General features: G+C 42.7%; 6 protein-coding genes across 8 annotated transcripts; 1 reads left to right on the plus strand and 5 right to left on the minus strand.

Annotated features, from left to right (window-relative positions):
- Window positions 1–4458: 4458 nt before the first annotated feature.
- Window positions 4459–22010, minus strand: acox1 (acyl-CoA oxidase 1, palmitoyl). Of its 2 annotated transcripts, none has more exons than XM_034083607.1 (14): window positions 21797–22010; window positions 19272–19431; window positions 14586–14746; window positions 13348–13455; window positions 13006–13125; window positions 12794–12909; window positions 11888–12057; window positions 11419–11581; window positions 10487–10677; window positions 9312–9491; window positions 8420–8525; window positions 8056–8199; window positions 7178–7384; window positions 4459–6884 (listed from the first exon to the last, which is right to left on the minus strand). In XM_034083607.1, exons 1-14 carry the CDS (start codon window positions 21903–21905, stop codon window positions 6834–6836), a joined length of 1986 nt encoding a protein of 661 aa, XP_033939498.1. In that variant the 5' UTR covers window positions 21906–22010; the 3' UTR covers window positions 4459–6833. The 2 variants fall into 2 exon arrangements, with proteins under 2 accessions (XP_033939498.1, XP_033939507.1); XM_034083616.1 differs by lacking the exon at window positions 14586–14746 and adding an exon at window positions 17428–17588.
- Window positions 22011–22068: 58 nt separating this feature from the next.
- Window positions 22069–24630, plus strand: ten1 (TEN1 subunit of CST complex). The gene is made up of 3 exons (XM_034083628.2): window positions 22069–22258; window positions 22967–23124; window positions 23545–24630. Exons 1-3 carry the CDS (start codon window positions 22170–22172, stop codon window positions 23694–23696), a joined length of 399 nt encoding a protein of 132 aa, XP_033939519.1. The 5' UTR covers window positions 22069–22169; the 3' UTR covers window positions 23697–24630.
- Window positions 24631–24727: 97 nt separating this feature from the next.
- evpla (envoplakin a) lies at window positions 24728–40030 on the minus strand. Its single transcript, XM_034083639.2, has 22 exons — window positions 39863–40030; window positions 35466–35565; window positions 35212–35366; window positions 34483–34606; window positions 34117–34248; window positions 33954–33995; window positions 33466–33627; window positions 33257–33364; window positions 32789–32884; window positions 32558–32668; window positions 32043–32189; window positions 31644–31795; window positions 31447–31544; window positions 31082–31254; window positions 30638–30807; window positions 30242–30380; window positions 29944–30137; window positions 29190–29340; window positions 28994–29077; window positions 28797–28904; window positions 28612–28704; window positions 24728–28491 (listed from the first exon to the last, which is right to left on the minus strand). The coding sequence occupies exons 1-22, from the start codon at window positions 39907–39909 to the stop codon at window positions 25105–25107; spliced, it is 5973 nt and encodes a 1990-aa protein (XP_033939530.1). The 5' UTR covers window positions 39910–40030; the 3' UTR covers window positions 24728–25104.
- Window positions 40031–43247: 3217 nt separating this feature from the next.
- Window positions 43248–62427, minus strand: srp68 (signal recognition particle 68). Its single transcript, XM_034083651.1, has 16 exons — window positions 62274–62427; window positions 61713–61779; window positions 61164–61277; window positions 60638–60833; window positions 60046–60128; window positions 59487–59596; window positions 59233–59312; window positions 58862–59002; window positions 48643–48741; window positions 48404–48468; window positions 47973–48126; window positions 47341–47435; window positions 45798–45927; window positions 45489–45564; window positions 45333–45385; window positions 43248–45003 (listed from the first exon to the last, which is right to left on the minus strand). The coding sequence occupies exons 1-16, from the start codon at window positions 62359–62361 to the stop codon at window positions 44776–44778; spliced, it is 1779 nt and encodes a 592-aa protein (XP_033939542.1). The 5' UTR covers window positions 62362–62427; the 3' UTR covers window positions 43248–44775.
- Window positions 62428–63050: 623 nt separating this feature from the next.
- Window positions 63051–67155, minus strand: polg2 (polymerase (DNA directed), gamma 2, accessory subunit). Of its 2 annotated transcripts, XM_034092536.2 has the most exons (10): window positions 67083–67155; window positions 66278–66821; window positions 66125–66160; window positions 65620–65725; window positions 65182–65287; window positions 64588–64773; window positions 64013–64150; window positions 63813–63893; window positions 63507–63607; window positions 63051–63415 (listed from the first exon to the last, which is right to left on the minus strand). In XM_034092536.2, the coding sequence occupies exons 1-10, from the start codon at window positions 67134–67136 to the stop codon at window positions 63250–63252; spliced, it is 1518 nt and encodes a 505-aa protein (XP_033948427.1). In that variant the 5' UTR covers window positions 67137–67155; the 3' UTR covers window positions 63051–63249. The 2 variants fall into 2 exon arrangements, with proteins under 2 accessions (XP_033948427.1, XP_033948444.1); XM_034092553.2 differs by lacking the exon at window positions 66125–66160.
- An 866-nt stretch (window positions 67156–68021) lies between these two features.
- On the minus strand, window positions 68022–80311 carry LOC117447067 (probable ATP-dependent RNA helicase DDX5). The gene is made up of 13 exons (XM_034083661.1): window positions 80125–80311; window positions 78556–78739; window positions 78356–78452; window positions 78124–78257; window positions 77686–77751; window positions 72168–72309; window positions 71869–72029; window positions 71417–71589; window positions 71085–71195; window positions 70875–70936; window positions 70704–70763; window positions 69043–69264; window positions 68022–68820 (listed from the first exon to the last, which is right to left on the minus strand). Exons 1-13 carry the CDS (start codon window positions 80163–80165, stop codon window positions 68384–68386), a joined length of 1890 nt encoding a protein of 629 aa, XP_033939552.1. The 5' UTR covers window positions 80166–80311; the 3' UTR covers window positions 68022–68383.
- Between the last annotated feature and the right edge of the window lie 63868 nt (window positions 80312–144179).

The following is a 144179-nucleotide window of genomic DNA, read 5'->3' on the forward strand; positions in this document are numbered from 1 at the left end:
GATGCCAATATTTCTACTTGAAAAACGTATTTGAATGCAGGACCAACCCTCCAGCAGTTGGCAGTGTGGAAACTACAGGAGTCTGCTAACGGTAGTCATAGTTAGTGATTAACTCTTGCAAAGAGTTTTTTTTACGAGTGTATCTGTAATGCATGTGGCTGGCTTCGAAGGACAGCAGGGTTACTCACTTTGCACTTGCCTCCTATGTCATAGACCCAGGGCCGGACTGGGACAATAAGTCAGGCCGGGAGTTATACACCCAGCCAGGCCACTACCAGTTTTTTTTGTGCCATTTTGCTGGATTTATTTGTCAATATTTACAGCGTTGCTGCCCATAGTGATAGCCCTATAGTTTAAATCTACTACCCAAAAATAAACATATGGACATGGGTCACTATTTAAAAAAAAATTGAAAATCTATTTAGGAACCTATCCATGTGCACATATTTTAAGTGGGGGTGGACCTCAAATCCTCTAGGGGGGTCCGGGGGCATGCTCCCCCGGTAAGATTTGTGTTAAATGTTGGAGTTAAATGGATCAATCTGCAGGGTTGCCAACTTTGGGTACCTGGCTGGAGTGAGATTTTGATATCATGGGTTTAATTACACATATGCGCACTAAATGACTGCTATCGTGTCAGTAGCAGGACATAGGATATATATACAATATATGCAAATACACAATATTGGACAGACTTTAAAGGGCACAAAGTTTCATTCACTAATGAAAGTCAAACACATGTTTCCACTGTTTTATTGTGTGCATAGGCCTGTTAAATTAAATGAGTTATCGTACGATAAATAAAAATGAACTCGATAAATTCCCATTTACATGAGGATGTGACTAGCAGTTTGAAAGGATGTACTTGAATTATTATTATATATTATCATTATGTCAGTGGTCTAAAATGGTCATACAACGGTGCCGACAATATTATCGTTTATCGCAATAATTTCTGGGAAAATGTATCCAACAAAATTAATTATCGTGAGAGGCCTATACATGAAACACACAGACACAAACAAATCTACAGACGTACTCCAAACTGCCAAATATATGAATTAACACACTCTCACTCTCATATACTCTTTGACTCTATTTTGGCCAAGTAGAACAATAAACAGCAGACTTTTACTTTTTATCATTTCTACTGGATCTTAGATCTGAGCATGCGCAATACGGGTCGGGGATTGACCAACCGGCTCCCACTGCTCTGCTGTCTGTTAACGTTGTTAAGAGTGGTGGGTGCGGGGAGGGAGCGGATCGACAGCTTCAGCAGCTGTCAACTCAACATTGTAAATAACCAACCAAAAACTATCGCCGGTTCATCTTGTTTTTGGCGTGAGAATAGTTTGGGCAGCGTGAGAGCGTGAGATTGAGAGTGAAAGCGTGTGTCACACGCCAGATGCGTGAGAGTTGGCAACCCTGTCAATCTGGTGCACTTTGAGGGGGAAATAAAGAGACGAGATCTATGGAAACACCCATATGAAACAGAACTGTATACATTTCAATAATCATAAAATCATAAGAATATGGCCATAACCAATAACAGACCATATCCAATATTTAAAAACATTTGAACTTGTTTATTTATTTGTTTTTGGTTCATTTATAGTTTAAACAGTGTGCGAAAAAGTACACGTCCCACCGTCCGGGACGTGTTATTTACAATATCGGACAAGTAGATCTTTCAATTGACTTGTCCGGCGGACAAGTGACGTTTTTCGCCCCGATGTATTGACAAATTATTGATACATTCAGTTTACAAAAGGCAGAACTCATTCGCAAATTGTCCGTGTCCGCCATTGTTCGTTTAGAAATGTTAGTTTCGGTTCTGCATGTCGATTCCTAAGGAAATGCATCTCGCCGCTTTCTGTACAGTTAGACGGGGGCTGGGCGGGGCGGGGCGGGGCGGAGCGGGAAGTGTAGCACAGTGGCCGGGTTGGGAAGCAACACTCGGTTCCGAGTAGGAACAAATAACAATTGTCCGGTCCCGGGATTAATAAGAGTTGTGAGGAGGGGAGGCGAGGCCGAGCCCCGCGGACCGCAGCTCTCTCTATGCTCCGTATCAGCTGATCGCTGCACGGTGCAGCTCAGCGCCTCTCTCTCTTTCTACACACAGCGGATCCGCTGCCTGTTTAACAGCCTCAACTTTGTCAAACTTTCTATGTTCTTTCTCTAACACGTAATGAAGGTTATTAAGCGTTTTAGCTCCTATGCTGTTAATATTGACCGCCATTTCCTTTATGAAGTGAAGCAGCCTCCCTGTCTGTCCTCGCGCTGTCCTCACATCCCCGGACCCCCAGACTCGGAGGAGCAGGATGTCAGTATTGTTTATGAAGCAGGGTATAGAAAGTACATTATTGAAATGCTATTTATACTATTTATTAACTTTTACAAACAGTGAGGGACTGGGCAGCTGCAGCAGGTGTATTGCAGGACATGTGTAAGCGTGCAAGCGTCTTTGAGTTGTAGAAAAGCGCTAGGCCTATAGGCTATAAATATAATAATAATAATAATAATAACTTTATTTGTATAGCACCTTTCATACAGGGGATTGCAGTTCAAAGTGCTTTACATCAGTACAAAATAAGACATAACATCAGTGTAAAACAAGCAGCAAGAGCATAAAGTGGGATAAAATAATTAAAAATAAAAACATGGGGAATAAAACATAGAGAAATAGTGCAATGTCAATCACAGAGAATAGTGCAGTATAATAGTGTAAGATCAGTAAAATGCTTTGGTAAAGAGATTAAGCCTTCCCTAATATTGTTGGGTAACGTGTTCCACAGTTTGGGGCGTAGTTTACAAAGGCTGCATCACCGATCTTCTTAGGACTCTTTCTGGTGACCTCTAGTAGACCTGCAGCTGATGATCGCAGAGTTCTGGCGGGTGTGTAGTTCATTAGAGAGTCAGCCATGTAGCTGGGTCCTTGTCCATTCAGAGCTTTGTATGTGAGGAGAAGCACCTTCAAATCAATTCTGAAGGTTACAGGAAGCCAGTGGAGAGTAGCCCTCCTTCCTTTTGGTATTCGTTAGTAGTCTAGCTGCAGAGTTTTGAATGAGCTGGAGTCTTTGTACATTCTCAAACTGCACCACTTAGAACTAACTAAACAATGCAGAGATTATTTTTATATAATTGTATTCAATAACCGTAAGAAATTAAACAGTATGAAGTGATTTGTAAATAGGAATACAGATTTGACTTAATGTTTTCAGAAATATATTTTTCTCCCAGTTTGTCATGGGACTTATTTTCACCCTCTCAAAGAACCGGAACCGAAAATAACCGGAATCGAAAAGCAGAACCGGAATCGTTAAAATACAAACGATACCCATCCCTTTGTGTGATGCAGTAAAATGTTACCGCTCACTTACGTTAGCGGTGTCGTAAAAACCGTGGGAAAATGTAAAAAAATACGATGACGAAGAAGAAGATTCCAGTGGCCCCAATTTTTGTCAATTCTGGACAAGTGAAAAATGTATTCGGACAAGTACATTGCCAAACTCACTTGTCCATGGACAAGTACTCTCTAAAAACTTTTTCTCACACTGTGTGAGTGTGTCTGTACTCTGGAATCAGCCTCTCCTGTCTCCCTCATCTCTCCCTGCTCCTCTTTGAGGCAGAAGCAAAGACTAGTTTTAGCTCTCAACAAGTTTTAAAAGTTTATCTTGCCTTTTTTCACCTAGTTAACGTTTTATTTTTTATTATTCATGCATATTTAGCTAATCTCACTCCCCCCTCAAATGGAAATATGTGTTTACATAAATGGAGACCAAACCGTTTGAGACCCACAGAGATAACTTAGAGTTAGACAAAGTTAACTATCTAAACACTCAAGAGAGTCCTTTACCTCACCAGCACCTGAGCTGTAGTTATCAGTCTCTCAGACTGACTGGAGAGGACTCTCCTCCACCTTGTTGTTGAAACAGCTCCTTATATCGGTTAGCGCAGCTAGCTAGCACCAGATGCTAACAGCAACAATACAGTAACGGGTGCGCGCGCTCTCTCTCTCGCGCCACACATACACACACCCTCCCGAGCTTGAATGAGACACAGAGACCAATCGAGGGCGTTTAGTGTATGATCTGTATGAAAGTGGCCATGTCGGCGGGCCACATCATGTAGACAGCCAGTCACCCTCTGTGAGACAGACCCACATTTGCGCAGCGTTGCGTTCACTATACATACATAAAAAAAGGCCACTTAACAGGCCAGGCCATCGGGAAACCTCCCGGTCCTCCCGATGGCTAGTCCGGGCCTGCATAGACCTTAGTACGGAAACAAACAATGACGATAAATGATTAAAGCTACAGAATAAAACCATGTTAAGAAATGGTTATTTTGAAATGTGGTGTCTCAATTTCAGCAACTGATTTTGTTGACTAGATTTGAATTAAATACAGTTCAAGCTGGTTAAACACAGGATAAAGACAAATAAACACAAAACACATCGATTATTTAGTGTTTTATTAATATAACTTACAAGTAAAATGATGTAGCCTACCAACCATTAAAATCATATTGTTTAAAATCATTATTATGCAATAAAACATCACAAAAATATGCTTAAGAGCTAAGTCATTATAAATTGATAGTCTTTTCCTGAAAGCAGTAGTTAACGGATTAAAAGTCAAATAAATACAGATTGGAAATACTATGACTCTTGCGAGAACACGATACATGTATTACATTAGGAAAATATAACTTCCTCAGGCACATAATTAACTCACAAATCATCTTTACAGTAAATCAGGCTTTTGATTAAAACGATCCTTTTCATCATCGCCTCAATACAGTCACTACAAATTCTTCCACAGCCTCAGTATCCACTATTTATACTGTTGTATTTTATTCATCCCTGAAAATAATCTACTGCAGGTTGAAATAAATTCCCCAATTCTAAGAAATATTAAACATTTCTTCTGGTCAAGTCAGTTAATCAAAGTTTTTACTAAAACTGTTTTTGTGTCAGAAACCATAATGACAGATAGGAAAGCATTTTTCTAAATAAGTTTTAAAAATATCCAGTTATCAAATATTTCATCATACATCAACCAGAAAAATGGAGTCAGCAGAAGTTGAACATTGGAACATAAACAATAGATTTATTTAAACATGCTTGATTAAAAACTATAAAAATAGGCAATGTAGATGTTGGCTGGGGCTTTTCGCCTTCTTATTATGATCAACCCCACACAGCGGGGAGGGACACTTTTAATTCACGTATAGAGTGCATATGTTGCTTCTTCAGACATTCAATACAATTAAAGTACCTGCCCCAACAGGTGCTTTGACACCTCACATTAGCTGCTTTCTGTCCCACAAAGAAATCCAAAGCATGTAGATTCATTCATTCTAATGATCAAACACACAGCTCAACAGAGAGCATTTCAAAAGATCAGAAATGGAGGAAATTAGAACAAATCCCCCCCTTAGTGGTTCATTTCCAGAAAGTCTTCGTAAATCTCTCCGCTGTCTTCGCTCTATAAAGTGCAGCAGGGATGATATATGTTTGTAGTCCAACCACGGAAGTTAGTATCGCCTTGGTTTCCCGGACACTGATGTATTTTTATGTCGTAAGGCAAGCTGTTAAAAACTCTTAAGCTTGTGTTAACCACAGAGTTTTTCTTTCAGACATTCAAAACCCACTGAATTCCACAAAAAAGGGAACCAGAAGTTGAACAATGCTAACTAATTTACAGGTTTTATAACTCATTCCTGCAGCACTCTATTGAGCTCAGCTTCTATTCACAGAGTAAAGGTAATTAGCAGCAGCAAGAGATGTGACCAGTGTTGGGGTAAAGGCAATGAAGACAATTGTGACAGACATGAAATCTGATCGCCGTCAATTATCTCTACAAAAGGAACTACAGGCTAATTGATGTGTAAAGCATACAGATTGGGTAAGCTATCTAATTAATGCTCAGAGGATCTGTTTAATAGCGTAAAACAGTGACTGTTAACGAAAAGTAATTCAAATTCTTGCTCCTTTAAAAGCACAGTTGAACTTGATGTAAATGCAGCAGTTTGATTGAAATGGTTTCGTTACAGTATTTTATCGGGGACTATTTGTATATCTTCACTAGATGTTACTGTTGCACCTCTGCTGCAATTTCTGAGGTTTTTATACAGAGAAAACTCAATTATGACTGTCGTTGAGGTCAGTCACATTACGTTTTGTCGCCACAGATTTGTGAAGAAGAAAATATTACAGCAAAGGATACATTTGATGGATAAATGAATGTGTCATAACAATGAAAGAATGAATTGCATGTCATTTCAAATATCGTCCTTGTTGTCAGGGGAAACAACTAAAACTGATTTTGCAGTTGGTCTGTTTCCATCCTAAAACGCTCTAACATTACGTAACATTCTGAGAGCGATGGTCTTTCCATCTTGGCAGGCTATCATAGAGAAGCCATCAGGCACACGGCAGAAAGCGAAGAAAGATGAGGCAAAATGAATTAATAAGAAAGAAACTTCATAGTGGAATGTCTCTGCAGAAAACATCAACAAATACTTGATTGTTTCAGTATTATTAAAGCTATTGTTTTGGATCTTGAGTACATTTTTTAGATAGACATTTCCGGTTTTCCTACCATTCTCTACTGTAACTATAAAACAACCCCCTGTAATTTCCCCCATTAATAAAGAGACCAATGTAGACCGCTCCAAACCCGACCACATATAGACAGATTGGAGAAGGGAATGCTACATTCCTTCAGATTGGTACATTTGATATGATGGGGATTTTGTGGTTCAGGATGGGCCTCTATCCGTAGAGTTGACAGGTCGCAGCCAAGAATCACAGTGCAAGGGGGGTCAGCTCACAGTTGGGACCGCAGGGGCTTCAGGTATTTGTGGAATGATTCATGCACCTGGGAAAGGAAGAAGGAATGAAGCATTTGTTAAGTCCTGCACAAAGGAAGCCGTTATAGATGAATGGAAAGAGCAACATTTAATTTAGAATGATTACAAAAAATTGATAACCCTCATCCCTGAAGTACATTGGTTCCCTTTCTGTCTGTGTCAATCTGCTAACCAAAATGAACTGAAACCAACAGTTCTGCTAGGTAGCGGTAATTCAATCCATTAGATCGAACAAACAATGTTATGAGTATCACCTGTGCCGTGACATTACTCTCATTCCACCCCTGTGACCCTGACTGACCTCTGTGGCGTTTAGTGGTGAGCGACGAGCCCACTCGAACAAGTGCTCATAGACGTTCCCATCATATCTTCCCAGGATTGAATTCAGCCTCTTGTCGTTGATGTCAAAGGAGTCCACCAGTGCCACAGCGTTGGGCCTCAGCTGAGACAGCAGCTCCTTGACACGAACAGAAACCTGCAGCACCTGGGGAACACTCAGCAGACCAGCCTGGAACAAAACAGATGGAGATGAGGATGAAAACGCTTTGCAGGATGTCTTTCTTCTACCCTAACTGAGAGGGAACAGACAGGAGAGACAGCGAGGCGTGACATTTTATACTTTACTAAACATATGAAGCTAAACTAATAAAACAAGCTCAATTGTCCTTTCTTAATCCGCAACAAGGCCACCAGCCATGCAGGAATACAAATCCCACAAACAAAGAACCCATTTTCTTTGCTCAGAGACAAAGAGGGAACTGAGGTCGGGAACTAATGAATGACAGCTGTAGGGCAGCCGATTTCTTTAAATATGTATTGGTTACGTTTCCAAAACAATGAGCCACTCTTAACATCCGCATTAATTAGATCCGTCACACTTATTTATTCAAAAACTGTTGTTTTTTAAAGTGTTGCCTTTGCTCGTTCCAAAACAGTGGTGAACATCAGGAGACTTCTTTATAACCAAATGTTGCTCCACATAAAACCTGGGCAACAATTGCTTGTTATTTTCACTTCAGCAGTCTCTTTTCTGTGTGTGTCTTTTGTGTGTGAGCCCTGCAATCTGTGTAAGACTGGAACAGAGGATACTAAAGATCAGGTTACATTTTAACAACAGTAAATAATCCATATCACCACTGATCGGGACCATATTGTTTCTCCACGTGATGATTTTCTGACCTGTAGGAAGTCTCCAGAGTTGTTTTTGATGCCATGCAGGGCGTAGAGCAGAGCCAGGGTGGACAGCACTGAGTGTATCGCTGTGTCACCGATCTCCCCCAGCTTGTCAGTAAAGAGCTTCACTACGACATAGTGACAGTGGGCCTGGAGAAGGAAAAAAATAAACTGATGGATGAGAAAAAAGATACTCATTGCAACAAATAAGAAATAATTGTAGAAATAATATGAACATGGGGAGGATTTGAGTTTGCTTTAAGCTGAATCAAAACAACATTTTTGATTTGGGAGCTCTGCGACAATCTTGAGCACATATGTGCTGAAGTTCAGGCCATATCTTAAGTGAACAGTGTATAAATGAACTTACATCTGAGGCTCTGACCAGGTCAATGGAACTGTTGTTCCAGGCGTCCTCCTGGCACTTCCTGCGCTGCAACTCCTGCTGGATGCTCTTAGCTGCCAGCTCAACTAGACTACAAACACAAACATAATCTGAATTTGTTGTGACTGCTCTTATTGAGTAAGATTTAAAACTTGACTATCATAAATCAAATCTCATGACAAACATAGTAGAAACTCTTCCTAACACGCAAACGTCCGACCTCTGTCCTGCTAACTTGTGAACAGGCAGACCACATGTTGTCGCCCTCCACCAGTCAGGCTTAGCCGCTGTTTGTCCTCACCGCACAGCTCACACTGACTGCCAAATGGATTTAGTTGTGACTAAGGCTGACAGTATGCAGGGATGTGACTAAGGCTGACAGTATGCAGGGATGTGATCAGGACAGCGTATTATGTCCGTGACGTAAAAAAAAAGGATAAAGACAGAAATATGGTTGACAGCTGAGAGCAGCAGATTTGGGCAGATAACAGGTGAATAACATAACTGAAGCTTTGGTCAAAACCAACACCTCAGATACAAATGTAAATATAACAGCAGTCTTTAATTCAACATTTATCCCTACAGTACTTGTGTACATCATTTACATTTAGCTCATGCAATATTTAAACACTGAAAGGCACATTTTATGATCTTTACTTCATACATATTACATGCAACCATGAGCCAGGGTGGAGGGGTCAAAGCAGGTTAAAGATAACTACTTGAAAATAAATAAAGCTTGAGGAAGTTTTCCCACAATAATGTGTCTAATGAATAGGAGAGAAATAATGTGAAATGGTAAAAGGCATTAAAAAACAAAAAATACAGCCCAAAGCTTGAGAAACTAGATCATATTCCAGCTGTTGCTGTGTCTTACATGGAAGCTCTCTGTTTGTAGACCTCCACCAGGCTGGCCAGGTCGTTCACGTCCACCACGGTTGGCCTGGCAGCGACGGTCTGAGGCTGGACCCTCTGAAGGTTTGCGTCATTCAGATATGACACGGTGCCGCTCAGCTGCTGTCCTTCCTTAGCCTGCCGGTAGCTCTTCACCAGGTGTCTGTTGAGCAGACACAGGTGACGGTGAAACAGCTAACACAGTTGTCTAGGCATTCTGCACATGGGGCTACTGTAAATTACGTGCCCTAAGATTACATTTCATATGAAAATGGTATCGAGTAGTTGGTCTTATAACAAGTTGAATATCAAAGATAGGGTTACACTTTTTTTTTTTTTTTTTTTTTTTTAAATCATATGCAAGCCATTTAATAAACACAAAACCAGATTGCAAGGCTTTAGACCACCCAACAACACATGTGGCATTTTTCCTCATCATACTAAATATATTCTTAGGGCATCAATGGGACATGGTGCCGAGCTAGCTTCTGACCCATTTATTTTTAAAGTCCAGGAAATTAGCTGTACCCAAATGCTTTAGTTCTTAAGGTACTCTTTTTTCCAATTAACTTCTCTCTGTATTATTATGTATTCAACCCAAATCCAAATCTGGTTTTCTTATATCAACCTGTGGCTTGTTTCCATTCACAACACTATTTTTTGTAACTTTGTGTTTAATAATGAGCTTATTGTGTAAAGAATATTTCTGTTCACATATCCTTGCCAGGGAAACAATATCACATTGCAGCTTTTTGAAACTGCCTTTATAGTGCTGGTGATAAAGAAAAACATAACAGTTAACATTTAGAAATATAAAATGTCGCCCGTGTTTGTTTTGCAGTGTGGGTGTGTTGGCGTTTATTTATATCTAGTTGTGTCCGTCTCGGTCTCGCTGCCATTCCTTTAAAGTGAGTAACAAAATAATGTTTAAAAAAAGCTTAATGTGTTTGCGACCTTCAGTGTGAGTACCTGTACTGAAAACTTTGCGATTTATTAAGTTATCAGCTGTTACTATAAGTTACAAGTCGAAACATAAAAATAAAGTCATAACATCCCTCCTGCTGTGTCCCAAAACATAGTAAGACTCTACAAAGGTATTTGGTTGGCAGTATTTTAACTCGATCCTTGTGAGACGTCATATTTGTATTTCTGAGTTACCTTGCGGTCTGCAGCATCATGACTGTGTTCTCTCCCTCGTAGGTGCATGCAGGGGTGAACTCGACGTAAATGTCCGGCAAGGCGCTGCTGCGGGAGTAGCCGTGGCCGCCACATGACATGCGGCAAACCTCGATGCCAGCGTTGGCGGTCCACGTGGTGAAGGCCTTCAGGCCAGCAGACAGGGCATGGAGCTGTAGATATGAGAGCAAAGAGGATGAGAAGAGCACCATTCAAACTTTGGTGCCGTGTAAACAACATCAGTTTACAGAATGTTAATGTATGAATGTATGATAAGCTATGAATGGCCCTGGCTAGAATACTAGAAATATTCAGTGATGGCTATGGGGTAAACATTCATATGCCTATATATATATATATATATAAATAAATAAATAATAGTAGTTATTACTGCACAATTAAATTAACAATAAGAAGTTGTAGTTCTTATTTACCACAATTAAATAGAGCCAGCTTTTAAAAGCATTACTTTTGGAAATGTTTTTATTTGTATATTCTTTTCATATTTATTTGATCAAATTAATGTTACTTATTCTTTGCTCTATTCTTTTGGTAATTTGATGTGCCCATTTCCGTTTGACGTTTTTTTAACATTGTGAAGATATGCGCTACTTAATATGCTTAAATTAATAAAATGTAAACAAACAAACTTGTCAACCACACAGACAGGGCGATTGAAGCCTGTGTAATCAGAAGAATAACTTTAGTATTTTATTTGAGGAACATGCTGCGTCTGCTTTTACGCTAAATTACCAAGCTTGCATTGATGTCAGTAAACAAATCTGAAACTGTTCTTGGCTTGCACCATAGACACACTATACATGCATCTGGAAGCACTGACACCGACTCAGTCAATATGCATCCTCCACAGTAAAACCTAGTTTACACCTTACATGTTCACATTTAGTCAGTACCTCAGGCAGTTGACTGAAGTCCCCATCGCTGATGTCTCCACTGATGCGTTGATAGGTCTCTCTCATGTACTGTCCGACAAAAGTGAAGGCATAGGCCGTGGCCAGCAGAGGAAACAGCTTGTACTGCTGCGTCTGGTAATCCAGGATCTGAGGCTCTGGCTCTCTGTGGGACACAAAACACCAGTTTGACCTCTCAGTATCTCAAATAAAGGTTTTACTTCCCTTTTATACAGGAGGATGTGGTTAAAATCCTGATAAATGACATGTGCTATTTCCATTTCCTGTTGAAAAAACTTCGCCAATGTGAACCTCTGACACAAACCAGCATGACTAATGTGAATTTCTAGTGCCTTTAAAGGAAATCTAATGTTGACCTTGCGCATGAGTTGGTTTGTTCTTGCTGTTTCTATGAGTGATGCAATGTGTGTGCAGCTGAAGTGCCTTCATGCATTCATTTGTGTTGACTGACCCGGCCCGGATCTCAGACTGGTGTCGCACGGAGCTGTAGCGGATGGCGATGATGGAGGCTTTGGAGAGAGCCCGAGCGGACTCGCCTACGATTAAGGAGCGGATGAACACCATGGTGCCGTAGGTCAGCTTGGCACTCGGGGGCTTCAAATAGGTCCCATCTGGCTCCACCTAGTGGTGAGACAGAGTCACTCTTAAACTTTAAATGCAGTATACAGTATTTACACACGTTTATTTTTACACTCTTGGATAAAAGAAATGCAGTCTAATACACCAGTTCAGGATGAATGTACTGATTGGCGTTTCTATTCGAAACAGGTTCTCCAATTATCTTCCAGCTGTATAAAGCTGAATCAGGTGCTCCTCAGTGAGAGGACAGAAAACGTAAAAGGGGAAAGAAGACGCTGGAGCACACTTAATGATATGCAGCCTTTAACTATGCAACCAGTGTAAATGTAAAACTACTGTGTCTTCATCAGAGGCAAGGTGTATGGTTTTGGCCACTCTATTCACATCAATTAGTTAAGCTGAATCTTCAACTAAACAACTCAACCAAAAATCAGCTCAAAGGACATCCTCTAAAATGACCAAAGTTAAATAAACACCTCTTAAAGCTTAAACAACTGGGGTCAACCTTCGTTAAGGTCGGATTTAAAGCACGGCTGCATTATTTTTAGCTAGGTGTACTTCATTATTTTGCAACTGTGTGTATATATACCATTACTAGACTAAATATACAGTATTACTCTATACTGTCACAATGCAATGATGACATTTAAGGACAGATGGTTTTGTTAAGCAAAGGGAAAGTGCAATACACTAGTGTTTCTGTAATTGTATACAGCATGAACAATGGTAGAGTATGTCCCTTATTCCTTCATTCATTCAAAAAAACGTGTCTAATCACCTTGGCATATTTCATAAGCATGTTGTCTCGCGGGAGTCGCACGTTCTCTAGTTTTAGAAATCCGTTGTCAACTTCACTGAAGCCAAACTTGGGACCGATATCTCCGACCACAATACCTAAAAGAGAACAAGAGCAAAACAAAGTAAGTCAGAGACAGAGGTGAATGAGGACTGACTTCACCACAACACCAGATCCAGAGAGACGGTGGTTACCTGGCAGCGGTATGTGTGTGCTCATGTCGCGGATGGGTACGATGAAAGCATGAATACCGTGGCAGTTTCCCAGGGTATGAAGCTGGGCTAGAACTATAGCATGGTTTGAAGTCTTACCAACTGGAAAGAGACAGAGAGTTAGAGGGTTAAAACCAGTTTGTTCTGAATGTCACAAGGTTTTCTTATCCTGGAAGAAAACAATAATAAATCAATATGAAACCTTGAGGGAAAGGGAAATAAATATTCCTTATGCTGTCAGGAATTCTGATAATATGCCATTCAAGGCTGGGAAATGACTGTTGGTTGAATCCTGCAGAGACATGCATGTGTCCAAGTACTTACGTCCTCCTGGCCACCATTTGATGGAGCTGATTGTGGGACTGTTCAACACAAACTCCTGCGTGGCTGGGTCGTACGTGGCTGTGGTCTCCAGCCCGCGGAGGTGTGTGCCTAGAGAGACAAAACATCAAACCCCACCAAGCACACACATACAGAGTGCACAGTTGAAGAGCAACAATTAATTTACAACAGAATAAACATTAAATATAAGGACAGAAAACATGTTAAATATTAAAAATGCATAATAGAAACTTTCCATGAAAAATCAAGTGGATGAAAACAACATAAAAAGGAGCATAGCAGTGCACTTTGTAGGTGTTTGACAGATCTAAATGTGTATATTATATAAATATACTAACACATATCTCATGCAGTTTGTTTGATTACCTTAGAATTTTCTAACACAAAGAAAGTAGATCTGGATGAGCTACACTGGAAAATGTGTTGCTATACCAATGTTAAAAACAAACAACGATCTAAGAGAATTAGTTAAGGACAGTTCTGTCTAATACACGGGGGAAGGGTTAGGGTTTAAGAGCAACAGGTGGCCTGTCTAAAAGGGAAGGGACTATTACAGACTATCGCAGAGGTTTGGATATGCAGAAGAAACTTTTGATAACTTGTGGGAAGCCAGGGCTTTACTAAAAGTCATTTATTTGACATACAAAACGTTAATTACGTTTCTTCCAACTTCCCGTCTCGACCACATTTTATTGTATCTTACAGAGATGAAGGGAAAATATGACGAAAAATATGTGAAAAACAAGTCAGAAATAAACCTTCTCAGACATTTTAGTATGTTTTGTACTAATATTGGTGCCAATTAGGTAAAAATGTTATAATGAAATATGAGGAGAATCACAGTCTTCGAAATAAAGTACAAGTCTGTTTTGTATTAAAGGGGAAATGTGTAAGAAATGGCCAGGCTAATTGTTTAAAAACTTTAAATAGCGATCCAACATCATGAATAGAATTTAAAGATGTTACAGTGTTGACTCTCCGACCGGAAGCAGTCGCACTTTATTCCAGAGCTTAAGATACAAATGTGTCGTATTCTTGCCATGCTGTTAATAAGATTGTTAAATTAAAGTAGTTTTAAAAGTTGATGCCGGTAATTTTAGAAAGTCTGGACCCAAAAGTAAAGTATACACCTATTGGTGTTTCCAGGATCAGAGCACATTGCCCCTCTAAAGAACGGGACTAAACGGATCCGATATTTTGGACTGCTCTGGTCATTTTACCGTGGCCCATCTCTGTCTGTGCGTAGGTGCCGATGATCTCTAGGTTCCAGGCAGGCATGAAGAAACGGTCCATTTGCTCTGGGGTGGCCTGGTTGAGCAGTGTGGGCAGGAACATCCCCAGGTGGAGATCCAAGGGCTCGGCCCTGTCTGGGTGAACACATCTAGGCCACGCAGCAGAGGGGCAAACGGAAGAGAAAAGCAGGTGGTGAAAGGTGGTGAAAGGGGCAAAGAGGGAGGTGCATAGGGAACGTTGAGCAATGTCAACGTTTTGAACCATGCAAAGAGTATATGAATGAGGAGAGAATATTGGAGCAAGTATTTTCAAGAACCCACAAAACAGATTTTTTGATAAGAATTGATATGGTCAAAATGAAGAAGCAGCGATGGAAGATATAGACAGAAGACAGAGTTTGTGATAGCAAGCAGCGAAAAGGCAGATTTGAAAAATTAAAAACAGCTTGATTTTAAATGCCATTTTCTTAATGTCTTTCATTTTTTGTAAAGCACTTTGTGCTTATACTTGTTGAAAAGTGCTATATAAATAAACTTGCCTTGCGATAATATCATGCACATTGATTTGATCATTATGTTCATTCTTTGGCTCAACACTCGACATTTGTCTTCAGTAGCTGCATCAATAAAGTTCCCCTGTCACATTAGAGCTTAAATACCTCTGCTATGCAAGCCACTGTCTCAGCCAGTTAGAAGCACGCAGTCTGACCATTAGCTGCTCAAATCAAAGCACCATTGAAAAGAGGTTTACTGAAATTACTTTATGGGACATTTACTGACGCGGATGTCATCATCAAGGATGTCGAAATGGGCATGGTTCACTCTTGTTTTTTTTATAGACCAAACTATTAACAAAGAAATGAGCAGATTCCTTGATAAGGAAATCAGTCTTAAGTTGTGGCCTTACAAACATTGCAGAGGGAACATAGGTTCACAACATGAATGATACTCAAATGATACTATAAGGACTTGGCCCAAACACTTGACAGCCGTTATAAACTTTCAGTGTAGGTTTGCATGGATGAAATACTAATTCACTAGACAACAGCTTGACTTCAGCAAGGCAACAAACAATAGCTGTGGTGGCCTAGATTCTCTCAGATTACAAAGACACATTCATCCCGAACTCGGTCTCATTAAAGGATCCACCACCACATGTTGTGCAGCACGTGACGTAGCTTCTCCTACTTCTGATGTGAGATACATGAAAAGCAGAACAAAATGACCAGTTTCCAGTCTGCACTAGCTACGGTCAAACAGAACCAGCTTTTTTGGCCACTCAAGATATAGCCAAAATATAAACAGAATTTCATTGGAAACTCATTTCACTTGCCAAGTGACTGAAAGTAATTAAGACACAGCAATCAAATTCACACAAGATTGACCATTAGAGCATTATCATAAAGATGGAATAAAGGAGGTGTGGGTAGGAAATCAGTGGCACTAGCTAATGTAGATGGGAATGTGTGTTGGAAAAGACCGGACAAAGCTACGTTATTTTGTTTTTAAGACAATTAAGGTGTAAGGGACAGACACTTAGAGTGATATTAGTAAAACAGCTATATATATATATATATACACAAAACCTGCCACACATAATCTGTTGTTAGAACAAAATGAAGTATACAAACACAGCTGTCAGTACAAGCATGCGGCTACTTTGGAATTTCCTACATGATTTGGACATGTCAAACACATACAAGAAATCACCTTCTCCTGGTACTTATCCAAACCTGCTGTAATGGGCCTGTTTTCCCAGCCCCAATATAATTCCCTAACATTCCAAAAAGTGCTATGTTATAACAGCACAACAAATAGCTGCCCACTGCTCCTAGTACCAGACTCCTGGTACTCGGATGGGTTCAATGCAGAGAACAAATGTCACTGTGTGTGCTCTGCATCCCTCCGATTCTATCTATCTATGAGGGACTTAAACTACATAAAGTCGATAAATTAAAAGCTAATTCTGACCGTGACCCATCTCAGTTTGGGCATATGTGCCCAGGGCCTGGAAGGACTCTGCCAGAGGTAACCACTTCCTGGCCTGCTCAGCGTCACATTGGCTGTACAGGGTGGGTAGGAACATTACATAGTGGAGCCCAAAGGCCCATTGTTGGTGTCCTTGAACCATACTGGGTGAAGGGGAGGTATAAAATCACACAAATTAGGCTCAGACTGGCTGTCACTCAAACGTTGTGTAACTGATGGATCTGCTGACTCATCATGTTGTGGAAGCGCTGGCGGACATTGAATTTTAGGTTTAAGTTTAACTCACCTACGCAATTCTGGTACTTGCAGAAACAATGAACTATCTAAAGCGTCACGTTGTTTAGTTGCTATAGTTGCTATAGTTTGTTTCACATCACTCTTAAATTTGATTCTGTAAATGACTTACAGTACACATTTATTATTTCTGACTCTGCAATATTACACTACTTGTGTGCCTAAGTGGCTTCACCACTGTTACCGCATGATTATAAGGAAAAGTAAACAAGTAACAAAGAAATGAAAAGGCTCAGATTGAGATACTTCATCATTAATTCTGGATAAAGTCGGCCCATTATTTACATTGCCTTTAAAGAGGTTCTTTCTGGAAAATAATCCCATTTTACTGGGACTAACATGGGACAATGGATCATTTTAAAACACCCACAGCATAAAATGAAAGAGGCCGACAGGAAGCTTTGGAGTTTAGGAGCACAGGACAATGTTGTCAGAATGCGCATGCGACTACTTTTGAACTGTTGATATCATTTCGATCTGTCAAACACATACAAAGATCACCTTAAATGCTCCTGGTACTAAGTTAAAGGCTAATTCCAGGACTGACCATGACCCATCTCAGTTTGGGCATATGTGCCGATGGCCTGGAAGGACTCTGCCAGAGGTAACCACTTCCTGGCCTGCTCAGCGTCACACTGGCTGTACAGGGTGGGTAGGAACATGACAAAGTGGAGCCCCAAGGCCTCATGGAAATTGCCTTGAACCATTCTGGGTGAAGGGAAGGTACAGGAAACAACTTGCGTTCAGACTGGATGTCCCTCAAACGTTGTATAACTAATAGATCTGCCGACTCACTTTGTTTGAATTCTATGTCTAAGTTTATCTCACTCATGCTACTATAAAATGTAATTCAGTGTTTGAACTGGAGGAATTGTTCGTCCTGTTTCTGTTGTTTAATTACTAAGTCCAGTTTTAAAAATGATTTACTCCTCAAGAGGGCAAGCAAATTGCAAGAGGTGCTTTTGTAATTCAAATCTATCCTTTTTACAAGACACAGCATAAACATACAATATGTTGACAGAAAGCTTGGTAGTTTAGGAACAAAGCACAATGAACATTTAACCAAATCTCTAAAATAGCAATATAACAAGTGATAATCTTTGACATTGCGTTATGCTGTAGACAGTTGAACCTTGACACAGTTTTAATCTTACATTGAACTTTGATCAGCCTACATGTATTTCCCTCTATGCCACACACACTGATATTTAAATAACCTTACAACTTTTCCCCAAAATGATACAAAATACAAAGCCTTCACAAAATGATTGTTCAGTTTTCTAATGTGCACACCGATGTTCTCTAAAAGTCTCATATACAGGCTGATGCCACGATATATCATGTTCAGTGACTTCAAAAATCCGCCTGTAGTATAAGGCTACGTCTCTGCATTACGATCGTTGTAGCTCACAGAAACATCACTTATTAAATCCACAACTTCTTTCTGTGGTAACTAGGATTTAGATGTTGTTTTTTGTTTGCGCTTTGTGACAAACAAGAAACTCAACAATCAGTTACCTGTATTTTAAATGTGAAATGGTAGTATATAAGCCAGGCATTGTTGAATCGCATATTTTTCTAGCCTAGTTAGCTATTATATATTATTATTGTTGGGGTTTTTCATTTTAAAATGCATTAGAACCTGCTATAAACATACAGTCCCCTGTAGGTCCTGTGCTGTGCGTTATTGTGGGTCAGTAGCTGCATATAATTGCTGTTATAAACATAATAACGTCTTGTGTGGTCTTTAAAACAAGTATGATAGTTGTCAAATATTAGCCTTCCCTAACCTGAGCCTCCCCCGCTGCCTATGATTGTATAGCATGTAATATGTCAGCCACTGACAAATTGCAAACTATTGATACTGACAGTATCCAAATAAGGTCATTGAAGTTTGCTTGAGTATAAAAGTATATTCAAATAGTACATATTGTAAAATATAGCGTGTGGAAAACAGGATTTCATTGTTCATCACTTCCTTCTATTACATTTGGATTGTAAATGACTAACAATATGCATTTCTTATTTTTGACACTGCCATGTGATAAATTAATATCATTTTATTATATTCTTTATTTATGTTTCTTGATTATTCTAAAATACATGAATACAGATTCTGGTTAAATGCCTGCTGACATTGCTTGCTAGACATGATTTTAGTGATAAAAGGGCACATTAGTAAATGTCCTCCAGCTAACAATGTTCATTTGAGGTATTCTGAAACACAGTTGTTTTCATTTAAGTCATAGCCCTTCATTTGTAATACTTAAGATCTTTTTTTTTCTTCCACTTAACACTTTTCCCATAGGCTTTTTGTGTCCGACTACCCTTGACTGTGTTGATCTACAGTATGTAAGCCAGACCTCACATGGACTCATCTTTACCACATACTTTTTGTAGCAGTAGATCTCCTCTGGGTCTGCAATGCCATACTCTCTGAGCTTCAGGATCATCTGGGCGCTTTTTCTAACAGCCTGGTCATAGCGGTCACTTCGAGACAGGAAGTTAGGGTCCTCCTCGTTAAAGTCCGGGTCGCTGAAAACCAGTGACTCTACATGGTGGGAATGGAATCAGAAATGTTTATTTAAGTATACACATTCACTGTAGTGTGTAGAATATATGTCACATTTTTAAAAATTGTAGTGGACATTTTTAAAAGTCCATTAGGAATTTGTGAGTGTGTCCCCTTGTGTGACTCTTTGTACGAAGATATGTGAGTGTGTATCAAGATTTGAAATGTGTAATGAGAAAATAAGTATGTAGATTTGTTCAAAAAAATAAACATCAATTTATATTTCTTCTAAGTGCCTTATAGTTCAAGAACCAACATTTCCATGGTGACGATGATCACAGTCTTTCTGCTGTACAAGATTTAAGCATCTCAACTTTGAATAGCAATGAATAAGGACAACTACAAAAATACTTTTTTTCTGAGGTCAAAAGAATTTTGTATAGTTTATTTTTCTAAACTGAAGCGGACTCTCTAGGTCGTCCTCAGACGAGCCCTCCATCGTCGCTTCCAGTCATCCCGGTTCTCCATACATCTGGCCAGTTCATTGGTACTTTGTGCTCCTGCGTCGTTCTTGAGTACGTCCACGTATGTTTGTGCGGGACGTCCTCGTGACCGATGCCCGTGTGTTGGTTCCCACAGCCCCAATTTGCCGGCTGGCAGCTCTTGATGCCTTTGGCAATGTCCTGCTAGTCTCATTCTCCTGGCTGCAATTTTCTCGCTCACCCTTGGTATTCCCTCGTACAGGATGTTGTTGGTTAAATGTACACTCTTGCTGATGTTAAATACTGCTCGCAACATTCTGGTGTAGCATCCGTCTAGAGACTTTTGCAGGGTTGGCTTCAGGGTCCAGCATTCACTGCCATAGAGGAGAACAGACTCTACCGTTGCATAGAAGAAGCTGAGTTTGATTTGACGGGGAGGTTGGAGTTCCTTACACTGGTCATGCTGTTCAGGGCCCTCCATGCAAGTGCCTTCCTCACCTTAAGATCTTGCTCGGTTGAGTTGACCCATGAGCCCAGGTACTTGAAGTCCTTGACTTCTTTAAGCACAGTGCCTTCTGTTGTTGTCAGAGGTGGATGTTCCGGTAAGATGTTATAGGTAATAACCTCAGTTTTCTTGGCGTTTAGCCTCAGGCCAACCTTGGCACACTCTGACTCCACTCTGTTCAGGAGTTCCTGTGCTTGCTCCACGCTGTCGGAGAGCAGGCTGATGTCGTCCGCATAGTCCAGGTCTATCAGGACTACTGGGTCTCCTTTACTATTGAGTTTGGTGCTTAAACCTGTCCAGACTTCTATTGTGAGCTTGATGGAACTTGCGAATATGTACATAATTGTTATAGTATTTTAGTTGTACCTTCTTCATATTCTTATTGTAACTTTTCAATTGTATTCCCTTTTAATATGTTTATTGTAGGTAGCAAAGAACAGGGCAACTTCTTTGAACGTAAAACCCTCCTTGGCAATATATAAATATTCTGATTCTGTATAACTTGGTCTTCTCAATTAAATAGTTTCAACATGAATATATTTGGAGTTTGGACAGTTTTAAGACAAAAATAGACTTTTAAAGAAGTCAATTTGGATTGTGTCTGGATTTTTTCACATGTTTTGTCGACAAGACAATATTCAGATTAATCTATAATGAAAATTATTATTATTTAAGGTCCTAGTAGGTTTCAATACAACTTTCTGCACAACAATACAACTTTCTGCACAACAATACAACTTTCAGCACATTTAGGTCCAACTAAATGTACAAATAAATGTAAAATGTGAAGAATGAAATAGGATTCTTATCTCAAAACTCACCTGTTCAGATTAGCCTACTCACTCTAGCATTAAACATCTGGTTTGCTCATTTAAATACTACCGTCATGTCCTTCCACATCTGTCTGCTTTTAATCTATTGTCTATTTTGTTTTGTCTACCTGTATGCATTTTATGTCTTGCTGTTAAGAGTATTTCTTTTATTAATTGTAAGGCGACCTTGGGTGCCATGAAAGGCGCCTCGAAATCAACAGTATTATTATTATTATTATTATTATTATAAAACATACTATATATTTTTCTTTGCTACAGACACTGCTAGTATGTTTTGCCTGAAAAAAATAAAGTAGCGTAAAGTTCACTTGTTCAAAAATGGGTGAAAATTACATAACTGGACTCTAAACTCATATTTCAGTTTATATAATGAAAAACTTTAGTTCAGTCTGGACAACTACAACGTAGTGGTTGTAGACAGGAAAGCTATTAGTAAACATCCATTGAAATAATTAGCTCCTTGTTCTCCTCAATAAAACTTTCTCAGGAAACATCCTTACCTAATCATCATATAAAGGTGACGGTGTCGAGGTCAATAACACCTGATATTAGGCTATAGGGCAAAGATTACACTTCAAACTCACCAATCTCTCGCCGTCTTTTGGTCTTTTCAGGCCCCCCGTCCAAAATGTACGTCAGTTTCTCGACGTCAAAAGTGGCATTTTTGCGCTCTTTCGTAATATCAGGATTCATGGTTCGGAATGCGAGTAAAGACAATATTTATATTGAAAAACCTGTTATGTTAGCTGTGTTGTAGAGCCTCCTGCAACCTCAACAACCTGAAGGGTCCTCCTCTTCACAAGGCCTCTTATTCCCACAACGCATGCGCAGAGAGGAGCGGGGAGGAGGAGACAAGTCATGTGACATGAACCCGGAAGTAGGGTATCCAAATTTTAACAGGCTTTATTGCCATGCTTTATTGTCATTATTCAACCATTTCTGAGTTTTCTTTCCAGTATGCTTCCCGCAGCTGCAGTTTTTCATTTCCCCTGGGAGATAAACAGTGGAGAAGTACAAGAAGGACTGTCAGTAAGAGTACTTGGCAGGTGGGTTTTGTTTCTGACAGACTCTTATCAGTTGTGAACTTGTGATACTCTGAATGCAAAACAAAATGTGTATTTTGCAACACATTTGTTTGGTACTGTTCACTCTTCTGAATGGGATTAGGAACAGTGGTATTAGTAGCACTGCAGGTTTCAAAAGTGAGATTATATTATTATTTATTTAGATCTGGTGTAAAGTAAACTGAATGGAGAAAAGGTTTTGCAATCTTATTTCTTTCCGTTTTCACAGTAAGAATAAACATTTCAAAAATCTAAAAAGGGGTTTAGTCTGTCTCTAGTGTCTACTGGTCTTTATGGTGGACACTTTGTTCACCTTGTTCACCTTTTTATAAACAGAATAAACCATTTTGAAATGCAAACATGGCCTAAGTCTTCATACTCTATTCAAATCTGAACCCAACATTCAAAAAAGGATTATTGGTGAAAATGCATGCTTAGAATATCTTGTCCTGACCTCAAAGTCTTCCTTATAAAAGAAAGTACACTATGGAAATACAGCAAAAGTGTTGTTTTTGCAGCAGGACGGCCCTGTCAGTATTTGATTATTACTGAAATCGGAATTGTTGAGTATAGTTGTAGCCCGTCAGACTACTTTATGGGGTGCAATCTATAATAATGCATCATAATGTATAAGATGATCCTATTAAATGTAGCCTTCAGATAAAATAATACACCTGTTCAATTTTCCAGACTGGTCTGCTATCAGCCTGAGGAGTCCAGAGCCACGCTGTCGGCTCAGCATGCTTCAAAAGAGCACCAAGTGGTCGTCCACACGTTGTTTGTTGAGCCTTTTAACCCAATAATTGGGGCCCAGTATATTGTTCTGGGTGAGATTGAAAATGCTGAGGGTAAGTAAATCCATCCATATCCATCTCTAATCCATCAAATTATAAATTAGATTTTTATACTAGAGTTTCTGTTTTTCTTGAGTCCATGTATTTTTCAAAAAATAAATTGACTGTCTATCTGGAAGAAGTATAGTGGTAGTATATAGTATATGTAGAAATGTATACAATATATTGTATGAGTATTATAGGATTTATGATATGTTATGGGACACTACATTCACTCTAACAGTGTAGAGATATTTATTATTGTATTATACAGCTATCTTATAGAATTGATGTGTTGAAATAGAGCTAAAATCACAACTCTTTAAATACTTGTGTTTGTTTATCTCTATTTCAATTACACTCTCATTAATTTCATTGTATATTGTCATTCATAACATAAAGGAGTCTTGGTCTCTGCATCTTCTCCTCTTATAGGGGTTGGTGCGATGGTCCGTGCCCGTGTGCTAAACTGCGTTGATGGTGTAAACGTCGCCCTTCTACAGAAAGCCACCAATGAGCAAAGGAGCTTCTTCAGGGAGAGGGAGCACACACCGGGTAATGCTGAACAACCTGCACATGCAACCTGATCAGGGTCTCTTGACTTTCTAAGGATGCTCGTTGAGTATCAGGACTACTACTCTGCCTCTGAAGCTGTTTGCTAAGTAAACTTTTGGTTCACTGTAAAAGACTATCTTTTCTCTCTCTGACCATAACAGGTATTTCATTCTGGGGTTCGCTAATTGATTATTAAGGCCCCAATGAAGGGATTGGCAAGATGAATGAAATGAAGAAATAAAAGCAACTGTTTTAGATCCATTACTTATGACCGGTGCAATAACCTATGTGTTGAGACATCTGATATTATTTTAATGCTACCGTTTTATATGGTGGGACTGAGCACTTTTTTTTTTACATGCTTTGAAAATTGTGTCATGTATTGGTCATGTTAGTTAGATAACATAACTTTGTTCCACTCATTGAAATACAGAGGTGGGAAATAGTGGAGTAGAAATACTCACTGTACTTAAGTACATTTTTCTGGTATCAGTACTTTACCCCACTACTTTTTACTTTTACTTCTTACAATTTTAACACAAATACCTGTACTTTCTACTTATTACATTTTCAAAATAGGCTCGTTACTTTAGTTTTTATCTGCATTTGGTGGTTTGATCATTATTATTAGTATAGTATCCATCATTTCCTGGTTTTCTCTAAAGAAGAGGGACCAATGAGAACTTTGTCATTTTGCCGTTGTTCAGCATCGAAACATTCATTAGCTAACAATGACATTATTGTTCTATTAATATAAAGGGAGGTCAGTTACTTCTATATCTGTACTTCTACTTGAGTAAAAGATGTAATACTTTTGCCATCTCTGTTGAGATATCAGAAGTTTAAAAATGTATACTGAATTATAAATACTAAGCAATCCAATTGAGCACATTGTACTAAGTAAATATATAGGATATCCAAATAGGATGAAGCTGGTATTACAATAAAAGTAAATGATGAATACCCGTTGTACCTGCCTGTGTCTTCTTAAAAAAAATGCAACACAACACTGAAGGTCCATGCTTTTTAACGATTATAATTTAATTTATTGATATTTGTTTCTTCATAAAGTATCAAACAAGATTGAGTTTAAAGTCAACAATGTCAAGGATAACCAATGAGTAATACAGAATCAAATCAATCTTTATAATTAGCATTGCACCATGTCCCATTATCCCTCATAACACAATAATATCAAAGATAAACTGAATTTATATTCTTTGTTTTTAAATACATTTAAAAAAAAACACATCTGCCCACATCAGATATGTTTGGTAAACAAAAGCAAGACAGCAGCAAGCATTTTGGCTGGTGAGAAAGCATTGCATTAAAAGACTTTTCCTGAGTCAAAATGTACATTGTAATTATAATATCTAATAGCAGATTTTTTTATCACATCACTCCACAGATCAGATAACTCCAACTCTGTTGTAAACACATCTAGAATCTTGCATATCTAGTAGAGTTGTCACCAGAATCTTTAGAGGAGGCAGACAGCATTGGTAGGCCTGAGACGGGGTCTTTCTTACAGCTATCCAGAGCTTGTTTGTAGTTGATCTTCTTCTTTGTGATTGGGTCTACAATATCCTTGATGTATGTCGTCTCAGCCTGCAGCTCCCTCATCATTGTGCTGTCGATCATTTTGGACCGAATGGCATCAAAGAGGCTCATTCTGCTGCCGGTAGTGGGATTGACCAGCCCACCCGTCAGGTGCTGTGCCTCCATGTAGCGGATGGCCGTGTCCTTGAGCATCCAGCCTTTCTGTGCAGCTTCTCCCACGGACAAAACCTCTCTGGTCATGGGGTCTTCAACACCAGTGAAGGCCTTTTGTGCATTGAGTAGCCTCTGGACTTGACTGTCCTCAATGAGGCCTCTTGATGTTGCCTTCTGAACTGTGTATCTCTGATTGTTGCTTATGTCGATGATGCCCCCTGTTGATGCCTGTGCCTCCAGAAGTTTGTGGGCGGTTCCGGAGTCGATCAGTTTACGCAAGGTGGCGCTGCGAATTGTAAAGCAGGTGTCAGTGTTTGTGTCTATTATTCCAGCAACTGGGTAGATTTCTTTAGCGGTGGAGAGGTCCCGGGGGGCTGAATTCACTTTTGTGGAGGTTGTGTGGGTGATTGAGTTGAACTGGGGTGGCTTATTGTTATCACCTGCAACCAGCAAGGCAAACTCAGAGATGGGCATCTTGCCTTTTTTATACTGTTGTAGATCATACTCTGTCAGGCGGCCTTCCTTCAGGGCATCTTTGATTGGGTACTGCTTTCCACTTTTGCGATCTTGGAGTACAGATGTCTCCCCATCCGGTCCCAGGGAAGTAACCTCCTCCCAGTCACACTCCAGCTCCTGCAGGTTTATGTACTGTTGACGATCAATCAGGCCCTGCATGTAGGCGTCATAAGGGGACATGTCTTTGCCTGTATCTGGATCCAGAATGGTGATTTTGGTAGACACATTGGTCTCTTTGGTCCTTGTCTCTGCTTGTTCCTCTTTCTGCACGTTCGTCAGGAGCTCCCGCATCATGCTGTCTCGCTGATGGATTCTGTCTTTTTCTTCCAGGATCTCCCTCTCCAGACGTTGAGCATCAGAATCCATCTTAAGGCTCTTCTGCCTTCCCATCTGTGATCTTTCACTAATTCGCCTGCTTTGCTGCTGGAAAGACAAGCTGATGTCATGTTTTGAGGCTTCGAGGGTCCTGAGTTCCCGAGTGAGGTTTTCTTTCTCCCTTTGAAAGACATCTTTGTTCGAAACAAGAGTGGATTCCTCTCTTGAAGAGCTTGATTTTCCGCTCATCAGAAGGTTGATTTTAGCGTTGAGACGTCTGATTTCCTCTTCAAGGTCTTGTCTGGCAAATCTTTGCTGAGACATCTGTTCCCTCAGGTGATCCCTCTCGGATTCAACTGCCTGGTCTTTCTCAACACGGATAATCTCTTTGTACACTGTCTTCTCACCAGACTTTTCCCTCTGCAGGATTTCTAGCTTATGAGTGATGTTACGGACGTCTCTCTGGATGCGCAGAATATCGCTGGTTTGCTTATCCATGTCTGACCGAACACCGTTTGTCACCCTCTCCAGTTTTGGGTCTCTTTCAACCTTCAGTATTTCCTCAACAACAATACATTCCTCAACGGGAGGGGGGGCATTTTCAAGATGTGTGATGCGCAGTCGGATCTCTCTGAGTTCAAACTCAGCTTGAACCCTCTTTTGGTGCTCATCACTCTCTCTGAGGATCCTCTGTAACTCTTCCACCTTGGTCGTCAGCTGCTGCATCTCGAGGTTAACCTGGCGGCGGGTCATTACTTCATCATCCAGGCTCCTGCTGAGCCGATCATGCTCGAGCATCTGCCTTGGGTCCTTCTGTAAACGTACAACCTCATGCATAACTACCTTCTCCTCAGGCTTTTGTCTCTCCAACAGGATGTACTTGTTCTGCAGATCAAACACCATCTCTTCAGTGTTGCGCCGCAGCTGTGCCTCCTCCCGCCCATCTCTTCTTAGCCGGTCAGCTTCTTTCTCCAACAGAGGATCAGGTTCATACTTGATGACTTCTCTGGTGACCACTTTTGTCTCTATCTTGGACTTCTCAGTTTTCCATTCATCCCTTTCCTTCCTGTGGAGTCTCACCTGGTCCTCGAGGGAGTTGTAGGTGTTCTCCAAATAGTTCACCTGATCAGTTAGCCTCTGAATCTGTTTCTCATTTTCAGGACTTCTTTCCTCCCTAACCACCTCTTGAAGGACTTCCTTCATCTCCACCTTGGGCTTCTCAGAGCGAAGGGTGTACACATTAGTCGTGACCATGGTGATTTCTCTTTCCATGTCAGAGCGCTGCTTGGTGGTGTCTTGTATGTCTTTCTTGAGCCGCATTATCTCCACCTCTGTGCTCGGGTCTATACGGTAGATCTCATTGACGATTTCCTTCACCTCGACTTTTGGCCTCCAGCCTTGAACTTCTCGGTGGCGAGTCTGGAGCTCCAAAAGCTCTTTGGACAAAGAATTGTTTTCAATCCTTTCTTCCTCAATGCTTGTTTGAACCCTCTTAGATTCATTGATGAGCTCTGGGTCTTGTTCAATCCTTTTCACTTCCTTGGTGATGATCTTAGGCTGGATGTTAGGAATCAGCCTCTCAAGAGCATTAATCTGGCTCCTTGTCTGGAAGATTTCATCATTGATGCGCTTGGTACTCTTGTCCTCATCAGAAATTTCCGTCTCAAATGTCCGCACTGATCTCAACATCTGTGGGTCCTGTTCCACTTTCACCACTTCCTTCTTAACTATCCTCTCTTTGATGGGTGGTCTCTTCTGCTGGAGAAACGTCACTTCTGTGCTCATCTGAACATGTTCCCCATCTCTTACTCGAATTTCATCTCTCATCCTGACTATCTCATCTCTAGTCTTAGTGGCCTCCACGTCCAGCTGAGGATCTCTCTCAAACTCGGTCACCTCTCTGGTCAACAGTTTTGGTTTAGTACCTTTGAGTGTTTCCTCAAGGATGGTGATTTTCTTGTTTAATATCTCAAGCTCATTGTGGGTGGTGCTACGCCTGAGGGACTCTTCATGCAAGGTTTTCTGCAGATCGACCAAATCACTGTCCAGTTTTGGGTCGCGATAGTACTGCAGTACTTCTTTCTCTTCAAGACGCTGCACTCCTCTGCGACTCTTCAGCGACATCATCCTGTCTTTAAAGGTTCTCAGCTCTGTCTCGGTATGAGTTGTCCTATCTTTCTCTTCGTCCAGGTCCTTCATCAGACTGCTGAGCTCAAAAGAACTCCTTTGCTGGCTTTCAAGCTGCACTTGTTGCTGTGACACCATTTGGACTTTGTCTTCATTCTGAAGCAGAGAAGCAAATTCATTTAATAAGTTAAGTGATTTGTTTTTGTGATAAGCTTTAGGTTGTTTTATGAGAAGCATATTTCATAGCAATGGGTGTTTTATGTCCTGTTTTCTTACTTGTAAAATAAGATTCTTAGTCAAACCCATCTGTTTTTGGCGCTGGGTATTTTCAGCTGTTGCTTCAGCGTAACGGTTGACCAGATCCCTTTCCTGTAATAAACAAGAGTGGCAGCAAATATGTCAGCCACCTTGATATATTAATAATAATAATTTACATTGTGTAAAATAAATCTAAATGTTACCTCTTTCTGAACAGAATCAGCCAGAGTGATTATACGAGGTTTCTTGGCCACAGTGGCGCCAGCATCCTCGAGTGTACTGTTGTATTTGTCAACATTGGTCTCGTATTCCTGCACAGATGTGAAGAAAACATCATTTATTCACTTGTCAAGTATTCTAATATTTAATAACCTTGTATTATAATGGGTTTGACACTTACATTGAGTAGACCCTGCAGGTCTTGAGACAGGTCAGACACTCTGTCAATGTCATCTCCCTTCCTCTTCAAGTCATCCACCACCCTCTGTGTGAAACAATTTTCACATGTTAATCACTGTAATCAGTTAATTATATTATATAATATTTTACAGATTTACATATAACACAGCACATGTTTGCATGAACCACAGCCTCACCTCTTGGGAGCTCTGCTTGACAGCGACCTGCGACAGATCATCATTGAAGTCGACCTTGTTTTGCGGCAGGTTGTCCAGGAAGGACTTCAGGGATTTGGATGTGCTCTGGAACTCCTGGTTCTTGGTTGAAGCTTCTTGTAAGAGGTTTTCTCTGCAATAATGAATCAATATGACAGAAGATTTAAAAATAACTGTGTAAAAGAACTGCATTAATGCACTTAACATTACAAGGTTTTGTTGTCTTCTGTGCCATTTCCTAAAAAGAATCACATCTGAGCTATATTTAACACACACCTTTGCCTGATTATTTAATCTTACACATCAATTCATTTGCATAGGGCTTATTACAGTATATAGCCTACTGCATGTGTGTAGTGTAAAGGTAAGTAACCATTTTATTTTTGCAAATAAATGGCCTGTTTGAGTTATTAACAAAGCAGAAAAAACAACCTTCAAATCAAAGTATAATACTATTTTTTTTTTTTTTATCTGTGCATAGTATACACAATAGCATGGGCAAACCTCTCCAAGTTGTTGTTTCATTGTAGTACTTCTATAGGACTAGAGATGCAAAACTACCAGCATTTTGTAAAGAAATTTCTATTTCAAATGAAGCAAAAATATGTGTATCATAAGTTAGTTTTTTATTATTTTGTGTAATGGATGATGACATTTGATATCCTTTTCATTATCTTTTATCATGCCACTCCTTTGGGCTGATTTGATGTCGTTTTTTTAACCATCTGATTCTCACCTCTCCTTCAGCTGGTTGGCCACATTCCCGTAACGTGTCTGCAGCTGCTTGACCTCTGATCTCTGGCGGCGGATGTCCGGGCAGTACTCCTGGTATCCCTGCTGCAGAGAACTGCACAGCTGCTCTGTGGTGTCCAGATCCTGACTCAGCTTCTTCATGTCGTCCTGAGCCGCTGCCACAGACTTGCGCTGGTACTGAAATACAGCAAAAGAGACATTTCTATCAAATATAAATTGAACCTTTGAGGAAGAGAAGTGTCTTTTATGTGGATGTAACATTTTAATGCAGATTTCCTCACCTGGATGTCATCAGCGCGGGCTTGGATTGCATTCGGCACGTCCGGGATTGGATTATCATTACCCAGATTTTTCTCAAACCCAGAGACGAGGCCGTCCACCTTCTTAATCTGGCCCTCCAGGTTAAGAGACGCATTTGCTCTAAAAAAAAAAATGTATGTCATTATGAGTGCTATTTTAGTTCAGTAGAACAGCTCTGACAAGAGACAGATGTACCCATATACAAATGTGCCATGTGTTAATAATATCAGATTTTCTCTATTTATTCATTGTATATTTGGAAGGTCAGGTTTTAAATTGGAGTTTTAACCGGAATAACAATATATTTTCATTACAGACAAAACCCCTCCACCATGACACTGTGTAAATGTCATTTTCCAAACAAAACATGCACTTACTTCTTGGTGTAGAGGTCAGCAAGTGCTGACATGCTGTCGAACTTGTTGTTTGCACCACTCAGTTTGAGTGGCAGCTGAGAGGAGCTGGGGTCTTTGGAGAGCAGCGGCTGCATGTCCGCCTGAGCTGCCAGCTTCTGCTGCTCCAGAGACTTCAGAGCCCGGGCAGCTTCCTACAAGAGACACAGAAAGATACTTTAGACATTTGTATAATGCAAATATCAAATACAATACATCAAATCCTCTAGGGTTCCTTCTTCAAACAAATGTCTACAGTATAACAATATAATCACCAGGAGTAACCTTAAAAAGGCACACGACTGATGGAATTTGGTAAATAACCTATATATTAGGTATTTCACCTAAATCTAAAGATCCGACAGAGATACAGTAATAAAGGCAGAAACAAGCTAACAGGAACAATGTCTGTGGCTTTATTTCTCTCACCTCCTGTTCCCTCAGCCTCTTGGCCAGATCTCCGGCCGGGTCACTGCGGTTCAGCGGGGTTCGCAGGCGGCTCAGCATGCTCTCCTCAGCGCTCGCCAGGTCACCGTCCAGCTTGTCCAGCTGCTGAGACAGAGCCTTCACTTTGGGATCCAGTGGGGCAGAAGACACTGGGGCTGAAAGAGGAAACAAAGACGTTTATTGCCTGATCTGACTTTGAGACGTATGCTATGATATATATTTGATCGCCTTTGATCAGCTTGGAGGCTTGCAAGAAAAACAAAGTTTTCTTGAAGAATTAAAGCAAAGTAATTGATATACTAAATTAAATTGAGGATGTTTAAGGTTTTACATCTGTCGACAATTACCTGATAGTTGGGACCTTGAGAAATCCGACTTGTGATTCTTCAGCGACGCAGCCAGAGCAGCTCTTCTCTTCTTGATGTCTGCCAGCTCACCACCCAACCTAGAGAATACAAATACAAAGTAAATAGAAATAGTATTACTGAGATATTCTTGCTTTGTTTGTTGTAGATGCACAAAAATAAAACGGTGCTTTACTTACAGGTCCACTTTGTCAATGGCCTCTGGATCAGGTGGGGGGATCTGGAAGCAAACTCCTGGGAAGGTTTTTGTTGCCCCGTCCGTGGAGGTGACGTCCCAGTTGTCGTCTGAGTTGGATCTCAGGGTGAACTTTCCGCCTCTTTCCAGGGAATCCTAGATGGTGATGAAAAAATATTAAATAAAACACATGCCCAAAAAGTGTACACAAGTTGTGTATGAATAACATGTCTGAAATTAAACACTTCAGCTTTGGATATGGCCTTTCTTTGTTCTATATCTTTTTAGGTAACCTCCGTATGTGTACATTTTAGTACTTGTATTCACTTTTCTTTGAAAGATTTCCCTGGTATATTGACTAATCTGCAGCACTATGTGACAATCTGAGGTGAAGAAGCTGCACCTTATCTGTCTCCCAGTCACACAGGGACTCCACTGTGATGGGCCGGGTGGGGGCGTTGCGTCGCAGCTTCAGAGGAGCAATGGTGGTGCTGCTTCTCCTAAGGTCGGCCAGCAGCTGTTCGCTGTTCTGAACAGCATTCTCCTCCGCCTGGTGGGGAACAGACACAGAGGAAAATCTTAATATCTTAAAAATAATCATGAATTGATATATAGTAACAAATCCTCATTTTATTCCATCATCCTAGAAATAAGACTGAATGAGTGTACTTCAGACATGTGAGTGTCAAAAACAATATCAAAATATCCTACATAATGTATATTTCTATGTTTTTAAACTTTGAAAACATTACCAATGACTTTTTGAGCTTGACTTATTAAGAATTAATCTCTTGGGGAGTTGATGAGAGAGAGTAAGTAAAGTGAGTGTGAGTAAGAGTGCTCAGTGAAAAGCAAACCCTCTTTAAAATGAAAATAAAGAAATTTATTTATTTTGTCTGCTCTATATTAAAACTGTACCTCCAGCTGTAGCAGCGTCTCTGAGTTGCTCTTCTTGCTGATGGCCTTGGGGTCCAGGTTCTTGTTGAGTTTGGTCAGCGTCTCCGACAGCTGCTCAGTCTCCATTTGGTACTGGAAAATAAAACAAAAAACATAATTTTACCTGGATGCGTCACACTACATACATACCCTCTCACACGAAAATGAATAATGTGTTATGATGAGTTGTGGTATATGGTGTAATATATGTACCTTTTTGTATTCCTCCAGACTGTCCAGGTGTGTCTCTTGACAAATGCAGAGGTTGAGGAATTTCTGCCACTCGTTTCGAACAGCATCTCTCTGAGCCTGGAAGTGTGACAAAATGATATTGCTATCTTATTTTGAATTAATAATTTTTGTGTGGACATTATGTTCTGATATATTGAGTGACACAAAAGAGACATTTAAACTTTCTGTTTGAGAAATGTATCTGAAATAACACATATTCTCATTTGAACTGTCATTACTTATTTAGTACTTATTTGAACATGTAAGGTCAGTATACCTGTAATGCAAAACAAAATCTCAAAGCTCTTCTGCTCTCATATCTATGATTTAAAAGTTCTTATCCCCTTTAGTGTGTTCCCTTAAAAGTTAACTTGACATTTTTAAAGACTGTGGCCTTTGAATCATTGCCTTTCCATTTGAAAGCAGTGTCTTCTGGGTAAATAGGCGTACCTGGATTGTGTCACTGGCAGGGTGCTTCAATCCAACAAGTCTTTCTCCTTCGTCCTGAAGTTTGTTCACATCGCTCTCGTGGGACAGCAGGCTGTTGTTCTTAAAGTTCTGATTGAGATCAAATAAAAAGGAAGTAATGTTCGTGGTTATCAATAAATAGCTCAGTTTAGATTATTCTGGACTAGCAGCTTCAATCTGTGATTGCTGACCTCATACTGCCTGCGGACGTCAGGCGGGTCGACCATGCGGTCGCTCCAGTCCTGCTTCTTGATCTTATCTTGCTCTTCTTCCAGGAACCCCAGCTCCTTGTTACAGCCGTGCATGTACTCATACAGGCTGTTCAGGTAGTGGCGACGCCACTTGGAGTTGTCCTGGGAGAAATGAAATAAAACTCATTTAAACCTAAAAGATTCTTAAAAAATTGTTTTTTATATCAAATATACAGTGTTTTGATTTCCCCCTCATTTAATTTGATGTTATTCTAGTTGAAATGACAAAATAAAACTAATAATATATCAGTTAGGGTGGCAAATACCTCAACAATTATTTTATAATTTGGATTTTAACAAGGTGCTATTACAAAGAATGCATTTTGATGCATTAACAGAAAAATATACCATATTAAGTTTGTTGTTACATTGAAGAGAAAAGGGTTGTCTTTATGGCCAAAAAATACATATAAAACAACACAACTCACCAGTAGATTGTTGTATTGCCTTTTCAGGACGGTATATTTCTCCTAAAAGACAAGATAACAACATATAAGCCGCTGGAAACAGTTTTCCATCAGGACAAAAGAAGGCAAGCAGGACAGTAAATGTTTGTGAATATCATGTAAATGTATTTCCATGTCTTTTCACCTTGCTGCCTGCAGAGCTGACGCAGAGCTGCGAGCTGTAGGCCTCCACCTCTTTGTGCAGGATGTTGTGAGCAGCGACCTGCTTCTCCAAGTCCGCCATGGTGGGGCCGTACTCCTCCACGTTCACTAGTTTCTGAAAGGACAAGATTAATACAGTTAATGGGATGTAAAGACAAAATAACCACCAAGAATAAGCATTTACAGAGGCTCTGAAGAACAGAGGAATACAATATTTTAAGCTTTGCTCTTTGGTGAGGTTACAATAACAAACAATGTTAAAACTGTTATCCTTTAAGATCAATTGATTACATCAATGCTGGATCTTTAGACACCTTTGAATTTAAATGTTCAGTTTTAATCTACGTACTTGTTTCTGGTTTAAAACAGGCTCCCAGTCGATTCTTGGCATCAGCGACACGTCGTCCACCTGCTCAAAGATCTCACGGTAGAAAGTGCAGTCCTTCAACCAGCGCTCGTGGAGCAATAGGACGCTGACGACGCAAAGAAAAACATGACTCAACATTTTACAAAAGTGCAAAAGTATTAGCATCGAAATATACTTATAGTATCAGAAGTAAAGAGTACTCGGTCAATATGCAGAAATATCTCAGAATAATATATGTTCTTAGATTAATAATTCATGTTATGTTGTTTTGCTGCGATGTTGCAGCTGGTAAAGGTGGAGCTCATTTTAATTAGGTTTTATACCACTGGGTAGCTTTTTTTAATAATAATTAATTAAGTGTTGAATTTATGTTTTTATTCATATTCTGACAAAGTTACTAAAGTTATCAATACATGGAGTGACATAAAAGGCACAACCTTTGCCTCCAATATAAAGTGAAGATGTATTGATTAATAGGCATTACATGGAAATAAACAATAGTACTAGCATAAAGTGAAAATGTAATCACTAAAAAAATCCAAAAATGATCAATAATCTATTTTAATTTAACTTTGTTTAGTGTGTTCATTGTAAAGCATCTTGCATGCTGTCAGTGTCTTTAACCTACACCAAAGGTGTAAGTGCACACATGTCTCCTGTAGGCAGCTACATTGTAATTCCTCAGTGTCATATCTATCTGTCACCACTCACTCGCTCTCTATCTCTCTGGCCTGCGGGTGTTTGGACTTCTTGGCTTTGGCGACGTTGAGGAACAGATCCTGCAGCAGGCCCTCCGCCTCGCCCAGCTTGTCTGAAATCACCGCCTTGTGCTGAAAGGGCTGCTCCTTCCTGTCATTTTCAAAGTCCTGGAGGAAGAAGACAACAGTAGGGTGGTTTATTTTAGAGAAGGCTGCATGTAGAAGTGATATACAGGTTTGTGTTGGTCTGTCAGTGTGTGTCCTCACCACAGCCAGCAGCTCTTCGGCCCGGAGGATGTTTTTCTCCACTGTGTCGGCATTCTTTTGCATCAGAGCGATCAGCAAGGCCAAGTTGCTGGTCTGCATCCTGGCGGAGGGGGGTCACAGATTAAATCACAGAAAACAATAGGAGATATGACATTTTCTCAGTGTTTCCCATCTCATGCTCCACATTCACTCTAACAGTCCCATGCTCTCATTTTCTGAATGTTAAGGATAGACAATTGAAAATAGAAATAGACTTTCAAGACAAACAGCAAAACTAGATGGAGAGTAACTAGACTAGGTATTAAAAATGTTTTGTACAAAGTTTACATTAAAATCTTACATTATGAACTAAAGAGCCAACACGTGTTTAAGACTATAAGGTGAAAACATGTTATTAAAATGTCAGGGCAGAGGCAGCTTTCTTTTGTTCTGTTTTATTCTTTTCTACTGTCTGTCTGATGCCAGTCTTTCACACAGCGTCTCTGTCGTAGAGTCAGTAAGGAGGAAGTGTATTTCCAGGTTCCCTAAATGCTAATCATTCCACAGCAGCATACTATGTTTGTCCCTGTTTGTGACCCTCAGTGTGGATGCCACTGAGAAAAGGTAAAGTGATGCCTCTCACAGATAAAGGGAGGTGGGGATCCTACCGGCTGGCAACGAGAGATGAACTACGCCCATAAAACTAAAAGGAGGTGTGATTTGGAGCAAGCTATATAAATAAGGTTAACACAGGATGATGTTACAATCTGAAAGTTTATCTGAAGCTTTGTGAGCTAAATATCAAAGTCACTGATGGTTAATCAAATCATCTGCAAACGCGGAAGTCTAATGAGTTTAAACAAGGCACTGTAGTGAGCTTTGTGGTCCAATGAAAACCGCTCATTCAATTAGGCTGTTTTCTCTTTTATGTTCTAAAAATATAAAGAACATGTGTGTAACATGGGCCACGAAAGAACCCACACAACTTTTGTACAATTTGTTTTACACTTTCATAAACATTGAGTGATTGCATTCGGCCTTGGCAGAGGTCATCTAATGTGAATCTGATTTTTGGATATGAGTGTAAAAGCATGTTGTGAGAATGTCAAGGACTTTTACTAAAGGATATCAGTTTTTGGAAGGTAATGTAAAGTCACAGCTGCAAAAATAAATAATTCAAAGGACATTTTACATGTTAAACTCCTGCTTTTCTGCTTTTACACTACAGGGCTGATTTTACATCCGGAAAAGACTTCATTCACGCACTTCTGATATAACGCTGATGTGTAACACAGAAACAAAGAATGTTGGCTACGATCCCGCAGGTTATTTTACACACATGCCAAAGCTACCTTGGAGTTCAAAGTTGTTACTCCTAGGAGAGAAAGCAAGCGAGTGTCATACAGAGTAGATTTACAATGGCTTAAATGGCATTTTGCAGAGCTCTTTAACGATGGAGTGACAGGAATGCAGCGTTTCTCCTCCTGCTCCGAGCTGCCAGCTGATCTGGTTCTGCAGCCGCTTTCACAATGGCCGCCTTATTCCTGCTCACTCAGCAGGAGAGACAGGTACGTGCTGTACACACAGTACATGTACACAATAATTATTGCTCAGTTTTTGAGAGTGGACAACTAAGATGACGCATTATTAGAAATATATAATATTTTGTCAAATAAGAAAACTTAAAAAAGGTAAAGAAATGTCAAGAAAACAAATGTTGCTTCATGTATGACAAAACAAAATTCAATACAGTTGGTTTCTTTTGGTTAGGTGTAATAATTTGGTCTTGAGGTTGACTTTTTTCTATCAAACAAACTGGGTGTGAATTGTTGATGACATTAGTGGGATAAGTGAGGGAGGGTTGTCTGTCTCATCCATCTAGGCCTTCATCTTAATGACGGTCAGGAGCTGAAGGATAGTATATGTGTGTGTGTGTGTGTGTGTGTGTGCTTTTTGCTTTGTTACGTGCCGTAGTGTGTGTGTGGTCGTGTGTGTGTGTTTTCCTCTCTCTCCCTCTGATTGTCCCCAGGTGCAGCCTTTCCCCAGGTGATCCTAATTGGCAATCAGGGCTTCCATATAGGACCGGAGGAGGACGGCAGAGAGGGGCCCCCTTTTCTTCTCTCCTTCTCGTCTGGCTGCATGTGTGCAGCATGTCTCTGTGTGAGACCCTGCATAGTTGTGTGCTGTTTATTGTAAGCTTGTTTTGTAATTTGGGTGGTGAGCCTTACTTATTTACTAATTAAAACCTCACTTAAACTCCTTCAGCATTCAGTTTCCTCTCCTTTTTCTCTCGTCCGGCTATCTTGTGTGTCGCTACTTCCCTTGGTACCCCTAGATCTACAAGGGAACGTAACACTTGAACACAGTACAGTCTGTGTTAACCCTTGAAGAGTAACTGCTGTTAGTGTAGGTTTTCTGTGAGCATTTCTGTCAGTAAACACTGAGTTTTTCTGTCTGTTTAATGTGTTTCTTGAGCTAAATGGCAACTTTAAAAGCCAATCAATGCACTAAACTATTAAATAGCAACATACAAAGTTGTGATAATTTACTAGTGAGTATTTGGTTGCATTTATGAATGGCCATCACAGGAAAGCTAGGCAGCTATGACAGAATTGACTTGAGAGTAGGATAACTGGATGACCCGCATAACTTCAAAGGGCTTGCCTGCATTTTTCTGTTAGTTGCAAGATTACAAAACTTGTACTACAAAAACACTCCCTGATTTCTCAAATGTTCTTACAGCTTACAGTTTATATTAGGATGTATAAAAAATTACGCCCACCAATCTCTCCCATTGAGATTGGTGGGGTTTTTCAGCACCTTTCACTTTACAAAATGGAATTTATTTTATTTACATGAACTAATTAGATAACTACACTTAATTAAATCCTCTTTTGACCTTGAGAGCTGACAGATCTCAGCCGTGGGCCATCGCTAGTGTCTTAATTAAATCAGTTTGTCACCAACGGCATGAGCTGGCAGGTAAATGTGTTTGGTGCTTCTGAAACAGATCAGTGCTTTTTGGCATCATGTCATCTGCCATTATGAAGCTACCAGCAAACACAGGCTCAGACACACGCAATGATTTTAACATTTCTGACACTAAAGGTGGATCTTTAAGGTTTGACACTGCTACTGGTGTAAAACATCAAAACCAAGTATTAGTAAAGACAAAGTTCAATATTTGCTAGTTGATCTTAAAACGTTGGGTTATGAGACATGGTTTTCTTAATTTTCTGAAATATTATAAACAAAATATTGATCAATAGTTTGAAAGACTAATCCAAAAATGAATCAATATTGTGACATAAGTTGCAGCCCTTATTTACGGTGCCTCTATTGATTTAATTGGTGATGGCAACCTCCATAATGTCCTGTCACTGTAAAGTACAGTTGGGAACCAACGCCCACATGAGAGAAAGAAACCAGCGGAGCAGCGGCTCGCCCTGTCCTCCTCACACCTCACACAACATATCCCAGGCAGCAGAAGGTGAAACCATCAGGTCACCTCCACCCTGAGAAACCTGTCAGTTCTGTGACATCTGACAGGGACAATATGGGAAACTGTGAATAGTTTCAGCAGATGAATGTGTCTCCAGATGCTCTCTGTTAGCTCGTGTGTTTAAATGAGGATTGAAAGCTGTTATGTCAAATAAATCACATTAAGTCATGTAAAGGTAAGAGTACAAACACAAAATGAACACTCCACATAACTTAAATGAGTACTGGACAGAGTGAAACCAGCTCATTATCCCTTTTTACCTGCAGTGATTTACATAAAGACAATGACGTTTCTAGAGTTTTCTTTGAGTTTCTAGAAAAGCGCTATACAAGTCTCATGTATTATTAATGATCATTTTGCTCTTAACTGTCAATATATTCCTCGTCAAATTAAGCTTTTTAAATACTTTTCTTTGTGTTTTTAAGTTGCAGCCTTCTGCCTCAATCAACCACATTTAGAAACTGTTTCGTAACATGTGGTTTATTAGTGACACATATTTCTACATTTTGAACAGCAGCCTGACAGGGCACAGAACAGCCAGATCAAACACTTCTCAGAGGATAGGTTTTCTCATTGAAACGTGATCACCAACAACAATGTTTTGCAAGCCGTCACAACTCTAAATCTCTTTGACTTTCACCTGCTTCATTCAACACATTTGTATTAGTTTGACTCATGTCTTTAGCACACTTTCCCGCCTCATGTTTACAAAGTAAACCTGACCTCAGGGCTCTGTTAACAGCCGGTAACACCTTGTAAAGCTTTCACCATCAACCACACTGTAACAGGAGGGGAACCACAACACTCGGAGGGAAAGAGGACCAGGAAACATCACACAGTTCTCTGTGTCATGTTCAAGATACACACACACTTACACACTCTTATGTGCATTGCATACATTAAGGGATTTACTTACTTGCTGCTCTTGAGCAAACTGTCCTTAGATTCCTTTTTCTTAAACATCCTGGAGGTAATGGTGGGTCAGGCACAGAAAAAACGTTTTCTCCTTTCTCTCTCTCTCTCTCTCTCTCTCTCTCTCTCTCTCTCGCTCCTTCTTGGTCTGTGTTCCTCACCCTGTGGCTCCCACTCGCTCTCTCCTCTCCCTCTGGTTCCTCTCAAACACACACTCACGTCAGCACATTGTTTGACTCCGGCAGCTCCTCCCACACAGGTTAACTCACAGGTGTGTCACCGCCCATACATCCACCTGCAGAGAGCGGACCGGACGGACCTGTTTCCAGCTCTCTCCCTTCCTCGGCCCTGCCCTTCCTTTTCATCACAATCTCTCCGGGAGCGGGGCTTCAGTCAACAGAGATGCATAATTCAAGTTTGTAATACAGTACATTTTCCTGATTTTCCAATGCAGGATTTTTACATGTAATGGAGTATTATAAATATTTGTACTTAGATAAAGGATCTGAATATTCTTAACCACTGAGCATACCTCTGATTCAACCAATGGTATGAAAAGACATATTCCTCTCGTATTTGGTAATACAGGGTGATACATTTCATTTGTCACGCAAAAAACTGATTCTGGATAAAAATATGATTTAAAAAAAATGGCTTCGTCTTTTCAACTCCATAATAGCAGCACTTTCTCTGATTTGTTCCCAACTTTAATAATTGGTTACATCTATAATTAAATTGTTCAAAAAGAAAGAAAGAGCTGTAGGGTGTGGTGGCGAGAAACACCCCTTGCAACAAATACCATCATATTTATTTTCAAATCACCATACAGATTCCCATCACTCCTTCCATCAAGAGTAAGCTATTTGTTATAATCTTACATAATGTCTTATACAGCAGACAGTAATGTCAGGCGTATTAGTTAGTGTTGTGTTAACCTTCTTATAGCCTATTCTAATTGTTCCCCCTGTGCTTTTATCCATAAAGATGAACCAGTGACTTCATACTCCTGAATGGGCCTTAATAGGCAAATAACTAAATTCAAATTAAATAAACGTATACAATGATGACATGTTTTAATCTATTTTCTAAGAAGAGGAAGAAGAAGAAGAAGAAGAAGAAGAAGGGAAAATGTATTTGTTATTCCATTCAACCTGTTATAATTTGAAGTCAATGAGATGGTTAAGACCCGGACAGATACTCTCTGAGCTCCTAACACAATGTTTACAGTCAACAATGGAAAGGTGTCTGGCAACCTGTGGGCTAGACAGGAAGTTCATTACGTAATACCTCCATATTGAAACACATGTTATAACAATGTTAAAGAGAAAATACGTCTCCATACTTTGCTAAGACCCATGTGTAATATCTATAGACAAGACACACGAGTCATTCAGGATCAGGGCGTCTCTCCAGAGCATATCAACAAAAGAAAATCATGGCGGCGAGGAATGCAGCCGGACAGCTTCCCTCGCAGAGAGAGAAAGAACACATTTCTGATCAGGACAGTCACACTCTGGGTGCGTCCACCTGTCTGTAAAAACAGATACTGTTGCTAAAATATGTGGACCCATTTTTAGCGAATAAATAAAACACAAACGGCTTATTATAATAAATATGTTTTCTTGGGTGACAATACATAATCCTCACAGGGTCCATTTGGTAGCTTTTCTTGAGATTGAAACATATCTTCCTCAGCATTTAGAGATTTCCCAAATATTATTGGATTATAGGTAAATGTTCTGACGCCTTAAAGGACCTCTTGTCCATATACAGGCCAGATACAGTATAATCCTAATTATTTACAAAACAAAAGCTCAATACCAGCTAGTTAATGAGGTGAGAATGTTTTATCAACTGCTGCCAATGTGAAAATAAACTGTAAATGTTAAACCAACTTGGGCAATAAAGGGATAAAAGGACATTAGAAAATCTACAATTACCTGACAACTCCATCTTGTTATATGATCAAAAGCTCAAAAGCAGCAAAGAGATTATTTGTATGGTACCATCGTCGACCTCTGTCTCAAATGAAATGTCGTTGTGAACATTGAAATTGTCTTGTGTATCAGATTGAAGTTTAAATTATTTCCGTTATGTTTGTTAAAATAACCTCTGTGTACCCTCAGGAATGTAACTAGGAACAATAAGAATCACATGGCAACATGAATTTGTAATTGCTCAAATCAGCATGATGGCATGTTCACGATAAAAAATACTAACATGCTGATGGTTAGCAGACTGTTCACCATGGTACTACTATACTTTACAAATACAAATTAAGGTTTGTTAATTGCACTTTAAAAAAATATGCTGGTTTGAATGTTTAAAGATAATTGCGCTCAAGTGGGACTTCTCAGATTTTCCATTATAGGGGTTAAGTGGTTGCAATCTGCACCCTCACGGATTGCCACTAATCATACACCCCTTTACGTTTTTGTAATGTAATTAAAGTATTCGACAAGTTAGTATCTTGACTCGATGCTGCTGCTACATTAGAAATCAGGATAATAAACTTGAGGGCGACATCATTATCGGAGCCAAAAGTTCATTTTGATCGTTAACAAGGCAACATCAAACATGGCAGTGAATTGTGTGCATGACTTCAGTTGAACTGAGAGTAAACAACAAAGGTGAGGGTGTGTCCGCCTCGTATACTTAACTACACACAGCGCACAAACACAGCATGGTTGTTGGGTTTACAGAGTCAATCCAAGAAGCTTTGATGCTTGTACTGTACCTTGGACTCAAATTACATAGTACTGACAATCTACGTGACGGAAATATGTAACAAGTACACCAACATATTTTACTGATGTGTGAAAATATTAGGCTCTGTGTCTTTCATCTAGTCATCTGACAACATTTAATTAAGGTGTCAATAAACTGAAAAACTTGTAAAAGCAGTGCGAAAGAGCTGATTAATTGAAACTTAAAACTGTTAAGAGGTTTCTTCCTGCAGATAAACATTTATCTCCACCTCCTCAAATACCTTCATTCCATCCATGCAGGTTGCATTTCTGCGTGTTTCTGTAGCGACAATGGTATGTGTATGTGTGTGTGTGTGTGTGTGTAGGAAAGTGATGACAGGCGGCTATCAGGCAGAAAAGGCTTGTTTGTGATCAAAAAGTTGAAATACACTTATAACTGATAAGTTAATGTGGGGACACACGGTTATTAGCATGGTTGGTGATTATACTTACAATAATAAACACAAATGCATATACGCAAAATAAATTGGAAAACGTTCACACCCTGCTGAGGCATCCCACGCACTCCTAACACACCCAAAACAAAAAGGTGCAAGGGACTTCAAACAACTATTTTCTCCTCCATCATGGTCATCCAAATGTCACAGAATCTTCTATACAATAAATAAATAAAACAAGAAATCAGCATTAGGCACAAATATATTTTAATAATCAACCTGGAAAAGTAATCAAATCATACATTCTCATCAGTTCATGTCTCTTTCCACTTGTGTTTACAACAAATAACCATCTTGTTTTCTTCCAGGCCGATCGAGGTAAAGTGCTGGAGCTATTCCAGCACGACCGACTCAATTATTTAACATAAAACATTTAAAGAAAAAAAAAATTAAAACCAAAGACATTGATAAAAATGAGTAAGCAAAACAGTATCATTTTTTTGGGTGGGAGAGTGACACTGAAACAATTCTCCAGCTAGTGTTTAACCCGGCAGATCGGTCCCTTAAGGATCAGAAGAAATAATGTGGACATAGTGACTGGCAAACAAGGAGTAACAAAAGTGTTTTATAGTCACAGTTTATCCAAAGACATGGTGGTGTGATGTATGAAAGGCTGCTAAATACTTCCTTCACTCCTTAATGCTGACTGCTGTCCTATTCAATTGATTTAGCTGAAATGCAAATACAAATATTTCATGATAGTGTGAAGAGCCTGGAGACCCTTATGTAGAAAACTTGAGACACTGAGGGGTGTTAAAAAAAATTGCAGCTTGTGCTTCCATCTAGCAGACTGAAGCCATTGGACCCTTCTCCCAGGACAGCAGGTTTAGTGTCCAATGTGACAGGACAACATGTAGCTGACAAATTAAAACACTCAAACATTCAGCATTTAACAAACACATTTCACACCTTGGTTCATGTCTTCATCCTCCTGTTGATGCACTTGAAACTTCCTTGTACTTGACTCACTAAGTCAGCAAATGAGGTGCAGTTTTCAAACACATACAGGTTTCTTGATGCACAAAGCAGGTGAGACCAGGGCGAAGGTGGAGGGAAGAAATGGGAGGCAGCTGAAGTCTATAGTCTGAACTATTGCGAAAAAAGCCTCAGTTTGTCAAACTACATGTCGCAGGATATTAATAGTATTTTAAGCCCCCTACTTTGTGTTTTGAGTCAAAGTAGCTGCCATAACAAAACAGCACATTGTACGTTTTATATTTAAGAAAAGATGCTGAAAACATCTTTCACAAAGAAAAAAAATGTAATTACATGAAGGCGCTTACATAAAGATTAAAAAGAAAAGAATAACTACTAATGATCCCTAAGTGGCTGAGTTTACTCTGACAGGATGGTACATCTTGGCTGTACTGAGAGACCACGGCTCGTAACCTGTAGAACCTGAAGGTGACAGACACCTCCGCGACTCACATTCAGCCTGTTCACTGCAGCCGGATGTTATTACTGAGGGTAGGAGGTGAACTTGGGTCATATTGCTACTTGAAGTTGATTCGATTACCTTTCTTTAAGTAGGTCAAACTCACTCTGCATTCCTCAGAACTGCAAACTCCACCCGTCTTGCACTCAGGCACTCATCATCAGACTTAAAATGAATTTAAATGACTCGAATTAACAACAGACCCAAGTCTGGTTGTTCTGTGGTGAACTCGGGGACCGTGTGGCTCTCCTGTGGAAACCACAGCCGGGCGATACATTTAGCTGCCGAAGCCAAAGATGCCCTTGATGTAGCCGGTGAGGCCGCCCTTTCCCTTCTGCTCTACCTTGTCATCCAGGGGAGGGAAGGCCACATGGTTGAGAGCGAGGTCAAAGAACAGGGGCTTGCAGGGGATTGGCTGGAAGTCGGGAGGGAACTGGACCAAGTTGGGCTGCTTTCCTACGAGGGCAGGGTCCAGGCGGAAGGTTTCCAGGCGGTTGCAGAGGGGCTGCATGACGGAGAAAGGAGTGAAAAAAGTGATGCTTGCATCATAGGATAACTGCATATGTATCAAAACATTTATGAGAGACTATTGATAGGTTTAGTCATGGTCAAATTAAGTCCTCGGAGGGCGGGTCTAACACAATATTAACCAGTTTGAGGGGCCGTAACCAAAAAGGTTATGTTATTTTGCACTATTTTTGGTGCTAGTTACAATGGAAGATGGACATATTTTCCCCCGCGAGCTAAACACTGATTGATCGATCATTTCTCATACGGACACAGGCAGGATTCTATGATGAATTTCCTCCCCGTGTGTTAGTCTTGTTCTCTTACCGTGTTGTCTTTGACCTGCTGCTTGGCGGGAACTTCAGCAGTCTCTTCAGTGTCTGAAACGCAAACATTTCCAAAAGGTTGGCACAAACAACAAAGATTGTGTTCTCAAAAGGCTAAAGTAAATGAGTTCGCTAGACAACAGTTTGTTGCTCTCACCTAAAATAGCAGCAGCTTGAAGGGAGTATTTCTCAGCGTTGACCTCGGCAATGAGCTCCTGAACATCAGGGAGATCCTGCAGAGACACAACAGATGTTTCTGTTAGAGTACAGATGTGGTTAAATGTTCAGAGACTTATTTACCTGCAGGTTTTCGGGTCAGTTTCAAAAGCTGAGAAATACGCTTGGATTTGGACTTTTTATTGTTATATGTGTTAATATCAACACATGTTTAAGGAGGATGTCTACATGATTCGTTGTAGATTAAATGATTTTCGGTATTAAGAGTATTTCTTTTTTTCAGACCAACCTTGAGGCTGTTGTTGAGGCTCTTGGCCTTAGATTGGACCTCCATGGCGTATTTCAGCACCCTCTCATACAGCACCAGGGCCTCGCTCCACTTCTTCACCAGCACATAGGACTGAGCTATGAAGAAGCACCTGTGAGGGGAACAGAGGGAAGGATACAGTGTGAGAAAACGTTTTTAGAGGGTACTTCACCATGGACAAGTGAGTTTGGCTATTTACTTGTCCGAATACATTTTTCACTTGTCCACAGCTATACTTTGTGCATGCTAGGGTTGCCAGAAACGGACCATGATCAAAATCGATTAGTCGGCAGCCCTGGCCTGCATCACACATAGGGATGGGTATAGTTTTAACGGTACTACTACTTTTATCGTTACCGCTTATCGATCCGGTCCTTTAACGGTACTCTTATCGGTTCTTAAAAAAAAAAAAAAGGTAAATTAACTAAACAAAATTGTAAATAATGTGAACTTACAGAACTGTAAAAAACAAATAAAAAAACAAGTATTTACTGCAATAACACAGTGGTACAGAGCAACACAAGTGGGGCATACAGGTATGCTGCAAAAGGCCTAATGGTTCTTCTGGAGGAAGATTGAGGTTGTGGTGGAAGATTACGGGAAATAATGTGTTGTTTCGACAAATTGCTCGTGTTACCACCCTTAAATGCTAAACTCTTATTGCACTTTTGGCAACGAGCATTGTCTACATTGAGACGGGTAAAGTTTAACCACACCTTGGAGCGCTCTCTCTCCGCCATCTCTGCCGTGTGTGTGTGTGTGTGTGTGTGTGTGTGTGTGTGTGTGTGTGTGTGTGTGTGTGTGTGTGTTGCATGCATGTAGCAGCCGTGTGTGTAAACTGCCCCGCACCCTCACACACAGACGGGGAGAGAAATCTCTCGTCTGGATTGGAAAGATCGAAAATACATCATAGACGCATTTTGTAGTCTTTTTGCATATCAGAAACGGAGTTGGCGAAACAAAAACTGCAATATAATGTTTATGTAGCAATAATACATATGACATATTTTTTAAATGTCTCCAGTACCGATAAAAAGACAGATAACGTCGGATCTTAACGGTACCACTGTCTTCAATAATTATGCCCCGGAGCCCGTTTAATACCGGGGCTCGGTACCCATCCCTAATCACACATGACAAAGAAAGAAACGTAAAGCGGTCACAAACGACAATGGCGGACAACGGACAATTTGCAAATGAGTTCTGCCTTTTGTAAGCTGAATTTATCAATAATTTGTCAATAAATATGGGTGAAAAACATCACTTGTCAGTCGGACAGGTCAATGGAAAGATGTACTTGTCCGATATTGTAAATAACACGTCCCGGACGATCGGCTGTGTGCTTTTTCGCACACTGGGATAACATTAACAACACAAGAGTATGTATGTATTTTGGGGAAATTAAAACAGAACACAGTAAACTGTGGGCTATCTCATTGATGTCATAGTAAAATATGGGAGCATTGACCATTAAGCAGTACCGCCTCACTAACACTAAAAGTGGTAAAAGAACGTTTATTCTGACCTGTATGCCTTGTAGACAAGCGTCTTCAGGGACACCTCCTTCTGGAAGGTGTGGTCGTCTTCCAGGCCCTGCAGGGTGGACAGCTCAGCCAGACTCTGGAGAGAAAGACGGACAGAGAAGGTTAGCGAGGGGGGGGGGGGGGGGGGGGGAGAGGCAGAGAGAGGACACGGAGAAAACGGAAGGTGAGATATGCTCTGAGAAGGAAGTTTCTGAGACTGTGGGTTAAGATAAACTACACAGATCATCAACTCCTCACAGTCCCAGCTACTGCCTGGTACCAAGAAACTGGCAACTAAGAACCAATTATACTAACTGTAAAACATGCAGCATTATCTTTATTTCAAATCTCCGAAAACACAATGAGGGATACAGACACAATTCAATAGAAATAATGGCTGCAACAATAAAAAAACTAAACAAAAATGTAAAAGCCAGTTAACAGTCGTCAATGAATTGAGCGATTACACCTTCAAATTGTCTTGTCTTTTTAAAAAAAGTAGTGCCGATCCCCACTTCTTAATGTAAACAAGGCGATGACCTTTCTTCTAAGATAAGCTGTTATTCATTTTATATAATGTATTTATGTTCATTCAATACATAAATGTAAGATACATTTCATGTTGAGACTTTACCTGCAGGATGATGTCGTAGAGGCGGATCAGGTCTTGTGGGCGGGGTCCTCTCTTGTCCTCGTCGGCTTCAGGCTCCTTCAGTTTGGCCTGCAGAGTGTGGGCCATGCTCTCATTCCTCTTCACCAGCGTGCACAGCTTGATGTAGGTCAGGTAACTGGGAGAGGAGACCAACAGCACATTTATTATTCACTTAAATAAGAGATAAATGGAATAGAGAAATATCAGAGGGTGGAAAAAAGTATTTATGCTTAAGCCTGGATATGAGCTTTTTTGTTGTTGTTGCAATATACGGTTTTTGATCATTGACCCAACAGAAAAGTAACATGAACAGGCCATTTACTTTAACTAGTTTTTCACAAGACTTAGAAGTCTGACTGGGCATTTACAAGCCCTAGTTATTGTATGGACTAAAGTTGATGTGTTTCTTTTACCTGTGCAGGAACTGCAGGTTGGACACCTTGCCGCTGTCACCATCTGAGCTCCTCTCTCGTTGCTTCTACAAAGACAAGCAATAAAATGTGAAACACTTTGAAAATGTTTGTTTAAATGGCAGGCTTGTTGGTAAACTGTAATTAGGCAGATGTTTGTGATTTCTAGGCAACAATTAAGGCCAACTCAAATTCCTCACAATTCTTGAAATATTTTAAATGTTTATCCCTTTGTATCTTACCGCCTCACTCTTGAGTTCCTCCCTCACAGCCTGGATGGTGTCTCTGCACTCGGCCAGCAGCGTCTCGTACAGATGCTCCTTTGTCTCCTCGTTAGCCGTCTGCACAACAGAAACAGACATTTAGATTGAAAAGGGAATATTGAGGCTGTGTATCACATATCTCTCTCCTTCACACCTGACGGTCTGACACAATCACGACATTCAAGTCCCATCTCAAAACCCACCTGTTCAGACCAGCCTACTCACTGTAGTGCTCCCCATCATCCGTTTCCCCTGAATAACCTGTCCCTATCATTTGTGTCCACTTTAATGGTCTTCTCCATGATGGTATGTTTGTGTTTTTATCATGTTCTGTTGCTTTTACCTATTAGAATATTTATCAAATTGTACGGTGTCCTTGGGTGTCATGAAAGGCGCCTTAAATAAAAACGTATTATTACATGCATGCAGCTTTGGTGCAATTATGTTACAGTTGTGAAATGACTAAAGGTGTAGAAAGATTTAAGGACGAAATACAAGTGATGAAACTATGTATACAGTTTCACCAGAGAAGAATTTGGGAGGGGGAGAGACTTAAGTTTGAAGTCCTCTTTGTGCGCTTGAGAAGGAAATATGTTTAAAAGTCATATTGGTTTGATACAAAGAGAGTTTTAGCAGAGATGTGACTGTGGCAATCTGGGGGAGAGGCACAGGTATGTGGCCTGACAGCCTGCCGAAACATTCCTGCACACATCAGCACTCGCTCTCTGGAGTTTCAGGGTTCAAATCTTTGTGAATGACAGGATTGTTCTTCACTTCACCTTTCTTTCATTAACAAAGTCATACAATAGGCCTGTGTCACTACACGACTCAGATGTCTACAGGGCATACTATGTTCATATTCAAAGAAAAAGGCCATGTTGTGTTACTGTAAATGTAATCATTAAATAACTGAAGTAATGTTAACACAGTTTAACTTTTGTTTAAATATGTCCTTTACATTTTTTATGGATGACATTATTGTCAAGCTCTCACCCCCTAAGCAGCAAATAAACTCTTAGCTAGCACCACAGACAGGGGAAGAATGTTACGAGAAAATTCCTCGTAGTGATCATTGATAACAGACAGATATGGCTGATCTCAGCCACCCAGCAGGCGGATGTTATTTAGTGCCACACACACTCGTGCTAACACCCTGGCAACGCCTAACATGACCGGCTCAACCTGTCGAGTATTGTCTCTTGTTCGGAGTGAGTGCCGGCTGGATAAACCGATTAGAGGGTGGAGGTGACACGCTTCTCGATTAGGACTTATGTATGACCCAATATGGAGCTTCCTGTCCCCAGAGGCCAAGAGCGGAGGGTGAAGGGGGTGTTTCTCAATGTCGAGGACGCTTGCTTGGTAGCACATGTCTTCCGAGTCACTTGCTTCAGAAGCGAGGCAAGAATCCTTACTAGCCTCGTAAAACGAAGAATTGTGGAACAGGCTAACAGGTGTGCGTCATATGCGAGGCCCCGTCTTAAAAATGGAGCACGATTTCCGCCTAAGATTTGGAAATTGGTCCGTGCGCAAAGCATTGTGGGGATTTTAAGACCGCGGAGTCTACACATGAGCATGCCTCGAAATTTCCCGCTACGAAGTACGCCGGCCTCGGTAGAATTCCAAGTATACTGGACATTGGAACAGTCCTTCGGCGGCACTCGATGACGTAGTATGCTTGAAATAGTGGCTCTGAAGCAGCCTTCCTCGACATTGAGAAACACCCAGGGGTAAACGGAGGAAAATTACGGTGGTGGTCGGCCATATTCTGTTGAGCAATCAATAACATATCTTATTTTTTACCCTTAAAGTTAGTTGATGAGGATGCTGTTTTATTAAGTCATATAATATTGAGAAAAAACTGGGGTATTTCAGCTTTAAATTGGCTTTCCATACATTAAGTTACCACCGCATTTCGCTTAACAAAGGCCTACAGTTAAGTCCCAAAGGGGCACATTTGAAACTGAATGGGGTTTAGAGGTGATAATACTAATCTGCCCACAGGGACCTGGTGGGCGTAGCCTCAGTATTCATGTGTGGGCTGAAATGCACAGAATTCAGTCGTGCGATGAGAGGCTGCATGCCAGAGACCTGAGTGGCTGAGGGTGTGACAGGTATGTCCGCAGGGCGTGCTGAGCCTTCTGCCGTTAAATCAGGAGGATTGAGCCGTGGTGGCAGTGAGGGCGACACAAGAGACTGTAAAGAGGAGAGTGCCGCACTCTGAATGTCTGAGGAACTGCATGGACTGGCCAAGGAGGAGGTGTTCTGCTTAAACTTAGGCCATAATGACAGTTTGACTATTTTCATCTGAAGCCAAGTATGATTGACACGTAACCCTGGAAAGTATGAACACTGGGATAGTAGTGGATGACGCTTTTATCACAGGTAACTACAAGTAATGGAACATTGGTCTTAATAAACAAAACAAAAAAACGCAGAGTTAAGGATATTGCTTCATCCAGAATAAGTGGAACATCTGAAAAAAAGGGATGATCTTTTCAGTGACCATTATCTGATTAAACTCAAAATACGACATAAGTGCAACATGGGACATCCTGCACATATGTTTTATTAAAAATCCCACAAACCGTAGGTTTCCGGTTATGGCGTTTGAGTGATCGGTCGCATTGGCGTTTGCTCCCCAATCCTTTTTCGCTTTTACACATATACACCCAGACGTCTGTTACTTTTCTTACTTGATTAGTCATTAGGAGTGCCTCAGTAACTTTTTCGTTGTTGAAATGAGTAAAACTCAAGGCAGTCGTGGCAAAAGTCAGCAACAAACTAAACTCTTCAGCTCGCAAGATAAAGAGGCTAACAAGATGGCTACCAGTGCTTCGGAAGCTAGCGTGCAGCCGCTAACACTCGTTATGCTAGTCGGAGAGCTTGAGAAACTGCGTAAAGACGTAACAGGTGAACTTACCGCTTCCATGAACACCGCCCTGGCCCCAATCCAAGCCTCTCTTCAAAAGATCACCGACACCGTGGCTACACATACTGCCACCATCACCGGAATGGAAACGGCTCTCAGCGCTCATTCAGATGGAATCACTACTCTGGAGCGAGAGGTGGCCGTATTGAAATCCAAGTTGGAGACCACTGAATGACAGATTGCAGCTGGCGGTGGAAGACCTGGTTTCACGTTCCAAACGACAGAATCTCCGTGTGATTGGCATTCCAGAAGGAATGGAGGGGGATGATGCTTGTCTCTTCATGACTACACTGTTCAAGAAGATGGTCGGAGACCCTCAGCTGGATGCCTTGGAGCTAGACCGTGCACATCGCAGTCTGGCTCCGAAACCGCCGCAAGGTTCCCGGCCCCTCATTGTCCGCTTCCATAAATATGCCCAGAAGGAACGTGTGCTGCTGTGGGCTAAGAAATCCCGGGATGTCTCGTACCAAGGTCATCCCATCAGGATCTTTGAAGATTTCAGCGCCACACTCGCCAAGAAGCGGGCCGCCTTTAACAAAGTGAAGTCGCAGCTCTACAAGGAGGGAATACGCTTCGGCTTACTCTACCCAGCCCGCCTGCGTGTTACTATTAACGGACAGACTCACATTTTTTACTCCGCGGAAGAGGCAGAGCGTTTCTATCAGGTTCATAGCAGTAAGTGAATGATCAGGAGGATTCTGTCCACATACCCCCTCTGAATCTTGTTTTTCACTTAAGTTATTTTTATTTCTATAACCGAGCTGAAGCTACACGGACATGAACGTTAAATTAGACATTGCTTGCAGCTCCCTGCTAGGCCAATAGAGGTCACTGCTGTCTCGTTTATGGGGGTGTGGACTGGGGAATGACTGCAATTCAGCTGGGGTTGTATATGTGATAATTATACATTTTGAAGGGAAGCTAACTACACCGCAGTTAACCGGAGGTGTGCAGAACATTTCCTGCGTGCTCATCTATGTTACAGGATGAGTTTAGGACAAGGTTGTAGGGATTTGTTAGAGATTCAGACATCTGATCTCGTTGGGTTGTGTTTTTTGTGTGTGTTTTTTTCTTTCTCAATACGGGAGGAACTTTTTTCTTTGGTGCCCATCTTTATAACACATTTGAAGTTGTTACCTTGCTTTGTAGCCTACTGGCTAATTCATAATTTCATCATATTATTCCAAAGGCTGATATTGTGGCTCATGCTCTATGGCTGATATGAGACTGAGAGCTACGCAAATCAATCAGGTTTACAAGCTGGAATGTCAGAGGACTTGGCGGTAGGGCTGGGCGATTTTTTCGGTTTTCACGATTAATTTGCATTTTTACTTTCCTACGGTTTGTGAAATGGCTGAACCGAAAAATCGCGATTTTAAAACATTTCTAGACTCCGCAGATTTGTTTTGCTTTAAGGGACTCGTAGTAGCTTACTCTCTCACTTTCCAGAACGCGCACAAAACTCAGCCACATTGCCTGTGACTACCCGATCTGCAGCTCTGCCCGATCTGCTGTTGTTATGCTGTTGTTATGCTGTGTTCGTTGTTGAGCATAACAGAGGACTCAGACATTGTACATTACATATATAACTAAACACGCCTTTTCTCCTCCTTATCTCTTTCATGACTTTTAATTTAATATGGTTTTGAACACTGTAATCAATACTCAATACAGGAAAAACTTCACGGCTGGTTTCATTTCTGGTAGTTCCGGATGTTGTCTCATGCTCCCACGTCTGTAAACAAACGTATTCAAATAAACTGTACCTTCATTTAATATTCAGCAATAATAATATCTCGACGTCTATACAGTAGTTGTAGTGTTGAAATCAGTAGGTTTCGGTGTGCAACACTCTGTGTCATATCGCTACTAAATTCACCTCTATAGTAAATGGTATATTAGCCACATGCTAAATGCTAACCGGAGATGAAGGATTTTCAGAATAAAAGCTTAACAACTGCGCACGAGAACTTCTGGTTTTTCAGTATAAAACAGCATTTAAACTGACGGTATGTTTAAGGTACTTTATGCCATCAAAAACATTGATTTTAATTTATAACACTGTGCGCATGTGCAGAGCTGCAGATCGGGTAGTCACATAGCCTACTACAATCACATTCACCGCTTCACCGACAGACGTACCATAAAAATGTCCACGAACACAGATGAAGAACTCATTCCTAAAAAAGGTGCTACTTCAGTTGTATGGAAGTGGTTCGGGTACAAGCGGTCATACATAGAACAAACAACTGTTCTGTGTAAGGTCTGTAGAAAGACAACTTCCTAGAAAGTTAAAGGGATGTTATTTTGTTTGAGGGTATTTTTTTATTATTAATTTCATTATCGTTATTTTACAAGTTTTTTCAGGGATGGCCTACAAGAGATTTTTTTTTCAGTTTGATTTAAAAAAATCTTTGCACATTAATGACAGCCAAGTGCCGTGGTGCTGTTTTTATTTTAATTTTTTTATTCTTGAACAACTAATTTGTTTACATAGGCCTAGACTACTTCGTAATCTCATTTATTTTTATTGTTTTATTAAAGAAAATATGTATTGAAATCTTGCCTTGGTCTGGTTTGTTTAGAAAAAAAACAGGAAAAAATTGTCTATTAGTTAGAAAGAAGAATTTTTTTTTTATTTTTAGGCCAAATCGCGCGGGCCTACTAAAAGAGCCAGATTATTCTCACATCTTAAGGATATGACGACGGACATTGCTTTTCTGCAGGAGACCTGTGTCCTGTGACCACACCAGACTGCGGAAACCCTGGGTCGGACAAGTGTTCCACTCTAGCTTCAATAGCCGTTCTAGAGGTAGAGTAATTTTACTACGCAAACGACTGCAGTTCTCTTTAGAAAAGTGTATTTCTGATACAAATGGGCGTTACATTATAGTCGTGGGTGTATTGCTCCAAACTCCTTATTATGGTTTGCGTCTATGCCCCTAATTGGAGTTGTCCTAATTTTATGACGTCCTTATTCTCATTAATCCCATGCCTGGATTCACACCACCTTATATTGGGGGGAGATCTTAACTTGGTTGTTAATCCTGCCCTTGATTTATCCAAGCCAAAAAACCTAACCCCATCTAGTACGGCTAGAGCTCTTATGACACTTGTGGACCAAATCGGTTGTGTGGATACGTGGCGATTCAGCCACCCAACAGCAAAAGAGTTTTCATTCTATTCCCATGCTCATCAAACATATTCTCGCATTGATTATTTTTTTTAGACAAAATACTCCTTCATTCAGTGAAATTATGTGAATATTCAGCAATATAGTCATATCAGACCATTCCCCCTTTTATTAGACTTGGAATTGCTTCCTAAAAGTGGACAGTGCTCAAATTGGAGATTGATTACAGGGTTATTATCTTCTAATAAATTCTGCGAATGTATTTCTGAGAAAATTAAGCTCTTTATCCTAAATAACAAATCTGACTCGACTTCTCCTTCCCTCCTGTGGGAAACCTGTAAAGCGGTAATTCGCGGTGATATTATCTCTTACAGTGCCAGGGAACATAAGCAGCAAATACAGAGACAACTTGAGCTGATGGAATCTTATTTCCACAAACAAAGCTGAGTTTGTTTTAAGGCGCACAAATAGTACCTATTATGAATATGGGGACAAGGCCAGCCGACTGCTAGCGTTACAACTAAAGCATCAATCTGTCTCACGTTTTATTACACAAATTCGCAAATCCCCCCATACAATAGTTACAGACCCAAAGGAGATAAATAATGTTTTCGCTTCGTACTATTCTAATCTTTACCAATCAGAGGCTCCACCTGACAACATCTTAATGAAACCATTTTTGGATAATTTGGACTTCCCTATGATCAACGAAACAAGTAAAAGGAATCTAGATGCTCCACTCAGTTTAAAGGAGGTTACAGACAGTCTCAGATTAATACAGAATGGCAAGGCACCGGGCCCGGACGGCTTCCCAGCTGACTTTTTAAAGAAATTCTCTGATCAACTGGCTCCCTTGCTATTGGATATGTTCAACGACTCCTTAGAGCGTGGTTCCCTTCCTCCATCCGTAACTCAAGCATCAATTTCACTCATTCCAAAGAAAAACAAAGATCGAGCAGAATGTAGCAGTTAGCCGTCTGGACCCCTGTCTACCAAACATTATTTCGGGTAATCAAACTGGCTTCATAAGGGGTAGACAGTTGTCCTCAAATTTTTGTCGCCCCCTTAATATTATAATGTCTAAGTCTAGCACACAAGAGGCTGAAATGGTAATCTCTATGGATGCGGAGAAGGCTTTTGACCGAGTGGAGTTATTTATTTTCAGCTCTTGACAAGTTTGGTTTTGGTCAAAGATATATTTCATGGATTCAATTGTTGTATAGTGCTCCTACAGCTAGTGTGACTACCAACTCCACTCAATCCAATTTTTTCCCCTTACAACGCGGTTTCCGCCAAGGCTGTCCCCTGTCGCCTTTACTGTTTGCAATTGCAATCGAGCCACTTTCCATCGTTCTTAGAAACTCACCAGCTTTTACAGGTATCTATAGGAATGGGGTTGAACACAGGGTTTCGCTGTACGCGGATGATTTGCTGCTCTATGTCTCGAACCCTACGGCCAGTATTAATGGGATTCTTGACGTTTTACAAACGTTTGGTTCCTTTTCGGGATACAAGTTGAACATCAGTAAGAGCGAATGCTTCCCTCTTAATCTTGCGGCAAAACAGATTCCGGCCCAGAGTCTGCCTTTTCATTTGGCCTCCTCTGGTTTCCGGTACCTGGGCATTAATATTTCGCATAGTAATAATAATAATAACTGAGATTTCTATAGCGCCTTTCAAGGGACCCAAGGTCGCTTCACAGGAATAGGGCAAGCACAAACAAAACAAAACAAAGGTCAGACAGACAAAACAACAGAACGATTTAAGGGCCGAAAGCCTTGATGAACAGATGGGACTTGAGGGCCCTTTTGAAGGCGTCCAGTGTGGGGATGTTGCGAATCTCCGCAGGGAAAGCGTTCCAGAGGGTGGGGGCTGCCACACTGAAGGCTCTGTCCCCGAAGGTTCTCAGTTTGGTGCGGGGGGTGGTGAGCAGGCCAGAGTCTGAAGACCGCAGGTTCCGGGGTGGGGCATGTGGGTGAAGGATGTCCGATAGGTACTGGGGGGCAAGGGCATGGAGGGACTGGTAGGTCAGGAGAAGGACTTTATAAGTTATGCGGAACTTGACCGGCAACCAGTGGAGGTGGATGAGGGTGGGAGTGATGTGCTGCCACGGCTTTGTGTGTGTGAGGACCCGAGCTGCACAGTTTTGGACATACTGTCACTTCATAAGCATAACGTTTTGAAGTTGGTGAAGGAGGTTAAATCTGACCTACAGTGCTGGAACTCTCTCCCTCTGTCAATTGTAGGTAGAATCAATTCAATCAAAATGAATGTGCTTCCCAGATTCTCATTCCTTTTTCAATGTTTACCATTATTCCTCCCCAAATCTTTTTTTAAGGACTTAGGCAAGACTATTTCATCTTTTATTTGGGCAGGAAAGACCCCAAGGGTAAAATATTCTGTCCTACAAAGGGCTAAAGAAGATGGTGGCCTTGCTCTACCTAACCTTCTGGCATACTATTGGGCGGCCAATATTCAAAAGATTCACACTTGGCACAACTCCCCCATTACAGACTGGTGCCAGATGGAAGCGCGGTCTTGTGGCTCTATCTCTTTATCGTCGTTAATTTGTGCCCCCCTAAAATCATATCCTGCTAAATGCGTATCCAACCCAATTGTACAATCTACTGTAAAGATTTGGAGGCAATTTAGACGCCACTTTAAAATTGTTTCCCTTTCCCTGCTAATGCCGATTTGTAATAATCATATTTTTCTTCCTTCATGTCTTGACCCAGTTTTCTCTTTGTGGAAGGAGAAAGGGTTGGTTTATTTCATCAACTTTTTGTTGATAACATTTTTGTCTCCTTTGATATTCTCAAGACTAAATTTGACCTTCCAAACTCTCAGTTATTTAGATATTTTCAAATCCGAGACTTTGCTCGTTGTAACTTCCCCAATTTTCCTCATCAACCACCTAATTCTCTCATTGATACAATTCTATTGACCCCTGTAGTACGTGGAGTCATTTCAGCCGTGGGGAAGTTAATCTTATCAGCGTTATCATCTCCTTTAGCGACTAGGAACATCTGGGAGAAGGAGCTTGGGGTTACCTTTTCAGATGAATGGTGGCAGGGGGCCCTAGACAGAGTCAACTCTACTTCATCTTGCGCCAGACTGACACTGATACAGTTTAAGGTCCTACAAAGATCACACCTGACCAAAGTTAGACTTAGCAAACTGTTTGACACAAGTGAGATGTGTGATGTAATGCAATGTAATGATAGATGCTCTCTCTCTCTCCGGCCAACCACACACACATGTTTTTCTCCTGTCCAAAGCTGGGTTCATTCTGGTCCTCTTTTTATGATACACTCTCGAAGGCCTTCAATAAGCCGGTGGTTCCTAGCCCTTCAATTTCTATTTTTGGTGTCCCTGAGGAATTCTCTAGTTTCACTAACAAGGAGAGCAATGTTATTGCTTTTGCTTCACTTGTAGCCCGCAGACGTATTTTACTGCAGTGGAAGGACCAGAAACCTCCATCTTCTCAGTCGTGGTTGAAGGACTTAATGTCTTTCTTATACTTAGAGAAGATTAAGTATAGTATAAGGGGATGCTCTGATACATTTAGCAAAACCTGGAATCCTATTCTCTCTTTTGTTAATTCTATTCCTTCTTTTGGGGATTAGATAATTCTATTACTCATTAATGTACGCCGTAGATACTATTTTGAGACTGGACGGTTGCAATGATAAGTGATTGTCTCCTTTGGCGTGTGAATGGTCATGCAGCCCAATGTGCATTGTGCAACACAGTGTTTCTTTGTATTTCTGTGCTTTTATGATATCCTCTTGTATTTTTTATTTACTTATTTTTGCTCCTCTTTTATATCGTATTGTGACGCTTTTCGGTTTTGTTTTGTAGGTGGGTGGGGGGATGGTTACTATGCCATGTTTGTTGTAAAAAAAAAAGTAAAATCGGGTGATCTTATGTCAACAGTTTGTATGTTTTAAGATTGATGGCCCAATAAAAATACTTGTGGAAAAGAAAGAAAAAAAAAAAAAAAAAAATCCCACAAACCATAAATAACTAACCACCATGTTCTTAAAGTGCTGACATGTAATTATATGGAGTAGCCAACAACAACATGGTCTAAACTTTGTATTTAACACGTTCACTCAGTAACTATAAATACTGACCTGAGCGATGGCCGCCTCGTTGTCTGCCAGACCCAACAGGAAGACCCGGGCCTTGTCGATCTTGACGGGAACCGACCGCCCTCGCCACTCCACCTCACTCATGGTGGCGGCCTGCTTGGTTCTCGCTTGAGTGATCAGGGCCTGAGGAGAATAATATAAAAAAAAGGTTTGTTTTGACTTAAACATTGATTTTATGATCTACATGATAGAAGGTCTTTGAATATTCGAGCTTGTTCAAAAATAACAATTATATATACACACATGGATAGTTGAGGATTGTGAGTGTGTTTCACACATTACATTGGATAAGACCTCACCAATACAAGATGAATCATGGTACAAGCAGAAATAATAATGTACTGTTTGTTTACCTCTAGTTTCTCGGCCATCATGCCTCCTCCTCCACCAGTCAGTCGCATCTGCATCAAGTCATTGATGGCGTTCTGGTCACCTTCAATCAGCAAAGGAAAAATAATCCAGTTACATGGTGTTTGTGTATTGAAGAGAGAGGGTGGTGTGATTTGAGCTTTGGGACATTTGTAAAAAATGTCACACGGTATGTTGATAATTTTAAGATGGCAGTCAATTATGTCGAGGGGGATACTGCGTTGTGTGCGTTACTCACCAATGTTGTAAGCACAGTAGCGGATGTTGGGGGATATCTCGTCCACACGCTGGCGATACAGCACTGCCAGCTCCTCAGTGAAAGCACTGGCCAGCTTCTCATAGATGGTCCTGGCAAGAAAAAAAAAGGTTGTCAAATGTTTGTGAAAAAGGTCATGTAAAATGCATACATGCCAAATAACACTACCGTACTTTTCGGACTATAAAGCGCACCTGCATATAAGCCGCAGCAGCTAAATTGTCCGTCTGTCTTGCTCTCGTTCTGTCTCTCGGTTCCGATTTTACTTTGGCGCGCTACCTGTCTCACTCTTTTCCGGCCTCCAGCTTTTCCTGCTGGAGCCCGCCGCTTAAAGGTGGCGGGCGCGGACCGGTCATAGAGCCCATAGTGTTAAAGGTGGTTAATTTTACCTGTAAAATCCATAGATTTAGGAGGTTCCCTAGTGGCCGTTAGCTGTACAAAAAAAAAAAATGGGGAAAAAAGTCGCGGCTTATAGTCCGAAAAGTACGGTACTTATCATTGTTATTTTGTTAAAAAGAACTGTAGTGATGTTTTAACTCACTTGCACTTGTTGAAGGCCTCCATGGCAAGCTTCCACTCCTGAAGTTCAAACTCCACCATACCAGTCAGGTATGCAGTGTAGGCCTGAATAATATACATGCACATTGTTAGTGGCTGTTAGAACATACAAATATGTGTTTTGCTTCCTGTAACACAGCTTTAACTTCTAAATTCTACTGTAGGTATTAACAATGTATATCCTCTTTTTACACATGCACGGCAACCCTGAAATTATCTAGACATTACCTAGGAGCTGTATCTGAGAACCGAAATGTCTGAATTATTAGAACCATAATCAAAAGTACTTGTCCTTCCAGCTCCTAAGTCTTTGGAATGTCTGATTCTGCGAATAGAGCTGCTCATAGTACCATTATTTGGACAATGTTCATATGAAAAACGGCTTTAATACTTGTGTGTCATACATCGTGACAACCAGCTTAAAAATGTGGTATTGAGTTGATAGACGATGTGAGAAAGGCTGAAAAGACTTTGGTAGCTTTAAGGCTGCATTATCATGGCATATATATGTGGTTTCTGTTTACAATGCACATTCAACTGCACCCCTCAAAGCAGGTTCAAGAGGTTCTGTATACCTGTGCCTCAAGTTTGGTCTTAGCATCGACACGGGGGCTCTCACAGAGCTTCTCCAGCCTTTCGCTGTGCTTGGCAGCCTTGCGAAGTCGTGCCATCAGGTGGAAGCGCTTACGTGGCTCCGTGTTGGCCTCCTGCTTCAGCTGCATGGCGTAACTCCATGCACGCTCTGCCTCCATCAAAACTAGCAAAAGATACCTGAAGAGGGGGAGGACATTGCATCAGGTGTTAAGTCACATATTTCTATTTAAAGTGGACACATTGAATTCCTCACAATTTTTTTTAAGAGTCAAGTATTTAAATTTCTTTCAAGGTTTACTTCTGTGGTTTAGCCGAGAGGTGTACATAACTAGGTAGGACTCAAGTGTTGTGCAGATACTTTTGTTAGGAACTGGCCGAGCTCATCTGTGAGGTGCATTTATTATCCTGCATCAAACACATGTCAATATTTTATGATCTGTATATAAGGCTCATCAGCCAGTTAACTGCAACAGTTCAAAAACAGTTCAAAACTCTCCACTGACTCACCTGCTGTCAGAAATCATTTCAACAGTTATTTTCTTCCCAACAAACTTGTGTCGGTTGCCCATCTTGAAGCCAAGAGTCTTGCGCAGGCGGCGCAGTCTGCGGGAGCAGTAACCCCTGAAAAAATGTACATACAGATGGTTACATTACATTAAATGGAGCACATTTACATGTTCTTCATGGTCCACACAGCCAGTTCATTTTCTCCAACTTGGTTTCATAGTTCTTTAAAAATCTATCATCCTTAATTGTCTTAGGAAGATTTGTTATTCTCAGAGTGTACATATTTAGTAGACACTGACAGAGGTGCCTTTTCTCAATGTATAACACAAGAGATTGTTTATTTAACATGAAATACTGTCATACATTTATATATTCAGGGAATACGTAATCCCAGGTCACCAAGTATATTTTTTAAACTGTGAAGTCCTGTGCACCTCTTTGTGGACAGCCATGCAATATAAGAGAGTTAACCACAGGCATCTCTAGTCCAGTTGTTGCAGCCTGTTGACATGTAGTCAATGTCATGTAGTACGACTGGGCACAGCTCACCTGTATCTCTGGTAGTCTCCGTGCCTGAGGCCATGCTGCTGCTGGGACTCCTTGATTATTTGCAAAACTGCAAATCAATGTTAAGGGACAACATTCTCTACATCATCACACAAACAGACATGGTACTCTAGCTTAACATCTGTCATTCATAATCAAGTATGTATATTACAGCCATACGGACATATTTCTTTGTACAGTGTATAGTACAGATTCAGAATGACTGTGATGCTGATTTGTTGCAGAAAATCAACGTAGCAGCTTCTGAAACTCAAAGGCATCTGTCTGTTAACGTTACATGTAAATAATATGTCTAAAGTAGCCCTCATTCATTTAAATGCATCCATGATTGAACTTCATTAGACGTAAACATAAGTGTGTAACAACCCAATTTAATCTGCTTTTTAAGCCTGCCACTGACAGCCTGCTTCAGTATGACACGTAGCCTTAGCTAACGTTATCCTCACACAGAGCTAGCTAGCATGCTACCGTTAGCTTCTGAGACATAGATCATCCAGAGCAAATACAAAACCGCCGCTACACGTCCGCTGTTACAAAGGATACTTTCCAGTCCAATTCCTCCATCCGCTGATTTGTTTTTATTTTCATCAAGGGAGGACACTTTCGTGTCGTTTTGCTTGTCTGCGGCCATCTCTAAATGCTAACAGCTAAGCGGCACATACACATGCTCAGTCAGAAGTAGAACCAGGGAGCGACCAATGACTGCACAGGGAGGGGAGAAGCTACGTCCAAACCTCGCGAGATTTAACCTTATGTGTCTTCATGTCCACTCAACGTTGCAGACTGCTCTCTTCATACATCCACGGTTGCTCCTAGGGAAAATCTGTTAGAGGTTTTCCCAACTACTTTTCATTTGTAATGCACTTAAAGGCTGCAAGTGATATACAAAACAATCCCCAATAATACAATATATTAAAGAACACTCATAAGCTTATTATCCTGTCGATAATAACTTAAACTCTAAAGTTATAATGAAAAACAGCAGGGGAGGAAGTACTCATTATGACATAATAATAAGCCAGGATGCAGCTTCATGTATGGATCAATGAACTATCTAGTTGTCTTGATGTGACTATAATTGCATATTTTACCTAATATCCTCCTAAAAGTCTGTGCTGCAACTGTTTAATAAGTGTTAAATATGATGATGGTGTAATGATTGAAAGATTATGATTCATGAACAGCTATAATATAGACGTAGAGGTGGGATTCATGTGTTCTTCCAGGGTCAAGAATTATCTTAATCTCAAGGTTACTCAACTAATCTACAACACAACAAGGACAAGAGCACAAGGACAATCCCAACAAAAAAGTCAAACATTTAGGGGACATTCTGAATCCTTTAATGCTTAAAATTAGACAGAAATAAACTGACTTAACATTAATTCCAAATCTCCAACAATTCCTATACGAGTCACATGGAACTTCCAACAAAGCCTGAATTGAACTGCAGGAGATTCAAAACTAAAGCAGCACAATGTTCAGACTTTCCTTCCTGTTGCCATAACAAAAAGTCTATTCAGAGGTTGTCTGCAGCAGAAATGTATGTGGAGAGAAAGCTCTTGATTTCAGAGATGTGCTTGGTCTCTTTGATGGTGGTGTCTCTGCTGCGGACCAGAAGAAGGCCACTCTCCAGCGTGTTCTCATTGATCACTACCGTGAAAAGCACTCCCATCTCATCATACCTAAAATGCATCAACAGAGAATCAGATTAGTCCACTGATACAATGATAATTTGCACCTTATGATCAATTTAGATACTGATTTGCACTTTACTTTGTGTTCAGCTGCTCCATTGATGTTGGCATTGTTTCAAGATACCCAGGCCACGTAGAAATCTTAGCCTCTATAAACTCCTGCAGCATCCCATCACAAACCTACAAAAAAATCAAACACTGATTAAATATAGTTCCTCTATTTCCTACAATACAAGCAAGTTGTATTAAATACTTCAGTGCTGATTATATCAATCACAAAAAATATAATTTTTACCGAGCCCTTTCAGGTGTGTATACATATATATAAACATTTAATCAAGATAAAAAATAACTTATCTGTGAGTCCAAGACATGTTTTTCTTACCTGTCGCAGCTCGACAGTGGCCCCCCTGCCAATGTCTAAAGCCACTTTAACTGGAGCCAACACTGGGTGCAACTTCAGAACCTGAAATTAACAGTGAACCAAAATTCAGAAACACAGAAAACCGCAACATAAAAGTGAGCTATAAACATCCTGATAACTGTTCTTATTTAACATGCTCTGTGTCAGCTCTTGTTTATCACCTTTCGCTGCAGCATCTTCTTCTTGCTGTCTTCTTTCTTCAGCTGCTGGAGTGAGTTGGATAGAAAAGCCATTACACCGCGGTCCATGTTCCCAGTTACTGAGATGACGTGAGGGACTGATTTCCGACCATCTCGGCACTGTAACATGTTTAGAAAGAGAATTAACACTGTATGTGATTACACTGAGGAAAGGCAACACTAGATGGGAATAGTTTCTTGTGTGTACGAGCTTTGATAACACATTAGATGTAGCCGGATAGCCAAAGGTGTTACCGTCATTAATAATATCAATAATCACACCTATGTTTTTCCTGAATTAAAAATGTCTTCTGTAAAAAAGCTATATGAAGGGAAGTGTCAGATATTTATGGGAGCACTTCATTTCGGGGAAGTTTGTTGACCCCTATAGCCTAGAACAAAGGTTAAAAGAGAAGATTCTAAAAAATAACATTGTCCATTAAAAGGTGATAAAGCATGTATTATTATCTCATTTGGTTAAAAAAAATCAGTACACATAGTTAAAAACAGTGGCTTTAAAGTGGAGAAGGACACTTAAAAAGAGGTAGCAGACTGACCTGCAGTTTGGCGCGGACTCCGTTGTGTGTGTGCAGCAGCTCGGTGCTTCCTCTGCTCCACAGCGTCTCCACGGGCTCCTGTCCCCACGGGAACCTGTAGAGGATCCTCACACCACGAGACGCCACCTCCTCCAGTTCCTCCTCTGGGACGTCACTACTGCTGAAGTCTGATGGAGACAGGGCAAACTGGAAAGACAAGGTCATGAGCTGAAGTTAGCATGTTGACTTTAAGTAGGAGTAACTTAATAATACAAACTTATTGATGTTCAATTCTTTGACTCAAACATCAGGAGCTTTCTTGGGAGAAATGTTGTGGTATGGGGCATCGTAGGACCATCAGTGAGTATACAGTATCTTAAAGCTATAATATTAAGTATCAATGATGGGGTCGAAGATATTTTTAAGACACAATTTTGACAAATATTATACAGTATAACCACCATGTGATTGTAGATTTATTCTTATCCAAGCAAATCAGTAAAACATGAGAATACGTCATGTTTTCAACATTTGAATAATGTGTGCGTATCTTAGACACGATAAGGTTCTGTTTCGATTGATTCCTCCGATATACTCATATTTAACAATACTCACTTTCCTCCACCACTTGAGTCTCTGTCGGTTCCAGTGATCCAGCCACTGAGAAGAGGTTCGAGGAGGGCAGAACCAAACCAGAGACGCCTGGGTCACCTCAGCTGGGCTGGCGGGAAAAAATGTTTTCATTATAATACTTTGGGACCCATATTTTAGCAGTTTACTCTATTAAAGAGTATATTTTTGTGAAATATAGCACAAATAATTACGTTTTCAAATTAAGGCAGATTACTTTGGTTATGAACAAATACTTGTCTTCATATAACATATAGGTGATAATAACATCAACTTGTCAAGCAATACTTAGAATTAAGGGTTTCAAAATCCCAACTGGAATATGTGTAGAGCAAGAATATCCTTTGAACAAGTATACGTGTCCACACACCCACAGACAGGCAGACAGACAGACAGAGAGAGAGACAGTAGATGAAGCCTCACCAACCAGAGCCATCTGAGGGCTGAAAGCACAGCCCAGTCTCAGCCAGGCCGAAGGGCAGCTTCCTGTTCACCAGCTCCAACGAGGGGACAAATTGCTCCAAGGCACCTGAGAAAAAAACACTTACTTAACTGGGGTTGTTTTTTTTATTAAACATATTTTACTTCTTACTCCAACAAAGTAAATGATCAGGGTGGAAAACAGGAGTTTCATTGTTTTGTTAAAAGGTAATGCTGCTTTATCTTTTTATCCCATTACAAGATGACTGGTGTAATATTTTGTAATCATCATCGTTTTCTTAGGCATGTCCATAACTAGAAGATAATAGAGAAAAGGTTAAGAAAATTTAAACCACATTAATTGATGGCTACTGGGAAAAACAACTGATATGTACTCAAAGCTCTTGTGTTAATAGTGAAGACAATGATTACAATTAACTGTCTTGAGTCCAATCTGCCAAAATATTGTCCAGCTTTATTTGGATAATTAGTAAATTGAATGCATCACCTGTCTTATATCTTGGTATTGTCACGGTTTTCCCCCCTAAAAACCACCATCACTTGGTTATGTAAAGTTGCGTGAGAATTGTGATACATGAAGTTGCAAAGATATAATAATCAAAGAGTGAATCTCTGTGGAATATGTTATGCAGAACTCTACCTTGAAGAAAGCCTGTCCTCAGTGAAGGGGACCTCTGAATGAGTGTTTGTATCTTCTGCAGGAGCTGCTGGTTGCTCAGTTCTTTCTGTTCAAGTATGTGTTTTAACTGTTCACTCTCAACAATTCTCAGTCCATCTGTTGCTATACCCTTACTGCTGCTCAGAGTGTTTATCCCAAACACCTGCTGTGTGGATCCGGTCACAGAGAGCCACCACTGCTGCAGCAGGTTTCTCCTCAGCTCCATGCCCAGAGGCCCATAACAGCAGCTCATCCCCCGCTGAAGGAGCTCCGTGTTAGGCTGACCCGGTGAAACATAGTGCCTGTCCACACAGAGCTCCAGCAAAGTCCTCACTTGATCCACAGCCTCCCCAGGGGGTGCACTGCAGAGTCTCCTGGTGTGTTGCAGAGCCAAGGTTACTCTGCACGCTGAGGGTTTCAATTTGCAAACGTTTCTGACACAGCAATATAACATGATGAGAAGGTTGAGAGGGGTTAATCCAAAGAGTGTCAATTGCAGTGATGACTTCTCATGAGTAAACCCCTCCTGAAAGACCACAGACAGTCGAAATAAAACTTAAATGCCAATGTTATATAAATATTTATTTTCAATAATTGCTAGACCTAAATCTAGCAAGTAACCGTTCTTAAAACATAAAAAGTTATTTGTTTTTATTGAACCCAATATGATCAATGAGATCCTCCGTCCGGTCAGCGTTACTTTAGCTAAACTAACGGCATGCATGCTAACGTTGCACACATCAAACTATCAGAGCTTGTCGGTGCATTTACAACAACATGCACTCACCCGACAGTTGCTAATTACTGGGTTGGCACAGTAAATACACAAAGATAGCCGCATGATACATTTTTGAAATTCACAGGAGGTACATGTGATCGATGACCCGGAAGTGACATAAAACATCCGGGTTATGGAAGGAAGGTGTTTTTTTTGTTTTTGGAAAAGAGTACTGTGTCCACAAAAATATGGTTTAATAAATAATATACAAAAATATATGAATCATAGGTCAAAAATAAATGTATCGAAAACATTTATATATTTTTTAAATCATAGTGCTATAAAGATGCAGTTCATTATAATGTGAATGTCCTTGAGAACATTAATATAAATGTCTATATGAATTGCTTGCCTAGTTTTCTTTATATTATGTTGGATATACACCGTAACACACATACTGTGATTAAACAAATTACAGATTGTTTTTTCACTTCTTCAGTGTTGTCTTATAAAAAATGTTAAGCCTTTTCTCCCTTGACTTGGATAAAGTGCTGTTGAGGAAATTCTTAATTTATGTTTAGTTGTTTTTAAAAGTTGAAGGATACATTTAAGTAATCATTTAAAGATAGAAATGTTAACATTGCAACTAGCCATCACATATCCAAGGGGGAGATTACCTCATTGTCCTGGTAACACTGGTGGTAACTGCAGCCCTGAACTAAAGTCCTGGCGTAATATGCACTTTTGCATTCAGGTGGGTTGAAAAAGGAAGAATCGCAATATTAGTACACCTGCAAAGTGACTTTTTTTCTGTCCATCTGCCTTTGTTCCTACTCCCTTTTTAACCTTGAAGGTAATGTCACAAATCTTCTCAGGAATTATGCATTTGTGATATAGCTAGGTTCACACATGTGGTTAAGAAGGACCAAGATCGACATAAAAAAAAATCTGAGTTGTAATAGTTCTATCAACCCAACCTTCCAACACAGTAAACACAACACACAGGTCCCATTTTCTTCTTTTTATTTAAAAGGGTCACACTTACCCTTTTTAAATGATCTTCATAACATCACTATTAAAACACACGACTGAAAACTGAAAACACAGCATGACCTAGTAAAAATAAATTACTGAGGAATGTAACAAAAAACAGTGCATAATGCACATTAGGAGATTTTTTTTTATGACTCCAAAATAATGCTCTGGGTTTATGGGATAATTCCAACCCTGCTGTAAGCAAAACAAAGTTAAACAGTACAAAGGATAATAATAATAATAATAATAATAATAATAAGAAAAATAATAATACTGTAATATTTCAAGACTAAACCAACATCATGTTGGTTCCATTTAATCTACGCATAACTTATCTACTGTGGGAAGGTTGGTGGCATGGGATAGGGCACCATTGGTGGTGGTGGAGGCTGTTGGGCCTGTGATGGTGGCTGAGAGTTGAATGGGAATGGTGGGTGGTTCATGCCATTCTGAGTAGCCCTCTGCATGCCCCCAAACTGAGGGGGGCCCTGGAAGCTTTGGTTACCAAACGTACCCACCTGGTTTGTGGGGAAATTACCCTGTCCATTACTGTTGCTGTAGTTGTTGTTTCCATAGCTACCACTAGAGTTACCACTACCTCCATAGCTGCCACCATTTTGGGCCTTATTACCACCAAAGGCACTCTTCGGCCCACCGCCAAACCCTCTATCCCCGTCCCTGTAGCTAGTACCTCCGAAGTTACTCCCCCCACCCCCAGAATACCTATCCCGACGGTCATCCTTGTAGCCACCTCTTCCACCCCTTCCACGACCTGCATGAGATAGAGACGGGAGAGTGGAAGATAAAACAAGAAGAATCTCAATGATTAAAAAAAGGGGTCATTTAGTTTGTCAGTGTTCATGGATACACATTCTAAATAAAGATGCATACAATATAAATCAGTGACACAAAGTTGAGACTAAATACCAATTCTCACTGACTAAAAATATACTACATCTTCCTTGAAAACCATTAATAAAGTTTTAAATGTTACCTCCTCTGTCCTCTGCCATTTGGATCAGCTTGGGGTTAATGGCCTGGTTGGCCTCGCGCAGCACAGCTATCAGGTCACTGGCTTGTTTCATGTTGTTAGGGGTGAAAAAGGTGTAGGCTGTGCCCGTTTTTTGACTCCGGGCTGTGCGTCCAATACGGTGGATATAATCCTCGGAGGAGTTAGGATAGTCATAATTGATGACAAATTTCACATCCTCCACATCTGTGAAAGTGTTGCAGTGTGGCAAAACAAAACATGGAGGCCACAAAGGATTTTGCACACCACAACAGCCAGATCAAAGGGAAAAGTTAGCAACTGTGAAAGCTGGGGGAAGAAAAAACGGTCGTTAGGCTGTGGAGGGAAAAGTGTTAATACAACATAAGATTGTGTATACATCTACTCCATGGGAATACTACTGTGGGAAGAGAGAAACGATGCACACTCCAATTGCTTACCATAATCAAAAAGATCCAAAAGACATTCACTCTCCCTTTTGTTAACCAAGGGAGAAAAACAATGGATTTAAGTCTTACCATAAAGGAGTATGCATTCACTAGTCCTTTCCCAATGCAGCGAAATCCCCCACAAATTGTCAAGTGACATCCAGGAGCTTCTACGCAGTTGGGCCTCGATGTGCACTGGGGCCTCCTCATGTGCCAATATAGGACCATTCAGTGGTACATTTTTGCAGGTCCATTTTTCCCAGTACACTCTCAAAAGAAGCTTGATATTAAAGGCCGCACTGCAAGTCTTGCCAAGATAAAATAGACCAAGTTCTAATTTGAACAGGGGCCCCTTCAAAAAAAATGACAAAGGCCCAAGCATTGAACCCTGTGGGACCCCTCACCGAGCACGGAAGAATTCCCCCTGCCCCCTTCATCAGTCTCATCAAGGCAAGATCTTCCAAGAAGCCAGTGTTCACTTGAGAAAATGTCTCTCGTTGGCAGGTCTCGACATGACTTTAAAACGCAGGCGAGGGAGGAACTTTGGTTTGAGCTGTCTCACTCTCTTTTTCCTCTCACTAGAAGTTCCCACTACCCCCTAAACACATGTGCCAGGTCTCATCAATTTTCAGAGACAAATACAATATTTCAAACTGCTCTCTCCATTTCAAGAAAATCCAGCACTTTGACGGGAAAGAAAACAACTGAAAGCTTACCCATGCTATGTTATACAAGCTCCGAAAGGTAACTATTGTTCCAAATCTCAAACAAGTGACTTGCAATACAGCGCTCTCTAACACAAAAGCATGCAAGGCAAAAGTCACGACAAAGGATATATATATTTTCTTTTAGGTTTGAGTTGGAAACAGCTGGATGGCATTTGTCAGGTGAAATCCATGGACAGAGAACAGATGTGTGTGTCAACACCATATCAGTGACAAAGGCTTAGCCACACAGCCTTTTGAAGATCACTGGCACACAGAGCTTTCACCTCTCTAGGCCCACTGGGTGGCAAGCCAGTTGAGCACTTCCAATATGTCATCCTTCTCCCTCTCGAGGCCTGGGACTGTCATGCCTAGCGCCTGCCACAAAGACTGCACCTTAAGGTGAGAAAAACTCAGAAAATGCATAGAAAAGTTAAAGAAAGCAAACAAACTTTCTTTAAAAAAAAGTGTAACACTGATAAAAAAAAGTGGTAATACTCAATGTCATACTGACCCAAGCCACGGGAGGCCACATCGGTGGCGATGAGGATTGGAGCTTTGCCATATCTGAACTCTGAAGGGAGAGGGACAGTATTTAATTTAAATACAGAGCAGCTTGTGAGAAGGATTATTTAACGCTGTTATTTTTTAATTGTAACCTGCCAAGTTATTTATTGTATCTCACCATTAAGGACCCAGTCCCTCTCCTGCTGGCTCTTGTCTCCATGAATTCCCATTGCTGGCCACCTGTGACAGACATATTGGACATTAAACACTATCGAACAATAAGTAAGAGACAAGTTATCATTGGGAATAGCCTGAATGTTACCTGTCCAGATAAACAGCAGAATTAAAAAGTATATTTATTTAAGTGGATGGAAGAGGAGATCCTTACCCATCTCTTCTCATCCTCCTGGTGAGCTCATCACAACGCCTTTTGGTCTCCACAAATATAATAGTCTTGTTCTCCTTTTCACTCATTATCTCCTCCAGCAAACGGATCAGTCTGACACAGAAGAGATAGAAGATAAGACCAAAAATATTTTTTTCACAAAATGAACCTTATGTTTCTACTGATGCATTACAGTCAAACACTGAAGTAAGATTAAATAAACAATTTGTTCTTTAACTATGTGACTATGAAACAAGATTTTCAGAGAAGAGGACTAATAGAAGGTTTTCCTCCCCCCATCACACTAATAAAAGAGGTAGGGATCCTTCACTCACTTGTCCTCCTTCTCCATGTCATTGCAAACATCAACTATCTGCAGGATGTTGTGGTTGGCACTGAGCTGCAGTGCCCCAACGTTGATCTGAACATAGTCCTTCAGGAAGTCCTCAGCCAGCTGGCGAACTTCCTTAGGCCAGGTGGCGCTCCACATCAGGGTCTGACGATCTGGCTGTTGGGACAAAAAGGATGCGGCTTGAAAGTATTTATCGGTTAAATAATTCAATTAACCAGTCCAATATATTGTATCAGTAATCTTGGTGAGTTCTGAACTACGAGTATTGGTCACAGGTGATTTGGTCAACTTGAATGGCTATGTATTTAATTCCTAAAAATGTGTCATGAATAAAGCAGCCAGGTTATAGAAATGTTTGTATGTTTACTTTAGTGTGAGATCAAACCAATGAGACTATCAATGATCGCCCAATGGTTAGAAAATAACACAACCTACCCGAATTTGTTCCACTATCTTGCGGATCTGAGGTTCAAATCCCATGTCCAGCATGCGGTCTGCTTCATCCAGCACCAGATAGGTACAACGACGCAAATTAGTCTTACCACACTCCAGAAAGTCAATGAGACGACCTGGGGTAGCAATGCAAATCTCTACACCTAAAAAGTAAACATAGTATGATATATTTAAAATAAAAGCAATAAAACATTTGATCATAAAATCAATAACTGATGGCAGAGATGAGTCACATGACAAGACTAATATCTACATAGTGAGAAATGATTAAGTCAGCATACCCCTCTCAAGGTCCCTGATTTGTGGTCCCTTGGGCGCACCACCGTAGATGCAGGTGCTCTTGAGACGGGAGGCCCTGCCGTATTCAGCAGCCACCTGTTGCACCTGCTGAGCCAGCTCGCGGGTCGGCGCCAGCACCAAGCACTGAAGAAAGATGGACACAATTTTTCTAAAATATTATTTGTGTATGGCATCCATCACAAAAAAAGATCAAGGTAAACAAGGGTACTACCGCTACTATGCTGTTTATCTTTTCATGGTAGAAACTCTTCAGAAACAGCAGAGAAATAATTATCGTGCAGACCAGAACAACAACTGCCCCCCTGGCTCTGTGTTGCATGCCAACCTTTATCATTAGCAATGTATCTGCCTACCTCCAAACAGGGGTTAACAAATATATTATTTTTTGGACAACCTTCTTTTTCCCCAACCAGGTTGCATTTAAGATAGCAGCTTCACTTGTTTTTGACTTGTTTGGCACATTATATTTGTTTTAAACAAATGTTGGCTATGCAGCGATATATAAAGGCATGCATGAATCATGATATAAAGACTGAGCATCATCTGGGCCTTTAGCTATACTATTGTGATAGCTCATAAGTCATTTACTGAGCTTTAAAAAAACATTTGTTGCACTATCAATATCATATTGTGCTAATAGAAACAGCAAAGGCCTGTACTACGAAGCAGGATTTTCGCTTAGCCGGCTAACTTCAGGGAAAACTCGGGGTTTCCGGTCCTATGACGCTGGTTCTCTTTTTAGCAGGCTAGATCTCCATGGTAACTTATGCTGAGCGGCTAACCTGCCCCGGAGCAGGTTAGGTTGCAGGCTAAGAGCTCAACTCAGTCAAAGCACTGCCTGCTGGCCAATCAGAGCTCAGTGTGCGGAGTTTAAAGCGATCAAGTCATATTACAGGAGAAAGGAAATACAGAAAAGCTGCCGTTGCAGGAAAGACGGCCGCGGCAAACATGAACATTAATAGAATATATTATAACATTAGCGTTAAGAAAGCTTACTTAAATATCTGCCCCAACATAAGTAACCGGATCAGAGTAACATTAAGTACAGTCCGCGGCATATCACTTCATAATGTATCATATATTTCCTTATTTGAGTCAGCTTCTTGAGCCGTATCTGGCCGTGCAACACTCACAGTGTCACATACTGTATGCAGAAGTATTATTTTAAGCAACACATTAAGTTGACGAAACACTCGAGACAAATGTAATTAAAGTCAGATCGTGTTTTAGATGGGGCAGTGATATCATAAACCTGTTAATGTACGCATTCAAACACTTTTTCTTTTACCAGCTGTATTCACCTTGCAGGTGCAGCTATGTGGCTTTTATCCTGGATAAAGTGTTTAAGTCATGGATGTTTAAAGTTTAACTTCTTCATTATGTCTAATATTATAGTTGACTTTTCATTCAGGAAGTATGACGCTGCACTGTCAGTACGCTTGTCCATGTTTGTGATTGGTCGAATGCTCCAGATACCACCCCTTTCATGTGAACACGCACCTAACTAGATAGGACACGGCTGGCTTGAGCGATCCACTTGATAACCAGCGTCGTAGGACAGTTTAGCGAGAGCGCGTATGTTTAGGATTAGGCCAACCGGCTAACTCAAACATATCCAGGTTAGGTTGAACCAGCTTCGTAGTACAGGCCTCAGGTCAGATGAAACAGTAGATTGATTGATTGATTGATTGATTGATTGATTGATTGATTGATTGATTGATACATTTTATTTCGAAGTAAAATAAATAATTACAAAACAAAACAAATGTTGCAGTGCATAGTCATGTAAGAGAAATCAAAACAAAAAAATGACATTTACAACAACAACAACAACAACAACAGCATTAGCAACATAAACAGTGCCACATCTAGTGTTCGAAAAGGAGTGAGAAGAAGTATAATTTATTTAATCTCACCCCCTTGTCCCTAAATTATTTATTTATAATCTGCAATACTTATCATTATTATTAATTTGTATTGTTATTATTATTAATCTGCTTTACCTGTTGATTGACATATATACATATACACATATACATATTTGCACATATACATATACACACCTACATACTCACACATATACACACACAGTCAAACACCTTCCCCATCCCTCGAGAAAATAATTTCTCTGTATTTCCTCTTGAACTGGTTACTAGTAGTAGTAGTAGAACCTTTATTTATCCAGGAAAATCAATTAAGAACAAATTCTTATTTACAATGATGACCTGACAGGAGGCAAAGGCTTCCTGAGGGGATGGGGTTTGGGAGGAAATAAAAAGACACACTCCGGGCACTACAGAACCCAGGAGACAACACAAACACATAGAGCAAAGATGACAGGCATAGCAGTTGAACATATAAAAACTCTAAAACAATATTGCTGTGGTTCAATCAGTCATTAAAATCAGCATCAGGCAAAGCAGCTACATGTGTGTACCAGGGTGTCAACAATAGTGACATTGAAGGTGCGGGGGGAGACAAAGGTTTTCATTTTTAATGTTTTTTGAAGGGTATTCCAGCTATCTGCTGCCGCACACTGAAAGGCGGAGCGGCCAAAGGATGTATGGGCTTTGGGGATCTTTAGCAGGATGCTTGTAGCTGACCGGGTGTTGTGCGTTGGGGGTGTGCGGAGTTGCAGTAATTGTGTGAGGTAGAAGGGGGTGAGGCCTAGGAGTGTTTTGTAAACAAACATCAGCCAGTGGATGTTGCGTCTGGTCTCAAGAGAGGGCCAGTTAGCCAGAGAGTACAGGTCACAGTGGTGTGTCCTGTAGGGGGCATTGGTGGCGAAGCGGATGGCGGAGTGATACAGAACGTCTAAATGATCGAGAGCTCCTTTACACGCCGAGCGGTAGATGGTATCGCCGTAGTCGAACAGAGGAAGGACAGTCATCTGGACCAGAGAGAGTTTAGCAGATGAAGTGAATGAGGAGCGATTCCTGTATAGAAAGCTGAGTCTAGCTTTAACCTTGGTCTGAATTTTGGAGAGATGTTCTTTGAATGACAGATTACTGTCAATCCAAAATCCAAGGTATTTATAGGATTTAACTATTTCGAGGTCCCGGCCATCGGCGGTCACAATAGTGCCAGTTTGGGAGGCACCACTGCGGCCAAACCACATGATCTTGGTTTTAGTGGTGTTCAGGACCAGGCCAAGGGCAGAGAGATGTGACTGGATTCTCTGAAAACTATCCTGAAGAGATGTCAGGACAGTATCCGGGGAAGGGCCAGCAGTGTACAGAATTGTGTCATCAGCATATAGGTGGATAGAGGAGTTGCCCACTGATTTCTCCATGTCATTTATATATAATGAGAATAGGATGGGTGCTAGAATAGAGCCTTGTGGTACTCCCTTAGAGATGGATAGGGGCTGTGTCATCAGATTTTCAGATTTTACACACTGGGTGCGCATAGACAGGTAGTTTTCAAACCAGGCTATCGATTGGTTAGTGACACCAATGCTTCTAAGCTTTCCCAGAAGCAGTTGGTGATCTACAGTGTCGAAGGCTTTGGCAAGATCGATGAAAATGGCAGCACAGTATTGTCTGGAGTCAAGGGCATTGATGATATCATTTAGGACTTTGAGAGTCGCCGTCTCACACCCATGACCTGCACGGAACCCAGACTGCATGTCAGATAGTATGTTGTCAGTCTTCAGAAACCATGTTAGCTGTTTGCAAACTAACTTTTCGAACACTTTCGCTATACAGGGTAGAATGGATATTGGACGATAGCAGTTGGGTCAGCATGGTTTCCCCCTTTAAACAAAGGTTGCACTAAAGCTGCCTTCCAGGCAGAAGGTAGCACTGCTGTCTGTATGGACAGATTACAAAGGTGGGAGATAGCTTCTGCAATAATCGGGGCTGCAACTTTAAAAAAGAAGGGGTCTAGCCCATCAAGACCTGCAGGTTTGTTGGGGTCAAGTTTGCTAAGGACCTCCAGCACATCGTTCTCACTAACTTCCTGTAGGCAGAAGCTGTGACGTGGGGCTGCGCTAGAGGGGCTGGGTGGCGGAGTGTTGGTGGGGGGCTTAGGAGGCGCTATAGAGTCAAATAGGTTCCCACATTTAACAAAGTGCTGGTTAAAGAGCTCTGCTATGCGTTCATTACCGGTGACTACTGTGTCCTCAATAACGAGGGAGTTAGGGAGATGAGAGGATGGGGGTTTATTCTCCATCTCTTTCACTGTTTTCCAGAATGTCCTTGGATTGGATCCACAGAGGTTGAATTGATTATGGAAGTAATCAACCTTGGCTTTGCGGATAGCCTGTATAGATTTATTTCTAATTTTCCTGAATGATAGCCAATCGTCGTGGGATTTTGAGTGACGAGCCCTGCGCCAGGTGGAGTTCTTGAGGTGAAGCAGTTCAGCTAAATCTCGGTTAAACCAAGGACTGCATCGGTTTTTTATCCTCATTTTTTTTATGGGAGCATGTTTATTGATTACCATACTAAAGGATTCATAAAAGAAGGACCATGCAGCATCGATGTCAGGGATCAAGCTAATTCTGTCCCACTTGATAGCAGCCAGGTCGTAGAGGAAGGCTTGTTCGTCGAAATGTTTCAGTATTCGTCTGTGAGTGGTAAGAACTGGCTGTTTAATTATGCCACCATTACGAATGCAGCCAATAAGACAGTGGTCACTGAGATCGCTACAGAAGACGCCAGTTTTGTACCTGTCAGGGTTATTTGTGAGGATGACATCAAGGAGGGTGGCTTTTTCTGGATTTTTGGTGTCATACCGTGTAGGAGTAAGGATAATCTGCGAGAGATTAAGAGAGTCCCATTGTTTTTGGACCTGCGCAGGAGGATTGAGCATGTCCCAGTTTAGATCCCCCAGTAGTACAAACTCAGAATGAGTGTGGGGTGCCAGGAGGGTGCTGAGAGTAGGTAGGGTACATGCTGGGGCAGAGGGTGGGCGATAGCAGCCAGCGACTGTCAGTGTCGAGTTATTTGCCAGTTTAATGGTTACGATAAGTAGGTCAAATTGTTTGGGGACAGATTTACTCGTGGCGATAGAACACTGGAGGTGTTGCTTTGTGAATATGACTACTCCACCAGCTTTAGATGATCTATCCTGCCTAAATACATTCAATCAATTTTTGGCAGTAAGCTTCTAGCATTTACATGTAGAAAACCTAAAGCTTTACGAGAGCAGAAGTCAGGGAAACTCAGATCGTTGTGACACAAATTGACATCAAGGCACAGGTCAGAACTAGGGCTACATACAATAGAAGGTCCAGGATGAACATGCACATTGCCCGATATCATCAGTAATAATACAATCAGGGCACAGCCAAGAGCTAGCAGTGAGTCACAATGCCTAGTTTGTTTTGTGCGCACACACTGTCTGGACATCGCTTTAGCTCCACAATTACACTGTTCCATAGTCTCACTCCACAGGCTGAGATACAAAAAGTTCTTCTGGTTGTACGAACCCTATGAATTTCGAATTGAAATTGTCTATTGTTCACTAGATCAATAGATAATCAAGTGTACTTACTATAGGTCCATCTCCATGCTCCAAGAATGGTTGATGTTGAATGTGCACAATTGCAGGTAGGAGATACTAAAGAAAGAAAATGAAAAGAACTAAGCTCTCAAACACATCTTGACTCATTGAGCACATGCATCAGTGATCCAATGTGCAGCCAGCTGCCTAGTAATCAATGTCTTCCACAATATGGCAGGATATATTCCTTCCCTCAGCTGACATGTTTACATTGTTTGCTAACAATCTGAAATGGTTATTTATGTATTGTCCTAGTTCTGTTCAATCAGTCAATCGCTCTTGGCAAAGGTGTAATGAACTTAGTTCCGCAATTAAAACACTTTGTAAGCAGTCTAAGCTTTTGCCAAAAGTGTATTTCCTATCAGCCAAAAACATATGTATCTCGTATAGATGGTCTGAGAAAGAATAATTGGAAAATGATTCACTTACAGCAAGGGTTTTCCCAGACCCTGTTTGAGCGATGCCAACCATGTCTTTGCCACTCAGCGCAACTGGCCACCCCTGAGACTGAATTGGAGTTGGATCAGTCCAGTTATGATTGACAATGACTTCCATGACGTAGTCTGAAGAGGGAAGATACGTAAGGTAAATTGTTGAATGTCAAACTTTTGGACAATAACACATTGAAAAGGTAAAAAGTGGAGCATTCATTACTACTCACTTGGAAATTCAGCTTCATGGAATTTTATAATTGGCTTGGGGCAATCCCTGCCTTTGACCGTAACTTCTTTGTTTCTTCGGTACTGTTCAATCTCTTGCTGGAATTGAAAGAAGACATTAACCACCATTCAGAATAAACACACTGAAAAGCCTGCAGATAATAAAACATAGAAAAGGGAAAAAGCTATAAGTGGGTCTTACAACTGGTCTGCGAGTTGAATCTGAATGTTCCTGGTAAAAGTTCTTCTGAAACTTTGGAAGCTCGTCAAGGTTCCAGTGCTTCTTCCGCAGCCTCTCACCAGGGTTGCCAAATTTTCCCGGAGGAGGTCCGCCCCTACTGCCTCCACCGCTACCACCACCAAAACGAGGGGGTCCTCCACCATACCTTGTGTGAAAGAAAGAGACATATAGATGATGTAGTATCAGAGATCATGGACCTAATTAAAAAGGGTTAATCCACAAGTCAAGTCAATTAACTAGTCGTGGATAGTACTACAAACCTGTAACAGTTGCCATGTTAAATTTCCCTGATGATCTCTACACTTTACATCGGCTAATCGTTGGAGGCTTTGCGTGGTTTGAAAGAGGAAATTATAATATTGATTGCAAAATAGGAAGGTAGCGTTTTTGTACTCTGATTCATACAATGATTTAAAAGTCAGAATATCTCTGCAATGACATTTCTGCTTGCTTTTTAGAATTAGAATATAATTGGTAGGGAGGAAACCCTCTTTAATGGTCACACATGCAGAGCACACAGCAGACAGTGACATTTGTTCTCTGCATTTAACCCATCCTAGTACCAGGAGTCTAGTACTAGGAGCAGTGGGCAGCTATTGTACAGCGCCCGGGGAGCAATGGGAGTGAGGGGGGAAGAGGGGTGTCGGGTGCCTTGCTCAAGGGCACCACGGCAGAGCAGGAGGTGAACTGGGACCTGTCCAAGTAGCAGTCCACAGTCCATATTTAGGTCTGGTCGGGGACTTGAACCGGCGACCCTACAGCTCCCAGTCCAAGCAGACTGAGCCACTGCCGGTTACTGCATTAAATACCTGGAATGATCCTTTTACAAAGTATGGTGAAATACAGGTATCTGCAGTATTTCCACACTCCCTGTGTTCTAGCTCCACATTGATAAAAGTAAATAAATGGCTTGAGGCTTTTACCTTTGTGAGTGAGGACACAATCTTCCAAAAGATAAATAGTGGTTCTTAACAAACCCAACACTTGCAGTGCCACATTTTTATTTATAGACCTTGCATATTGGCGTATACAAAGCCCTTTATGAAACATGAAACTGTCAGACTACTGAGGTGGGATTGATATACATTATGGGGCTCAGCTTTACTTCACGGGACATTCTAGTTGACAACTTGACACAATTAATGGAAAAGCCCCTTGTTAAAAATAAATTGGTCGCCTGCGACACAGATATTGCCGTGTGAGGAGAGCACTGACTGCGTCACATGGTGAGAGCCAGCCGGCTGCAGGCTGCTCTACCGCCGACACAGAGCTGTCATCAGCTGCCATTTTACCTCCAACAGACAGGGAAATAGAAAACATTAAAGATATGAACAGGCAGGGACGCTTGACCGAATTAAAATGTGTGTGTTATATGTCACTGCTCAAATGTAGCCGTATAACAACTAGTGTCGAGTCTGTCGACATGGACTACAGGACAGCTGTGTTGTTTTGATCCCTGACAGCGGTGTTAAGGCTAGGCAGCTCACCTCAGTTAACGATCATAAAACCCTCCGCTGGCACTTCACTTACCCTCTATCTCGTCCACGGTCTCTGTCTGAAAATCCAGGCATTATGCGGCAAACTACTAAGTTTGATGTACGCTTCGTTTGAATCCGATTAAACTAAACAAGATTGTTCGTAGAGCTGAAATTGGCACAGGCAAAACAAAAAGAAAATGCCGGCAGACAAAAATATGTCTGGAGAGACGGATGTGAGGTCATACAGGCGGATAACATTGTATCACTGCGCGAAGTATAACATACGTGTGGCACTATTTGTTGTCCTGTTCTGCAGGTATTTGGTTGTAGAGTCCATAGACATCTCAGATTGTTCAACAGCTCGCCATATTTGACCCGGTCGGCTGGGGTTGATGGGGAATTCGTTTTTCTCATAACGACACTGGTGATGTGTTATTCACCTCTCCTTCACATAAGGTTTTCCTTATTTAGACAATTTAGATTAGATTCAATTTAGTTGTACTTGTCATTGTACGTTACAGTACAACGAAAAACGAAATGTAGTTTATTGCATCTAACTGGAAAGTGCAAATAGTAGATAAGGTGCAGATAAGGTTAGAGTATGTGTACACATACAGTATAAAAAGGTTATAGTATTGTAATATATGGTTACTAAGGAAAGAAAAAGTGATGTTTACAGATATTACGTTCCTTTCCGAACTAGGGGAATCAAAGGGAAGCAACACAACCAGATTGGTATTGGTAATTATTACAAGGGGTTTATTTTAGACAGCAATGTAAACAAAAGGCAGGCAGGCAGCCGGAAACAAACAAAGGAAGGACTCTAACACAGGAGTCTAGTTATATGTGGGGAAAATGAATACTAGTACACTAACTAAAGAACGAAACAAAACCTCACTTCAAGAGTGGTAGCCTACAACTAATAAAGGGAGTCTACACAGCTAAACTAAAGGCAACAGTCACAAATCCTAACTATACTCTAAACACTAACTAACCTACTCTACACTCTACTAACACACAATATGACACGGAGATAGACACACAAGATTAACCACAGAATGAAGAGCAAAATGCGAGAGGCGTCTGTTCACTCAACAGAGCCTCCCGAGTGGTAGTTGTTCCCGGGCTTTAAAATCATCTGCAGCATGTGTGCGTTCTCTGAGCTCTGTTTAAGACGGATGTCTTGTTTTGTAGTCCTGCATGATCAGAGCCCAGCGCGTGAGACGCTGATCATGCTTGTGTACGCTAAGACAGGCTACGTAGGGATCATAACAGAGGAACACGACTATAATTGGCCACAGGCTGAGTCCTACCCAGATCTCAACGTGCTGTAGAATTAGCACCAAAACTAAGATGAGTATCCGATAAATCAGCAGACACTCTCGGGTTACTGAGAGAGTCGAAAGGCTTGTCTGAGCCGACGGGTTGCGCCGTGCTCGCGACATCCTCATGAGGAGGGGAAACCACAATTACTGGCTTTCCCTCGGGCACAACCTTGTCTGGGAGCACCGGCACAATGGTAGGATCAGGCAAGAAAGGATCTGAGTCATCCCTGAGTGCAGGGGTCACCTTACTACCCGCAATGTCATTTCCCATTAAAAACACTATCCCTTTTAACAGTAACGCTGGACACACTGGGTAGAAACCGGTTACTAGGTCTGACTGTACATGTACCTATATGGGCCGTGGGATATAACCCATCTCAATGCCGCATAATGTGGAACCATAACCACAGGCTGACTGTTCAGAAAATGGTAGTGTGGAGGCAACAATCACAGACTGGGAGCCTCCAGTGTCTCGTAATATGCGCATAGGTCTCTGATCGGCAGACTCCCCAGTTAAGGATGTTAACCCCTCGAACACAAAAGGCTTAAAACAGGGATCTATCTCACCATCGTCACGGTCACATGCAGGGATAAGGGATGACTCTGCTTTAATCAGACCGATGCCTTTTGGAGGGGACATGTTTTGTGGCTGCTCTTTATGCTTCAGAACTGCACAGTTGGCGATGACATGTCCAGGTTGGTGACAATAATAGCACTCTCTCTCCTCTGTAGTTACGTCATGCACATTCAACGGCCAAGTAACTGGGGTGTCGGACACACGACGGGACCTCTCAGTATAAACAGGAGAAAATACAGATTTATGCGTAAGCACATATTCATCAGCTAACACAGCGGCAGCAGAGAGAGTTTATCTTCTGTACATTCAAGTATACATTACATTACATTGCATTTAGCTGACGCTTTTATCCAAAGCGACTTACAATAAGTACATTCGACCAGGAAGACACAATCTTGAAGAAAACAGAATCATATAAGTACATCAGGTTTCATAGAGCCAAACATTTCAAGTGCTACTCAACTGGCTATAGATAAGCCAGTCCTTTATTAGTATATAAGTGCTCTGTTAGCAGTTCTTTGTTAGTAATTCTATCGCTCGAGGTGGAGTCGAAAGAGATGAGTTTTTAGTCTGCGCCGGAAGGTGTGTAAGCTTTCTGCTGTCCTGATGTCAATGGGGAGCTCATTCCACCATTTTGGAGCCAGGATAGCAAACCCACGTGTTTTTGCTGATGGAAACTTGCGTCCCCCTCGCAGCGAGGGTGCAGCGAGTCGTTTGGCTGATGCAGAGCGTAGTGCACGCGCTGGAGTGTATAGTTTAACCATGTCCTGGATGTAGGAAGGGCCAGATCCATTCGCAGCATGGTATGCAAGTACCAGTGTCTTGAAGTGGATTCTAGCAGTTACCGGAAGCCAGTGAAGTGTGCGGAGGAGCGCAGTGGTGTGGGAAAATTTAGGAAGGTTGAAGACCAGACGAGCAGCTGCATTCTGGATGAGCTGCAGAGGTCGGATGGCACATGCAGGTAGACCGGCCAGGAGGGAGTTGCAGTAGTCTAGGCGTGAGGTGACGAGAGCCTGGACCAGAACCTGCGTGGCTTTCTGGGTCAGCTGGGGACGTATCCTCCTGATGTTGTAAAGCGTGTATCTGCAGCAACGGGTTCTAGCAGCGATGTTTGCAGTGAAGGACAGTTTGTTATCTAGGATCACACCTAGATTCCTTGCAGTCTGAGTCGGGGAAACAACAGAGGTGCCGATGTTGATTTTCAGGTCAAGAGTGGGACACTCTTTTCCAGGAAGGAAAAGCAGTTCAGTCTTGTCAAGGTTGAGCTTGAGGTGATGAGCAGACATCCACTGAGAGATGTCAGCTAGACAAGCAGAGATGCGTGCGACGACCTGGGTCTCTGAGCGGGGAAAGGACAGAATTAATTGGGTGTCGTCAGCATAGCAGTGGTATGAAAAACCATGTGGGCTAATGACTGATCCGAGCGAGTTTGTGTACAGGGAGAAGAGGAGGGGACCAAGAACAGAGCCCTGAGGGACCCCTGTAGTTAATTGACAAGGGTCGGACTCGGACCCTCTCCAAGTTACCCTGTAGGTGCGGTCTTTGAGGTATGAGGTGAGGAGGGAAAGTGCAGAGCCTGGAACTCCATGTTCTTGGAGAATGTGAAGGAGGATCTGATGGTTCACCGTGTCGAATGCAGCAGACAGGTCCAACAGGATGATGACAGAGGAGAGGGATGCTGCTTTGGCAGTGTGCAGTTCCTCAGTGACAGCAATGAGGGCAGTTTCTGTGGAGTGACCTGCCTTGAAACCAGACTGGTGCGGATCCAGAAGGTTGTTCTGATGGAGATAACAGGAGAGTTGTTTAAAGACAGCGGGTTCAAGTGTTTTAGACAGGAACGGGAGGAGAGAGACAGGCCTGTAGTTTATAACATCAGACGGGTCGAGAGTGGGTTTCTTTAGGAGAGGGTTTACTCTTGCCTCCTTGAGACTGTTTGCAAAGTGACCAGAAGTTAGAGAAGTGTTGATGAAATGGGTGAGAAACGGTAGAATATCAGGAGCGATAGTCTGAAGGAGGTTTGAAGGGATAGGGTCCAGAGGACAGGTGGTAGGGCGGGCAGAGGTAATGAGGGTAAGAACCTCACTTGGAGAGAGAGGGGAAAGGAGGTTAGTGTGTGGGTGAAAGGAGGGTCTGGTGACCCAGCGGTGAGTAAAGGTGAGTCAGAAAAAGAAGAGCGAATATCATCAACCTTTTTTTCAAAGTGGTTAAGAAGAGGGTGGAGAAGATGGAAAATAGTTTTTTGGGATTGGAATAGGAAGATTGGATCTTATCTTGAAAGAAAGTGCTTTTTGCCTGAAAGATCGAAGCATAGAAAGAGGAGAGGAGAGGAGAGCCTGATAGGTTAGGAGGTCGTCATGGTGTTTGGATTTCCACCGTTTCCACTCTGCTGCCCTAAGGACGGTTCTATTAGCACGCAGTGCGTCATTTAGCCAGGGAGCAGGAGGGGACTGACGAGCCTGCCGAGATGTGAAAGGACAAAGAGAGTCCAGAGAGGATGAGAGAGTAGAGAGGAGAGTTTCAGCAGCAGAGTTTGGAGGCAGGAGTTGGAACGAGTCAGAGGAAGGGAGGGCTGAGAGCACCGATGAGGCAAAGGTAGAGGGGGAGAGGGAACGAAGGTTACGGCGGACAGGTGCAGGATGAGAAGAGATTAGTTTATTATGTTTGGAAAGGGGTATAGGCCTGAGGCTAAACGCCAAGAACACTGAGGTTATTACCTATAACATCTTACAGGAACATCCACCTCTGACAACAACAGAAGGCACTGTGCTTAAAGAAGTCAAGGACTTCAAGTACCTGGGCTCATGGGTAGACTCAACCGAGCAAGATCTTAAGGTGAGGAAGGCACTTGCATGGAGGGCCCTGAACGGCATGACCAGTGTATGGAACTCCAACCTCCCCGTCAAATCAAACTCAGCTTCTTCTATGCAACGGTAGAGTCTGTTCTCCTCTATGGCAGTGAATGCTGGACCCTGAAGCCAACCCTGCAAAAGTCTCTAGACGGATGCTACACCAGAATGTTGCGAGCAGTATTTAACATCAGCAAGAGTGTACATTTAACCAACAACATCCTGTACGAGGGAATACCAAGGGTGAGCGAGAAAATTGCAGCCAGGAGAATGAGACTAGCAGGACATTGCCAAAGGCATCAAGAGCTGCCAGCCGGCAAATTGGTGCTGTGGGAACCAACACACGGGCATCGGTCACGAGGACGTCCCGCACAAACATACGTGGACGTACTCAAGAACGACGCAGGAGCACAAAGTACCAATGAACTGGTCAGATGTATGGAGAACCGGGATGACTGGAAGCGACAATGGAGGGCTCGTCTGAGGACGAGCTAGAGAGATAGAGAATGAAATGAAGAAGTGATCGGAAGTGTGGAGCGGGTTTACAGAGAGGTTAGAAGTAGTGCAGTTCCTTGAGAATATGAGATCAAGGACATTGCCAGCTTTATGAGTTGGTGGGGATGGAGACAGTGAGAAAGCAAAGGCGGTTAACAGAGATGTTAGTTTGTCTATCTTCCCTGTCTGGAGGTTGAAGTCTCCGAGAAGTACAGCGGGAGGGCCAGTTTCAGGGATGTGTGAGAGGAGATTATCTAATTCCTCCAAGAAGTCCCCCAAGGCGCCTGGTGGACGGTAGAGAACAACAATGGTTAATTGTATAGGATGGGTTACTGTGACGGCATGGAATTCAAAGGTGGAAGGAGTGAAGTTAGGTAGCTTGAAGAGGGAAAAGCTCCATTTGGGAGAGAGCAGGAGACCAGTGCCACCTCCTCTGCCAGTGGGTCTGGGTGTATGGGAGAAGGAATATGCTGTGGAGAGAGCTGCTGGGGTGGATGTGTTGAATGGAGTAATCCAGGTCTCAGTGAGAGCAAGGAAATCCAGGGTCTGCAGGGAGGCGTAGCCAGAGAAGAAGTCAGCCTTAGGAACAGCTGACTGGCAGTTCCACAGGCCACCTGAAACTAGATGTTGGATCTCAGTGGAGCATGTGGGATAGACGAGAGCAGGCCGGTTATAGCGATTAGGAGATACACGGGGCCAGTGATAATTGCGAGAAGACACATGAAGAGGAATGGAGAAAATACACATGATTATAGCATGAGGGGCTAGAAAACTAAAGAAAAGAAAACACCAGCAGTAATTAGCTCAATCAGAGGAGGATTTGCCTCCTCTTTGCCACCCTCGTGACTCCCGCAGGACTCCAATGTCTTTGTCAGTCTTAGAGACTCCCGCAGGAATCCAATGTCTTTGTCAGTCTTAGAGACTCCCGCAGGACTCCAATGTCTGACGCTCCAGGAAAGAGCTACCTAAAATGGACGCCTGATTGCTGAGTTCTCACAGCTGTGGGGCCACGCCCCTCTAATTAGTTAACTCTCTGCAGCTGATGGGCGACAGCAGAGTGTCCCTACCTATATTGTAATGCAGGGTTGAGTGACCCACTGAGACCTGTGTAACAGGTTCACTTGAGCAGATCTGACATTTAAAATCTCTCAAAAGCGCCGTTTTAGCTACAATAACTACAGAACAATTATACAGAGTAGAATAAATGAAACAGAGAAGTCTAATTAAACAATTGTATACCACAGTAAGATCAGGCAAACATCTCTTGAACTCCTCCAACATGATCAGTTCCCTCAGAGCAGCATAATCCGCCGCTTTACATGAAGCAACCCACTTAGTGAACATCATTCCCTTCTCCCTGGCGAACTCGACATGTGTCTGATTAAGACCCTTCCTGTGGTTCCTAAATGTTTGCCGATAAGCTTCAGGGACTAACTCGTACACTCTAAGTATGGCTCCTTTCACCAAGTCGTAGTTTAGACTGTCCTCTAACGAAAGAGCAGCAACCGCTTCCTGAGCTCTCCCATAAAGTTTGCAATGGACTAACAGAGCACAGGCTTCAGCCGGCCACTGTAGTGCCGCTGCAATGCCGCTGCAATGCCGCTGCAATGCGTTCAAACGCACCAAAATATGCATCCACTTCAGTCTCATGGAAAACCGGCACTAATGCAATATGTTTCCCTACATTAAAGGCAGGTGGATGAGAAGGAATTGGGAAGCTTTCCCTAGGATTGCCAACAACACCGGATGCGCGCAGTTCGGAGTCTAGCTCCATCTGCCGTATCCGGACTTCCTTATCGGCCTCGATTTTCCTTATCTCTAACTGAAACTGCCTGTCTTTAGCTTCCAACTGTAGTCGGGCGAGATGGACTTTGAGTTTATCCCCTTCCTGGGAATCTGTACTGCCCACAGGAGAGGGTGGACATTTGCGAGGCGGCATGAGCAGTGCTTCACACGACTCGCCCCCCTCGCTGTCACCACTCTTTTCTTGAGTAAATGTAAACTCCGCCTCCTGCCTCTGACTTAACGGGTCTTCAGTTAAAACATTGGACACTGGGAGCTCAGCAGGTACAGCCAGTACTAGTAATTCCCTTCTCACCATCTCATCCACTACCAATGCCTTCAACTCTTTTTTTAACATTTGCCGACTCACCGCAAGACTGAAGTGCTGCGCTATCCCCATCAAATCGTCCTTTTTACACCGATCCAGCTCCTCATAGGACGGCCAAACTAAGAACGACTCTAAGGTGAAGGATGCCATTCTCGGGTGTACCGCGCACACGTTTACAAAAATGTTTACAGCTATAAGAAAACCACCTATAACCCCAGGAATTAAGTTAAGATCCCGGATGCGTCCCCATGTATTACGTTTCCTTCCGAACTAGGGGAATCAAAGGGAAGCAACACAACCAGATTGGTATTGGCAATTATTACAAGGGGTTTATTTTAGACAGCAATGTAAACAAAAGGCAGGCAGGCAGCCAGAAACAAACAAAGGAAGGACTCTAACACAGGAGTCTAGTTATATGTGGGGAAAATAAATACTAGTACACTAACTAAAGAATGAAACAAAACCTCACTTCAAGAGTGGTACAACTAACAAAGGGAGTCTACACAAAACACAGCTAAACTAAAGGCAACAGTCACAAATCCTAACTATACTCTAAACACTAACTAACCTACTCTCAGGGGCGGTTCTGGGGGGGGGGGGGGCAGTGCCCCCCTAACACTGACCTCTGACCCCCCTAAAAATGAAAAGTGAAAAAAGTGAGCGGTGCACTCACTTTCACTGTCCGGCTGAAGCGCGCGAAAAACAAACACTTTTCATCTCGGATCATCAGAGGCTGTTGCATCCAAGAAAGACTGATTGAAACCTCCGTTTCGAGAGACTACCACGATAATTGAAGGTGATTTAAACTATTGTATCCGTGTAATTGTAGATGTAAAGTAGAGATGTAACTGTTCATTGCCTTTATTTTTATATAAATATGATATGGTGTTAGTGCAAAAATTGTACTATAACTTAAGCTGAAGCTAACAGTAATAACTATAAGATATATCTGAAATAAATAAATGTACTGAAACAAATACCAATAACTGTATTGCATTGTTTTCTTATGCGCAATTACTTCATACTGTCTAGTTCTCTTTTTCGTCCTGCATTTATTGTGCCCCCAGTCAAATTGGTCTAGAACCGCCACTGCCTACTCTACACTCTACTAACACACAATATCACACGGAGATAGACACACAAGATTAACCACAGAATGAAGAGCAAAATGCGAGAGGCGTCTGTTCACTCAACAGAGCCTCCCGAGTGGTAGTTGTTCCCGGGCTTTATAATCATCTGCAGCAGGTGTGCACCGGCGGTGCGCTGCGACTGGAAGACGTCGCGTCCGGCGTGCTCCAATCACGATCTTCGAAGGCGGACCAGAGGATGGCCAGCCAATGGCGTCAGGGCTACTGCGCAGCTCATTTAAATATTACACACACAGCTGAAAACACTCACAGGCAGATTAATGAGCAGACAGAAACAGCAACCTTAACAACAGATAAGGTGCATGGTTTCTGGTTATCTCAAGAAAAAGACAAGAGAGAATGATTTTGGGCATTTTCTTGCAGGACAGGCATCAGACCACACCGTGATGCAGTTGGTGGGTTTGCTTTCAGATATGACTGTTTTCTAAGGCTCCTCAAAGGTAAGGCATTGTGTTTGCTTCATTAACCAAACAGCATTTTTGCTAAAATGACACATGAAGCAGAATTATTTAAATTGACACTCAAGTAGCAAAACCTCAACCAATATCTGCAAATATAAGCACATTCTTAGGAAAACACTTCACACACTTCCCTGAATTGGACAAAACAATCTTACATCACTTCATGAGAAGAGTATAGACCTGCTTTTTACGAGTAATGTGGTTAGATAACTTCTTATGCTTTTGCACGACATACAATGAATAAAGATGAACAAAATATGTTCCTATATGACAAGAATGCACTGTAAAAACTGGGATTGGGGTCAATTAATATTAAATAAATAATACCAAGTAAATTATACACTATAAATGACTGTGTAATTCAAACAATTTTGAATTATTTATTAATTGCATTTTACTTAGTTTGCCTCAATAAAATCAGCTGTGGATTACTGAGTAGAAATTAATGGTATATTTTTAGTAGCATCAAAAATGCAAAATATTGATACATTTTACTCATTGGGAGGTTGTCAGTTCCACTGCCTTTACACTTCCGCCCAGGCATTTTGCGGCACATGGTCATGTTCATCGTGCGTCTGCCACACTTCACTTCGAGACTGCCAGTTTACCAAAGGTAAGACCTGCTTTATTGTTGTTAATTAACACACATTTTTTAAATTACGTTGCAGTTGAACATCGTTTTGTGTTACTCTAAGTTACCAAACATGCCAACTTTACTGGATGTGCATGGCTAAATTAACTTTTCAAATGTAGCTAACGTTAGCATTAGGGATTCAGTCAGCCTGTGTTGTCTTTGACTCGACTAAAAGCATTGCAAGGAGAAAAAAGGTCGGTACTATGTGACAATAATGTTTGTGTTGACTGTTATACCAAATTCACTGAGGCACTATTTGGGTGTGCATTGCTAAGTAGCATATAGGCTAAACCAACTTTTCAAATGTAGCTAACGTTAGCATTAGGGATTCAGTCACTAAAAATGGCATAATACCGGTGTTGTGCCGTAGATTGAAGCCTTGCCGTAGATTGAAGCCCTGTTCGCGGGGACGTGCAAACGTGACGTCATCGCCTGTATTGAGCGTTCGTCTAGTTTAATAAGCTTTTGTCTCTCTTTTGAATGATATATTTCGCATCAGATTAAACAGAAAACGGCTGAATAAATAATGTGCATACAATTGCGAGGAGGGTCGTTTTAAGGACACTTTTCAGATAGTCACAATCTTCGTATTGGAACAAACTTCAGTTTTTGAGTGCAGTCCCACTCTGTTATATTCCTCCTTCCTACAGAACAGACAATGACAGGATAATAATTATGTCATTTGTCAGTATAGTCCTATTTCTTAAAACCTTCTCTGTTGTTTAAGTATCTGATAACCACGAATAGTAAGCAATTATATGACAGAAATAACATATGTCAGACACTGTGTTATTTTCAAGCAAACCTAAAAGACAATGTGTTCAAACTGGCTTCACTCACTTGAATTGCTCCTTTGAATGTCATTTTCCTCTGTGGTTTCCTACTCAACACATGTTTGTATTGTAATGCCACTCATATTTTATTTTTTATTGTGTTTTAAGGTGACATTGAATGCTTTGAAAGGTGCCCTAAAATAAAGTGTATTATTGATCTTATATCTGTGCCTCTATTACATCACACTATTAATGTTCCTTATTTTAGATCTGCACTGTTCTCTGTAACATGTTCAGCAGAGCAGGTATTTCTCCTGCCAGATATGGCACCCCCCCTACAACTTTCTCCAGGAAAGTCACAATGTCACCAAAATCACACTGGTGCTTGCTGTTCCCCTCTAGTTTGTGCTCACCAAAGCATTTTACTCTGCGCCTAGCAGGTACAAAACTAAAGAGGGGCTTCTAAATCCGGCAGCACCAACACCTGATCTGCCGGATTTTGAATCCCCTCTTTAGTTTTTCACCTGCTAGGCCTAGAGTAAAATGCTTTGGTGAGCATAAACTAGAGGGGAACATGCAACACCAGTGTGATTTGTGACATTGTGACTATCCTGGACAAAATTACAGGAGGCGCTTCAAAATCCGGCAGCTCTAGCAACTGCACTGCCGGATATGGAAGCCCCTCTTTAGTTTTTGACTTGCTGGGCCCAGAGTGAAATGCTTTGGTGAGCACAAACTAGAGGGGAGCATGCAACAGCAGTGTGATTTTGGTGAAGTTGTGACTGTCCTGGAGAAAGATATAGGGGGGGGGTTCCAAATCCGGCAGGAGAAATACCTGCTCTGAACATGTTATGTAGAGAACAGTGCAGATCTTCCCTATTGACACCAGGATTAACCTAGTCTAAAATAATAGTGTGATAGCAAATTAAATGTAATGTAATAGAGGCACAGATATAAGATCAATAATACACTTTATTTTAGGGCACCTTTCAAAGCATTCAATGTCACTTTTTAAAATACAATTTTTAAAAAAATAGTGGCATTACAATACAAACATGTGTTGAGTAGGAATATATAAAAATGATATTCAAAGGAGCAATTCAAGTGAGTGAAGCCAGTTTGAACACATTATCTTTTAGGCTTGATTGAAAATAACAGTGTCTGACAAGATCATGTGATATCATTACTGTTATATCATTGCTTACTATTCGTGGTTATCAGACACTTAAACAACAGAGAAGGTTTTAAGAAATAGGACTATTGACAAATCACATATTATCCTGTCATTGTCTGTTCTGTAGGAAGGAGGAATATAACAGAGCGGGACTATACACTCAAAAACGGAAGTTTATTCCAATACGAAGATTGTGACGGATCTGAAAAACGTGTCCTTAAAACGAGCCTCCTCGCAATTGTATACACATTATTTATTCAGCCGTTTGCTGTTTAATCTGATATATCACTCAAAAGAGAGATAAAAGCTTTGAAAAGGGTGAAAAAAGCTTAGAAAACGATGAACGCTCAAAACAGGCGATGACGTCACCTTTGCGCGTCCCCGCGAACAGGGCTTCAATCCACGGCAAGGCTTCAACCTACGGCACAACACCGGCACTAACAGTTATGGCGCAGTTCCTCCTGCGCGGTTTAAGCGTGTCGTGCTGGGCCCGTTTTTGGTTGCGTTAACACTATGCCTAGTTCCGGCCCAAGGGTACTTTTACTCCTTTTTTCTGGCTCGACAAAATCTTGGTTCTATCGGGGCCAACAAGCGGGCCAGCAAACAGGCGGAATATGCTAAACTAGTGAGAGAATCGCTGGCAAGGGGGCTACAACTACAACAAAATGAACATTTTACCGTGATTTAATTGTAATACACGTTTCAAAATGATGCCGAAGTAACAACATACTGATACCGGTTAGTAAAAACCATGAATTAATGCTTAGACAAGTCTGCAACAAGACGTCAGGCCAAACACCTTTTTTAAAATGCGTGTTTCTTAATGGAGTAAGTTAAGCTAATGCCGTGTGTGCTCCGACCGTCCACACTCACAACAACGGCCTATACAGACATTAATAAAGCGGCGACTGTGTTCACCATGACACAGACAGTCTGTGGTTTGTACTTTAACTTTTGTCTAGTTTCTGAAGAGATATGAGGAGCTGTGGCTCTGAGTGCTAACAGCTAACGGTGTTACCGTTTAACTGGTTACACCGGGGAACTCGTTACGTTACGTTAACGGTAGGAATGGGGCGTGTACTTTGAGGAGCCATTGTCGAATAACCAGGAAATACACATTTTTTGGTTCAGGTTCTTCAGTGTCCCCAGTGCCAGTCAAAGAGGGCCTTTATCAAAGAGAAGGTTGAGTACACTCCTATAGAGGTACAAGGAAACATTTGAAGACAGTTTCAGCTTTCAAACATGTCAACAGTGATGTACTGCAATGCTCATGTGTGTTTTTTTCTCAGGTAACAGAGCCTCTGGAGCTTGTCGGGATGGACCTAGTGGGTAAACTCACAGTAACCGATGGTGGCACCAATACATTTGTGTCATGGTTGATTATTACACCAAATGGGCAGAGGCATACCCACTTAAAAATAAAACGGCAGATGAGGTGACCAAGTGTATTATTGATTTATTTTACAAATTTGGTGCACCTAAAAGACTGCTAACAGATCAAGGCGGGGAATTTTGCAATAAGGTACTACTTTGAAGAACTAGAAAATGCATTTCTTGCAGAAAATGCGTGCGAATGCTGGAAACTGTGAACATTTATGGCTGAATTTAGCTGAAAAAGCTGAATATGTTATTAGCTGAATAGTAGCTGCTTTTAGCAAAAAAAAATGCAGAAAAAGCTTAATATTTAAAAGAAAAGGTTTAAAAAAAGGTGTAAACAACTACGTGTATAGCCCCAATGTCCTGAAATAGCTGAATAATGTAATAGTTGAATGGTTTATAGCTGAAATTAGGCTGAAGGAGTTCAATATTAGCTGTAAGTAGTAGTGAATGAATGTTTACAAACACCTGTGTGTGTTGTAAACCCAGAGATCAAAGTTTAACATGATGACGACTTAAGACGATTTACCAAATGCAGAGAGAGAGAGAGGAATTCAGTGTGTGTGGTAGATAGCTGTTCAGTAAGTGTGGTAGAGAGAGAGAGAAAGATAGATTGTGTGTCTGTGTGAAAGAGAGTGTGGGTCTGTGTGTGTGAGAGAGAGAGAGTGTGTCTGTGTATGTGTGTGAGCAACACCATGACAACCAACTGAAGCACTGAGTCTCAGTCCCATAAGAATGCATTGAGGATTATATCTGACAATTTTGCCACCTGTTAAAAAACGATGGCTCTTATCAAAAAAATTATCAGACCGTGAGCATCAGGGAACCCCAAAGAACTGATATATGTATTTTTTTGGGGGTTTTGTGTGTACAATGTGGAGATGGGAGCAGTTTGTCTAAAGTGTACTTCTCTCTGCTCTGAAGAAAGATCTGGAACAATTTAACAAGGGAATCAATTGGGAGCTAGCTGGACTTTTTGTCACTTCATACCCTGAAGAGGCATTTTGTTTAATATGTTTTCTTATTTTCCAAGCTAGGAGAGGTTTTCCTACGTTTTCCATGAAAAAATATGTCTGAGGAGTGTAGGGTTTGGGAATTATGGCAAGTTTAAAACATTTTTGGGGGAGAATTTCAGGCACCGCTGCACTCTGTTTTGAGATCAAAGCACTCTAGAGTTAACGAGCTGCTCCATCAACTCCAATGTTAAGATCTGGAAAAGGCCTCTCTGCCAAGCTCCAAACTAAATTCAATATCTCAAAAAGTTGAAAAGATATCAAAATTATTGTATACAAGTTTTATAGCTGAAGGTATTGTGATCATTTGAAAGTTGGAATGAAGTGTCTGTCTGAAATTATGTGGAAGGAGATGCATTTGGCGCAAAGTGTAGGAAAAGTGGATTTGAAGGCATCTCCCATTGACTTCAATGTTACAAATATTGTTTAAAAAGCTGAATATTTCAAAAAGTATGAAATATTTTTGAAAAAGTTGAAGGTTTCTTATCAATTGCTGAAAAGGCTGAATAGTTTAATATTTGAATGGTTTCTGTAGCTGAAAGTAAGCTGAAGTTATGGAGAGCTAAAGTATTGGCTGATTTGAAGGCTCTTCCCATTGACTTCAATGTTAAAAAAAGAGTTTAAAAAGCTGAATATTTCAAAAAGTATAAAATATTTTGAAAAAGTTGAAGGTTTCCCATCGATTCCTGAACAGGCTGAATAGTTTAATATTTGAATGGTTTCTGTAGCTGAAAATAAGCTGAAGTTATGGAGAGCCAAAGTATTGGCTGAAATAAGAGGAAGAATAACGTTTTTTTGAAGCACTATAGTGGAATGCTGTAAACAGCATTCGCACTAATAAGAGGAAGAATAAAGATTTGAAGCACTATGGTGGAATGCTGTAAACAGCATTCGCACTAATTATAACTGTGCTGTGCTAACAAACTTATTTCCTGTTTGTCCCAATGTTCACTTCAAGGTCAACTATAACCTTTGTGAGAGGCTTGGCATCAAAAGAAGCCTGTGCTCGCCGTACCACCCACAAACCAATGGGCTAGTGGAAAAATTAAATGGCACAATACAAAGGTATATTTGTTCATAGAATAACAAACATTACTGTTCCTATATTAACTAATCAGAATTGATACCTAAAACAACAAGAGTAAATAAATCGGCAGCTTCATCATATATTAGAAACCAATTTTTGTTCTTCTTGTGTTTGTACTTCAGGTCCCTGAACAAACTGGTGGCAGGTCAGCCAAAACGGTGGGACCAAGTCCTTCAAGGCACGATGTTTGCTCTTCGGACTAAGCCTCAGTTGACCACAACATTCAGTCCGTACTACCTGATGTTTGGGAGTGAGGCGAGGTACTCGTCAGAGGTGCCCGAGAAGTACGAAGTAAGATCTGCTAATGTTCTCATCCTTTAGAATGTTTTTTATTTCAAACATCTATGTTTTCTCTACATTCTAATGGTTTTCTGTTGCAGATAACAGAAGACAAAGTCTGCAGCATGGTGGAAAGAGAGGAAATCTTCGAGGGACTGAAAAGACAGGAGGCAGTTTTCCACGAGGTGAACGCCAACGTTAAAAAAATCCACGATAAGGTCCGCAAAAGAAAACAAGACCACATGGGCAAGTAGACCATTTTAAAGTGGGGGATTTTGTTTTGTTAAGAAACAAACGTTTAGAACAACGAAAAGGTGGAAAGCTGGAGCCAGACATGTTGGGACCATACCGCATTGTAAGAATTGAGGGGGAAATAGCGGACATTGGGGCAGAAAAGGGTGAAAAGACAATGCAAATAAACATTGACCATCTGTCACACTATGTCACACCAGAGGAGAGGATCCCTGCTAAATTTAAAAAAGTGTTGGATCCTTCTCCTCTGGCTGGTCCACTGACATCCACAACCACCTCCACACCCACAACCACCTCCACAACTACCTCCACAACCACCTCCACATCGTCAACATCCTCCAAGAGCATGGCTCCATCTATGGACTGCCAGGCAAGAGGAGCATCGTCTGATGAAGAGACTTGTAAGTAAACTGACACAAAGTACACCTCAAAGTATGCATTTAATTAATAACTAACATGTTTCATTTTGTTGTTTTACAGTAATCCGAGACATATGGGCAGGGAGGAGGAAGGAGACGCTGTGGGCCAAGTATGGCCCATACAAGGTCTACAGCGAAAATCTTTTGATCTTGGCAAGGAGTTGGAGGGAGAAGTAAGCCTACTTTCTAAGAAAAATGTACGTATGCAAACTGATAATTCTCTAGAAAATTGGTTAAAAAGATACTGTTGTATTTATAGATTGTGAATGCCTATCTCTCGTGGATTGGGGCGAAAGCTGGGGTTTACATTTTTGATTCGTATTTGATGACTTCCCTCTGGCAAGGAACCCACAAGGGAGGGTTAAGAAAGGTGAGTAGAGTAGAAATAGATATAAGTGTTTATTTGAACAGATGTACTGATGTATGTACAAATATTTTTCAGTTGGACTTGTCAAAACATGAGGTGGCAGCCGGAGCTGTCTGACGGGGCACACTGGACCCTCATTGTAAGTAATCTAAAATGTTAATGGTCAAGACATTTGTATTTATTTAACACTTTAATACTTTCTTTGCACTTCCATAGATCATGTATCTGAATGAGAACAGGTCACTGTTCTTGGACCCATTCGGGGCCACGGAAAAGCAGTTAAGCCGATGCAAAGATTTAACAAGGTGAAGAAATTATAAACTCTAATGTGTTTACTAGATATATTCATGATTTTGGATTATATTAAGGGGGAGCAACACAAAGCCACATCAATCATTTTCCTGATTACTACTGTTTACTTGAATACCATTAGATTGTCATGTGTAAACATTCAGCTCTTCTTGACTTATAAAAGTATCTTACTTATATATAAAACCCAATCTATCTGTTTCCTGTGTAGATCGCTGGTCCGGAATAAAAGACCTTCAGTTGGGAGATGGACCTGCACAACCATCACTCGCCCTATCCAGCAGGATTCAACGTCATGCGGTGTGTTCATTTGCAAGGTAACATGTACTTGTGTTTATATATATATATATATATATATATACATCTGTAATTTCCAAAAAAATACGAAGATACTTATCACAGACCTTTTAAGCTTGCAGAGCATATACTGCTAAAGAAAAAGGTCCAGTACTCAGTGGACCTGGAAGGAGTGGCCTCAATGAGGTTCCAGATGGCAATGGCTCTCGTGAAAAACTCGGGTATAAAGGACTAGACCAGGGAAACAGAAATATTGTGTCTTGTTTGGCATTTCACTACCTTAATGCCTGTATTTGTTATCTTTTTTTTAAATTTTTTTTACAGATGACCTATCCCAGCTGTGTCGGGCCTGTGGGGAATTTAACTCGGGGCCTAAGGGTGACCAATGGGTAAGAAGTTGTATTAATTTCCTGACCAACATTTGGCTGGAAGACTGGGATACACCCTGGATTGGTTACCTCTACATCACTGGGTGAACACTCACTATAACAGGTATTGAAAATGTTTACTTTAAGTCACCAAACTTGCATGTCTTTGCACTATGGGAGAACACTGGAGCAGTTGAAGAAACTTCTGAGCACAGACTCTAAACAGAAAGGATAACAGCTAAGATCCCAACCTATACATTGCTTGTTTAATTCAATGTAAACAACTTTATTACTGCTGGATGAGTGATGTTAACCTTAAAAAAAGGTTTGTCAATATTCTAACATGTGTTTTTTCGGTTTCTGTTAAGATTGAGTGCACTGGGTGCACTCTGTGGTACCACATGACATGTGTTCGGGAGCCATCTGTGAACCACGATTATTTTTTGTAAAGCCTGCACATTTTAGACACACACACACACACACACACACACACATCGTTTTTATTTCTGTTGGGAAAATACTCAATGTACTCTTCCAATATCAGAGTAACATTACATTACATGTCACTTGTTAGACGCTTTTATCCAAAGTGACTTACATACTCAATACTATGGACAATCCCCACAACATGATAACAAAGCTATCCCAACTTTAGCTGTGTACATGACAGGATGTATGATTACCTAGAAAGTGTAGTAAACGACAAGTGAAAATCGAAGGATACAATGTGTTTTTAAACGGAGCAGAATTAGAACTAGTCCCCCACTTCAAGTATCTTGGAGTCATACTGGACTCGAACTTGACTTTTAAGAAAGTATCCAATACCGTTAAATTCAACTTGCAACATTTTAAACAAATGACACCTTTCTTAACTGTCAATGCTGCAAAGTCATACCGCCACTGTATGATTCTATCCCACATTGAATACTGTTTGACAAACTGGTCGTTTGCTTGTGTCACAAACCTGAAACCCATAGAACAGCTGTTCAAGAGAGCTATCAAGGTGTTTGACATAAAGCCACATTCATACCTCCACTGTACCATCCTTGAGAAACACAATTTCTTGAGTTTTGACAATTTTAAGTATCTTAAAAGTATGTTTTTTTTTATAAATGTTTACATGGACTGCCCCACCCCCCCTTAGGGGAATTCATCCACAGAAAACACACTGGACGCTGCACTAGGTCAGAAACCAGAGGAGACTGTGAAGTCCACCACAGACGGACCACTTTTGGACAAAACGTCCTCTCCATTAAAGGCAGCTCGTTGTGGAATAGCCTCCCAGCTGAGATGCGGGATTGTTCCACTCTCAATAGCTTCAGAGGTCAACTCAAACAATGTTTAAGAAACAAACAGACGTGTAATCACCGCTAAATGCACTTTAACACAGGGGTATCTCCTCTTGCACTTTATGTAGCACTTTTATCTTTTATTGCACTTTATATGTCGTTGCTGCTACATTGTATTGCCATGTCATAAATACTTGTGTATGCTGCTTTTGCACTTTTTGCATATCATGTATTTTGTTTTTGCTATGTTTGTAAAATGTAATGTTCTTAATTTTTTTATGTGAGGGACTGCGGATGGAAATTAGCTGAAAGCTAAATCTGGCACTGTTACGCTTGATACATTTTAATGTTTTAAGTGTTCATTACTGCCCCTGCTAAATAAACCATTAAATAAATAGAAGAGCATCATGACTGTTTTACATTACATGTTACTTGTTAGACATTTTATCCAAAGCGACTTACATACTCAATACTGTGGACAATCCCCACAAGAGCAATTTGGGGTGAAGTGTCCCTGATCCGAACACCAACGCACTAACCCACTGCGCCACATGCCTCCCTTTAGGCATATGATAGCTATGTGATTAACATGATGACAAAGGTATCCCAACTGTAGCTGTGAACATGACAGGATGTGTGATTACCTAGAAGAGCATCAGGACTGTTTGAGGCATATGATAGCTATGTGATTAACATGATGATTCAGCCTCTATGGAGAGAGACATCAAGCATGCTCATTTCTGACGTGGAGCTAATCTGAAGTAAACATTGAATACTGCTTTCTATTCCTCCATCTTGTGACTGTGTAACTCCCTCTCTTGGATATCAGCATGTGAAGGACACTGCTCAGGAACTAGTTGATGCTCTGTATGTGATGACTACTTCCATTCTGGAGAGGATCACAGATACATGGATCCTGAGGTTCAAGCTCAAACTGGTGAAAAGTGATATTTTTCCAACAATTTCCAATAAATGTTATTCTGAAACATAACTATCACTGTTGTCTTTCCTTCTATAACACTGATGTAGGCCAAGAAAAACGTTGCATTGCATAATATCTAAACTTACATTTGGCACTTTAAATGTAGCCAAAAATATGTGAAGCTGGCGCTTAGCCCACCAAAAAGTGCATAGTTGCAACTTAGACAGTTAAGCATTTTATATCAGTGGGTCCTAATGGTGCAAGACGGGGAAGGCAGACATAATTGGTTAAACATATAGGCTTAACCCTATGGAAAAAGTATTTGTTTGCATTTTTGTATCAAATGGGACACAAACTACTTTTTTTTTTTACTGTCTACAGTTTTGTTTTTATGAGCCTCAACCAACTGGTCGTGCTGGCGTTTTATGGTAAAAGTGCATTTTCAACAATCATCTACAGTATTTGTATGCATCAAACTCAAATAAATGTTTTTCTTTTATGGAAAATGAGCAATATACCAGATATATTCATACAAGATAATAAAGGATAATTGTCAACAATTTTCTTTTTTTCAAGCCATCAGCATAAATATCGTGGATCATAAAATCCATCAGTTGTTTAACAACTCCTGAATCCATCCCCTCTTGGTTAGCCCTACAGTTATTCTCTCACACACACACACACACACACACACACGCCGATCTTTCTCTATGTCTATCTCTACAGTATCTTGATCTATGTCTCTATCTCTCTGTCGCTATCTCTTTCTCTCTATAATCACAAACCAAGAAAGTTGTGACACTTCCGCCGGTTTATATAGCCTAGATAGGATAGAAATATATATATATATATAAAATAACAATTTCATTATATGGATTCAACTTGTGCCCCCCCCGCTGGACTAGTCTGTGGTTTAGCCGTTACTGTGACATCAGTATCAGCCATGGAAGATAGTTTGTTTCATTCTAAGCTATCCAGCAAGGTTATTTTCATTTATGTTGTTTTTTTTCTGCACAGTGTAGAGTTTTGTTGTGATGAGAGAGATGGAGGTATTTAATAAAAACCTTGCTCGCTGGAGAATAGCTACAGAAGTCCTGTCACAAGTTAATCGAGAGGATCACAGCTGGCCACGGATCTCGATGCTGCATTCGGGCTGTGAGTAAACAACTTGTGTCTTACTTTTAGGCTGTCTGGAGGTATGGACAGCTATCAAAGCTACTAAACATCACATTAACAACGATGTACAAATGACAGTCGGAGACAAATTGTTGGAGCCTATAGGACCAGGTCCGCACTCCGCGCAGATCGTTTGGTTATGGCCAGAGCAGGGTCTGACCATCCCTCAGTTCCGGTGAGCCGTTCCTGGGAAGTAGAGGCAGTATCTAGAAAACAGATTATGCTTGTAAAACTAATTGGACTTCGTACTCCGATTTGATTTGGTATAAATGTGGTACTTTAATCACAGTTCAGCAAAGTACATTCAATCTGATACTATACCACAAAGCGCCTGCGCCTTGGACTCCTTCTTGAGTTCTCACCGTGACAAGCTCGTCAGTGTGAGATTCCAGTTGAAGAGAGCTTCGAATCCTGAATATATCTTGTTCTTTATAGTGTTTGCTGTGAAGCCCCCACCTTTGGTGCTCTCTGTGTTGCAATCTGCCTTTTCTGCCCAGCCACATACAGTTTTAGCTAAGGTCAGGGCCAGGGCCCTACTCCCTTTTCCTAATTTCGATGTGTGTCACAATGCACATGTTATGTCACGTTTGTAGTTTTGTCTGTGTTGGTGTTTTTCTTGTCTTTGGGTTTCCTGTCTTATTGTGTTAAGTGTTCACCCCCGTTTCCTGCCTGTCTGCTTTCTGTCTGTTTCCCTCCCTGATTACCCGATTGTGTTCACCTGTTGTCCTTGTGTTTCTCCTCCCCTGCCCGGCTGTTTCTCGTTGTCATGATTACCCCTTCTTGTATTTAGTCTTGTCTCTGTCTGTGTTCAGTGTTGGGTCATTGTTTGTTGGTGACGGAGTTCACCGGAGAGTGTTCTGTTCTGTATCCTTGGAATAAAGGGTTTCTCAAGAGTTATCTGCATTTGGGTCCTGCTTCCTTCACTCATCCGTGACAGAATGACCCAACCCGAAATGGACCCAGCAGACGATCCTTTTGAGGTGGAGCTGCAACATTTCTCTTTTCCTTTGGAATGTTGCCACGATTGGTGGAAGGAAGCGTCCAGTGTTCGGCTGAAGGAGGCCGCCCTGGTAGAGGCGCACCGGTTGGTGATGGAGAAGCCCGACTTGGTGGAATTCTTACCTGACTGGATGTTGGACTTCCTCTGGAGGTGTGATTTCCAGCCTGCTGACTACAGACGTCTCGGAGTGGTCCGTCTGGGGTCAACCCATGCTTCTGTCCCAGTTCCTGCTCCTGTTCTGGAGTCATGTGCTGGAGGTCGTCAGGCTTATGGAGGCCCACGGAGTATTCAGGCGGCTGCTAAGAAGAGTCGTCGCAAGGCCAGACAAGGAGCACGGGCCCCAGCAGCCATGGTTCCAGTCCCAGTACGGGCCCCAGCAGCCATGTTTTCGGCTCCAAGACCGCCCCACACAGTCATTATCCAGGCTCCAGAACTGTATCATACAGCCATGTTTCCAGCTCCAGGGCCGGCCCCAGCGGCCATGGTCCCGGCTCCAAGAGCGCCCTATACAGTCATGTGTCCAACTTCAGAGCTGGATCTTATAGACAGGATTCTGGCTTCAACAGCCATGATTCTGGCTTCAATTCCGGTCCCTGCAGCCATGGTTTCAGCCCCAGTTCTGGCCCCAGCAGCCATGGTCCCGATCCCAGCTGTCCGAGTCCCCTCTCGAGTTCCCTCCTTTAGTCCCTCCTTTAGGCCCTCCTCTAGTCCCTCCTCGAGTCCCCTCTCTAGTTCCCCTCTCGAGTTCCCTTCTCTAGTTACTCCTCTAGTCTCTCCTCTAGTCCCCTCTGTAGTCCCTTCTCGAGTCCCCTCTCTGTTTCCATCTCCAGTTCCCTCTCGAATTCCCTCCTTTAGTCCCTCCTCTAGTCCCTCCTCGAGTCCCCTCTCTAGTTTCCCTCTCGAGTTCCCTCTCGAGTTCCCTTCTCTAGTTACTCATCTAGTCCCTCCTCTAGTTTCTCCTCTAGTCCCCTCTTTAGTCTCTGTTCGAGTCCCCTCTCTGTTTCCATCTCAAGTTCCCTCTCCAGTTCCCCCTCGAGTCCCCTCTCGAGTTCCCTCCTTTAGTCCCTCCTTTAGGCCCTCCTCTAGTCCCTCCTCGAGTCCCCTCTCTAGTTCCCCTCTCGAGTTCCCTTCCCTAGTTACTCCTCTAGTCCCCTCTGTAGTCCCTTCTCGAGTTCCCTCTCTGTTTCCATCTCGAGTCCCCTCCCCAGTTCCCTCTCGAGTTCCCTCTCGAGTTCCCTCCTCTGGTCCCTCCTCTGGTCCCTCCTCGAGTCCCCTCTCTAGTTCCCCTCTCAAATCCCCTCTCGTGTTCCCTTCTCTAGTCCCCTCTGGAGTCCCCTCTCCAGTCTCCTCTCGAGTCCCCTCTCAAGTCTCCGCTCGAGTTCCCTCTCCATTCCCTATTCAAGCCCCTACGCAGGTGTCGTTGGAGGTCCCGCCGTCTACTCCCCTGCCGGGGGTCCTGCCAACCCTTTCTCCTGTCCCGTTGGAGGTCCCGCAGAATACTCTTCTGCCGGGGGTCCTGCCAACCCTTTCTCCTGTCCCGTTGGAGGTCCCGCCGTCTACTCCCCTGCCGGGGGTCCTGCCAGCGCTGTGTCCTGTGCCGTTGGAGGTCCCGCCGTCTACTCCCCTGCCGGGGGTCCTGCCAACCCTGTGTCCTGTCCCGTTGGAGGTCCCGTCGTCTACTCCCCTGCCGGGGGTCCTGCCAGCTCTGTGTCCTGTGCCGTTGGAGGTCCCGCCGTCTACTCCCCTGCCGGGGGTCCTGCCAACCCTGTGTCCTGTCCCGTTGGAGGTCCCGCCGTCTACTCCCCTGCCGGGGGTCCTGCCAGCTCTGTGTCCTGTGCCGTTGGAGGTCCCGCCGTCTACTCCCCTGCCGGGGGTCCTGCCAATCCTGTGTCCTGTGCCGTTGGAGGTCCCGCAGAATACTCCCCTGCCGGGGGTCCTGCCAATCCTGTGTCCTGTGTCGTTGGAGGTCCCGCCGTCTACTCCCCTGTCGGGGGTCCTGCCAACCTTTTCTCCTGTCCCGTGGGAGGTCCCGCAGAAGACTCTTCTGCCGGGGGTCCTGCCAACCCTATATCCCGTGCCATTGGAGGTTCTACCGGGGGCCCTGCCAGCCCCATGTCCATCACCGGTGTCGCCGGGGTTCCTGCCAACTCCTGGTCCTTTTCCGTGGGGGATCCTGCCGAAGCCTGTCCGACCGGCTCCGGTTTCTGTCCGGCCGACACCGGGTCCTGCCCGATCTCCGGAACTGGCCCATCAGCGCTTTCCTGCCCGGCCCCCTGAGAGCCGCGGTCTTCGCCCTCGAGCCCGGCCCCCTGAGAGCCGCGGTCTTCGCCCTCGTGCCCGGTCCCCTGAGAGCTGCGGTCTACGCCCTCGGGCCCGACCCCCTGACTCTTCCTGCCGTTGCCTTCGCCCTCGGACCCGGGTCCCTGACTCTTCCTGCCGCTGCCTTCGGTCCTCCATGGTCCCCACCTTGGACTCTGTTTTGACCCCGGGCCGTCCGCCCGAGACCCCTTCCTGGTTCTCGGCCTTGTCCCCGGGCAGTCCGCCCGAATCCCCCTTTTTGGACTGTACCTTGCCCCCCGGGCCGTCCGCCCGAGACCCCTTCCTGGTCCTCCGCTGTGTTCCTGGGCTGTCAGTCCAAGACCCGTCCTCCGGACCCCCTCCGCCCACCCTGCTTGGGGTTTTGGACTTTTTTGTTTTGTTTTTTTAGGGACGTCTGGAATCCGTCCCTTGAGGGGGGGGGGGTTCTGTCACAATGCACATCTTATGTCACGTTTGTAGTTTTGTCTGTGTTGGTGTTTTTCTTGTCTTTGGGTTTCCTGTCTTATTGTGTTAAGTGTTCACCCCCGTTTCCTGCCTGTCTGCTTTCTGTCTGTTTCCCTCCCTGATTACCCGATTGTGTTCACCTGTTGTCCTTGTGTTTCTCCTCCCCTGCCCGGCTGTTTCTCGTTGTCATGATTACCCCTTCTTGTATTTAGTCTTGTCTCTGTCTGTGTTCAGTGTTGGGTCATTGTTTGTTGGTGACGGAGTTCACCGGAGAGTGTTCTGTTCTGTATTTGTCATTTATCCTTGGAATAAAGGGTTTCTCAAGAGTTATCTGCATTTGGGTCCTGCTTCCTTCACTCATCCGTGACAATGTGTCCATTATTACCTGCTTTATCTGGTTTTCTCTCACAAGACAGTTGCGCCCTTTGAAGCGCTCACAAGACAGTTGCGCCTTTTGAAGGTCAGGGCCACACATACTCGTAACATGGTGTTCTTGTTCTTGAAGATAACAGGATGTAGCCGGCCAACTGCTGAGGCACCTCAGCAGTAAACTTTAACACATTACTTTTTCACTCAGACAGCTCAATGTTTTTAGCGTTTCCTTTACAGGATTTACTATATCTTATATTGTTACTTTTGCCTTATCTTTATCCTTCAAAATACATATTTGAAATGATTTATTCACGTTTGCAATGTTTTGAACAGACATCCCCAGTCACCTCATTGTCATTTTGTAGTCCTCGCTGTACGCGTCCGGATATCGGCATCGCAACCACAACCTCACACACTGATACTGAATGTGCATCAAAGTGTTCCTATGGAGCCAAATATACCAAAAGATAAATGTAAACAACAAAAGAAGCGATCGAAATGTGTATTTCCTGGTTATTCGACAATGGCTCCTCAAAGTACACGCCCCATTATTCCTACCGTTAACGTAACGTAACGAGTTCCCCGGTGTAACCAGTTAAACGGTAACAACGGCTGATGTTGGTTTTCTGTGGTTCGCATTGATTTTTGTAGTATGGAAATGTAGTGGTATTAAAATGGTCATTTTAATATTAAGAAAGAAAAGATGGCAATTATCCTTGAACAACTTATGTATTATATCACCAGTAATTACTTGCTACGGAAACCTCATGCTCACTTGTTTAACTTTTAAACAAGAAAGATCACATGTTTGAAACACAAACAAATGTGCATGATAAATGGGCGTCGGTGGTGGCGAAGTCCTTAGGGAGTTGGCCTTAGGGAGTTGGCCTGGCAACAGTTCAAGTCCCGCAAGACCAAGTGCTACCGAGGTGTCCCTGAGCAAGGCACCGTTCCCCGGGCGCCGTTCAAAATGGCAGCACACTGCTCCTAAAATTAGGATGGGTCAAATGCAGAGAAACAATTTCCCCACGAGGGATTAATAAAAGTCCATCTTTTATTAAATGCATTTGTTGTAATACAAGTGTTTGTTTGGCAACTTCTAAGATTTTAATGTTTGATTTTAAAGTTATGTGTTTGTTAAAAGTGACTTAATCCAATGGAATTTAAGGTAATATGAATTTCGTTTCAGGTGCATGAAGAATCGTAGTATTATCAAAGGTATGTTTCACACTTGCATGCCATGATACAACATTTCAAGTAAATGTTTTTGCACAGTTTGTTTTGCAATACAAAATGTGGTTATTACAGTATTTCTATCAACTTTTGTTTGTTAAAAAGCATGAATCACGATGGTCACCTGGAATCGAAGTTCATGTCCAAACTGGATGAATATACTCCTGGCCTTCTGAAACTGTTCCACTCCAAGGGAGGAACCATGGGGTTGAAGTTGAAAGCTGTCCTTATCCAGGTACCCTTCAATGAATATTATTATCATGACAAAAGGAGGTAATGCAAGGCTGTAATTCTCACAAAAATAAGTAATAGTTTTCAGCTTTATTAAGATCTATACTTACTCAGGTTTATAATGTTAATTTTAAGTTAACATCTTCAGAAATGTGTGCATTCAATTAGATTTTTACTCGAGGTCAGGCTAAAAGTCTACTTGACACAATTATATTGAAGGGTGTTTCTCATTCTTAGTACTTCATATTTATATTCAAGCGGGCGTCAGAACATTTGAAATGCCTCTGAAAATAGGCTTGTCCAGGACAATATTTTCAATAGAATAAACCTCAATGTTAAAAAATATACTTAAACACTGAGGGTGTCAAAACAATTACACATTATAGAACAATTGAATGTCATCATATTGAACAGGTGCATGTATTTTCAGTAGCCACTGAGTGTACATTGTCTCTAATTACCAAAATTACAGCATTGTAACTATTTGTAATATATATATATATATATGTTATTTACAGCATTGGTTGGTTGGGGTTGCTTTTAACACTGAATGATTATTGAAAAGATATGTCTGGTGTACTTAAACTTGTTAGATTGTATGCAAACAGCTTAACTGACATTTGTCATTTACTGATGGGTTTCTGTTTTAGTTTTTTTTAAATCAAACTCTAATAGTATAAGTAATGAGCAATAAAATAAGGTAATGTTTATTTTTAAAGTAACAGACTGAGACATTCGCAGATAAGGCAACATTTTCTGTAATAAAGCACTGGGTGATAGGATGTGTTTCATTCAAATTAAACCATGTTTATTTTTGATTTCAGACTCCAAGCAATCCCAACATCAACATCACAAGAGAGGTTGTCATTCGCTGTCTGATGATTTACCTTGGGGAACGTACTGATCAGCTCTTAAAAGAGTATGATGTAAGTGTATCTCCCGCATCTCTCTCTCTCTCTTCTCTCCTGGTATGTCTTGGCAAGGTCTAATCATAAAATAAAATGATAAATATTTTTCCCAGAAACAAGCAGGATTGATCCAGTTGCTGTAATTGACTGCCATCTTCAGAAATGGTCTTACAGTGAATTATCAAGATTGGTTGACCGGTGGCAAGCTTTTGCTAGAAAATGTAAAATAAGATATTCATCAATACACAGGTGTTATTTATACATTAAAATACCTATGGATTTATTTAAATTTAAAAACATTTGACTCAATTCAGACTATAATTTATGTTGTAATTAAATTGTTGTAAGTTGTTGGTGAAATAATCACCTAATTCTTAACTTAGCTGGGATAAAAATATGCTATTGCAACATGCCTTATGTTCTATTTTTCTAAAACACTGATGTAATTAGAGGGCATTCATTTCAAGTTTTCTTATCCAGTAAGTTGTAAGAAATTTGGTAAATTATTATATATTAATTGTTATCACCTTCTCCTTTGGCTGAACAGTCTGACATATACAATGTTTTTGTAATTTCAGGATGCAGACAGCGCATCACAGCACCTTTCTGTTCAAGGGATGGCGATCTACAGCATCAAGACAAATGCTTCAGAGGGTTCCCATGACATCGGCATTGTTGTAGAGGGCATCCGAGTGCTGACTTCTCAGGGGACCATTCCAAGGGCTTGCTGCATGCTCATTGGGATTGTATATGCAGTCAATCTTGCCTTTCCCAAGCAGCTAAACTTCACGTTCGAAGCCTTCCAGAAACTCTTTCTGGAACTGGACTGTTCAAAGCTGTCCCCAAAGTTGAACAGCCTGAAAAATAAGCTTCTTGCTTGAGAACAATGGTTATGTCTCCATCAAAAATGTCACATGGTTACCTTCGGCGTTTTGTTACATGTTTGAGAAGTCTGTTCCTGTTTATTTAAGGATGCCCTTTTGAAGGATACTGCATGGTTTGTCTATGGCCTTACTGGGCTCCTGGAAGTGCCATCGTGTTTTCAAATCGGTATTTGCACAAGCAACATTTATTGTACCTTTAGTTCCATTGTAATTCAGGATGTGAATAAGAGATTTTAATATGCATAGTAATATTTAAATTCTTATTTTAGATTATATACGGTATTTTTATGTAAAGTTGCAAAAAACTGTTTAAATAAATGTTTACCTGTACGTTATATGCATTGTCATGTGATGACTGTACTTTAGTAAACTGTGGCACTAAGAATGCAGAATATTGAGTAGATAAGACATATAATTATTGTGGTAACAAAGTGACAATTAATAGTATTGAATAGACTTAAAGTAATTTTTCATCAATTAACACTTGTATTTAAACAACTAATTTATGTTAAGGTAGATAATATTGGCACTGTAATTGTGTTGAATTAAGAACCAATGTGCTAAAATATGAGTAGTTATACCTTATTTTATCTAGTAAATCCACATCATTTTCAGCCAGATATTCAGTAGATCTAAATCAATTTCCCCCAGTTAATTAGTAAATCTAAACAATTTGTACTATAAAAAATAGTAAATACAAATACAATTTCAACAGAGATTTAATAAATCTAACTTATTTTTGCTCAGATACTTGGTTAATAAAAATCAAATTTCCTCGTGAAATTGATTTGGATTAACTAAATATATGTTGCCTGTTTAACTAAACATTTGGCCCACTATTAGTTAATCCAACACATTTTAATTGTTTTTTAGTTAATTTGTACTTATTTTTCTTGTTTAAATTAGTCAATTTATTCAATCATTTTTAATCAAAGTCGTTAAAATTAAATTCTACTAATTATATTAATTGTCACTTTGTTACCCCATTTTTATTAAGTAACCAATGGTCTTATTTTTTAGGGTGTGGTCAGGTGTACAGACAATAGGAGCTTGCCAATCAGGTTTATATACAAATTGTAATAGTTTCATTATGCAAAAGATGTGTGAATTGTGTATAGTGTTTTAAAAAACAATCATTGCTTAAGCAATCATAAAAACGTATGCCATTTTCTACTCATCAACTGAACTTTCTTTAATTTGATTTGACATGCTCACCTTTCACATACTTCTGATAATGTGCACAAAGTTTACCAAAGTAAGCTGAGCGTGATGAGATGAAGTGACAAAACGTTGATGTTACAGTTTAATGAAAGTACTACAGACCAAGTGTTTGCTACTAACATGGCACAAATGATCATTCCAGCTGTTTCCCAAATTATTATTTTTTTCTTCTTTCTGCGCAGTCTTCATCTCATCAGATTTCCATATGGATCATAAGGGGCAGTAGCTGAAACACATACCAAAAAAAGTCAAATAAAATGTAAAACCAACATCCACTTCAAAAATGTTTTCTTAACCTAATAGGACCTTTACGTATGGCCTCTGATGTAATACAGTACGGTAAATAAATTATAAAATGTCCAATAACTTCAACACATACTCCATGGTCGATGGTATCCCATCCATCCATCTTTTCCCCCTTGCTTTCTTCATCAGGGTGAATGATCCAGGTTCTCACAATTCATACCTGCGTACATTCAAATCAGCCCGATTCAAAAATGAGTATTTATTTGTAACTCTCTGACATTTTACAGTTTGGTTTGGTTCACCTTTCAATGTCCTAAATGCTTATCATACAATATTCAATAAAAAGGTGTGTCCTACTCGCTCAGTGTAATAATAGACAGTAGGTTTATTAAGGACGTAATACAATGCTGCATTGATTTAGAGTCATTGGTTCACAGGATATGAAAATATATTGCTGTAAAATACTACTCGGCTAACGAACATCAAAATAGTACTTAAGTGCATGACTTCAATAAAAGAAGTGTTTGTATTGTGTCCGTGTTTTACATGAGGAACTACATATTAGCAGTAGGCTTGTCTGAATAGGGCGAGCACCTGGCCCTACTTCCTACTTCCTAACGCGACTAGACATCCATTCATCCAGTGATAATAATTATACAAATTGTTGGTAAAGTGCTGTCGTTTTGTGTTTTTAATTCAAACACACCAGTGCATTCTCTATTGTTTATTCATTATGTGAAAGGTTGTTTTTCAAACTGAGACTCAGAGCCACTCAATACCACAACAATTATCATAGCTGTCCCACCTCAGCTGGAGTAAACTGTTTAGGAGATAAATGTTAATACTATTTATAAACCTTACCAACAACAAATATGACTGAAACATGGAGAATCATGTATGTCATTATTTTAGCTTAAAAAAGTGTTTACTCACCACAATATTTCTTCCACAAGTTGTGTATGAGCTCAGTGTTATTGCGTGTTAGGTCACAAGTTTTCTTGAGAGTGGCGAAATCTGCCAATATTTGGTTTATATCTCTACTGCAGTCAGCTCTGTCTTTATCTCCTATTGTAGCAAGGAACAAAACAAAACAGCAACTGAACATTTTTGTCTTATTTTAACCGCTTCTTTAACTAATGGCAAACAGAATTAGTGAAAACTCACTTTGGACCCCAAGGCCAATAATTCCGGCCAGGAAGAGAAGACACACTGCACAGAGAAACACTGAAAAACTTCTGAGAGGACTCCTTTTTCTTGAGTTTTCAAGGACGACTAGCACAAATAATGCAATACATGAAATATGAGAACATGACATTTAAAGAGAATTTAAAATCACACTGCTGTACCACATGTATACAAACATTCCATTTACAAATTGATTGTATGCAAATAAAATCTGTTGTGTTTGCAAACCTACATGGTCATCATGTACCGTACCTGGGTGCTGAGTCTCTGCAGGTCCTGGTGTGTTTGGGGACATGACCTCCACCCAGGGGCTGTCATAAACTCTCAGGCTTTCTGCACTCACATAGATGTTCACCATGCTCTCCTTGTTGTCCGGCTCAAAGTTAACCTTGTTGGCGGTGCCAGGTTTGGCGTACAGCTCCCCCGACATCTTATGGCTGTTGCAACTTGAGGATAGCTCGCAGTATTACAAAGTTTGGTTTTTATGTTGATGTATTAGCTGTGTCTGTTTTCTGAAAGAGGCTGGAAACACTCCGTATAAAAGGGGAAGAGTAGATAATCAGGAAGCCCTACTGTTTGGGCATGTGGTTCCCTCTAAATTCACCTGTTCATCGGTGATATAACTAATTAATTTGTTTCATAACAAAACGTACGGTGGCCCTGAAGTGCAAGACACCACAGCATTTCAGAAAACACTACAGCATTTCACAAAACGCTACAGCATTTCAGAAAACACCACAGCATTTCAGCAAACACCACAGCATTTCACAAAACGCTACAGCATTTCAGAAAACACCACAGCATTTCACAAAACGCTACAGCATTTCAGAAAACACCACAGCATTTCAGAAAACACCACAGCATTTCACAAAACGCTACAGCATTTCAGAAAACACCACAGCATTTCAGCAAACACCACAGCATTTCAGAAAACACCACAGCATTTCAGAAAACACCACAGCATTTCACAAAACGCTACAGCATTTCAGAAAACACCACAGCATTTCAGCAAACACCACAGCATTTCACAAAACGCTACAGCATTTCAGCAAACACCACAGCATTTCAGAAAACACCACAGCATTTCAGCAAACACCACAGCATTTCACAAAACGCTACAGCATTTCAGAAAACACCACAGCATTTCACAAAACGCTACAGCATTTCAGAAAACACCACAGCATTTCAGAAAACACCACAGCATTTCACAAAACGCTACAGCATTTCAGAAAACACCACAGCATTTCAGCAAACACCACAGCATTTCACAAAACGCTACAGCATTTCAGAAAACACCACAGCATTTCAGAAAACGCTACAGCATTTCAGAAAACACCACAGCATTTCAGAAAACACCACAGCATTTCACAAAACGCTACAGCATTTCAGAAAACACCACAGCATTTCAGCAAACACCACAGCATTTCACAAAACGCTACAGCATTTCAGAAAACACCACAGCATTTCAGCAAACACCACAGCATTTCAGAAAACACCACAGCATTTCAGCAAACACCACAGCATTTCAGAAAACACCACAGCATTTCAGCAAACACCACAGCATTTCAGAAAACACCACAGCATTTCAGAAAACACCACAGCATTTCACAAAACGCTACAGCATTTCAGAAAACACCACAGCATTTCAGCAAACACCACAGCATTTCACAAAACGCTACAGCATTTCAGCAAACACCACAGCATTTCAGAAAACACCACAGCATTTCAGCAAACACCACAGCATTTCACAAAACGCTACAGCATTTCAGAAAACACCACAGCATTTCACAAAACGCTACAGCATTTCAGAAAACACCACAGCATTTCAGAAAACACCACAGCATTTCACAAAACGCTACAGCATTTCAGAAAACACCACAGCATTTCAGCAAACACCACAGCATTTCACAAAACGCTACAGCATTTCAGAAAACACCACAGCATTTCAGAAAACGCTACAGCATTTCAGAAAACACCACAGCATTTCAGAAAACACCACAGCATTTCACAAAACGCTACAGCATTTCAGAAAACACCACAGCATTTCAGCAAACACCACAGCATTTCACAAAACGCTACAGCATTTCAGAAAACACCACAGCATTTCAGCAAACACCACAGCATTTCAGAAAACACCACAGCATTTCAGCAAACACCACAGCATTTCAGCAAACACCACAGCATTTCACAAAACGCTACAGCATTTCAGAAAACACCACAGCATTTCAGAAAACACCACAGCATTTCAGAAAACACCACAACATTTCAGAAAACAAAACAGCATTTCAGAAAACACAACAGCATTTCAGAAAAAAACTGCCTGAGGGAACAAAGGCCCACATTTTCCCTATTTGTGCTGTCACTCGCGCGCAGGCGCATAAGAGTGACTCGGATGTGTCCTTAACTGATACTATGTTTGGGATATTGCTTGCAGATAAAAAAATGCCGGAGGAAAAGCCAGGAATTGCTGCTGCGCCAGCGCAACCTGCCGGCCTAGCTGTTGACGGTTCGACACTCCCGGTAACCCGAGAGCGTTTACTCGTTGCGCAGAGGGCGGATCCAACGCTTGCAAAGTGTTTCGAGCAGGTGGTGAGTAATAACAAAGCAAGGGGTGAGAAGGTAGCTTATGTGCTGGATAAGGAGATATTAGTGCGTAAACGGTCCCTCACTGCTACTGCTGAAGCTGACTGGAGTGTAGTGCATCAGGTAGTCGTGCCGGCACCATACCGTCAACATGTACTATCCGTAGCGCATGAAAGCCAGTGGTCAGGACACTTGGGCGTGACTAAAACCTACCAGATCATCCTCAAACATTTCTTTTGGCCAGGTTTAAAGAAGGATGTCTCTACCTTTTGCCGTTGCTGTCATGTGTGCCAGGTTGTCGGTAAGCCTAATCAGAAAATTCCTCAGGCTCCGTTACATCCGATACCTGCTATAGGTGAGCCATTCGATAGGGTGTTAATAGATTGTGTTGGCCCTTTACCACGTACAAAAACGGGTCAACAGTATTTGCTCACCATTATGTGTACGTCCACTCGTTTCCCTGAAGCTATTCCGCTGCGTAGCATTACTTCCGCTGCGTAGCATTACTTCCGCCGCTGTAGTTAAGGCTTTGACGAAGTTCTTTTCCACATTTGAAATTCCGCGTGTAATCCAGAGTGACCAAGGGACACATTTTAAATCCAAGTTGTTCAAACAGGTCCTTCAAACACTGCAGGTGAAACACATCCTATCTAGTGCGTATCATCCAGAGTCTCAGGGTGCGTTAGAACGGTGGCACCAGACACTAAAAAGTATGCTGCGAAAGTATTGTATGGAAACGGAAAAAAACTGGGATGAGGGAATCCCCTTCGTTTTGTTTGCAGCCCGTGAAGCTATTCAGGAATCGTTGGGATTCAGCCCCGCAGAGCTTGTTTTCGGCCCACTTAAAATCCTACACGATGAGTTTCTCTCGGCTGGTTCTCCTCCAGATAAAAACGTATTATATTACGTTAGTCAGTTTTGTGAGCGTTTGCACCGGGCAAATTCACTCGCCAGAGAGTCGCTCTCCGCTTCTCAAGCCATCATGAAGCGTAATTATGACCGTGCCGCTGTTCATAGGCACTTCGAAATAGGTGATAAGGTCCTCGCACTATTGCCTATCCCTGGCGCTGCGCTCTCCGCCAAATTCCTCGGTCCGTATGAAATCAACGATTGCCTCAGTGACAAGGATTATGTGATTTGTACTCCAGAGAGACGGCATAAAACGCGTGTCTGTCATATCAATATGTTAAAGCGCTATCATTCACGCACCGCCGCTGATAGCCAGCCTGCAGGCTTGGAGAATCAAAGAGCTGCTGTTTCGGCGATAATAGTTACAGATAGTTCCGGCCCATCTGACGACGGTTTGGTGATGCGTGCATATCATCAGCCGGGTGCCCGGTTATGTAACGCGGAAATGATAGAGACACTGCCAACTACGTTAAGTCATCTGCAGGAGGGGCAGCAGCATGACATAACCCAGTTAGTGGCTCGTTTCCCGTGCCTTTTCCATGATGTCCCAACCCAAACCAATGTGATAACCCATGACATCGATGTAAAAGGTGCGAGGCCAATTAAACAACATCCGTACCGCTTAAATCCCACCAAGCGCGCACTTATGAAACAGGAGGCTGAGTATCTTGTAAAGAATGGCTTAGCTACAGAGAGCTCTAGCCCATGGTGCTCTCCATTCTTTGTAGAGGCTAAATCTTATCTTTCTTACAGTGCAGACGCTTTTCTGCTTGCTCCTGCCTCTGCTTACTTTTTATGCTGATTTTCCTATTCTTATTCTCTGAAAACTTCGAGCAGCGGCTCCTGGACATTAACCTATCACTGGGACAGTTCATCTTCGTAAATAGACGGAGGTTTTCAGCCATATTTCAACATTTTTACGACGACCCCAGTTTTTACGACGACCCCAGTCACGTGGCCTAGCAACAGCTAAAGCCTGGTAGGCTACTGCATGCTATTTAGCTTAAGCTAGTTGGTAGAAAAATGCCTCCGTTCTCTACAGATGACTTCCACAAACTTCTACAGAAGATAGCTGTGCTGGAAATGAAAATGCAACGGTTGGAAGTTAACGTGGAAGTGAATGGACTATGTTGTGGGAATGACACCACTTTACCAGTGTTGCAAAATAGTGGAAAAGGGTATGCTAACTCACAGCTAGTTAGCAGCTACAAGGATTCCAAGGAACAGGAGGGCTGTGTACCGGGTAATAAATCTACAAGTGGTAGTCCTCCCTGGAACTCTCTGGGTGCAAAGCCGAAGAGTAAATCATTTCCATGGGATTTGGGAGGACGAATAACAGGCAGAGCCCAACATTCTGAAATATGTGATGCGACCGGCTGGCCTGCATTGTTATCACCCAGGAAGAGCGCCTCTTCAACCCCTAAACAGCAGTGGACAGCTGCTAAAGGGAGAATTACAAAAAATCCTCCTAAACCACCAAGTGTGCCAATCCAGAACAGATACGCTCCGCTGACCGAGAGCCGGAGATCTCTTTCTGATGACCTGGATAAGCCGTCCTCTTCACACAGCAGAGTAAGGACCAATAGCTACTCCAAAAGTAAAAGGCTAGAGGGAAAGCTAACGACTGGGCCTGAAACTCTGATTGTGGGTGACTCTGCTGTAAGAGATGTAAAAGGTCTGTGTAGTAAGAACAACACCAAAGTACTCTGTTTTCCCAAGGATACGGTCTCTGACTTGGCTGAGAAGATCCTGCATATTGGGGCTGAACATCCGACTGTGAAGAATGTGGTACTGCACATTGGAACAAATGATGTTGTGAAAAAAGAGTCAGAAGTGCTGAAAAAAGACTTTAAATGTCTGTTGGAAACTGCCAGCTCTCTAAATGCAGAGGTGTTCATCAGTGGCCCTCTACCGCCAGTCAGAAGAGGAGTGGAGAGATTCAGCAGATTGTTTGCACTGAACACCTGGCTTTCAACTGCCTGTACTGACCATTCTGTGCATTTTATTGACAATTTTAACTTTTTCTGGGACCGCAGACATCTTTTCAAGGCAAATGGAGTTTGCCTGAACAAGTCAGGAATGAAATTGTTTATCTCTAACATATTCAACTGCCTGCGTCATCAATCTGTTCCCTCTGCCAAGGACAAGCGGCAAGAGGAATCAAAACAGGAGATAGACACAACACATCGCGCAGAAAACCCTGAAGAAGTATCACTGCACCCGCCTGAGGAATGTTCTGATTATGGGAGACCTATGAAACACACGGAGGAGTCCCCACCGCCCGTCACCCCCCCCCCCTGTCAACGCCTTTGAGGATACTCCGTTCACCCTTTCACCCTCGCCCACCATCCTGGAGATCGTTGAACACATGAAGGAGATACAGAGGGCTGGCACCGATTCCTTCCTGGATTTCAAAGACCAAACTAAGGCGATACGCAGGGCTGGCAGCATGTCCTTTACCCCCGCCCCTCAACGACGCCCACCAAAATCACCGAAGCAGAGATGCGCACCGTCTTCCCCGGCTTCATCACCATGCCTACCACAATCATCCAAACCAAAACAATCTGCAAACTGATATCTGCTGGGTCCAGGCTCAAGGGCGTATGGCACTCTCAACTCTTTCCAGGACATGCCGGGGCCCTGCCTGCCAGTAGCTTTGCCGATATCTGTATTGATAGGTAATAGATTAAGAGCGGTGAATCATCTTAGATACAGGAAGCACTCAAACGTTTGTGTGAGTTTATCTAATTTAGCAGTGATTCAATGTCAGCCACAGCTTGTTACAAAAAACATGACTGATAGTGTGTTTAACAAACTTAAACTAGCTTTATTAAATGTCAGGTCTTTGGCAGGAAAAACATTTTTAATCAATGATTTTATCACTGAGCACAATCTTGATTTTATGTTTTTAACAGAAACTTGGATTGAACAAAATAACAGTGCAGCTGTTCTTATCGAATCAACCCCTCCCAACTTTAGTTTTATGAGTCAGGAAAGAATGCATAAGAAAGGGGGTGGAGTTGCTATTCTGTTCAATGATTCCCTTCAATGCAGGAAGACATCGTATGGAAACTTTGATTCTTTTGAATATGTGGCCCTTCAGCTGAAATGCTCCTCTCGAGCTCTGTTCCTAAATATCTATAGGCCACCCAAATACTGTGCAAGCTTTTTTGATGACTTTACTGAACTGCTGTCTATAGTGTGTATTGACTTTGACCGTCTAGTCATTGTTGGTGATTTTAACATCCATGTTGACAACCCCCAGGACAGAGGGGCTAAAGAACTGTTTTGTGTTCTTGATAGCTATGGACTGACTCAGCATGTGACGGAGCCCACGCACAATAAGGGGCACACTCTGGACTTTATTATCTCAAAGGGTCTGAATATCTCTAAGGTTGTGGTGACTGATGTTGCACTGTCTGACCATTCCTGTGTTTTCTTTGAGATTTCTGTTCACACAAGTGTTCAAAAAGAGGTAACCACAAAGCGATATTTAACTGAAAATACTAGGGAAATGTTTACTCAGAATTTTTCTTCCACACTTGCCCCTGCTCACACCTCAGTAAATGAGCTAGTAGATCATGTTAATTCAAAAATTAAAAATGTTATAGATGCCATTGCTCCAATTAAGGTAAAGGAAGTGACTGGGAAGAAAATATCTCCATGGAGAAAGGCCATGACCGTTAAAACAGAAAAAAGAGAATGTCGAAAAGCTGAACGCAGGTGGCGAAAAACAAATCTCCAGGTTCACTTTGAAATTTATAAAGAGAGACTTGGCCTTTATAATTTGGAATTGAAAAACGCACCACAATCATTCTTCTCTGACATCATTACCAAAAACAAAAACAACGCACGTGCCTTGTTTGCTACCGTCGACAGACTAACTAACCCCCCAGTGTCAGTAGCCTCTGAATTTCTAACCTCCAGGGCGTGCAATGATTTTGCCTCCTTTTTCACTGACAAAATTCAGAAAATCAGACAAGCAGTCAGTGCCTCTGCATCAGGAACAGCAAATGTGTTGTCTCTGTGTCCACTTAACATCAATTCAGACATCATGACACAATTCCATCAGATTAATGATAAAAACCTAGAAGACATTATACAACTTATGAAATCCTCCTCCTGCTGCCTTGATATTATTCCAACAGGATTTTTCAAAGATGTTTTGCCCTGCATGGCCTCAGAACTACTTCATATAGTAAACAAATCTCTTCACTCAGGTATTTTTCCACAGGCCCTGAAAACTGCAGTCATTAAACCGCTCTTAAAAAAGAATAATCTAGATGCTTCAGTAATGAATAATTACAGGCCCATATCAAACCTGCCATTTCCACATCTGAGTTGACAAATATGACATGTGGGGTTCCTCAAGGCTCCATCTTGGGGCCTCTTCTCTTTAACATCTACATGCTACCACTGGCTCAGATAATGAAGAACAACAAAATAAGTTACCATAGCTATGCAGATGACACACACATTTACATAACAATTTCACCAGGAGACTATGCTCCAATTCAAACACTGAGTAAGTGCATTGAACAAATCAATGACTGGATGTGTCAGAACTTTCTCCAATTAAACAAAGATAAAACTGAGGTAATGGTTTTTGGAGCCAAGGCAGAACGTTTAAAAGTTAGCGCTGAGCTTCAGTCTGCAATGTTCAAACCAACAGATAAAGCCAGAAATCGATAGTTACGGCTGTAACTACGGTTCTATGAGTCCCGGATGACCGCCAGAGGCGGTGCTTTAGCACTGGATATGTCCATCGCGCGCATGCGCAGCTCGAGTACCAATAACAACAAAGTCACCTGTGACCCACGTGACACCGGCTACATCAGCCGGTGTCGACAGAGGATCTGTTCCCAGAATCTTCTCGCGAGCACACAAGAATTCTGAGTGACAGGAAACTCTGGCGGTCATCCGGGACTCATAGAACCGTAGTTACAGCCGTAACTATCGTTCTATTTCGTCCCTACTGACCGCCAGAGGCGGTGCTTTAGCACTGGATGACCTATACCAACCATGTCATGAAGAATCCAAGCACTTACTCACCTAGTTGGAAGCAGCGGAGCTTGGCCACAAGACCACCCCCAGGGGGTGAGGAGTGGCGACATTGACCCGGTAGAACCTGGAGAATGTGCCAGAAGACGCCCATGACGCCGCGGCGCAGATGGTCTCCAGGGGCACCCCTCTTAGGGCAGCCCACGATGTTGAGACGCCTCTTGTAGAGTGGCATCTGGCCCCTGATGGCGGGGGGCGGCCACTGGCCCCATAGGCACATGTGATGGTATCCACCACCCAGTGGGACAGCCGCTGCTTCGAGAGAGCACGACCCTTCCTAGTGCCGCCATGGCAAACGAAGAGCTGCTCTGACTGTCGTATACAGGCCGTAGCATCAATATACGCCCTCAGGGCACGCACAGGGCACAGCAACTCAGGTGTGCCGTTCTCCTGTGGAATGTTAAAGCGTGCCAGCTGGATAGGCCGATTGGAGTGGGCTAGTGGAAGCACCTTGGGCAAGAACGCCACATTCGGCCAGAGGGTGACACCCGAGCCATCGGAGTTCCACCTCAGGCATGTACTGCTTACGGAGAGGGCATGAAGCTCTCCGACTCGCTTCCCTGAGGTTATGGCAAGCAGAAATGCTGCCTTCAGGGACAGCCATTTAAGCCCGACCTGGGCCAAGGGTTCGAAGGGAGGAGATGATAGTGCATCCAACACTAGGGGCAGGTCCCAAGCCGGGGCCCTTGGGGTGCTAGGGGGGCGCTGCCGTAGAGCCCCTCTTAGAAAGAGGGACACCAACCTGTGGCGCCCCACTGTGGCGCCATCGACTCCGACATGTCGGGCAGAGATAGCAGCCATATACACCTTCAAAGTGGAGTGAGAACGTCCACTATCCAGAAGGGACTGCAGAAACTCTAAAATGGTGGCCACGGAGCAATGTCCCGGATTCTCAGCCTTACTCACACACCAGTGGGAGAAGAGCCTCCATTTGCACTCATACTGTGCCCGAGTGGATGGAGCTCTGGCATTCAGGATAGTTTCCCTGACAGATGCCGTGACACCGCTCAACAGTGGGTTGGGCCCTGCAGAGGCCAAACCCAGAGCTGAAGGCGGCGAGGGTCGGGATGCCAGATCTGACCCTTGAGCTGTGACAGGAGGTCCTTCCTGTCGGGGAGACGCCACGGTGGGCTGCCGCAGAGACTGCGTAGCAGTGGGAACCAGACTCTCCCCGGCCAGCGGGGGGCGACTAGAAGGAGCCTGTGCCCCTGGGTAAGGACCCTCTGAAGCGTCTGAAGTATCAGAGGCAACGGCGGGAAGGCATACAGGAGAGTGTCCGGCCAGTCGTGCCCCAGGGCATCCTGACCCAATGGGCTGGTCACCTCCGACCAGGAGAACCAGAGGGGGCAGTGCCTCGACTCTTCCGAGGCAAAGAGGTCCACCTCGGCCCTGCCGAAGAGGCTCCAAATTATCTCCACCACCTCCGGGTGAAGCCTCCACTCCCCCGGTGGAGGCTTGCGCCGTGAGAGGAAATCTGCGACCTGATTCAGGTCCCCTGGCAGAAAAACTGCCCGCAGACTGGTGAGGCGGGGGAGCGCCCAAGGCAAGAGGCTCTGCGAAACGCGGAGCAGCTGTGCGGACCTGGCGCCCCCCTGGTGGTTGATTTGGGCAACTGCGGACATGTTGTCCGAACGAACGAGCACATGCCTGCCCGCCAGTTGGGGTAAAAAGTGCATGAGTGCGAGCAACACCGCTCGAAGCTCCAGCACATTGATATGGCGTGCACCTTCCTGGGCAGACCACTGACCCTGCACAGTCCTGCCCTGCCACACCGCACCCCACCCCGAGAGACACGCATCCACAGTGACAGTCTCCCGGCGGGATGGGATGGTGCCCATGGGCACACCCCTCAGGAGATAGGCCCTGTCCCTCCAGCGGGACATAGAGTGGAGGCACCGCTGAGACACCCTGACTCTCTTGTGCCTGTGCCGCTTGGCGTCCAAGTGACGGCTGTTCAGCCACATCTGCATGGGGCGCAGTGACAACAGGCCCAAGGGCACGACGGCTGAGGCAGCTGTCAGTCTGCCTAAGAGCCGGAGGAACTGTATGTAAGGCACCCTCTTGCCTAGTCTGAAGATGCGAAGATGGTGGGAAATGTCGTCCACACGACGAGGTGTCAAGTAGGCCCTCATGGTGACCGAATCTAGGACCATCCCCAGATAAGTGACCTGCTGGGAAGGGTCCAGGCAACTCTTCCCGGTGTTCACTGTCAGGCCCAACCGGGCAACGTGGGATGAGAGGCGCGCCGTATCCTGGGCCCCTTGGGCCCGGGACGGCGCGCAAACCAGCCAGTCGTCCAGGTATGGCAGGACCTTCATGCCCTGTGCCTGCAGGGGAGCGAGTGCTGCCGCAACAACCCTGGTGAACACCCTTGGGGAGAGGGAGAGACCAAAGGGAAGCACCCGAAACTGATAATGTCGACCCTGAAAGGCGAACCTCAAGAACCTCCGGTGATGGGATGCAATTGGCACGTGGAAGTAGGCGTCCCTCAAGTCCACGGTTGTGAACCACTCCCCCTGTGTGACAACACGAAGGGTGTCTGCTGTGGTTAGCATATGGAAGGGTAGTACCCTCAGGAATCTGTTGATTCCTCTGAGGTCCAGAACTGGACAGAATCCGCCAACTTTCTTGCTCACAAGAAAGTACGTCGAGTAGAACCCCCCGCTCTGACGCAGGGGGTCCACTGGCTCGATTGCGCCTTTGGCCAAGAGGACGGACAACTCTTGGGCTAGCGCTAAGGCCTTCGCCGGGTCCTTGACAACTGTCATTCTGACCCGGCCGAAGGCTAGGGGCCGGCGTCGGAACTGCAACTCGTAACCCCGGGTTAGTGTGGAAACCACCCAGGGGTCGGAAATACAGGCAGCCCAGTAGCTGAGCTGCTGCTGGGAAAAACAGCCGACGACTGGCCCCGGGACTTCAGGGCCTAGCCCCCCGGCCCCTGGAGCCCCTCGGGGGGCGCCGGTAAGGCTCTGAAGCGCGAGGCCGCCTGGAAGCCAGGCGACCTGGGGCACGAAAGTCATTGGCCGGTTGAGTGGGCCGCTGGGAACTCTGCCGACCACCCCAGTAAGCCGGTGGCTGAGCGCGGCTGCTAGAGCGGCCCCTGGGCCTGCCGGGAGCGGCCGCGGGACTGCGAAGACCCGAGAGCTGCTGCCTGGTCTGCCTCGCTTGGGCAGCGCGCTCCAGTGTCTCCAGGGCAGCTGACCCAAACAGCTCCCCTGGCTCGACTGGCACGCTACGTAGGACTCTCCTACATGTCTCCGTCAGTGGTGACTGGGCCAGCCAAACCTGGCGACGAGTCTGTACCAGAAAAGACATAACTCGTCCCAATTCCCTAGTCATTAGGGCAAAGGCCTGCAGTGATGCATCGCTGAGGCCCAGCAAAGAAGGCTCGGCCGGAGCCTGCTGCAGCGAGGCGGAGACGGCCAGCATTAGATGGGAGAGGGAGTTCCCGATACGACCCATGCGTGCCGCTGCGTCGTAGGCCCTACAGAGCAGCCCATCCGTGACCATGCACTGAGGCTGAGGGCACCTGACCTCAGGCCTTAAAGCCTCGTCAGGAGCCAGAATCAGGGAGGCGATGGCAGGCTCAATGGGTGGCATGCCACCCAGCCCCGCCCTCGCCGGGTCCTGCATGGCAGCCAAGGTCCGGGCATCGGAACCAGTGCGGCTAAAGGCCCTGGTGTCCCTCCAGCATGCCTGGAGCTCCCTCAGGTACTCCTCTGAAGGAGGAACGGTGAGGGGGACACGGGCTGGGTTACGCCTGAAGAAGGCACTAGCCGGAGCCAAGTTGGCCTGCGGAACCGGAATCTGCAGGTGCGCCAAGGCTGTACGAATGATGGCCGCCATGGAGCCGTCCTCCCCGTCCTGCAGAGACCCCTGAGCAGAGGAGAGGGAAAACTCCTCGAGCGGGACCTCGTCCTCCGTCTCTTCATTGAAGAGGTTAGCCGAAGCCGCTAGCGACAAGGCATCCTCGTACAGAGGTGCGGCAACCGAAGGAGGGGCAGCAACCGAAGGAGGGGCAGGCGGCCCGCTAGCAGCCCCTATACCGGGCCCCGGCTGAAGGGCCACGAGGAGCGACTTCATCGTGTCCATGTTGGTAGCTAGCTGATCCACTTTAGAGGACAGCCTGTTCCTAGTCCTCTTATTGGGGGGTGCACCCATGGCCATCGCTCCCTCAAGTCGCCAGGGACGGTCGAACTGATCTGGGGGAGGATGTGACCAAGAGAGGTGTCCGTTGGCTGCCGCCAGACGTTCCACCTCAGTGATTCTAGCCACTCTGAGTGCCCGGGGCATGCAGCTACAGTTCATGCAGGCCCCTACTGTGAGAGCTTCCCTTAGATGCTCGAGGCCGAGGCAAGAGGGGCAACGGTCGTGGCCATCCTCGGGCTCGAGAGAAGCCATACAGGCGCTACATGAATGAGCCATTCTGTAGGTAGCCAGATGCAGAGAAGCCGGGAGCGGGTGCGGGAACACAGCCTTCACCAGCTACCTGCCCTTCACTGGCTGAGCCGAGGCGAGTGCCAGATGCAGCGTAACCGGGAGCGGGTGCGGGAACGCAGCCTTCACCAGCTACCTGCTTAAACCAAAACACAAGGCAGTTAGCGTCTACCAGGAGCGGGGGCGAGAACACTGCCTTCACTGGTTAATTTACAGACGAATGCCTGATGCAGCGTAACCGGGAGCGGGTGCGGGAACACAGCCTTAACCAGCTACCTGCTAAACAGAAAACACAAGGCAGTTTAGCGTCTACCAGGAGCGGGGGCGAGAACACTGCCTTCACTGGTTAATTTACAGACAAATGCCAGATGCAGCGTAACCGGGAGCGGGTGCGGGAACACAGCCTTCACCAGCTACCTGCTTAACAGAAAACACCAGGCAGTTTAGCGTCTACCAGGAGCGGGGGCGAGAACACTGCCTTCACTGGTTAATTTACAGACGAATGCCAGACGCAGCGTAACCGGGAGCGGGTGCGGGAGCACAGCCTTCACCAGCTACCTGCTTAACGGAAAAAACCAGGCCGTTTAGCGCCTACCAGGAGCGGGGGCGCAAACACTGCCTTCACTGGTTAAACTGAAGACGAACGCCAGATGCAGCGTAACCGGGAGCGGGTGTGGGAACACAGACTTCACCAGCTACTTGTTTAACAGGATAAACACGGCAACTTTAGCGTTAAATCAAAGGCGAATGCCAGCTGTAGCTAAAGAAAAAAGAACGGCACGGGAAACTCCGGTGCTCAACCCGGCGTCAGCCGAGTGGCTGCAGCCGCTACTGCTAACTAGCCAGTACAGCTCAATGCCAATGAAGTTTAGCTCAATGCTAATGAAGTTTAGCTCAATGCTAATGAAGTTTAGCTCAATGCTAATGAGGTTTAGCTCAATGCTAATGACGTTTGGCTCAGCGCCGCGGCCAAAACAGTACAAAAGCACAGCAATACTCCTGGGAGAGGGAGCGAAAACACCTCCGTCACCAAAAGACTCAGCAAACAGACAGAAATCAGGACAACTAGGCTGGGAGAGGGAGTAGAAACACTGCCGTCGCCAACCAAGCCGACACCAACCTGTCCGAACGAAGTCTCTGCGCAGCCAGCCGCAGCTCCTGGAGGACGGGTAATCCCGCGGCCCCGACTGGATGAGTCGCGAAGCTACACGCAGCCAGCTGTTTGCAGAGAATCCTTAACAAATGTTCCGAACGAACGAACGCTGTAGGCTACAAAAAATGTAGCCAAGGTACTCTCGCGCAGCGAGAAGATGAAAAGGGAACAGATCCTCTGTCGACACCGGCTGATGTAGCCGGTGTCACGTGGGTCACAGGTGACTTTGTTGTTATTGGTACTCGAGCTGCGCATGCGCGCGATGGACATATCCAGTGCTAAAGCACCGCCTCTGGCGGTCAGTAGGGACGAAATAGAACTAGGTGTAGTCATGGACTCTGACCTGAGTTTCAACAGTCACATTAAAACAGTTACTAAATCAGCCTACTATCACCTAAAGAATATATCTAGGATTAAAAGACTAATGTCACAGCAGGATTTGGAAAAACTTGTCCATGCCTTTATCTTCAGTAGACTCGACTACTGCAATGGTGTCTTCACAGGTCTCACTAAAAAATCTATTAGAAAGCTGCAGCTGATTCAGAACGCCGCTGCTCGAGTCCTCACTGACACTAAGAAAGTGGAACACATCACTCCAGTTCTGAAGTCTTTACACTGGCTTCCTGTGTGTCAAAGAATAGATTTCAAAATATTGCTGCTGGTTTATAAAGCACTGAATGGTTTAGGCCCAAAATACATTACTGACCTCCTGCTAAACTATGAACCATCCAGATCTCTCAGGTCTTCAGGGACTGGTCAGCTTTCTGTCCCCATAGTCAGAACTAAACATGGTAAAGCAGCGTTCAGTTATTATGCTCCAAATATCTGGAACAAACTCCCAGAAACCTGCAGGTCCGCTGCAACTCTTACTACTTTTAAATCCAGGCTGAAGACTTTTCTTTTTGTCGCTGCTTTTAATTGAACTATTCATATCTTAAACTGCACTGTAACTTTTATCCATGTACTTTTTCTTGTAATGTTTAATTGAACTATTCATATTTTAGACTGCACTGTAACTTTTATCCATGTATTTTTCCTTAATGTTTATTTTATTAGCTTTTCTTTTTTAATGCTTAATGTCTTTCATTTTTTTGTTTTGTAAAGCACTTTGAATTGCCTTGCGTTGAAAAGTGCTATATAAATAAACTTGCCTTGCCTTGCCTTGCCTAAATCTGATGGTTCTCCGCGGTTTATCATTGACTACCGTAAAGTGAATGCGGTTACGGTGTCAGACTGCTATCCGTTGCCTCGAATGGAGGATTGCATCGATAATTTAGGGTCCGCGAAATATGTTAGCAAGTTGGATCTGCTGCGACTTTCGGAAATAGTTCTAAATTGGTTTGAATCCTACTTAAAGGACAGAAACAACTTTGTTTCTATAGGTAAATACACATCTGAGTTGACAAATATGACATGTGGGGTACCTCAAGGCTCCATCTTGGGGCCTCTTCTCTTTAACGTCTACATGCTACCACTGGCTCAGATAATGAAGAACAACAAAATAAGTTACCATAGCTATGCAGATGACACACAAATGTACGTAACAATTTCACCAGGAGACTATGCTCCAATTCAAACACTGAGTAAGTGCATTGAACAAATCAATGACTGGATGTGTCAGAACTTTCTCCAATTAAACAAAGATAAAACTGAGGTAATGGTTTTTGGAGCCAAGGCAGAACGTATAAAAGTTAGCGCTGAGCTTCAGTCTGCAATGTTCAAAACAACAGATAAAGCCAGAAATCTAGGTGTAGTCATGGACTCTGACCTGAGTTTCAACAGTCACATTAAAACAGTTACTAAATCAGCCTACTATCACCTAAAGAATATATCTAGGATTAAAAGACTAATGTCACAGCAGTATTTGGAAAAACTTGTCCATGCTTTTATCTTCAGTAGACTCGACTACTGCAATGGTGTCTTCACAGGTCTCACTAAAAAATCTATTAGAAAGCTGCAGCTGATTCGGAATGCCGCTGCTCGAGTCCTCACTAACACTAAGAAAGTGGATCACATCACTCATGTTCTGAAGTCTTTACACTGGCTTCTTGTGTGTCAAAGAATAGATTTCAAAATACTGCTGCTGGTTTATAAAGCACTGAATGGTTTAGGCCCAAAATACATTTCTGACCTCCTGCTAAATTATGAACCATCCAGATCTCTCAGGTCTTCAGGGACTGGTCAGCTTTCTGTCCCCAGAGTCAGAACTAAACATGGTAAAGCAGCGTTCAGTTATTATGCTCCAAATATCTGGAACAAACTCCCAGAAACCTGCAGGTCCGCTGCAACTCTTACTACTTTTAAATCCAGGCTGAAGACTTTTCTTTTTGTCGCTGCTTTTAATTGAACTATTCATATCTTAGACTGCACTGTAACTTTTATCCATGTATTTTTTCTTTTAATGTTTATTTTATTAGCTTTTCTTTTTAATGACTGATTTTAAATGCCATTTTCTTAATGTCTTTCATTTTTTGTAAAGCACTTTGAATTGCCTTGTGTTGAAAAGTGCTATATAAATAAACTTGCCTTGCCTTGCCTTAAAGGTTACTGGCAGGTACCTTTAATAGACCGTGCCTCAAAAATCTCCGCCTTCGCTATGCCTGACTGTTTCCTACAGTACACAGTCATGGCTTTTGGTATGTGTAATGCTCCTGCCACTTTCCAGAGGTTGGTGAATACCGTCCTATCAGGAATAAGTAACTGTAACGCGTACTTGGACGACCTCCTCGTGTACACGCCCACCTGGGAGATGCACATGAAGATCCTGGGGCAGGCATTCACCCGCCTCGCACAGGCGTCACTTAAATCTGGCCAAATGTGAGTTCGGGAAAGCTACTGTCACTTATTTAGGGAAGCAGGTTGGGCAAGGACAAGTCCAACCAGTGGAAGCTAAGGTTGCTGCGGTGGCTGAATGTGCTGTGCCCGTCACCAGGAGTGACCTCCGCCGTTTTCTCGGCATGGCAGGCTATTATCGAAGTTTCTGCCGCAACTTTTCCACTGTCGCCCAACCGCTAACTCATCTGATAAGCCCCAAGGTGGATTATGTTTGGACCCCTGAGTGCCAACATGCATTTGAGTGTGTAAAAACACTCTTAAGTCACGCTCCTGTGCTCGCTGCTCCCAATCTTTCTAAGCCCTTTACACTCGAGGTGGATGCCAGTGCAGTGGGGGCCGGTGCTGTTTTACTGCAGGAGGATGCGGATGGAGTTGATCATCCTGTCTGTTATTTCTCCCGTAAGTTCAACAAACACCAGGTCCGGTACTCTACAATTGAAAAGGAGACCCTTGCTTTGTTGTTAGCTCTCCAGCACTTTGAAGTTTATGTCGGATCCAGTTCTTTGCCAGTTGCAGTGTTAACCGATCATAATCCCATCGTCTTCTTGTCCCGCATGTACAATCACAACCAGCGTCTCATGCTGTGGGCTCTGATCGTTCAAGACTACAACCTGCAAATCCGACCCAAAAAGGGTTCAGAGAACGTGTTTGCCCTTTCCAGACTGTAGTGATGTGTTCTGTGTTTGTTGTGTGGTGTGTGGTGTGTTATGGTTCACAAAAATCCTGTGGGGTTTTGTCTTAAGGGAGGGGGTGTTACAGCTGCTGGCTCCCTGGTGCCATTAGCCGCGTTCACACTTTTCCCACAAAGGTTCATGCGAACTTAGTTCATGCGAACTCTTTAGTTCGCATGAACTAATTACAGATCGCGTTCACATCAGAAAAAGTCCCTGGGGGTGGATTAGGCAAATGAAGCCGCTGACGTCACTTCTTCTTCTTCTGCTTTGGGTTTACTGGCAGGCCGCAAACCACTTCACGGCATATACTGCCGCCCAAAGTCCCCGGCCGGAAGTCCCCGGAGTTGGGGACTGGCTTCAGTAGAAGCTGCTGGGAGTCCCAGCAGCTTCTACTGAAGCCTTCCGAGTAAATCGCCAGAACGCCGACACCTCCTCATCTTCACCGCTCCCATGTTTTATTTTGTGTTGCCATAAGTTAGTCTCTCTGCGTTTCTGCGCTGGGCTAATGCTAATGCTATTGTGAGGATAATAAAATGGCGGCTTCACAAAACTTTTTGGGAGTTTTACGGGGCGTGGTTTGCAATTCGCCCAGCCAATCAGAAATATAGCTCTTTTCTCAAAAAAGAGCCGCTCGAAAGTCCCTGCTCTCTAGCAGGGACTTTCGAGGGGGTAAAAAGGTTCACATGAACTACTTTTAGTACCGGCTCTTTTTGGTGTGAACGCGATCATGAACTAAGTTCGCATGAACCTTTGTGGGAAAAGTACCGCAGTGTGAACGCGGCTAATAACTCTGTTCTGTGTGTATGCAAATGAGCTGTGAGGTTCCTTAGATGTCATTGGCTGTCCCGCCCGCTTTTCCGGAGAGGGGATTGGATCGACGTCCTCCAATCCCTGCACCCATCCAGCACACCTTCCGGGGGAGGAGTACAAAGGCCGTGGACTGACATCATTCGGGAGGGTCTGCTGTGCTAATCAGACGCCTCACACTTCTGCTCTAGCTGCGATATTTACGTCAATGGTGGTTGACTTGTACCTTTTGTTTGTTAGAGTGTTCCTGTTAGCTTAGCATTGTGTTGACTGGGGTCACATGATATAGTGTGTTTCCTACTAGTATAGCGTTGTGTTGATTGTTTGCTCCATGTACAGCTGTGTTTCTTAAACAGCCTTCTTTTGTTATTTTGTTCCCTTCTTATAGAGAGGGTTGATTTATTACTTTCTGTTCAGCCTATTCATGTTATTGTAGGCTACTCTTTTGCCTTTTGTTTATGCCAGGCTGCCTGCCTCATTATTTTCTACCTATATATTATATATAAATAAACGCTTGTAATATACCTAATTCCATACTGGGGTGTGTTATTTCCTTCTACCCTAGAGAGGACGTAACAGTAACAAAAACTCAGGCACTTTTTGAAGCGTCACAGATAGCGCCTCTGTTTATTCTTGTCGAGTCACACCACACTCTCCTTAACCACTCCAGGACAGACTGCGCATGCTCACAACACATGACCTCTCAACCCAATGCTTACATTTGTTTTTGTCTTTTGGCTAATTAGCTGTAAACTCGAGGCACTGGCAGTTTAGTAATTTGTTCATTACCACTCACCTTCAAGCAAGCCAAGAAAAGCCAGCATAACAGACTTTGTTAACCACTTTGAAAAAAAGGTTGATGATATTCGCTCTTTTTCTGACTCACCCACACACTGACCTCCTTTTCCCCTCTCTCTCCAAGTGAGGTTCTTACCCTCATTACCTCTGCCCGCCCTACCACCTGTCCTCTGGACCCTATCCCTTCAAACCTCCTTCAGACTATCGCTCCTGATATTCTACCGTTTCTCACCCATTTCATCAACACTTCTCTAACTTCTGGTCACTTTGCAAACAGTCTCAAGGAGGCAAGAGTAAACCCTCTCCTAAAGAAACCCACTCTCGACCCGTCTGATGTTATAAACTACAGGCCTGTCTCTCTCCTCCCGTTCCTGTCTAAAACACTTGAACGCGCTGTCTTTAAACAACTCTCCTGTTATCTCCATCAGAACAACCTTCTGGATCCGCACCAGTCTGGTTTCAAGGCAGGTCACTCCACAGAAACTGCCCTCCTTGCTGTCACTGAGGAATTGCACACTGCTAAAGCAGCCTCCCTATCCTCTGTCATCATCCTTTTGGACCTGTCTGCTGCATTCGACACGGTGAACCATCAGATCCTCCTTCGCACTCTCCAAGAACTTGGAGTTTCAGGCTCTGCACTTTCCCTCATCACCTCATACCTCAAAGACCGCACCTACAGGGTTACTTGGAGAGGGTCGGAGTCCGACCCTTGTCAATTAACTACAGGGGTCCCTCAGGGCTCTGTTCTCGGTCCCCTCCTCTTCTCCTTGTACACAAACTCGCTCGGATCTGTCATTAGCCCGCATGGTTTTTCATACCACTGCTACGCTGACGACACCCAATTAATTCTGTCCTTTCCCCGCTCAGAGACCCAGGTCGTCGCACGCATCTCTGCTTGTCTAGCTGACATCTCTCAGTGGATGTCTGCTCATCACCTCAAGCTCAACCTTGACAAGATTGAACTGCTTTTCCTTCCGGGAAAAGATTGTCCCACTCTTGACCTAACAATCAACATCGGCACCTCTGTTGTTTCCCCGATTCAGACTGCAAGGAATCTGGGTGTGATCCTAGATAACAACCTGTCCTTCACTGCAAACATCGCTGCTACAACCCGCTGCTGCAGATACACGCTTTACAACATCAGGAGGATACGTCCCCAGCTGACCCAGAAAGCCATGCAGGTTCTGGTCCAGGCTCTCGTCAGCTCACGCCTAGACTACTGCAACTCCCTCCTGGCTGGTCTACCTGCATGTGCCATCCGACCTCTGCAGCTCATCCAGAATGCAGCGGCTCGTCTGGTCTTCAACCTTCCTAGATTCTCCCACACCACGCCGCTCCTCCGCTCCCTCCACTGGCTTCCGGTAACTGCTAGAATCCACTTCGTACCATGCTGCGAATGGATCCACTTCGTACCATGCTGCGAATGGATCTGGCCCTTCCTACATCCAGGACATGGTTAAACCGTACACCCCAGCATGTGCACTCCGCTCTGCATCAACCAAACGGCTCGCTGCACCCTCACTGCGAAGGGGACCCAAGTTCCCATCAGCAAAAACACGTGGGTTTGCTATCCTGGCTCCAAAATGATGGAATGAGCTCCCCATTGACATCAGGACAGCAGATAGCTTACACACCTTCCGGCGCAGACTGAAAACTCATCTCTTTCGACTCCACTTCGAGCGATAGAACTATTAACAAAGCACTTATATACTAATAAAGGACTGGCTTATCTAAAGCCAGTTGCGTAGCACTTGAAATGTTTTTGCTCTATGAAACCTGATGTACTTATATGATTCTGTTTTCTTCAAGTTTGTATTTTGTTGGTCGAACGCACTTATTGTACGTGGCTTTGGATAAAAGCGTCAGCTAAATGCAATGTAATGTAATGTAACATGGGACTGTAAGGTGGGAGGTGCTGCTACCTGTCTGTCTGAAGTGACTGCCAATGCCCGCACCGCTGTGCAGGAACAACCCAGTCTCATGGCATTTCGTGTTCACCAACACGATTTTTAATCTATTGATTCGTGTTCACCAACACGATTTTCCCCTTTTTTTCGTGTTGCACAGCACGATTTTAAAAGCAATGTATTTCTACTGGTAATGTGTTTCGTGCCTGCAACACGTCTTTTTCTCCGGTCGGGTCGTGGAAGACCGGAAGCTGTGTGGTTCATAAAAACATGTTCTTACTCAATATCAAGCCACAATTATTGCTTTTATTTTAAATCGTATAATTTCGGACTTTTGTTGCCGTCTGTGAGGAAAATAAATGGGGCTCAGAGCCTCAGAATACTGAAATCTGCGTTTTTTAAATCTTTTTTTCCTTCTAATTTGTTATTCTTTTCAAAATAACACACTGTTATTTACTCACCAATAACACACAATTATCCTTGCTTTTATTTATTGGTTTAATTCCATAATCTCTGGCTTTTTTGGCTTCCGTCAGGAACTGAATTTCAAAATAAAAATAACCGGAAACAGACGTAGGCCTCTAGGAGTTTAGCATGGCCGAAGACACTACACTACCCATAATCCCCAGCTATCGTTTAGGACTACAGTTCCCGTGATTAATCTCCAAGCTCTGGGATTGGATGTTGGAGTGGCAGTGCGCCAAGGTTACGCCGAGCGTCAAACAGCTGTTTGAAATGGAACGAAACCACCCCAGACTTTTCCAAAACTGGAATCGAACGCCCCCCCAGAACTACACATGCTGGCTATTGTGTTTCGCAAAATGTTCGAGAGGGGTCTGCCTGCAGACCTCTACTCTCAGGACAGTTCCAGTGCAGACCTCCACTCTCAGGACAGGAACTGCACGCTAAGAATTCCAAAATAAAATCACCACTATCAGTACAGGGCCACTTTCCAAACAGGAAATGCACGCAAATACAAAATAAAATCGGATCTTGACCATAGATCTTGACCATAGATCTTGACGGATCGTGACACTTATTATATACATATGTATATATCTATATATATATATAGATATACGGACACCTTGTATTGTTGTTACTATCAGTACAGCCGCAGCGCCACTTTCCGAACAGGAAATGCACGCAAATACAAAATAAAATCGTACTGACACTTATGCCGTGCTTTGACCCGGAAGTGCCTAGCGGCCATTTTAGTTCACATGTTGTTCATTCACTCCGCCTCGAGTTGAGACGTTCATCCACTCACTCATGTAAGACTGTTTCCACTACTGTTTAGTGTGTCTTTAATATATGTAATTGAATATATGTGTATTGGTCATGACATGCATGTATGTAATACTTTGTCAGCTTATCCTGCGGCATTGCTCTGTTTCAGGGTGTCGTCATCTTTGTCATTAAAGTACCAAGACTGACATTGAGGAGTGTGTTTCTTCATGACGACACTATGGTCGTTGTTGGATGCCCTGTCCCCGGCTGCGAGTTCGAATCCCAAGACTTGTCTGAAGCACTCGTCATTGCTATATTGACGATTCATGGATTTAGCCACCAGCACGCAGCGCCTGTCATGGCGGCGCCAGCCCAGGCCCCAGCCCCTCACGGCCCTAGACTCGATCGGCCCAAAGTTGATGTGGGCGTGTCGATAGAGGAATGGAACGTGTTCATCCGCCGTTGGGACGTATGCCGCGCCGGCTCAGGCATAGGGGATGCCCAGGCCCCCTTCCAGCTGTTTCAGTGCGCTGGGCCTGTACTTGGAGACAGCCTGTTGAAAGCCACCCCCGACGCCGCTTACGGACCCTTGCCAGACCTAATCACCATCATGCGTTCCCTAGCTGTCATCCCAGTCGCTACATGCGTCCTGCGCACCGAGCTACTTCAGTTCCGCCAGGAACGCGATGAGACATTCCGTGCATTCGCTGCCAGAGTGCGGGGTAAAGCAGAGACATGCGCATATAATGTGGTATGCGAGTGTGGTAAGGACGTGGACTATACCGACCACATCATCCGTGATGTTCTGCTCAATGGCATTTATGACTCGGACATACGCCGCGAGACGCTGGGGACACCTGACGTCCTGGTTAAGCCAGTTAATGACGTAATTGCACTCGTCGAGAACAGAGAGATGGCCCGTAACGCTCTCCCGTCATCCTCCCTATCAGCCATGTCGTCATTCCGGCGCCTGAAGACGACTCCACAGACGAGCCCCGCCCGAGCCCTGCGGACGGGGCTAAACGTGCCTCGTGCCCGGAATGTAAGAGCGTCTTTAACGTCTTCACGGAGAGGCCTCACGGGCGGAATCCTAAGCCTCACCAGGTGTGCATCGGCTGCTATAGGGCCCGCCGACGACAGAGGCGTCAACAGCCGTCGTCCGACAGTCAACAGGCCGCCATGGGGTCGGAGCCGGTCTCCCAGGTCTCATCGGTGCAAGCTGGGGCCCGCCCTGGCCGACGTCACAGGAGCCGACGCCGCGCCCCTACGTCGCACGGATGTGTCAACAGGCAAGCACCTATCAGACTCGAGCACCACATCTTCTCCAAGGGCGAATGGAGACGGGCCAGGCTGAGAGACCACCCCCGAGCATTAATCACCATCTCGATGGACATGCCAGTCGGGCTGAGGGATGGCACCGGCAACCGGGGCTCGGCCGACGGAGCTCGGATATCCGCCGTCGCGGACACTGGCGCGCAGTCGGACCTTTGGTCGCTGGAGGAGTTCCTGGCCTGCGGTTTCTCGCGGGACGACCTGCGACCCGTCAGCCTCAGCCTGTCAGCCGCCAACCGCTCCCCTATATCCATCGAGGGGGCGTTCTTCGCTAGGCTCTCGACAACCTGCAGCGGGGGGCGTGTCACATCCTGCCGTTCCATGGTATATGTAAGCAGCTCGGTCCGGGCCATGTACCTCTCCTACGAGTCGTTGCTCAACCTCGGCCTTTTGCCCGCGAACTTCCCATCGGACGATGTTGCAGGGGGGCACAAGGACAGGCGTAGCCCTGACACGGCTGACACGCCAAACCAGCCCTTGTCCGTCAATGCGACAAGGTCAGCCAACGGCGGCTGCGTGGGGCCAGGTGACCCCCGTGACACCCAGTGCACATGTCCAGTGCACATGTCCATCATTTCTCGGTCATAATCGGTTGTTTCCGTGAACGGCCGACTGTTGAGTGACGGCAAATGCTGCGGCTGCAATGCATTGTGGGGCAGCATTTTATCCTCTCCTTTCGGTTAGGGAGGTCCAGTGGTTCCTAAGCTAAAGGAGGTTATAAAGGAAGTTTGAAACCTCCTTTCCATTCATTTGGAGAATTGGAACGGCACTTATCATGGCTGCCACTGAGGGATTTCCGGGTCATTTCACTCCGTTAGGAAGGTTCCTAAGCTAAATGGACTATTGGAACGCAACCGAGAACTCCTCTCTTCTGAGCGGTCATATTAAAGCGACGTCCATTCATTATTACGTGGCAACCATAGGTGGCAACAGCTGCATCAGCTGTCGAGTGTTTTGTCATAGCGCTGTATTTTATAATCTCTGTTAGATCAGCTGAAAAAATCTTTTACATTTATATTTATATTTCTATCACAGACCTTCTACTTTCCCCCTATGAAAGTATGTACTCTTAATATTGTTTTAATCAAATATAACACATAAAAACAATAATTCAATAATGTGCTTTAACCACTAGGCGGTGCACACAAGGCATAGTAAGGCACAGCCATAATAACTTTGTATTAGTGTAGGACACTTATGTATGTACAACATCTGAAGATGTGTAGTTTTATTCATGCTTTCATGTAATGTTACAGCATATTGCTATACTATTTCAGACTCAGTATTTACATTCTTATATTCAAAGAAAATCCGTATTATCTTTAAAAACTACAAGTCCTATCAGCTGTGCAACGTTATGGTGTAAATATAACCTATCTATGAATTAGATCAAATGTAAAAGTCAGCCGAATTAGTGTTGATACTGCAAGGAGACGTATTGTGTGAAGATAAATTGAAGATGTTGTTTAATTGTTGATATATTTATGATCCACGTCAAGTATTCAGTTTCAGCGGCAAAAAAATGTTTTCCGGATTTCATATCATATAAACACCAAATCCCAGCATGCATTGCGGCTAAAACATCCAATCAGCGAGCTTAAACCGCTATGGTTTAAGCTCGCTGATTGGATGTTTGAATTTCAATATAAAAATAACCGGAAACAGACGTAGGCATTTCGAGTGATTCGACCCAAGATCCTCAGCTATTGAGGATCTTGGATAATCACTCGAAATGCCTACGTCTGTTCAGTATTTTGAAATTCAGTTCCTGACGGACGCCAAAAAAGCCCGAGATTATGGAATTAAACCAATAAATAAAAGCAAGGATAATTGTGTGTTATTGGTGAGTAAATAACAGTGTGTTATTTTGAAAAGAATAACAAATTAGAAGGACATTTTTTTTTTTAAATACAGATTTCAGTATTCTGATGCTCTGAGCCCCATTTATTTTCCTCACGGAAACAAAGTCCGAAATTATACGATTTAAATTAAAAGCAATAATTGTGGCTTGATATTGAGTAAGAACATGTTTTTATGAACCACACAGCTTCCGGTCTTCCACGACCCGACCGGAGAAAAAGACGTGCTGCAGGCACGAAACACATTACCAGTAGAAATACATTGCTTTTAAAATCGTGCTGTGCAACACGAAAAAAAGGGGGAAATCGTGTTGGTGAACACGAATCAATAGATTAAAAATGGTGTTGGTGAACACGAAATGCCATGAGACTGGGTTGGCAGGAGACGTGGCGGGAGGGAGGGAGCGTAGAGAGAGCATCGGAACTTCACAGTCTAATCTCCCGACCTGATATTTTTATTTTGTATTCAATCAATATATTTTTGGAAATGAAAACTGTGCGCAAACAGCAGTAGATATATATTAAATTTATTGGAGAAAAAAAAAGCAACCCATAAAAAGGGCACTTTCTCCGGAGGAAGAAAAAGGGCAGGGGCTCAAGCCCACTTTGATGTCTACGTGTGCACGTGCCTGACACACACACACACACACACACACACACACACACACACACACACACACACACACACACACACACACACACACACACACACACACACACACACACACACACACACACACACACACACACACACACACACACACACACACACTCTGCTCTGCTGTTGATTATCACGAGGTCCGCACCTCTCTGCAGACAGTTAGCTCTGCTTTCTAGCCACGTTTTCCTGACAGAAGAAATGTAATAGAAACTGGGACGGATATACACCCAGCCTTGTTGGAAAAGGTTATCTGTGGGACCACAACAAAACCTTAATATGTCACTGTACAATTTACACATTTGAAAAGCAATTATTAATTGATTAATTTAATTGAATCAAATGTAAGCATTATAAAGCTCACAATTAAAAACAACATGTCCCCATTTTTTTGGGGAGGTTTTTCTTGTTATCTGCCAGGGTTTAAGGACAGTCTGCATCAGGCAAAATTTTTTCAAAAGAGGAATTAACAACAAACTTAAAAAGGGTTTTAAACTACATTTTGTTATTCCTTTCAGTAATTCATCCACCTATTACATGTGATTGGTAGGTACACCTGTAAAATCTAATGCAATAAAACACAACTTTTATAGTGTTATGATGCCTAAGATGTTCAGTTTCTGTTGACATAGAGGGGTTAGTTATTTGTCCCGGCTCTGTGTGGAGGTGTTGACATTTATAAATGCAACATATGTCCCTAAACATGCAGCCTGACACAACAAACCTCCACAAAATGTGTCACATTGTGTGGAAACACAACATGTCATCACTGCCCTTGAGGTGCTTAACATTTCCAAAAGTGCTCTGAAAGTTGACTGTTTCCTGATACAAATCAGAAGTGTGCCACAACAAAGTAGAACTCTTTTTATCAGGTATTTTATATCTCAGTGCTTTGTTCTCCCCCCGATCTGTCTCCTGTTGTTTGAATACATTATAATAAATAGTAGAGAGACGAAGGGGAAGTTCTTAAAACTACTTATATAATGAGTGTGCCTGTTCTGTTGCTGATAGCTAACTTAATCGATCGTTTTAAAACTCTTGATCACGGCAACTGCCTGACGTTGTAATCACACGTTACTACAGCTTAAGCACTCACAACTCTCCTTCTCTTAGCGACTGTAACTCCACAGTTGCCTACACTCTTTTCGGGTTTGCTAACAGTAGCTACTTTAGCTTGATAGCTAGCCATGGCTCTTTCCCCACCCTCAGGTGCTATTTCCTGCTATAACTGTCTCATGTTTGGTTACTTCCCTACCTCCTTTACTGGTACCGATACATGTGTTAAATGTAGTATAGTTGTTAGGTTGGAGGCGGGAATCATAGCCATAGAAGCCCGGCTCCGCATCTTAGAAAGTAACTCAGCTACAGTAAAACCAACCTGATCTCACCAGAATGCGTGACTCCACCACGACTCCTTAACACCGCATTGCGTGGTGGACTCACGAACTTTGTTACATTTACGTGTCGGCATGTAAAGTGAATGAGGCTCTTTTGTCGTGGTACACACACGCATTTCTACAACGTCCTGCAGTGAGCTTTTATTCTATAAAACGTTTTTAAATCTACTTTATAGCTTGTAGTAACTCACGGGAGGCTTCTTTTATTTTATTTGTATTCATAATAATTTGTATTTTCGTCAGAATGTATTATGGTGCATTAGTTACGAATTTTTGTTCTCAAAAAAACAGTGCATTGTGTGTAATACAACTGTGATTTGTATTACATTAGTTAGTTTTTAAGGAAGGCCAGAGCTTCAGCTGTGTCAAATAGATTGTTCCCTTTAGTTAATGTTTTTTAAAAGCACATTATATTCCGATTTGATCATGTCCCCTTTATTGTATTACGGAGAGCAATGTGAGCATCCATTCCCATTGGATAACGGAGGATTTTACCCCGGAAGTAAGTTTCTCCTTACTGTCGATTGATTTACAGTGATATCTGCACTACTCATCAACTCAAAAACACCAGATTATCCTTGTTGATTACACAACATTGATTGGTTTAAGTTGTGTGCAATGCTTTTGTAATTTTCCCCTTCGATTTGGAGAAACAAATATTTGTTCAGTTTACGATGGCCGAAGACACTACCCTACCCAGAATCCTCAGCTATTGTTCCGCGTTGCCTCAAGCTCTGTGATTGGTTGACATCCAACTGCATTCCATATGAAAAAAAACGTTTCGTAAAAGATAAATCATACTTTATTCAGCAGTGCTTGCTTTACTCTTTGAAAGTCATCACATGAATGCATTGTAAATAGTACACATCTGTCGTAGTTCTTTATTTATCTACAGAGATCTGGCCTCAAAATAGACCGGAAACTATTCTTTTACCGTTCTGTTTTAATTTCACAATAAAGTTAGTAGTAATAATTTGTTTTGATATTATTGTTTTTATTAACTACTCATGTTAAGACCATCTTTTCTGTGTTGCTGTGGGATTTTTCCATCGCTTTTGTGTTACAAATATCAAAACAATAACAGAATATATCCGTCGTAACTAAATCAGAAACAGCAGTATATTTTATTTGTTAACACTGTAAACTTGACAGCTTTTTAACCTATGTTTTTAACCCATACCTCCTACTGGTTAAAGCACGTTATTACACGTTTTAGAGTAATATTGAAATCTTGAAAAGGGGATGTCCAAAATAGCAATTATATACAGTTTTTAATTAACTATTTGTAGAGAATAACGAGTAATGTATATACTTTATAGGGATCTGCAGATAAATATTAGTCTTCTCAAGCACCAACAAACATTACATTGCATTTAGCTGACGCTTTTATCCAAAGCGACTTACAATAAGTGCATTCGACCAACAAAATACAAGCTTGAAGAAAACAGAATCATAAAGTACATCAGGTTTCATAGAGCAAAAAACATTTCAAGTGCTACTCAACTGGCTTTAGATAAGCCAGTTCTCCAATCAAATATCTCTCCTGATTGTTGGCACTTGATAATCACCTTCCCTGAATTTTACTCAGGTGTAACTAAAGTCTGCTTTAAGGGTTGTTTATATTTCACATCATTAATCAGAATCTGTAAAGTAACTAAAATAAATGTAGTGGAGTAAAAATACCAGGTTAACCTTAAAGAAAGCCCTCAGGATTATAAAAGACCCCCATCACCGCAGCCACAACTGTTCTGTCTGCTGGCCATCTGGCACAACAGCCGCATTCTAGGAGAGGATGTGGCTGTGTGTGGAGGACTATAGTACCTGGGAGTGCACTTATGGGCTGAACTGGAGGATCAACGCTGACGCTGTGTACAAGAAGGGGATGAACAGACTCTATTTTCTGAAGAAGCTGAGATCCTTCCACGTGTGCCACCCCCGACGCCGCTTACGGACCCTTGCCAGACCTAATCACCATCATGCGTTCCCTAGCTGTCATCCCAGTCGCTACATGCGTCCTGCGCACCGAGCTACTTCAGTTCCGCCAGGAACGCGATGAGACATTCCGTGCATTCGCTGCCAGAGTGCGGGGTAAAGCAGAGACATGCGCATATAATGTGGTATGCGAGTGTGGTAAGGACGTGGACTATACCGACCACATCATCCGTGATGTTCTGCTCAATGGCATTTATGACTCGGACATACGCCGCGAGACGCTGGGGACACCTGACGTCCTGGTTAAGCCAGTTAATGACGTAATTGCACTCGTCGAGAACAGAGAGATGGCCCGTAACGCTCTCCCGTCATCCTCCCTATCAGCCATGTCGTCATTCCGGCGCCTGAAGACGACTCCACAGACGAGCCCCGCCCGAGCCCTGCGGACGGGGCTAAACGTGCCTCGTGCCCGGAATGTAAGAGCGTCTTTAACGTCTTCACGGAGAGGCCTCACGGGCGGAATCCTAAGCCTCACCAGGTGTGCATCGGCTGCTATAGGGCCCGCCGACGACAGAGGCGTCAACAGCCGTCGTCCGACAGTCAACAGGCCGCCATGGGGTCGGAGCCGGTCTCCCAGGTCTCATCGGTGCAAGCTGGGGCCCGCCCTGGCCGACGTCACAGGAGCCATCGCCGACGCCGCGCCCCTACGTCGCACGGATGTGGCCACAGGCAAGCACCTATCAGACTCGAGCACCACATCTTCTCCAAGGGCGAATGGAGACGGGCCAGGCTGAGAGACCACCCCCGAGCATTAATCACCATCTCGATGGACATGCCAGTCGGGCTGAGGGATGGCACCGGCAACCGGGGCTCGGCCGACGGAGCTCGGATATCCGCCGTCGCGGACACTGGCGCGCAGTCGGACCTTTGGTCGCTGGAGGAGTTCCTGGCCTGCGGTTTCTCGCGGGACGACCTGCGACCCGTCAGCCTCAGCCTGTCAGCCCGCCAACCGCTCCCCTATATCCATCGAGGGGGGCGTTCTTCGCTAGGCTCTCGACAACCTGCAGCGGGGGGCGTGTCACATCCTGCCGTTCCATGGTATATGTAAGCAGCTCGGTCCGGGCCATGTACCTCTCCTACGAGTCGTTGCTCAACCTCGGCCTTTTGCCCGCGAACTTCCCATCGGACGATGTTGCAGGGGGGCACAAGGACAGGCGTAGCCCTGACACGGCTGACACGCCAAACCAGCCCTTGTCCGTCAATGCGACAAGGTCAGCCAACGGCGGCTGCGTGGGGCCAGGTGACCCCCGGGACACCCAGTGCACATGTCCAGTGCACATGTCCATCATTTCTCGGTCATAATCGGTTGTTTCCGTGAACAGCCGACTGTTGAGTGACGGCAAATGCTGCGGCTGCAATGCATTGTGGGGCAGCATTTTATCCTCTCCTTTCGGTTAGGGAGGTCCAGTGGTTCCTAAGCTAAAGGAGGTTATAAAGGAAGTTTGGAACCTCCTTTCCATTCATTTGGAGAATTGGAACGGCACTTATCATGGCTGCCACTGAGGGATTTCCGGGTCATTTCACTCCGTTAGGAAGGTTCCTAAGCTAAATGGACTATTGGAACGCAACCGAGAACTCCTCTCTTCTGAGCGGTCATATTAAAGCGACGTCCATTCATTATTACGTGGCAACCATAGGTGGCAACAGCTGCATCAGCTGTCGAGTGTTTTGTCATAGCGCTGTATTTTATAATCTCTGTTAGATCAGCTGAAAAAATCTTTTACATTTATATTTATATTTCTATCACAGACCTTCTACTTTCCCCCTATGAAAGTATGTACTCTTAATATTGTTTTAATCAAATATAACACATAAAAACAATAATTCAATAATGTGCTTTAACCACTAGGCGGTGCACACAAGGCATAGTAAGGCACAGCCATAATAACTTTGTATTAGTGTAGGACACTTATGTATGTACAACATCTGAAGATGTGTAGTTTTATTCATGCTTTCATGTAATGTTACAGCATATTGCTATACTATTTCAGACTCAGTATTTACATTCTTATATTCAAAGAAAATCCGTATTATCTTTAAAAACTACAAGTCCTATCAGCTGTGCAACGTTATGGTTGTAAATATAACCTATCTATGAATTAGATCAAATGTAAAAGTCAGCCGAATTAGTGTTGATACTGCAAGGAGACGTATTGTGTGAAGATAAATTGAAGATGTTGTTTAATTGTTGATATATTTATGATCCACGTCAAGTATTCAGTTTCAGCGGCAAAAAAATGTTTTTCCGGATTTCATATCATATAAACATCAAATCCCAGCATGCATTGCGGCTAAAACATCCAATCAGCGAGCTTAAACCGCTATGGTTTAAGCTCGCTGATTGGATGTTTGAATTTCAATATAAAAATAACCGGAAACAGACGTAGGCATTTCGAGTGATTCGACCCAAGATCCTCAGCTATTGAGGATCTTGGATAATCACTCGAAATGCCTACGTCTGTTCAGTATTTTGAAATTCAGTTCCTGACGGACGCCAAAAAAGCCCCGAGATTATGGAATTAAACCAATAAATAAAAGCAAGGATAATTGTGTGTTATTGGTGAGTAATAACAGTGTGTTATTTTGAAAAGAATAACAAATTAGAAGGACATTTTTTTTTTTTAAATACAGATTTCAGTATTCTGATGCTCTGAGCCCCATTTATTTTCCTCACGGAAACAAAGTCCGAAATTATACGATTTAAATTAAAAGCAATAATTGTGGCTTGATATTGAGTAAGAACATGTTTTTATGAACCACACAGCTTCCGGTCTTTCCACGACCCGACCGGAGAAAAAGACGTGCTGCAGGCACGAAACACATTACCAGTAGAAATACATTGCTTTTAAAATCGTGCTGTGCAACACGAAAAAAAGGGGGAAATCGTGTTGGTGAACACGAATCAATAGATTAAAAATGGTGTTGGTGAACACGAAATGCCATGAGACTGGGTTGGCAGGAGACGTGGCGGGAGGGAGGGAGCGTAGAGAGAGCATCGAAACTTCACAGTCTAATCTCCCGACCTGATTATTTTTATTTTGTATTCAATCAATATATTTTTGGAAATGAAAACTGTGCGCAAACAGCAGTAGATATATATTAAATTTATTGGAGAAAAAAAAGCAACCCATAAAAAGGGCACTTTCTCCGGAGGAAGAAAAGGGCAGGGGCTCAAGCCCACTTTGATGTCTACGTGTGCACGTGCCTGACACACACACACACACACACACACACACACACACACACACACACAACACACACACACACACACAACACACACACACACACACACACACACACACACACACACACACACACACACACACACACACACACACACACACACACACTCTGCTCTGCTGTTGATTATCACGAGGTCCGCACCTCTCTGCAGACAGTTAGCTCTGCTTTCTAGCCACGTTTTCCTGACAGAAGAAATGTAATAGAAACTGGGACGGATATACACCCAGCCTTGTTGGAAAAGGTTATCTGTGGGACCACAACAAAACCTTAATATGTCACTGTACAATTTACACATTTGAAAAGCAATTATTAATTGATTAATTTAATTGAATCAAATGTAAGCATTATAAAGCTCACAATTAAAAACAACATGTCCCCATTTTTTTTGGGGAGGTTTTTCTTGTTATCTGCCAGGGTTTAAGGACAGTCTGCATCAGGCAAATTTTTTTCAAAAGAGGAATTAACAACAAACTTAAAAAGGGTTTTTTAAA

Source organism: Pseudochaenichthys georgianus, chromosome 1 (genome assembly GCF_902827115.2).
Source record: "Pseudochaenichthys georgianus chromosome 1, fPseGeo1.2, whole genome shotgun sequence".
Classification (NCBI taxonomy): Eukaryota; Metazoa; Chordata; class Actinopteri; order Perciformes; family Channichthyidae; genus Pseudochaenichthys; species Pseudochaenichthys georgianus.

Excerpts from the sequence above, each read along its gene's own strand:
- acox1 (XM_034083607.1), bottom strand. The coding sequence starts at position 21,905 with ATGAATCCTGATATTACGAAAGAGCGCAAAAATGCCACTTTTGACGTC. Across the intron at positions 8,526-9,311 it reads TACAAACAGAGAGCTTCCAT|TCTAGTTGAGCTGGCAGCTA; the intron begins GTAAGACACAGC and ends TTGTGTTTGTAG. Across the intron at positions 8,200-8,419 it reads ACCTGGTCAGAGCCTCAGAT|GCCCACTGTCACTATGTCGT; the intron begins GTAAGTTCATTT and ends TTCCTTCTCCAG.
- ten1 (XM_034083628.2), top strand. The coding sequence starts at position 22,170 with ATGCTTCCCGCAGCTGCAGTTTTTCATTTCCCCTGGGAGATAAACAGT. Across the intron at positions 22,259-22,966 it reads TCAGTAAGAGTACTTGGCAG|ACTGGTCTGCTATCAGCCTG; the intron begins GTGGGTTTTGTT and ends TCAATTTTCCAG. Across the intron at positions 23,125-23,544 it reads TGAGATTGAAAATGCTGAGG|GGGTTGGTGCGATGGTCCGT; the intron begins GTAAGTAAATCC and ends CTCCTCTTATAG.
- evpla (XM_034083639.2), bottom strand. The coding sequence starts at position 39,909 with ATGTTTAAGAAAAAGGAATCTAAGGACAGTTTGCTCAAGAGCAGCAA. Across the intron at positions 31,796-32,042 it reads GTGACTGGGAGACAGATAAG|GATTCCCTGGAAAGAGGCGG; the intron begins GTGCAGCTTCTT and ends ATCACCATCTAG. Across the intron at positions 30,138-30,241 it reads CCCGCGCTGATGACATCCAG|TACCAGCGCAAGTCTGTGGC; the intron begins GTGAGGAAATCT and ends GCTGTATTTCAG.
- srp68 (XM_034083651.1), bottom strand. The coding sequence starts at position 62,361 with ATGGCCGCAGACAAGCAAAACGACACGAAAGTGTCCTCCCTTGATGAA. Across the intron at positions 61,780-62,273 it reads TGGAGGAATTGGACTGGAAA|TTTTGCAAATAATCAAGGAG; the intron begins GTATCCTTTGTA and ends ATTGATTTGCAG. Across the intron at positions 59,003-59,232 it reads TGATGGCCGAGAAACTAGAG|GCCCTGATCACTCAAGCGAG; the intron begins GTAAACAAACAG and ends TATTCTCCTCAG.
- polg2 (XM_034092536.2), bottom strand. The coding sequence starts at position 67,136 with ATGCGGCTATCTTTGTGTATTTACTGTGCCAACCCAGTAATTAGCAAC. Across the intron at positions 64,774-65,181 it reads GACTCAAGTGGTGGAGGAAA|TTTGCCCTGTCTCCATCAGA; the intron begins GTGAGTATTGTT and ends TTGTCTTTCCAG. Across the intron at positions 63,894-64,012 it reads AGAAGATGCTGCAGCGAAAG|GTTCTGAAGTTGCACCCAGT; the intron begins GTGATAAACAAG and ends TGTTAATTTCAG.
- LOC117447067 (XM_034083661.1), bottom strand. The coding sequence starts at position 80,165 with ATGCCTGGATTTTCAGACAGAGACCGTGGACGAGATAGAGG. Across the intron at positions 71,590-71,868 it reads AGATAGTGGAACAAATTCGG|CCAGATCGTCAGACCCTGAT; the intron begins GTAGGTTGTGTT and ends TTGTCCCAACAG. Across the intron at positions 69,265-70,703 it reads TGTGGCCTCCCGTGGCTTGG|ATGTGGAGGATGTGAAATTT; the intron begins GTCAGTATGACA and ends ACACTTTCACAG.